This window comes from Perognathus longimembris, chromosome 20, assembly GCF_023159225.1.
Source record: "Perognathus longimembris pacificus isolate PPM17 chromosome 20, ASM2315922v1, whole genome shotgun sequence".
NCBI lineage: Eukaryota > Metazoa > Chordata > Mammalia > Rodentia > Heteromyidae > Perognathus > Perognathus longimembris.
This window is the reverse complement of record NC_063180.1, coordinates 28,090,062-28,225,941: the sequence shown is the minus strand read 5'-3', so window position 1 is coordinate 28,225,941 and position 135,880 is coordinate 28,090,062. Positions and strand designations below refer to the sequence as shown.

General features: G+C 48.7%; 11 protein-coding genes and 2 long non-coding RNA genes across 24 annotated transcripts; 6 read left to right on the top strand and 7 right to left on the bottom strand.

Moving 5' to 3' along the window:
- The first annotated feature begins 4,645 nt into the window (after positions 1-4,645).
- On the top strand, positions 4,646-9,434 carry Zbtb45 (zinc finger and BTB domain containing 45). 6 transcript variants are annotated; one of them, XM_048368847.1, is made up of 3 exons: positions 4,646-4,765; positions 6,906-8,184; positions 8,717-9,434. In XM_048368847.1, exons 2-3 carry the CDS (start codon positions 6,906-6,908, stop codon positions 8,971-8,973), a joined length of 1,536 nt encoding a protein of 511 aa, XP_048224804.1. In that variant the 5' UTR covers positions 4,646-4,765; the 3' UTR covers positions 8,974-9,434. The 6 variants fall into 6 exon arrangements, with proteins under 6 accessions (XP_048224804.1, XP_048224800.1, XP_048224803.1 ...); XM_048368843.1 differs by having other exon boundaries at positions 4,750-4,816; XM_048368846.1 differs by lacking the exon at positions 4,646-4,765 and adding an exon at positions 4,911-5,018.
- Positions 9,435-14,627: 5,193 nt separating this feature from the next.
- On the top strand, positions 14,628-24,133 carry Slc27a5 (solute carrier family 27 member 5). Its single transcript, XM_048329748.1, has 10 exons — positions 14,628-15,346; positions 15,702-15,911; positions 16,285-16,443; positions 20,435-20,559; positions 21,982-22,176; positions 22,264-22,354; positions 22,944-23,142; positions 23,363-23,460; positions 23,647-23,777; positions 23,863-24,133. Exons 1-10 carry the CDS (start codon positions 14,659-14,661, stop codon positions 24,037-24,039), a joined length of 2,073 nt encoding a protein of 690 aa, XP_048185705.1. The 5' UTR covers positions 14,628-14,658; the 3' UTR covers positions 24,040-24,133.
- A 1,453-nt stretch (positions 24,134-25,586) lies between these two features.
- Positions 25,587-31,819, bottom strand: Znf446 (zinc finger protein 446). Of its 2 annotated transcripts, none has more exons than XM_048368753.1 (6): positions 31,622-31,819; positions 29,531-29,909; positions 29,254-29,452; positions 28,923-29,017; positions 26,894-26,978; positions 25,587-26,663 (listed from the first exon to the last, which is right to left on the bottom strand). In XM_048368753.1, the coding sequence occupies exons 2-6, from the start codon at positions 29,867-29,869 to the stop codon at positions 26,116-26,118; spliced, it is 1,266 nt and encodes a 421-aa protein (XP_048224710.1). In that variant the 5' UTR covers positions 29,870-29,909; positions 31,622-31,819; the 3' UTR covers positions 25,587-26,115. The 2 variants fall into 2 exon arrangements, with proteins under 2 accessions (XP_048224710.1, XP_048224711.1); XM_048368754.1 differs by lacking the exon at positions 31,622-31,819 and adding an exon at positions 31,500-31,573.
- A 3,621-nt stretch (positions 31,820-35,440) lies between these two features.
- Positions 35,441-40,669, bottom strand: Znf324 (zinc finger protein 324). The gene is made up of 4 exons (XM_048368743.1): positions 40,325-40,669; positions 38,648-38,774; positions 38,103-38,219; positions 35,441-37,471 (listed from the first exon to the last, which is right to left on the bottom strand). Exons 1-4 carry the CDS (start codon positions 40,358-40,360, stop codon positions 36,018-36,020), a joined length of 1,734 nt encoding a protein of 577 aa, XP_048224700.1. The 5' UTR covers positions 40,361-40,669; the 3' UTR covers positions 35,441-36,017.
- Positions 40,670-47,720: 7,051 nt separating this feature from the next.
- Rnf225 (ring finger protein 225) lies at positions 47,721-48,709 on the bottom strand. The gene has a single exon (XM_048368755.1). The coding sequence runs from the start codon at positions 48,707-48,709 to the stop codon at positions 47,726-47,728; it is 984 nt and encodes a 327-aa protein (XP_048224712.1). The 3' UTR covers positions 47,721-47,725.
- A 1,240-nt stretch (positions 48,710-49,949) lies between these two features.
- Positions 49,950-54,885, bottom strand: Rps5 (ribosomal protein S5). The gene is made up of 6 exons (XM_048368756.1): positions 54,777-54,885; positions 53,982-54,090; positions 51,111-51,320; positions 50,859-50,987; positions 50,149-50,247; positions 49,950-50,062 (listed from the first exon to the last, which is right to left on the bottom strand). Exons 2-6 carry the CDS (start codon positions 54,087-54,089, stop codon positions 49,994-49,996), a joined length of 615 nt encoding a protein of 204 aa, XP_048224713.1. The 5' UTR covers position 54,090; positions 54,777-54,885; the 3' UTR covers positions 49,950-49,993.
- Positions 54,886-55,091: 206 nt separating this feature from the next.
- Positions 55,092-64,950, top strand: A1bg (alpha-1-B glycoprotein). The gene is made up of 9 exons (XM_048369034.1): positions 55,092-55,110; positions 55,619-55,666; positions 60,947-60,982; positions 61,077-61,358; positions 61,921-62,193; positions 62,372-62,680; positions 63,577-63,876; positions 64,290-64,577; positions 64,919-64,950. Exons 1-9 carry the CDS (start codon positions 55,092-55,094, stop codon positions 64,948-64,950), a joined length of 1,587 nt encoding a protein of 528 aa, XP_048224991.1.
- Positions 64,951-66,805: 1,855 nt separating this feature from the next.
- On the bottom strand, positions 66,806-70,731 carry Zscan22 (zinc finger and SCAN domain containing 22). Of its 3 annotated transcripts, XM_048368752.1 has the most exons (4): positions 70,443-70,731; positions 68,498-68,993; positions 67,284-68,194; positions 66,806-67,199 (listed from the first exon to the last, which is right to left on the bottom strand). In XM_048368752.1, exons 2-4 carry the CDS (start codon positions 68,919-68,921, stop codon positions 67,041-67,043), a joined length of 1,494 nt encoding a protein of 497 aa, XP_048224709.1. In that variant the 5' UTR covers positions 68,922-68,993; positions 70,443-70,731; the 3' UTR covers positions 66,806-67,040. The 3 variants fall into 3 exon arrangements, with proteins under 3 accessions (XP_048224709.1, XP_048224707.1, XP_048224708.1); XM_048368750.1 differs by having other exon boundaries at positions 66,806-68,194; XM_048368751.1 differs by having other exon boundaries at positions 66,806-68,194; positions 70,467-70,731.
- Positions 70,732-78,438: 7,707 nt separating this feature from the next.
- Positions 78,439-84,773, bottom strand: Znf8 (zinc finger protein 8). Its single transcript, XM_048368746.1, has 4 exons — positions 84,604-84,773; positions 81,691-81,817; positions 81,370-81,462; positions 78,439-80,121 (listed from the first exon to the last, which is right to left on the bottom strand). The coding sequence occupies exons 1-4, from the start codon at positions 84,667-84,669 to the stop codon at positions 78,683-78,685; spliced, it is 1,725 nt and encodes a 574-aa protein (XP_048224703.1). The 5' UTR covers positions 84,670-84,773; the 3' UTR covers positions 78,439-78,682.
- A 12,907-nt stretch (positions 84,774-97,680) lies between these two features.
- On the bottom strand, positions 97,681-115,101 carry Znf274 (zinc finger protein 274). Of its 3 annotated transcripts, none has more exons than XM_048368737.1 (8): positions 114,703-115,101; positions 114,259-114,328; positions 113,359-113,485; positions 112,403-112,498; positions 102,992-103,426; positions 100,706-100,794; positions 99,357-99,483; positions 97,683-98,892 (listed from the first exon to the last, which is right to left on the bottom strand). In XM_048368737.1, exons 2-8 carry the CDS (start codon positions 114,289-114,291, stop codon positions 97,916-97,918), a joined length of 1,884 nt encoding a protein of 627 aa, XP_048224694.1. In that variant the 5' UTR covers positions 114,292-114,328; positions 114,703-115,101; the 3' UTR covers positions 97,683-97,915. The 3 variants fall into 3 exon arrangements, with proteins under 3 accessions (XP_048224696.1, XP_048224694.1, XP_048224695.1); XM_048368738.1 differs by having other exon boundaries at positions 114,827-115,101; XM_048368739.1 differs by lacking the exons at positions 112,403-112,498; positions 113,359-113,485; positions 114,259-114,328; positions 114,703-115,101 and adding an exon at positions 109,036-109,173 and having other exon boundaries at positions 97,681-98,892.
- On the top strand, positions 107,538-108,028 carry LOC125367986. The gene is made up of 2 exons (XR_007214203.1): positions 107,538-107,590; positions 107,826-108,028. It is a non-coding gene; the product is annotated as an uncharacterized LOC125367986 (long non-coding RNA).
- Positions 115,022-116,293, top strand: LOC125367985. Its single transcript, XR_007214202.1, has 2 exons — positions 115,022-115,146; positions 115,775-116,293. It is a non-coding gene; the product is annotated as an uncharacterized LOC125367985 (long non-coding RNA).
- A 3,383-nt stretch (positions 116,294-119,676) lies between these two features.
- Znf329 (zinc finger protein 329) lies at positions 119,677-130,603 on the top strand. Of its 2 annotated transcripts, none has more exons than XM_048368748.1 (2): positions 119,677-120,028; positions 128,125-130,603. In XM_048368748.1, exons 1-2 carry the CDS (start codon positions 119,941-119,943, stop codon positions 129,645-129,647), a joined length of 1,611 nt encoding a protein of 536 aa, XP_048224705.1. In that variant the 5' UTR covers positions 119,677-119,940; the 3' UTR covers positions 129,648-130,603. The 2 variants fall into 2 exon arrangements, with proteins under 2 accessions (XP_048224705.1, XP_048224704.1); XM_048368747.1 differs by having other exon boundaries at positions 128,014-130,603.
- The last annotated feature ends 5,277 nt before the right edge of the window (positions 130,604-135,880 follow it).

Below are 135,880 nucleotides of genomic sequence, written 5' to 3'. Positions count from 1 at the left end.
AGCCCTCCTCTCCTTTCCCAGTATCTAGACCAGAGCTAGTAACTGGAACCCCGCCGTGTGGTGTTGACGTCCTTGATTTTTGCTGAGTACTTCCCACCTCCTGCGGTTCTCTCTGATCGCTGGGGTGGGGGACCTCTGACCCACACCTCCTCTAGCTCGTTGGAGGCGACGGACCAGGGACCCGGGGAGGGCTGGTGTAGCTCCCAGCACCCTGGTTGGGTGTGTTTCCCTTGCCCGGTAGAGGTCATGAATTGCATCCCCAGCATGGGGTGGGGGTGGGGGATGGTGGAATATAGAAATGGCTCCGCAGGAGCTGTCCTCAAACACCTGCAGATATAGTTAAGCCGAAAAAATACCCTGAGGCATAATAGCCTTGTAAGGTGAGGACAAGGAAGTGAGAGGTGGGTGGAAAATGCAGGAGAGGTGACTGTTAACCAGGTGAGCCTAAACATAGGCTAGCAAGCAGCTACCGTTGCCTGCCTCTGTTACAGGCTTTCCCTTTGACGAAAGATCTCTGAAATGTTAGTGGCTCATAGAAGCCCATGCATGCTCTTTTCTCTGCAAAAATGGTGCTTTTTGTGTGGGTTTTTTTGTTTGTTTGCCAATCCTGGGGCTAGCACTGTCTGTCCTTGAGCTTTTGCTCAAGGATAGCACTCTAATACTTGAGCCACACCACTACTTCCGGCTTTTTCTGTTTATGTGGTACTGAGGAATCAAACCCAGGGCCTCATGCATTCTAGGCAAGCACTTTATCACTAAGCCACATTCCTAATCCCCAAAATGATTTTTTTTTTTTTTTTTGCCAGTCCTGGGCCTTTGACACAGGGCCTGAGCACTGTCCCTTGGCTTCTTTTTGCTCAAGGCTAGCACTCTGCCACTTGAGCCACAGCGCCACTTCTGGCCTTCTTCTATATATGTGGTGCTGGGGAATCGAACCCAGGGCTTCGCGTATATAAAGCAAGCACTCTTGCCACTAGGCCATATTCTCAGCCCTCCCCCAAAAATGATTTTAAGAGCTTCCATTCCGCTTCCTGAGTGGAATCTTCATCCCAGGTGTCACTGTCAATAGAGGGCCTTGTAGCACCTTCTCACCACCAGGCACCACACTGCTGCTGGTCCCAAACTAGATGTCAGGAGATGCAAAGATAACAGTGGAAGAAAGGAATCAGCTGGGACTCTGGCGGATGCAAGAAACATCAAGGGATGGTCTTGTATGGCAAGACATCAAGTTTTGACATTATTGTGCCACTATTTATTTTTTGTTGTGCCATTATTGCTTCTTCCTTGAATCAAATTATCTCCACTACCTTACCTCTCCGCAGGCATTCTCTCTGACCTTCTGAATATCCTCTAGTATGATTGAAGGATGGAAATGCCCCATAAGCCATGGGTTAGGATCACTTGCCACCTGTCATGGACTTCCTGATGGACCCGTTTTTCTTTCTTTTCTTTGGTGGAGGTGGGGGTGCAGGTGCTAAGTGTACACCAGTTATGGGGCTTGAACCCCGCATGGGCACTGGCCCTGAGCTCTTGCTCAAGCTCAGTGCTTGACCACTTTGAGTCCTAGGGCTTGAACTCAGGGCCTGGGCACTGTCCCTGAGCTTCTTTCAACGCCACTCCCGGCTTTTTCTGTTTATGAGGTACTGAAGAATCAAGCCCAGGGCTTCAAGCATGCTAGGCAAGCACTCTACCACTAGGCCACACTCCCAGCCTCTCCTTTTGCTTCTATGTGTTTCTGTTATGTGAACAGATGTTTTTGCTTTCATATGTTTGTATTATGTGAATTGCAACTCTTTTTTTTTTTTTTGGTGGTGGTAGTTACCCAGGAGCTTGAACATATTAAGACAAGTGCTCTACCACTTAACTAAGCACTGGAGAGGAGAAATTGATGTCTGCAGGACGGAAAGGCTGCTACTAGTGGCTGTGGACGAGGGTGTAGGTGCCAGGCCTATTTCTAAAATAGGAAGGAAATTCCTTGCCCCAGGGCATCCAGCATAGGGTGGGGGAAGGTCCTTTTAGGCACTTCATTCCAGAGGGTGGGGCCAGGCTGGCAGGATGTTCTTTTACATATGAAAGCTCATTAAACTTTTCTTATAGAGACCAAAATACTATGTCCCCACTCCCCTTGGTTGACTCTTAATCTATTTTGGTTGCCTTTACTTCCTGAGCACTGTCCTTGGCTTCTGTTAGTTTTGTTTTGTTGCCAGTCCTGGGGCTTAAACTCAGGGCCTGAGCTAGCACTCTATCACTTGAGCCACAGCGCTACTTCAGGCTTTTTCTGTTTATGTGGTGCTAAGGAATTGAACCCAGGGCTTCATGCACGCGAGACAAGCACTCTACTGCTAAACCACATTCCCAGCACCCCCCTTTTTTTTAAACTGGTCCTGTGGATTGAACGCAGCATGAGTGTTGTCTCTTGAGCTTTTGTGTGCAAGGCTAGTAGTGCTCTACTACTTGAGCCATACCTCCACTTCTAGCTTTCTGTGGTTAATTGGAAATTCAAGACTCTTTTCTGCCCTGGCTGTGATCCTCAGATCCTCAGTCTCTCTACCCAGTGCTTCAAGTGTCTCACCAGCCTGCCCCAGGCACCTCTGTGATCTCATTTCCCATATAGCAGCTCTTGCAACTCCAACCTACAAATAAACTGGAGCTTGCTTGAGGGTTGTAGGACTTGAACTCATCCTGGGTACTGTTCCAGAGCTCTTTTTGCTCAAGGCTAGCACTCTACTACTTTGAGCCATAGCTCCACTTTGGGTTTTCTGGTAGTTTATTGGAGGTCAGAGTTGCATGGACTTTCCTGTGTGGGCTGAGTTTGAACCATGATCTTCAGAGCTCAGCCTGGCTGAGGACTCCTCAGCTCATTCTGGTTGTGGGCAGAATTCATTTGCATGCTACTGTAGTCCTGGCGTCCTTATTTTCTTCCTAGTTGTTGTCCAGGGCTCATCTTAAATTGTCACATGGTTTGTTCCTCTTTCAAACATTCGTAGACTTTTTTTTTGGGGGGGGGGGAATACTAGTGTTGGATTTGGGACTTGTGTTTGTGAGGCACTAGATCATTTGAGCTAAGTTCCCAAACCTAGTCTTCCTGCCTTTAAGTGCCTGGTGATGATTACCTTGGAACTGCCCAAATAATCCCAGGTTATCTCTTATTTAAAAATCAGTTGATTAGCAATCTTTTCTTAGTTAGAGAATATTAGTTTCTTTTTTTTTTTCTTTTTTCTATCAGTCATGAGGCTTGAACTCTGGGCCTGGGCACTGTCCCTGAGCTCTTTAGCTCAAAGCTAGTGCTCTGCCACTTGAACCACAGCACCACTTCCCTTTTTCTGGCGGTTAATTGGAGATAAGAGTCTTACAGACTTTTCTGCCCTGGCTGGCTTCAAACCATAATCCTCAGATCTGACCCTCCTGAGTAGCCAGAATTATAGGCATGATCCACCAGTGCTGGGCTTACTTTATTAGTTTCTGTAATCAAACCCCGGTGGATAAGAACTTTCATGTTGAATACAGTGCTTATACCCCTGTACAAATGGAAAAACATGTGTAATGTTTCTAGACCAAAATGGCTATTAATTTATGTACAATGCCAACTCAACACAGTAGTTAACCTTTTTCAAAAACCAACTTTTTGTGTTTTGGTACTAGGGCCTTGAACTCAGGGAATTGGCTCTTGCTTGGCTTTTTCTCTGGAGGCTGGGGCTTGAGCCACAGCTCTACTTTTTTTTTGCTTCTTTTGTGGTTAATTGGAGCTAAGTCTCTGTATTTGTCTGCCCAGGCAGAATTGGAACCACAATCCTCAAATGTCAGCCTCCTGAGAAGCTAGGATTATAGGCATGAGCCACCAGATTCTGGCTTTAGATATGGATTTTTTTTGGTCTGGCCAGTCCTGGAGCTTGAATTCAGAGCCTGGATACCGTCCCTGAGCCTCTTTGTGTTTAAGGCTAGTGCTCTACAACTTGAGCCACAGCACCATTTCCAGCTTTTTCTGAGTGATTTACTAGAAATAAGAGTCTCTAGGCCTTTCTTGCCCAGACTGGCTTTAAACGGGAATCCTCAGATCTCACCCTCCAGAGTAGCGAGGATTACAGGCAGGAGCCACCAGCGACCTGCTTGGATCTGGGTTCTAATCATGTTTCCACCTAGTACATTTTTTCCTCCCCAACCCTTAAACATCACAGCTACCTAGCAACTGCCCAGGGTGAGGGGCAGGCATCCCTCCTGACCCAGATTTCCTCCAGAAAGCTAGCCCATCAGCCCCATGAGGTAACTAGGTATACAGTGAAAGGCATGGGTGCGCTGTGTGCCTTGGCCCAAGCCCCTCTGCCTTGCTCCAGCCGCACTGGAACCTGGCCAGGGCGAGGCTGAGAGGCTGCTCTCCGCCCCGACCGCTCAGCGGGGAGATCCCATCCCCCGCGGTGGAGTCTCGGCTGTTCCTTTGGGGTGCTGAGGCCGGAGGGACAAGTTGGCAGCTTCGGCCGGGAAGGCCATTTCGGCGGGCGACACCGACAGTTCCAGCAGCAGAGCCCCACGCGCCGGGGCGGGGCCTGGTTGCCAGGCGACTCCGGAAGCGTGCTCTAGGCCGGAAACCCCGTGGCCCCCGCCATGCCAGCCTCGGAGTGTTCGGTTTCCGGCCTGGACCAGAGGCGGAAGTGTGGCCTGGCGGCGGCCGATCTCCATAGAAACCCCGGAAGCACGCTGCGATTCGCGTTCCGCGGACGCCGCGGCTCCAGGTTCCGCCGGCGCTGCGGCCCGGAAGTTCGGCCTGCAGGTTGATGAACAGTGGTGGCCATTGCCGGGCCTGCGGCCGGAGAAGTTGGAGGTGGGGTCGGGCGGGGAAACCCGGGCGGGCCTGGGCAGGGGCCCGGCGCCCTCCGCGGACGCGAGGGGGCGCTGCAGGACCGGGGCCGCCGGGCGCGTGGGGCGCGCGGGCAGGAAACGCGGGCCGCTGCGGGTCCGAGGGGCTCGCGCGGGGACGGGGGCGGATAAGGGTGCGCCGAGCGGGACTGAGCGCTGGGAGCGAGGTGCGTGACGTGGACAGAGGCGTGGCGGGGAGACCCCCCCGGGTCTTTGTTCTGAGGATGCTTGGAGGCCCTGCTGCCTCTGGGTGAGGTGGCTCCGAGCTGGCCGGGGGTGACGGAGAGAAGGGTTTCGAGCCCTGCGGGTTGGTCTGGTCGTCCGGGAAGGGCGCTGCGGGCGGAGGCCCTGGCGGAGGTAAGGCTCGCCTGAGGAATTAGCTGGTGCCATGGAGGGCTCCGAGCTCCCTGTCGGCTCGGTCTCCCCATGCTTCCCCGGCCGCTGACGGGGAAGGACCAGGAGGTGGGGACTTGGAGGGGACCCGGCGAGGTGACCTCCAGCAGCCCAGGCCAGTAGCTACTGTTGCAGGCTGGGAGATGTACTGAGGCCAGACGATGGTCCGGGGAGAAAGGAAGAAAGGCTGGCTGGAGTAAAGGGAAGAGTTGGGTTTTTTGGTTTGGAGTTATTTTTTGCTTATGAAGCCAGGCGCTTGGTAGCCCACGCCTGTAATCCTAGCTAGGCTGGCATCCGAGGATCGAGGTTTGTTATCAGCCCTGGTAATAGAGTCTGTAAGACTTTCTATCTTCAATTAGCCATCAGAAAACCGGTGGTGATGTGTGGCTCAAAGTGGTAGAGCACTAGCCTTAAGCAACAGAGCTCAGGGATAGAGCTAAGGGTCCCTGAGTTCAAGCCCCACAACCGACCAAAAGGAAAAAAAAAAAAAAGATTGAGCTTGAGAACCCCAATAGACCCTAAAGGTATAGGGGTTGACCTTGAAGAGACAGGCTGGTAGAGGGTGGACAAGTTGTCTATGTATCCTATTTGTTGACTCCCTTGGAACTGAAGTGGGTGCAGAATGAGCCAAGAATAATATTTGGCAGTGAGGAAATGAACACAACTAGTAGAGGTCATCTGTTTGGTGAGTGAAGTAGAGGATTTGGCTTAAGAATATTGGAGAGGGGGGCTGGGGATATAGCCTAGCGGCAAGAGTGCCTGCCTCGGATACACGAGGCCCTAGGTTCGATTCCCCAGCACCACATATACAGAAAACGGCCAGAAGCGGCGCTGTGGCTCAAGTGGCAGAGTGCTAGCCTTGAGCAAAAGGAAGCCAGGGACAGTGTTCAGGCCCTGAGTCCAAGGCCCAGGACTGGCAAAAAAAAAAAAAAAAAAGAATATTGGAGAGGGGCTGGGAATGTGGCTTAGCAGTAGAGTGCTTGCCTAGCATGCATGAACCCCTGGGTTTGATTCCTTAGCACCACATAAACAGAAAAGGCTGGAAGTGGTGCTGTGGGTCAAGTGGTAGAGTGCTAGCCTTGAGCAAAAGGAAGCCAAGGACCTAAACTCAAACCCCAGGACTAGCAAAAAAGAAAAAGAAAAGAAAGAAAGAAAGAAAAGAATATTGGAGGGCTGGGAATGTGGCTTAGTGGTAGAGTGCTTGCCTACCATACATGAAGTCCTGGGTTAGATTCCTCAGTACCACATACACGGAAAAGGTCAGAGTGTTGCTGTGGTTCAAGTGGTAGAGTTCTAGCCTTGAGCAAAAGAAGCTCAGGGACAGTACCCAGGCCCTCAGTTCAAGTCCAAGGACTGGCAAAAAGATGATAGATAGATAGATATTGAAGTTGGGAGTTGGGTGAGCTCTCCTTGGGGCAGAGAAGGGCTAGGAGGTGTGCTGGAAGCTGGAAGGTGTAAAGCATTGCAAAGGACCTGGAGCAAGGGCATGGGAAGAGGTCAGCATGTCCTTTGTGTTAGTAACAGGGACTGTTCTGGGAAGCCATGGAGTCAGCCAGGCCTAGGAGCCACCTATCCTGTGGTGGTGGCTGAGGGGACCAGGAGGCTAGAGCAGAAGAGCCCCTTGAATGACCTGCCTTATCCCATCTCCTTGTCCCAAGCAGATGGCAGTGGCGGAGGCAGTACACCACATCCACCTTCAGAACTTCTCCCGCTCTCTACTCGAGACCCTCAATGGACAGAGGCTGGGTGGGCACTTCTGTGATGTAACTGTGCGCATACGTGAGGCCTCCCTGCGCGCACATCGATGTGTGCTGGCTGCAGGCTCACCATTCTTCCAGGACAAGCTGCTGCTGGGCCACTCCGAGATCCGCGTGCCCCCGGTGGTGCCTGCACAGACCGTGCGCCAGCTCGTCGAGTTCCTCTACAGCGGTTCACTCGTGGTGGCCCAGGGCGAGGCGCTGCAGGTGCTCACCGCAGCATCTGTGCTTCGCATCCAGACAGTCATCGATGAGTGCACACAGATTATCGCACGAGCACGTGCCCCAGGCACCCCAGCAGCAGTGCCCCTACCCGCACCTGTGCCCCCGCCACTTGCGCCTGCACAGCTGCGCCACCGCCTGCGCCACTTGCTAGCTGCCCGCCCACCAGGGCACCTGGGTACTGCACACAGCCGCAAGCAGCGCCAGCCCGCACGCCTACAGCTGCCCGCGCCCCAAGGGCCTAGCAAGGCTGAGGGGCCGGATACAGAGCCAGCACTGCCCACAGCCCCCGATGACAGAGGTGAGGACGATGAGGAGGAGACTGATGAGGAGACTGAATGTGAAGAGGGCGAAACTGGTGGCCTAGGGGAGGGCCAGGCACCTCATTCCTTTCCTGATTGTGCTACAGGCTTCCTCACTACCGGCCCTGACAGCCTTCGCGAGGACCGCTCTGGACCCCCTAGTCTAGCTGACTATGGTGGTGCTGGGAGAGATTTCCTTCCAGGGGCTACAGTGGCTGAGGACACATTCCCAGACACCTACATGTCTGCTTGGCATGAGGAGGATGGCACTGCAGCAGAAGGCTGTTCCTCAGAGACCCCTGTTCCACCTGACTGCGCCCTGGTAGGGCCTCGGGCACCAGGAGTGAAGACCTCAGAGCCCACTGTTGCACTCTTTCCTTTTCACCTGGGTGCCCCTGGGCCACCTGGGCCAACCCCTTCCACACAGTCAGGTCCAGCCCCGGTGCCCTCACCAGCCTTCTACCCTGGGCTCCAGCCGGATGCAGTTCCCAGCGCTCAGCTTGGGGAAGCCCCGGTCCCCCCTGTGGCTCCTAGCACAGCCTCCTCAGCCGCTCCTGTCCGTGCACCTGGTGCTGAGCAGTCGGCCTATGAATGTAGCCATTGCCGAAAGACATTCAGCTCTCGGAAGAACTACACCAAGCACATGTTCATCCATTCTGGTAAGCTGGGTGGGAGGGAAAAGGAAAACCTTTACTCCCACACAGGTTTCTGAGTCCCTTGCTCATCAGAGATCTAAGCCCTAGATGGAATTGGGCACTTCTGTGACTTCATTGCTTTCTGGCTACCCCACAGGGCCAGGAAACTGAGCTCCTTATTTAGTAGGATGGGAGAGGAGAGGTCCCCTACCCATGTGGAGCACAGCAGGATCTCTTACCTAGTTTTCCTCCTCATTTAATGGATAAGGTATGAGTTTGGGGAGAAGGCCCCCAGAGATTGGGGACAATCTGAGTGGGTAGTGGATTTGAGGACCCTTGCCAGGGTCCTGTATCCCTGTGAGGGGCTCCCTGATGACCAGGAGAATTCCAGTGAGGTTCGCACCACCCCCCTACATACCACCCCCCCCCCCCCCCCCCGCCAAGGGAATCCTGGTGTAATAGCTGGTTTGGAAGGGAGGAGAGGTTGCTACCAGGGAAAGGCTTTGGAGAGCAGATTTGTCTGACAAACCATTGCGGCCTGCCCTGTCATCCACAGGGGAGAAGCCACACCAGTGTGCAGTTTGCTGGCGATCCTTCTCACTGCGCGACTACCTGCTCAAGCACATGGTCACACATACCGGCGTGCGTGCCTTTCAGTGCGCAGTCTGTGCCAAGCGATTCACTCAAAAGAGCTCGCTCAATGTACACATGCGCACCCACCGGCCTGAGCGCGCACCCTGTCCCGCCTGCGGCAAGGTCTTCTCACACCGCGCGCTGCTGGAGCGCCACCTGGCTGCACACCCTGCGCCCTGACGGGGATGCCTGCAGTGGAGTCGACCAAGAGCGGTTGGCCCCACTTGCCACAGCACCATGACCACATTTCGGCCTCTCGAACCTGGGGTCCAGCCCTGTGTATTCCTTGTCAGCCCTTACTTTTCTCCTGCCTTTTTCTCTTTCTGCATCCCCATGGACTCTCTGGGTAGGGCAGCAGGTAGGGGATGCTGAGGAATCCTGACCCCTTGGAAGTGGACTATTCCCAGACTAAGCTGGGCACCCAAGACCTCTATCCTAGCAGTCCTGTGTCTGACAACAGTTTGCAACCCATCCCTTATCAAGATGAGGCCAGGCCAAGTCTTTTATTCTAACCCAAGTCTTTTATTCCTCACCCATAGTTCCCCTTCCCTCAGCAGATACCTAAGGAGAGACAGGTGAATCCAGCAATGGAATGAGCCCAATATTAGGACCCCACTCTAATAAAGGACATTTGGCCAGTGTGTGTGAGTCACTGAGCTGTCCTGGGCTTTCCTGGGTAGTCAAGGGATGGTTTACTTCCCCATTCCAAACTTCTGGGAGTCTGGGTGGACTGAATATATTGCTAATGGAGCCTTAGAGCCATCAGTCCTGTGGGTGGCGGCGGGGGTAGGGGGGTCACAGCCCCAACAGTGAATGCTGCTACAGTCTAAATGCAGGTGTGTTTGTGTGCATGTGCGCTCATGCGCACGCACACACAAGTCTTGGGCTCAAACCCGGTATCTAGGCACTTTCCCTGAGCTTTTTTTTTTTTTGGCCAGTCCTGGGGCTTGGACTCAGGGCCTGAGCACTGTCCCTGGCTTCTTTTTTGCTCAAGGCTAGCACTCTGCCACTTGAGCCACAGCGCCACTTCTGGCCATTTTCTGTATATGTGGTGCTGGGGAATCGAACCCAGGGCCTCATGTACATGAGGCAGGCACTCTTGCCACTAGGCCATATCCCCAGCCCTTTCCCTGAGCTTTTGTGCACAAGGTGCTTTATCACTTAAGCCACACCTCCACTTGTTTGGTGTTTTTTTTTTTTTAGGGGGGTGGGTTTGGTCAGTTGTGGGGCTTGAACTTAGGGCCTGGGTTTTTTGCTCAAGGGTGGTGCTCTATCACTTTGAGCCACAGCTCCACTTCTGGTTTTTGAGTGGTTAATTGAAGATAAGAATCTCACAGAGTGGGGTCTAGAAATGTGGCTTAGTGGTAAAGTGCTTACCTAGCATGCATAAAGCGCTGGGTTCAATTCCTCAGTACCACATAAACAGAAAAGGCCAGAAGTATCACTGTGGCTCAAGTGGTATGTTAGCCTTGAGCAAAAGAAGCTCGGGGACAGTGCCCAGGCCCTGAGGTCAAGCTGGCAACAAAAAATAATCTCACAGATTTTCTTGACCAGGCTGGCTTCAAACCGTGGTCCTCCGATCTCAATCTCTGGAGTAGCTACAATTATAGCTGTGGGGCACTGGCACCCGGCCAGGGTTGGTTGTTTGTTTGTTTGGGGGGGAGGTGTTTAATTAAAGAGTCTCAGATTTTCCTGCCTGACCTGGCTTTGAACCTTGATCCTTAGATCTCAGCCTTCTGAGTAGTTAAGGATTACAGATGTGCACCGCTTAGCATGCAGATTTTGAGCGCTGATTGCTGCCAGATTTTTGTCTCCACCGGGTCCTACAGGCTCATACCTATAATCTTAGCTGCTAAGGAGGCTGAGATCTGAAGATAACAGTTCAAACCAGCCCAGGCAGGAAAGTGTGAGACTTATCCCTACAATCACAGAAAAAGCTGGATGCAGTGCTGTGGCTCAAGTGGTAGAATACTAGCGCCTGAGCATAAAGGAGCTCAGAGACAGTGCCCAGGCCCAGAGTTCAAGCCCAAGACCAGCAAAACAACAAAAAGTCCCCTCTGCATTCTGATCACCATGGTAATTTTAGTTCCTTACTTTTGGTACTGTGGCAAGGGTTTCACTTAAAAGAGCTTGCTCAACACACATGTATACAGCCTGAGTGTGACCTTGTCCCAACTGTGGCAAGGATTTGGGGGAGAGGGTCTGTCTATGGAACCCAGTTGCCATGCAGGAATATGGGTCCCAGGATATCTGTTCTGGCTGCTGGGTGTAAAGAAAATGGAGAACAGAAAAGGAATAGGCTGTTTATTGAGGAACAGCAAGGGGCACAGCCTTCCCACGGGTTTGGAGGTTGTGCAAGGGGGTGAGTTTGGGACCAGGCTTATATAGGGTCTGAGCATGGAGGCAGAGGTTTTATTGAAAAAGCCTTTAGGTCTGGGAAGTTTGGGGCTTTTCTTCAGTTGGGCCCACAATGGATTGTTTACACCTGGGCTTAGGTAAATTGCCTTGCCTCCACATCAAAGCAGGTTCACACTTACCTGAGGTTTTGCCTGGTCTCTGTATGCCCCTGGGACAATGCGGGGGAAGGGGTGGGTGTCAGTCCTTCACATAGAGAAGGAAAGCTGCCATGGTGCAGGACCAAGGGCTGCCCATGAGTGTGTGAAGGTGACACCAGAGGCGAGTTTTGGGGTAGACCTGCTTGTAGCATACCTTTCCACCCTCCAGAGTTAAATGCTTCGAACCATGAAACTCCTCTATCGATTGAATAAAGCCTAAAACCCAATCTAATTCACAAGGATGCCCGCAGTGAGGTAGAGTCCCAGTACTGGTCCACAGTGGAGACAGAGCTGGTCATGAGTCCCATGATAAAGATTTCTTCAAATGATTACTGGGAAAACAACTGTAATTGGCAGGAGGCTAGATTACCTTGGCCACTGGGGACAAAAGTGGGAGTGCTGGGCTGGGGATATGGCCTAGTGGCAAGAGTGCTCGCCTCGTATACATGAAGCCCTGGGTTCGATTCCCCAGCACCACATATACAGAAAATGGCCAGAAGTGGCACTGTGACTCAAGTGGCAGAGTGCTAGCCTTGAGCAAAAGGAAGCCAGGGACAGTGCTCAGCCCCTGAGTCCAAGCCCCAGGACTGGCCAAAAAATAAAAAAATTAAAAATAAATAAATAAATAAATAATAAAAAAGTGGGAGTGCTGCAGAAGAATATCTTACCCTGACAGGCAGAACACTTCCATGGAGTGTGGCCAAGGGCAGATGTTTCTGTCTGTACCTCTAAATGCTTGGTAGGCATGTGAAGAAGGAGAAAGGTAGTAGAAGGCAGCCCTGGAAGAAGGAATGGGCAAAGCAAAACAGCAGGAAGGAGGCTGATAGGGTCGCATCCAGCACTGCAATGAGCAAATTCCTAGAAGGGACAGTACAGTATGAAAAAGACACAATCTCGGGGCTGGGAGTATGGCCTAGTAATAAAGTGCTTACCTTGCATACATGAAGCTCTGGGTTTGATTCCTCAGCACCACATATATAGAAAAAGCTAGAAGTGGCACTGTGGCTCAAGTGGCTAGCCTTGAGCAAAAGGAAACCATGGACAGGGCTCAGGGCCTGAGTTCAAGACCCAGGACTAGCAAAAACAAAAAACACCCCACAATCTTAGATATCAAAGTGGGCAAAATAGGGGCCCCCATCTCAGAGGACAAAGGCCCCTGGTTCATCTCCCAGATACTTTTTATTATCCACAATGACATAATAGGAAAAGCAGTAAACTGTGTACGTAACTAGTCATGAGTAAATTTCTTTTTTTGTATTAGGACTTGAACTCAGAGCCTTGACACCATCTCAGCTTCATAGCTCAAGGCTAGTGCCCCACTGTTGGGGACCACTGAAGGCACCCCCTCACTATGTGCAAAGGCTCCTATGCCAGAGATATCTAACTGGCAAGGGTCACTTAGGCACAGTGCAGAGGCATGCACAGGAGAAGAGTGGCAGGAAAGTCCTTGAGACTCTTGTCTCCAATAAACTACCCAGAAAAAAAAAAAAATGGAAGCGGCACTGTGGCTCAAGTGGTAGAGTGCTGACCTTGAGCTCAAAGAGGCTCTGGGACAGTGTCCAGGCTATGAGTTCAAGCCCCAAGACTAGCAATTACTTTTTTTTTTTTTCTTGGCCAGTCCTGGGCCTTGGACTCAGGGCCTGAGCACTGTCCCTGGCTTCTTCCCACTCAAGGCTAGCACTCTGCCACTTGAGCCACAGCGCCGCTTCTGGCCGTTTTCTGTATATGTGGTGCTGGGGAATCGAACCTAGGGCCTCGTGTATCCGAGGCAGGCACTCTTGCCACTAGGCTATATCCCCAGCCCGCAATTACTTTTTTTTTTTAAGTCTTACAGACTTTCCTGCCCAGGCTGACTTTGAACCATGATTCTCAGATCTCAGCTTCCGAAGTAGCTAGGATTACAGGCTAAATTTTTTTCTTTTCTTTTTTCCTTTTTTTTTTTTTTTTTGGTTGGTTTAGGGGCTTGAATACAGGGCCTGGGTGCTGTCCCTGAGCACTTTTGCTCAAGGCCATCACTCTACTACTTTGAGCCATGGCACCATTTCCAGTTTTCTGGTGGTTAATTGGCAATAAGAATCTCACTGACTTTTCTGCCTGGGTTGGATTTGAAGCACAATCCTCAGATCTCAGCATCCTGCATAGCTAGGATTACAGGCGTAAGCCACCAGCACCCAGCCTGACTAAATTTCGCAAAGCAGCCATTATGTTAGTAGAAAAGTAACCCAGGGGTGAACATAAACTCTTAAGCTAACAATCTTGCATAAACTAGCTACTTTCTTATCTTGGTTTGGGAGAAAGTTCAGGGAGAGGGCCCAGGGTCACTGTGTGTGCCTCTGCCCTCTGCCTACGTGACCCTTGTTTCTTAGGCATCCCTAGCATGGGGCCTTTGCATGTAGCCAAGGGTGCCTTCAGCCTTGCTTAGGGAGATCAGTGGACCCTGACAGTAGGGCCCAAGAGAAGAGAGTTCAGGGCGAGAAGTCAGCAATAAAGAGGCAGGTATGTCACCAGAAGCAGGTGAGGGTTAGTGAAGTTTCCCTTTAAAAGTAGGGACTCTTCACTTAGGGTCCTTGACTTTAATCACAGCACAATAATTTCTGGACAAGTCATGATGGTAAGAAGACTTGGTAGCACTTTATTAATAAATAAGCAAGCAGGCAAGCAAACAAACAGACACACAAAAAAAGCAGACTAGCAGAAAGGCAGGGGCACACTCTAACAGACTGCTCTCAAAGGAAGGAAAAGAAACACACACACCTCCTTGCCTCAGGAGTATTTCTATGTTAAGGCCAGGGTATGACTTCAAAGGTAAGCAAAGATAGGTGTTTTATCTTTATTCTAATTACTCCTGGTGTTATACTTTTTCTGAGTTTCTGAATGTTTGGGGTATTTTTTTTCAGGTAAAAATGCATCTTGCCATAAAACAGATCCTTATTTTTGAGATAAGGAAGGGGTCTTTTCTGTATTTTAGGTAGGGGGTTGCTTAAGTTTTGGGGGACCAGTTCTCTCAGGAAAGCATCCATCCTGCCAGACAAATGTTAATTCTTAGGGCAAGAAATGCATCTCTCAGGAAGGAATGCATCCTGTTGTCTGTCTTTGAAGCAATGATAGGGCTTCTGTGTTTATAACCGTGTATCTGAGTTACCTTTACCAGGCCTCATTTTCCTCAGTGTATCCTGCCTCAGATAGATACTGTCCTGGCAGCAAAGCAATGGGGAGTGGTCTGAGAGGGAAGAGGAGATTGGACAGGAATTTAGCACCAGAAACTGAGCCAGAGGTGAGAGTACGAATTCCCAGTCATTTCTCTGGTGCCATGGGGGTTAAACAGTGGCTAGCCTTTCTGCTATTGTTGCTGCTACTTATAGGGGGTCTTGGGCAGCCCGTGTGGCCAGCCGTGGTGGCCCTGGCCCTACACTGGCTCCTGGGAGACCTCACATGCTTTGGGCTGCTTGGTCTGGCAGTGCTGTCTTGGGCCTGGATCAACCCCTGGACGTCCCACTGGCTGAGCCTGGCAGTTGCAGCACTTACACTGATTCTGTTACCTCCAAGGCTGCCCTTGGAATTTCGCTGGCTGCCTGCAGATGTGGGATATGTGGTCAAGATGCTCCGACTGGGCCTGATCATCAGGACACGCTTGAGACGAAGGCCTCCTGACACCTTTGTGGATGCCTTTGAGCGGCGAGCACTAGCACAGCCTGACAGGGTATCCTTGATATGGACAGGGCCCGGGACCTGCTCAGTCACCATGGGCGAGCTGAATGCTCGGGCCTGCCAGGCAGCCTGGGCCCTGAAGGCTGAGTTGGGTGGTCCTGAGGGCCTGGATGCCACAGAGCCCGTGGCTCTCTTGGTTCAGGGCTCGCAGGCCCTTCCTGCTCTGAGTGTGTGGCTGGGGCTGGCCAAGCTAGGCTGCACAGTCGCCTGGATCAATCCACATGTGCGGGGAGCACCCTTGGTGCACTCGGTGATGACTTCGGGGGCCCAAGTGCTGGTGGTTGACCCAGGTGAGAAGGCACAGGGCCGGTGTGGAGAAGAGAAGGGGATGGGGCAAGGGATGGACACAAGGCCAAAGGCCCTGGTGACGGCTGGGTAGAGAATTCTTTTTTCCCTTCCGTCCATTCATGCCACAGACAATTTGTGTTAAAATTTAACTAGAAAATAATTCTCTGAGGTCACTGGGTTCAGTTTGCTTCATTTCACAAAAATGACTATTTCACTCCTATTTAACAAAAACGTTTCAGTTCTTACATGATTCTTTACCTTTCTCTGCCGGCTGCTCCTTTGTCTCTGGGTCTCCAGTCCCTCCTTTTGGCCTCACAGGAACCTTCACCTCAGTTTCTCCTCTCATGGTCCCTCTAGACCTCCAGGAGAGCCTTGAGGAGATCCTTCCTGAGCTTCAGGCCCAAAACATCCGCTGTGTCTACATCAGCCACAGGTCTCCGACCCCTGGTGTTGGGGCTCTAGGGGCTGCCTTGGATGCTGCGCCCTCTGATCCAGTGCCTGCTCACCTGCGTAAGGAGATCACTTGGCGAAGCCCTGCCCTGTTCATCTATACCTCAGGGACCACGGGTAAGGGTGCCAGCAGCCTCGCCCCAGCCTCCAGAGCTACCCTGACCTGATCATCCAGCCCCATGCCTGGTATTTGTCCTCTACCACCTACCCTGACACTGGCTATGAACTTCGGCCTTGACTCCAATCACAACTATGACTGGTGTGGTCAGGGCTAGAATGTTGCCTCTGCCCAGTAATTGGCACCGAAGCCCTCGCTGATGTTTGGCCTTGTCCAGTTATTCTCAGCTGCAATTTGGCCTCAGGACCCAACTGCAAGTTCCCACTCTCTACCCTTTCTGAGAAACTTAAGTCCAAGAAGATCCAGCTGTGGAGGGCCCCACTGAGTTGGTCACTCTCCCTTCCCCACCCTTTCTACCCCTTTTTCTTCCAGGGCTTCCAAAGCCAGCCATCATCACTCATGAGCGGGCACTGCAGATGAGCACATTGCTGTCCTTCTGTGGGGCGACAGGGAATGATGTGGTCTACAATGTTTTGCCTCTGTACCACACAATGGGGCTTGTCGTTGGGTTTCTCGGCTGCTTAGAACTTGGTAAGTCTTTCTCAGGATCCTTTCAATTGGTAGAACCACTACAGTTGGGTGTCCGAGTGAGGCAGTCAAGATGATGACCACTTTGGTGGGCCAGTAATGGTGATTCAGCCCTGTAATACTCAGAAGACAAAGATCAGGAGGATTGTGGTTCAGGCCATTTCCAGGGGGGAAAAAGTTTGTGAGACCTCTCTCTCTCTCTCTCTCTCTTTCTCTCTGCCTGTTCTGGGGCTTGAACTCAGGGCCTGAGCACTGTCCCTGGCTTCTTTTTGCTCAAAGTTAGCATTCTACCACTTGAGCCACAGCGCCACTTCTGGCTTTTTCTATATATGTGGTGCTGAGGAATCGAACCCTGGGCTTTATGTATAGGAGGCAAGCACTCTATCACTAGGTCATATTCCCAGCCCTGTGAGACCTATACCTCAACCATTAAAGCTGGGCATGGTGGTATGTGCCTGTAATCCCAACTTTGTGTGAAGCATAAATAGGAAGATCATCATCATCCAGGCTGACATGAACAGGAAATCATATTTCATAAATGGTTAAAAGAAAAGGGGCTGGAGGCATGGCTCAAATGATAGAGAGCCTGCACAAGGCCCTGCAGTCAAACTCCTGATTGTAGGATAAAATAATAAATAAAAAAATACCCCAGTACTCTGGCTTCTTTTGGTAAATGACACATAGCAGGGAGTTCCCACAGCTGCCCAGACACTCAAGTGGTCCCTCATGGCTGTGCTTAGGGAGGTAAGGAGAGCTGGTATGAGAGATGGGCACCCATGGGAGAAGGAGGTGATAGAGATCCAGCCCAGAGGAGAAGTCAGTGAGGGAATTCTTTTTTTTTTTTTTTTTGCCAGTCCTGGGGCTTGAACTCAGGGCCTGAGCACTGTTCCTGGCTTCTTTTTGCTCAAGGCTAGCACTCTGCCACTTGAGCCACAGTGCCACTTCTGGCCATTTTCTGTATATGTGGTGCTGGGGAATCGAACCCAGGGCTTCATGTGTAAGAGGCAAGCACTCTTGCCACTAGGCCACACTCCCAGCCCCGAGTGAGGGAATTCTTACCAAGCACTCTATCACGCTTTCTTTCCTTTTGTCAATTGTGGGGCTTGAACTCTGAGCCTGGGAGCTGTCAGCTCAAGGCTAGTGCTCTACCACTTTAAGCCACAATGCCACTTCCGGTTTTAGGTGGTTAATTGGAGATAAGAATCTTTCCTGCCCAGGCTGGCTTTGAATTGTGATCCTTAGATCTCAGCCTCTTAAGTAGCTAGGATTACAGGTGTGAACCACTGGTGGCTGGCTCTATCACACTTTCTGCTGTGTGTGTGTGGGGGGGGTGTATTGGTACTTGAAATCAGAGCCTCATGATCTTGTTCTGGTTTGTTGCTCATGGCAATCACTGTACCGCTTGAGCCATGCCTTCAGTTCCAGATTTTTGCTTGTTAATTGGAGATGAATCCCTCAGATTTGTCTGTCTGAGCTGCCTCTGAACCAAGATTCTCAGATCTCAGTCTCCTGACTAGCTAGGATTACAGTTATGAGCCACCAGCACCTGGCACATAATTGTCTTTTTAAAGTTTTCACTTTACTTTTGGGTCTCTGCTCCTCTTTCCCCCTGCATATCCTGTTAGACTGGAACATGTTAGGTTCTATTTCTACTACTGTTGTTAATTACTGATGCAGTGCCGGGATCAGACCCAGTTCCTTGTGCATAGCAGGCAGGCATTGTATCACTGAATACACTCTCTAAGTTCCTTCCTTCCTTTCCTATTTTCTTTCTTCTTTCCTTTTATCTTTTGTGCCAGTGTTAGGGCTTAAACTCGGGACTTGAGCCCTGTCCTGAACTTTTTCACTTAAGGCAGGCACTCTACCACTTAAGCACAGCTCCACTTCTGGCTTATTGGTGGTCGGTCAATTGGAGATATGACTCTCATAGACCTTCCTGCGAGGGCTAAGGTTCTCGAACTGCAATCCTCAGATTTCAGCCTCCTGAGTAGCTAGGATGATAGATATGGGCCGTAGGTTTATATGATTCTAGGCAAGAATCTGGTAGGGGTGCTTTGTGCTTCCCAATTTGTTACATTCAAAGTATGAGCCCCAACCCAGAAACCACACACAGAAGAAAGCATTTTAATATCAGTGGAAGCTGACAAGCTAGCTCTCCTGGGAGAGAGAGTAGCAGCCTGCTGTCAGGCAGGGAGGTAGTTATATAGTATCAAGGAGGCTGAAGGCAGAAGAGGCTGGGAGCAGGAAATCTTTTGTGGTCACAGCTGGAGACTAGAGATATCAGAGAGTCAGTGCAGAACATTCTATAGCTTATTTATAGCCAAGGTAAACAGCCTATATCTGGCACATATCTGGGACAATACATGCTATAACATGCTTTAACTGGACACTAGGAATGGGCATCCTGACCATGCAGCAACATGTTGATGCTCTTGGGGCTAGGGGTACGTGCATTTTGGATGGGAATGGGCAACTGTGAAAACATTCTATATCTGGCACATAGCTGGGCTAATACCTTTTGAATCTGGGCACTAGAAATAGCTGTGGGACCAGGATAGGGCATCCAGACTGTTCAGCAACATGCATTTCTGGCTTTGGGGGGGAGGGGAGAGCAGTAGTTTTAGTGGGGATAAGAAGAATCTCACAGACTTCCTGGCCAGGCTGGCTTTGAACCATGATCCTCAGATCTCAGCCACCGGAATAACTAGGATTACAAGCATGAGCCACCTGCTTCTTGGAGATCGGTTTAAGGTTAGAAACAAAACTATCACTTTTTTTTCTTTTTTGTCTGTCATGGGGGTTCAAATCTGGGCCTGGGCACTGTCCCTGAGCTCTGCAGCTCAAGACTAGCATTCTACCACTTGGAGCCACAGTGCCACTTCCAGTTTTCTGGTGGTTAATTGGAGATAAGAGTCTCATGGACTTTCCTGCCCAAGCTAGCTGCGATCCTCAGATCCCAGTCTCCTCAATAACTAGCATCACTGGTGCCTGGCCCAAACTGTCACTTTTAAGGAAGTGGAATTCATTTTCAGAGAGAGTGTTAGATGTTACCTTCAGGATAAAAATATTTTCTGGGGGCTGGGAATATGGCCTAGTGGCAAGAGTGCTTGCCTCCCATACGTGAAGCCCTGGATTCGATTCCCCATCACCACATATATAAAAAATGGCCAGAAGTGGTGCTGTGGCTCAAGTGGCAGAGTGCTAGCCTTGAGCAAAAAGAAGCCAGGGATAGTGCTCAGGCCCAGGCCTGAGTCCAAGGCCCAGGACTGGCAAAATAAATAAATAAATAAATATTTTCTGAAAGAAAACAAATGTTTGTCCAAGCACATGAGCAGTTTCCCCTTAGGGTGCAGGAATGATAAACCAGATGCAGAGGCAGGGCATCAGGAGACAGGATTGCCTTTCTGAATGAATATAATTACTCCTAGATCTTATTAATCCATGTGTCTATCTTCCGTACTATACACCTATACATCCTCCCATCAACCTTCCCATCTAACTACTTAGCAGCTTCTTCCTCCATCCATCCCCACCCACACATCTATCCATTCCTCTACCCTTACACTTATCTATTCGTCTCTCCACACATTCATCTGTACATATGCTCATCCATCTATTCATGCTACCATCTATCCAGCCAGTCAGCCATACATCATCCATCCCTCCTTCCTTTTCAATCTGTCTTTCCAGCAATTTACCTTGCCATTTATCCACTATATCCACCTCCTATCTATCTATACATCTGCCTCAACAGTGGGCTATTCATTTATCAAATTCAAAAATAAATAATTTTCAGCTTTTATTTAGGAGTTTTCACTTTGTACCAGGAACTCAGCTTTCCACACACTCTGCAAATAGGACCCTATCCTCCTTTCACTCTTCTCAGCCATGAACACAAAGATTACCTTAGGATTGTCTTGTGTTTCCAAGAATCACTATCCGGTAAGTAGATTCTCACAGAAGCCTGAAGTGTAACTACTGTTCTCCCTCCCAGGAGCAACCTGTGTCCTGGCCCCCAAGTTCTCGGCCTCCCGGTTCTGGGATGACTGTCGACAGCAAGGCGTGACAGTGGTTCTGTATGTGGGTGAGATCCTGCGGTACCTGTGCAATGTTCCCCAGGTGAGGGTCTAAGATTAGAGTTCTATGGTCAACATCTGTGGCCTAAAATCCCAGGTGACATTAAAGTTCTCAGATAAATATTGGAGGAAGGATGGTAGTGTCACCCAGTGGTAGAATTGTGGTGTGTGTGAGGCCCCCGAGTTCAATCCCCAGAACAACAACAAAAAAAAAACAAATCATTCAGGTGTGAGACTCAAGCAACTTTCCTCAGATAAGGCACCCAAGACAAGAGTCCCAACACAGAATTTCCTTTAGGGCTCCTTTGGTGATTTTTGCTGGTGAGCTCATCTTTCTCAGCTTCAGTGTTCCTCATCTAGAAAGCAGGGTTAAACAGAGCCTCTACCTGAAGGAATACTGTGCAAATTAAAGACTGGTAAAGTGCCTAGGACACAGTGTGGCTCAGTAGATGAGCCCATCCTTCCGGAGCAAGAAGGTGTGGCTCCAGCCTGTCATCCTAGCTACTCAGGAAGCTGAGATAGGAGGATTGAGATTTCCATCTCCAATTAACCACCAGAAAATCAGAAGTGGAGTTGTGGGTCAAAATGTTAGAGTGCTAGCCTTGAGTGAAAAGTACCCAGACCCTAAGTTCAAGCCCCCACGACCAAAAAGAGAAAAAAAAGTCTCATGGACTTTACTGCCATGGCTGGCTTCAAACTGTGATCCTCTAATCTCAGCCTCCTGAGAAACTAGGCTCATAGGTGTGAACCACTGGCACATGACTTGTTTTTGAGACAGCATCTCCCTATTTAGTTCAGGCTCCCCAGGAACTCAATATTCTCCTGCTTCATTCTCCCAAATACTGGTATTTTATATATGCACTTTACCCAAGTAATAATTATTCCTTTTTCTTTTTTTTTGTTGGTTGTGGGGCTTGAACTTTGGGCCTGGGTGCTGCTCCTGAGTTTCTTTTGCTCAAGGCTAGCGCTCTACCACTTGAGCCACAGAGCCACTTCTGCCTTTTTCTGTTTATGTAGTACTGAAGAATGGAACCCATGGCTTCATGCATGCTAGAAAAGCATTCTACCAGTAAGCTACATTCCCAGTCCTCTATAACTACTCTTTTTTTTTGGGGGGGGGGTCCATCATGGGGCTTGAACTCTGGACCTGGGTGCTGTTCCTGAGCTCTTCAGCTCAAGGCTAGCACTCTACCACTTGAGCCACAGCGCCACTTCTGGTTTTCTGGTGGTTAATTGGAGATAAGAGTCTCACAGACTTTTCTGCCCGGGCTGACTTTGAACCATTATCCTCAGATCTCAGCCTCCCAAGTAGCTAGGATTACAGGCATAGGTCCTCAGATGTAAGTCTCCTATCCCCTCTTATACAACTCCAAAGGTAAAGACCATCTATAGCTACCCTCTCCTCCAGGTAAGGGGGCATGACCCAAAGGCACCTCCTCCTCACCCTTTTTGGATGTTCCTGCAGCGGCCAGAAGACAAGACACATACAGTCCGATTGGCAACGGGGAATGGGCTCCAGAAAGACGTGTGGGAAACCTTCCAGCAGCGCTTTGGTCCCATTCAGATCAGGGAAATCTATGGCTCCACGGAGGGCAACATGGGCTTAGTCAACTACCCAGGGCGCTGTGGGGCTGTGGGCAAGACGAGCTGCCTTCTTCAAGTAAGTGGGGTGCCCAGTGTGACAGTAGCCTTGACTTAGGCTGAGGCCATAGTACCTCTGCCAATACCCCCCTACTGTTCGCTACAGATGCTGTGTCCCATAGTGCTTGTACAATTTGACACAGAGAAAGCTGAACCCCTAAGGGATACACGGGGTTTCTGCATCCCTGTGGGTCCAGGTATGTATGTATGCGTGTGTGTGTTTTTCTCTGGATGTATGGAAGGGTACACACACACACACACAGTCTCCTTGGCTGGAACAAGCTGCCCAAAGTCTTGAGAATGGTGCCACGATGGAGGTGTCTGCAGCTTCCTCCAGACAGACTTGTTGGTGGTACAGCCCACCACCATCTCTATCTCTCAAGCTTCTTGGCTCCGTCCAGGTCAGGCGGCTCAACATCTCTCTCCCATCCACTGGGTCTCTAGACATCCATTTGAGCTGTTCTCACCAGCTTTTAGTGGAGGGCACCTCCTCCAAGACCTGGGCTCATCTTCACGAGCCTTCTCCTGTCATCTTTCTTGTAGCCTCAACAGGCTGCTCCTTAGTTCCCACCACTGAAAAGTTCTAGGCCTGACAACCACCATTTCTTCTGTCGACTGTTAGTCTTTTCCTGTTTCGTGTGTTCCTGCTTCCCTGTGCCACCTTCTCTCACTTTCTGCATCTCAGTCCCTGACTTTTTCTCCCATCAGTGGGTCCCCGTTCCGCTTTCTGCTGGGGGGAACCTCTGGTGGAAGGCTGGCAGGGTGCTGAGGTCTCCCCACTTCCAGGGGAGGCCGGCCTCCTGCTGACCCAGGTCCTAGGCCACAGTCCCTTCGTGGGCTACCGTGGTCCCCGGGAGCTGTCGGACCGGAAACTGGTGTGGAACGTACGGCGCTCCGGCGACCTTTACTACAACACCGGGGATGTCCTGGCCATGGACCGCGAGGGCTTCCTGTATTGGCGCGACCGCCTTGGGGACACCTTCAGGTCCTGGGGCTTGGGCAGGAGGCGGGGCTTCTGGAGTAGGAGGGACTCGCGCCTCCTGGAAGGGGCTTACACCTCCCTGCTTGGGGCCTTGAGAAGTGGGCGGGGCTCACACCTCCCTGTGTGGACGGGGTGTGGGCGGGGCTTACACCTCTTGGGCGGGGCTTGCCGCGCAAGTGTGGGAGCTTTCCAGACTGTTCGGATCTCTGGCTTCTGCCTGTAGATGGAAGGGTGAGAACGTGTCCACCAGGGAAGTGGAGGCCGTGCTGTCACGCGTGGACTTCTTGCAGGAAGTGAATGTCTATGGCGTTTCCGTGCCAGGTGTGGAGGGTTGGCCTGATCTGGAACCTCAAACAGCTCTGTGGGTAGAGGGAGCGCTGTTATTCCGATTTTGCAGATGGGTAAAACTGGGGAGCTTAGAGGTTTAGAGACGTGCCCAGCTGCATAGCTAGAAGAGCTGGGCCAGGCTGAAGGGATGTCATCTGAGAGTACCACTGTGCTTCCCAGGGTGTGAGGGTAAAGTGGGCATGGCTGCCGTGCAGCTGGTCCCTGGACAGGCTTTCGATGGGCAGAGACTATACCAGCATGTCCGCACCTGGCTCCCGGCCTATGCTACTCCCCACTTCATCCGGATCCAGGTGAGCCAGGGTGGCAGCAGTAGCCGGGTGAGGGGTCATATCACTGGGACAGCAGTGTCACAGGGTGACAATCACTGCCCTTCAGGATGCCCTGGAAATCACAAGCACATTCAAATTGGTGAAGTCCCGCCTGGTGCGTGAGGGCTTTGATGTAGGCGGCATCGTTGATCCTCTGTTCATACTGGACAACAAAGCCCAGACCTTCCGGCACTTGACGGCAGATGTGTACCAGGCAGTGTGTGAGGGCACATGGAAGCTTTGACCTGGCTAGTCCACAAGACATCCAAAGGAGCTGAGGCTAATCCTGACGCCCCCCTCAATACCAGAGGATCACTTCCACCAGCGCATTGTTATCAGCCCAGTGACAGAGAAAATAAAGTGTATACACAGAACTGTGTGGATGTGAAACAATGGAAAAACAAAGGATCTAGTGTCATCCAGGGCATGAGTCATGGCTCCCTGGCAGGGACCACAGCCCTGGGGCTCTTCCTGCCAGGTAGTCAAAGGTGTAAGAGAACAGCTAGCAGCCAGCTTTGCAGATACTCTAGGGTAGAGAGAGGGGCACCCTGACTCCAACTGTGGTCTTTTGGGACTCTGAGGCTAATGGGACAGAGTCAAGATGGAATTGTGCATGTGATTTGTGATCTTCAGGGTGTAAAGAGGATGTACAATCTGACAAAGCCTGTAAGGGCACTAGAATGAGGCAGAGGGGAATAGAAAAAAGTACTTTTGTTTGTTTTGAAACAAGGTCTCACCATATAGCCCAGGATTACCTCCAACTCATTATGTAGCTGAGGATGGCCTCAACTTGTGTGATTTTTCCTGCCCCAGTCTTCTGAGCGCTGAGATACAGACAGGATGCCACCACACTGTCCTGGGAAGTGGCTCTACAGATCCCTAAGCCTCTCAGTCTGTCATAGTCAACATGAAGCCTGACCTGGCCTTTGAAGGGTTATAGTATTCTCCCCTTATTGGTGGTGGTAGCCCCAAGTCAGAGAGGTACTTTGTGTTAACCAGTCCCTTGTTGTAGAAGTGGAGTAAGGGCAAAAATGTCATAAAAGAGCTCACTGGGCCCTGAGTTACAAGTTCACCAGCAGGTTATACAATTCATGTCTCCCTGAACTCCAGCTGCCTTGCGTTATTCACTTTATTTTTTTCCAGCTTTTTCTGTTTATGTGGTGCTGATTTGAACCCAGAGTTTCATGAGTGCAAGATAAGCACTCTACCACCAAGCCACATTCCCAGCCCCCACATTTTTTGCTACTATAGTTACAAAGATTAAAGATAACTGTTAAGCAGGTGCCACTGGCTCATGTCTGTAATCCTAGCTACTTAGGAGGTGGAGATTTGGAGGATCATGGTTTGAGGCCCATAATGAAGAAAAAGTTCACTATACTCTATCTCCAAAATAACCAGCAACACACGGGGTCTGTGGCATGACAACTGGTCATGGGCGTAATGGCCTGCAGGTATACAGGGCATGAAACACACATTTGCACCTGTCCTCTCAGAGGTCTCAAAAGGAAATGCCCACCCCCTGAGCCAGTCAAATGCCAATCCCAGCCCCCCCCTTTTAGTTGTTGGTGTTTTTTGTTTGTTTGTTTGTGGGGCTTGAACTCTGGGCCTGGGCACTGTCTCTGAGCTCTTCAGCTCAAGGCTAGTGCTCTACCACTTTGAGCCACAGCACCACTTCCGGTTTTCTGGTGGTTAAATGGAGATAAAGAGTCTCATGGGCTTTCCTCCCTGGGCTGGCTTTTAATTGTGATCCTCAGATCTCTGCCTCCTGAGTAGCTAGGATAACAGGTGTGAGCCACCAGCACCCGGCCCAGCCCCTTTGGATTCAGTGCCGTTTTCCTGTGGTTCCCATGGCCAGGCAGAGAGAGCACATGGCTAATCTTGCCCCAAATCATGATTTTTATTCAGAAACCCCCATTATAGAAGTATAATTTATGTTAAACATCTAGCACATGGAAATCCTGGGGTTACACACAGCAGGATGGAGCCAGCTGTGCTTTCCTGGGCTTCTAGCACTTTCCAAAGACCAGGCCCCGTCCCTGCACTTAGGACAGGACAAGGCAGTGTTAGGGCCTCCTCTCAGCACAGGTCCTAGAATTAGGAACGGCTATGGACTGTGCATCACAAGTGGAGAGCATGGGCCTCAGCAACCAGCTTAGGGTGACCACAGGGTCCCACCTAGGCATGACAGCAGGCAGGAGCAGCCTTGGGACCATGGGTCCACGTAGGGTCCTAGCTGTCTCCAGGCTTCCTGTGCACTGGGCCTGTGCTGGAGTGCTGCACGCAGGCCGGCAGCCCCAAGGTAGATTCCTTCTCCAGAGGATCAGGGGGCCTGGGGCAGGTGGCTCTTTCTATGGGTGACCAGTTGGGACTTCCAGTCAAAACCACAGCCACAGTCAACACAGAAGTGGCGCCTCTGGCCCGCGTGGCCCTTGCGGTGGATGACCACCTGTGACTTCCAGCTGAAGCTGCGCCCACAGTCCTCACAGGAATAGCTCTGAGGGCCAGGTGGTCGGTGTGCAGCTGGCTCCCGGAGCACCTGCAGTGGCCTCTCTGGGCCTGCTCCACCCATGTGTGTTCGGTGGTGGATGACAAACAGTGACTTCCAGTTGAAGCTCTGGCCACAATGCTTACAGGTGTAGAGCCTGTGTGGTGGTGTAGGCCGGGAGCAGGGCATGGGCAGTCGTCCTGGGGCTGGGACCCTCCGGGTAGCAGATGGGTCCTTGCTCAGGCTCTGGCTGTGACCTGGAGGGGATATACAGTCCTGGCCAAGCCCGAGCCCTGGGCCCCCTGCTCCTGAGTGGTGAGGCCCCATGCCGAGTGTCCCAGCCTCAGACTCAGCTGGCATCTTCTGCCCAGGGGGCTGCAGCCCTGTTGGGGTGGGGAGATGGTCATACATAGCCTGTGCACACCAAGAACTGGGGATGCAGTTGGCAGATGGGGCCCGTGCACACAGAACTAGGGAGGGTACCCTTTGGATAGAGGAAGATATGCCATGTGCCAGGCAGCTTCCCAGGAGCCCTAACGCCACCCAATGTATGGCTGGGATCTGTACAGGGAAAGGAAGGGTGGACAGCTCAGGGAGCCGCCAGAGCCCTCACCCAGAGACATCACTGTGCTGTAGCTTTCCAGCATCACATCCCAGTACAGCTCCTTCTGTGATGGACCCAGCAGTCCCGACTCTTCCTGCAGGGGTGCAGTCAGTTACTACCAAACTAGCCAGTGTCACATCCTACCCATCACCTAGAGAAAAGCAAGCCAAAAACCAGGGCAGGAAGGGTCTTGTGGGTGTGGGTTTGGCTTTCAGGTCATCCAGTAAGCCTGACAGCACTCATCCCCGAGTTACCCCCTCAGTGCTGCTGATGGAAAGAACGGAGGGAAGGCTTTTTTTTTTTTTTTTTCTCAGTCATGGAGCTTGAACTCTGGGCCTGGGCGCTATCCCTGGGCTCTTCAGCTCAAGGCTAGTGCTCTACCACTTGAGCCACAATACCACTTCCAAGAGGGAAGGCTTTATGGAGGCCTGGCAAGAATATGATGGTTGGCCCGGATGTTCCCCTGTCAGAGCCCTAAACTCAGTATGCTAGAGGGAAGCCGCAGTGCAGAAGGACCAGGTAACAAGGTGCATGCAGCCAGGCCTCTCCCTGTGAGAAAGCCAGGGAGCAGAGGTGGTCCAGGGTGGTCAGGGTGTTGCTACTGCCTGTTCCTCTGTGACAAAGTCCTTGGAAGGGAGAAACTCATGGCACAAAATAGTCCCAGCAATGGCTTTTCTGAGCAATGTACTCCTTGTCCAAAGGATCTCTGCCTTGAGTCTCAACATTTGGGATTTTTCTGGGTTGGGATTTTTTTTTTTTTTTTTTGTCAGTTGTGGGGCTTGAATTCAGGGCCTCAGCACTGTCTCTGAGCTCTTTTGCTCAAGGATTGCACTCTACCACTTCAAGCCATCATGCCACTTCTGGTTTTTGAGCAGTTAATTGGAGATAAGCCTCTCATGGGGACTTTTCTGCCCAGGCTGGCTTTGAACTGGGAGCCACAGATCTCAGGCCCCTGAGAAGCTGGGATTACAGGTGTGAGCCACTGGCACCCAGTGAGAAAAAATATTTTGGGGGGGCTGGTCGTAGGGCTTGAACTCAGGGCCTGGACACTGTCCCCGGGTTCTGCTCAAGGCTAGTGCTCTACCACTTTGAGCCACAGCACCACTTCCAGTTTTCTGGTAGTTAACTGAAGACAAGAGTCTCAGACTTTCCTGCCCAGGGTGGCTTTGAACCACAATTCTCAGACCTCAGCCTCCTGAGTGGCCAGGATTACAGATGTGAGTCATTGGTTCCTGGCTTTCCTCTCAGTCTTTTTTTCTTTTTCCCCCATTCCTGGGGCTTGCACTCAGTGCCGGAGCACTGTCCCTGGCTTCCTTTTGCTCAATGCTAGCACTCTAGCCTTGCGCCACAGCGCCACTTCCAGTTTTTTCTGTTTATGTTGTGCTAAGGAATCAAACCCAGGGCGTCATGCATGCTAGACAAGCACTCTACTGCTAAGCCACATTCCCAGCCCCCTCTGAGTCTTAAAGCATGTCTGCTGTGGAATGTGGAAGGGAACTCCCAGAACGGAATGGGAAAGCCTAGAAGCAGATGAGCTGGAAAACAAGACTTCTACCATGCATTCAGGAACGATGTGTTCCTGGGATCAGGGGCATAGTGCTGAGCCTCTGGAAGGTCTCTAAAAGGAGACTAGGAAAGAAACTTGAGGCATGTGTCAGGACTGTCTTCCTTTGACCTCAGGTATAGGGTCATCTGTTCCTCTTTACCTACACATACAAGTTTAAGTCACCAGGTGCTGGCCAGGACCTCCAGAGGCCTTGACTTCCCTGTTTTCTCTTGAGGGAAGAAAGCCAAACCCAATCAAGCCATTCCAAAATAGGTTTCCATGACCTGAAGCAGTTTCCTTTTCAGTGAGGCACTGTCTGTCCTTCTTCCCCCAGTACCCTCAGGAGGAGTACCCCACTACTTATGCCACTCCTGGGAAATAAAGAGTACAAGTCACTGGCCAAAGATCCTAGAAAGCCACAGCAGATGGTGGCCAGCAGGGACAGTCCCCTCCCACATCCACAACCTGTACTTCCTGTGAGGGGCTGCTCACCTGGATCCTGGTTGGGTGGAAGGATGTGGAGGCTGGTTCCTGATGTTCGAGATGCCCCTCAGGTGACTGGGCTGAGAGCCGGGGGCTGGGACAAGCTGAGAAGTGAGGCAGACAGGAAGGGCTGTCAAGAGCTGGTGTTCCTGTTGGTGCCTTGACCTGCCTCAGCCATGTCACATGAGAGGCAGTCTTGTGCTCCTCCTAAGAATCCCCATCCTAAATGGAGCATCTACACTCACTTCAGGAGCCCCAGTCCTGGCACAATCCCTTAGGAAATCCCCCTCCAGAAATGTGCAGTCCTCCACCAACCCTCAGCCTGGCATGGCACCCTCACCCATCTGCCCACAGGTGCTGGGTTCCTCCTTCACACTGAAGCAGAGCTGGGTAGACGCCTCCATCCTGGCTTCCTCTCCACCCTCCCCCGAGGCCGCCCTGGAGGGCTCCCCGGTTTCAGGGAGATGAAGGAACCCTGGGGATTCCCCTGTCTTCTGGGCCGCAGGAAGCACCTCTGGCTTCAGGATATGAGCTGTGATCTGAGGGAAAGAGGGCAGTCACAGGGGCTCACAGGACTTCAGTTTGTCCCTCTAAGAAACGAATGCTGCCACACTCACCCAGCCCAGCAGCTGCCCGGGGTCATGCTGCAGCCCCTCCACGAGGGCTACAGCCTCATCAGGGCTTCCCGGTCGCTGTCCTCGCACCCAGGCCTGTATCTCAGGAGGCAATGTGCCCAGGAACTGCTCCAGCACAAGTAGCTCCAGCATCTGCTCCTTGGAGCACAGCTCAGGCTGCAGCCACTGATGACACAGCTCTCGCAGCCGGGCCAGTGCCTCTCTGGGCCCAGCCACCTCCTTGTAGCAGAACCCCCGAAATTTCAGCCGTGCTGCCTCAAGTTCAACAGTGGTCTCGGGGTCTCTGAGGGGCAGCTGTGGGAGACCCAGAGGAGACGGCATTCTTGTATTGAAGGGTCTTACTGGAATCACCAGGAGGGACCTACATACAGAGGAGGGATCGGTGTCATCCAAAGGGGTCTGGCAAGCCAGGCAGCTCACACCTGTAATCCTAACTGTTCAAGAGGCTGAAATCTGGAGGAGCTTGGTGGCCCCAATAGAAAGTTTACTAGACACCATCTCCAAAATAACCAGAAAAAAAACAGGGCTGGAACTAGATGCTGTTGCCTCCACCTGTAATTCTACTTTCTCAGCAAACTGATATCTGAAGGCTGTGGTTCAAAGCCAGCTGGGTCAAGAAAGGCCATGAAGGGCTGGGAATATGGCCTAGTGGCAAGAGTGCTTGCCTCCTACACATGAAGCTCTCAGTTCGATTCCCCAGCACCACATATATGGAAAACGACCAGAAGGGGCGCTGTGGCTCAGGTGGCAGAGTGCTAGCCTTGAGCAGAAAGAAGCCAGGGATGGTGCTCAGGCCCTGATCCAAGGCCCAGGACTGGCCAAAAAAAAAAAAAAAAAAAAAAAAAGGCCATGAAGACTCTTATCTCCAATTAAGCACACACACACACACACACACACACCCCAAACCAAAACCAGCTGTAAGTGGGCAGAGTGCTAGCCTTAAGCAAAAAAGCTCAGGACAGTGCCCAGGCCTTAAGATTTAGCCCCTGGACTAACACCAAAAATAAAAAATAAAAAGGTGTGTGTGTGTAGAGCAGTAGACTAGCAAGTACAAGGGCCTGAGTTCAAACCCCAGTAACACACATACACACAGAGGGCTTCAGCAAGAGAAGGCAAGATGCCAGGCTCAACCCAGGGGGTCAAGACCATGGTAGAGAGGCAGAGAATCTTGAGGACTGGGATAGATGAGGTCAGGAAAACTTAGAAGAGGGGTTGGGAATATGGCCTAGTGGTAAAGTACTCGCCTCCTACACATGAAGCCCTGGGTTTGATTCCTCAGCACCACATATATAGAAAAAGCCGAAAGTGGTGCTGTGGCTCCAGTGGTAGACTGCTAGCCTTGAGCAAAAAAGAAGCTCAGGAACAGTGCTCAGGCCCTGAGTTCAAGCCCCAAGACTGGCAAAAAAGGAAAACTTAGAAGAGGAAGGCCACAAAATTTTCTGACAGCTTACAGAAAACAGTGAACATTTGAGTCAAACACTTGGCAACGCAGGACTGAAGGGGGATGATAGGAAAGTGGCTCGTAGGGCACACAGCTGGGGCCACGTGGTCCCGGGTGCCTGGAGCCCGAAGGCAGGGCAGGCAGGACTGTGTTGGGAATTTATCTGTCCCTCATCTCTAAGGCTTGCTGCCTGAAGATCTGGCTTCGGGTTGAGACAAACCTAAACGCTAAGGTGAGAGGCAGGGCTGAAGGCCTAGGTGCACTCGGGACTGGAGCGACCCCGGCCAAGTGTGGATGTCTTGTACTAATGGGGCTCACGCATATAAAACAGTCCTGGGCTGGGAACGCTCTGCAAGGAGGCTCGCCCTCCAGTGGTGCTGGGGACCCGGTCCGAAGGACACGGACTTCGGCTTGCGTGCCCTCCGGCGGGGAGGTTAAGAGGCCTGAAGGCCTGGAAGGAGTGCGAGTGTGAGGAAGGTGCTTGCGAGCCCCGGCCAGATTCATGCTCACCTCAGCCCCGGCTCCGCGCGGTCCCAAGCCACGCCCCGGAAGTGGCGCCGCGCCGCTGGCCACTCAAAGAACGGCCCGCCCGCTAGTTGCCCGGGCGACGTCGCTCTGACCCAGGGCGGAACCTTGCAAGCAGTGATTCCCCCCTCCCCGTGGACTACATTTCCCATAAGCCTGAGGAAGGGCAGGGTTTCATTTCCAGGGCCCTTTCGCGACCGAGGGGAGCTCCATTCCTCTCGAGCCTCCAATGCTAAAACATCCCTGAGACCCACTCCCTGTCTCTGTTGGCACCAAATTCCCTGGACTTAGCCGCGGCTGACCCACCGGGCACATCAGGCTGCAGCGCATGTGCACAGCGGACCCAGCTCCTATTGGCTGAGGGAGAAATTCCCTGACCAATCATAACCGGCATCCTGCGCAGGCGCCTCACGCCGGCACCCCTGGGGAGGCTGTTGCCTCTCCTAGGTCCCAGGGTTAATTAAAGCCCAGGCGCGGGGAGCCCAGCCCCAAGAACGAGCGGCTGGAACTAGTGGTCCAGTGGTGTCCAGCACCGAATACTTTGCTCTGTTCCAGTCTCTTCCAGTAAAAGCAAGGCCCCGCAGGTGGGGAATCTCCCAGCATTGTATGGGGGAAGCTGGTCAACTTTAGCAGTGGCTTCATTAAATTGTGTTATTTGCAGGGAGAAGGCAGAGAGGTGTGGGGTGGGGGGAGACTAGGTCTTTTTTCTAGGACTGAACAGACTCATGGGAAACAAAATTTTCACCACATACTGGGTAGGGAGAGTTTGGGGACTCTAGTGCTACTCAGACAACTCTCCCCTAGGAACGGCTTCTATCTGGATTTCTGGTTCTTAGGCCTCCTGACTGTAAGCAAGTCTGGTAGGACCATTGCCCACTTGCCTCAGCAACTTAATATTTGGTTTTCCCGAGATTACTTATAGCTGCTCCATGCACCTTTAGCTTCAGAGTACCATTGCTATTGACTCTTGCCTGTTTTCCTACTAGTGGGTTTGTTTCAGTATTGTCTGTAGTGTCCATGGATTTGAGCTAAGTGTGATGCATGTTTGGTCCAACTCTTTGGCCAAGAAAGCTCAGGGAAAGTTTTAGCAACACGTTCTTCAGTATTAAAGTGGGCTAGCCATGCCAATCGCTACTGGCTGGTGTCTGTCATCCTAGCTACTCAAGAGACTGAGATCTGAGCATTAAGGTTCAAAGACAGCCTGAGCAGCAAAGTTCGTGAGATTCATCTCCAATTAACCACCAGAAAAGTGGAAGTGGTGCTATGGCTCAAGTGGTAGAGCCCTAGCCTTAAAGAGCCCAGGGACAGCACCCAGGCTCAGACTTCAAGCCCACAATGGACAAAAAAAAGGGGGGGGGGCAGCCGCTAGGTGCAGGTGGCTCATATCTGCAATCCTAACTACTTAGGAGGCTGAGATCTGAGAATTGTGGTTTAAATTCAGCCCCAGTGGGAAAGTTGAAAGTCTTTTTTTTTTTTTTTTTTTTTTGCCAGTCCTGGGCCTTGGCCTCAGGGCCCGAGCACTGTCCCTGGGTTCTTTTTGCTCAAGTCTAGCACTCTACCTCTTGAGCCACAGCACCAACAAAAAAGAGGGAGGCACCCAGTTGGTCGTTGGAGGCTTACATCTATAATCCTAGCTACTCAAGAGGCTGAGATCTAAAATCACGGTTTGAAGACAGCTCAAGTGGTAAAGTGTGAAATTCACCTTTAATTAACCACCAAAAAGCCAGAAGTGGTGCTGTGGCTCAAGTGATAAGAGTGCTAGGCTTGAGCAAAAGAAGCTCAGGGACAGTGCCCAGGCCTTGAGTTTAAGCCCCAGGACTGGTAAAAAAGGAAACGAATCTGGTTGGGGTACAACTTCAATAGATGCCTCTGATCCTGAATTCCATGGACTCTGCATAAAAAATCTTCCTTAGTAGAGTAAGAAGTTTGTCTGCACTTCATAACTCTGCTATGGACAATGGTTCAGGGGTCACAGGGTATCAGGAAGCCCAGCTTGGACCTGCCCTTAAAGGGTTTTGTAGCTTATTCCTACACGCCACCCCTTACACAAGCTTGAGGTTTTGAGGACAAAACATGGGTCTTGCCCCAGATGAGTGAGTGAGAATAACAGCAATGCCTATGTGCTCTTGAGTACAGAATCTTCTAGGTAATGGAACTAGAACAGTCACTGGACTGGAGTCAACTTTTCCAGACCACCATACATGGCTACCCTCACTCTGCCTCAGCAGCAGAAAGCACACAGTCCAGCCTTGGATTCCAGACCCACTTCCCTCTGGTAACCTGAATCCACAATGACTCCCATCAATAAGAGCTGCTGCTCAAAGCAGACCCAGCCTGCTCACTGGCCCACAAACACACTGCATATCTTCTTGGTGGCCTCTCCCAGCAGCCCAGGTAGAAGTCAAATCCCTGAACCTGATTCCACTCAAATGGTGTATCTGTGTATGCTCATTTAATAGTGTCTATACTGTAATTAGGGTAAATCTACCATCAGCTGTTACTGTTTATTTTTTTTCCCCCCAGAGCTGAGAACCAAACTTGGGGCCTTCCGCTCGCCAGGCAGGCGCTCTTCCGCTGAGCTAAATCCCCAGCACAGCTGTTACTGTTTATACAGGTACTTAAAACCTTATCCAATTGGCTCAATTGATTAGAGAGCCGATTGAGCATGAGGACTAGTTCAAGTACCAGTAGCCATACCAAAAAAAAGGAAGAAAAAGAAATCTTTGTCAGGAAGCCTCTCCTCTGAGTTTATTAAAACCTGACCCATGCCCTAGAGTTGAGAAAAGGCTGGGCCTGTAGACATCCACACTTCCACACAGGAAACTATACCCTATATCCAGTCTGAGTTGTAAATGCTAATTTTTTTCTTCTTCCTGGCAAAAAGACCATTGCCATCTCTGTTGGTGTGATTCCTGGTTCAGATTGGACTTGACTTAAGGCTGGGGTAAGACCTAGTCTGCTGAAGGCTATGGAGAGCAAACTGGGCCCCAGCCATCTGTCCTTGCTTCCAAGGGTTTTCTACTGGGGACAATAGTACATGAAATCTGCTGTGCACTCTTGAGTAATGCTATTCAATTTTCTATCTACCTTTCAACCACGGTGGGCATACAGCCACAAACTCAGCAAACATGAACAGCCCCATGTGGGTTCTTGTTTTGTTTTTTTTTTGTTGTTGTTTTTTGCCAGTTCTGGGCCTTGGACTCAGGGCCTGAGCACTGTCCCTGGCTTCTTTTTGCTCAAGGCTAGCACTCTGCCACTTGAGTCACAGCGCCACTGGCCATTTTCTGTATATGTGGTGCTGGGGAATCGAACCCAGGGCTTTAAGTATACAAGGCAAGCGCTCTTGCCACTAGGCCATATCCCCAGCCCCCCATGTGGGTTCTTAAGTGATCATAACTACCTTGGATGTGAAGGTTCCTCATGACATTGACTTTGGTCATGAGAGGTAGTGACAAGACTTGGATGATGGTGTGAATAAAAGCCAGTATCATTGATCAGGCAGTGCTGAAAGCCACATATGCCTGTAGCCTGATGGACTTCCACCTCCTGGGAGTCTGTTGTGCCATGGCACAAGGCTAATTCTTCACACTAGAGGGCTCAGAGAGCTGACAGGAGGACATTACTAGCACCTAGATCAGGCTAGCAGTGAATACACGCTAGGCTGTATTTTTAGCACCTAGATTGGGCTAGCAGTGAATACACGCTGGGCTCCATTAGGGTCCTGCCTGTAAACACCACCCTCTGTGACACAAACCCTTTCCTTTTTTTATTTTAGAAACGGGAAAGGGCTGATCCTAAGACTTGAATTCAGGACCTAGGGCTGTTCCTGAGCGTTCGTGCTTAAGACTACTCCTCTACCAATTGAGCCACAGCTCCATTTCCAGCTTGCTGATGGTCAGAAAGTCTCATGGACTTTCCTGCCTGGGTTTGCTTTGAGAACTGCAATCCTTGGATCTCAGCCTAAGTAGCCAGGATTACAGGCATGAGCCAACCGGTGCCTGGACCAAAAAAAATTTTTTTAACTTTTTCCCAGAGGAGGGAGCTGAGACTCAGGAGAGCACAACTTCTTGCCTAAAGCCCACCTTGAAAAGCCCTGGATGGACAGAGGCCAGGAGGAGACTATCTATAACTGTATCGTGTGCAAATTCCTCTTGGTGAGCTCCACCCTATGCCTGTACTTCCCCCCCACACCTCACCTCCACTCCCAAGTCAAGAAATACTGAAGTGTTATCTACATGCAGGGCTCTCCGTTGTGTTCCACTGGCTCTGACTGCGGTATCAGCTCCACCCAAATTCCCTTGATGCCGCTGAGGTATGGTCTCTTCCAGGATGGAGGTATGAGCTGTGCCTGAAGTGGCAAAGCTTGTCACCCTGTGCGAGTAGGGCTGCGGGCCGAAGGGTATCGCTCGTTCCGGCTTGTACAAGCTAGCTTCTCCCCTTACAGGGTTTGCAGCGTAAGAGGAAATCAGCAGAAGGCCGGAGAAGGGCAGTGTTGTGATGATCTCAGGCTTCGGCTGATTTGGGGGCTGCCTTCGCGACGGCGGCGGGGCCCATGTTCGAAGGGACCTTGGCATCCTTCCTGGAGGAACCTTCGGATGGGGGTCCTGGCGGCCTGGCCTGGGGACGCGTGGAAGCCCGGGGCCGCCGCGCGGCCTTCTCGCCGGTGTGGATCCTCTGGTGGTGAAAGAGCGCGGGGCGCTCGCGGAAGGCCCGGCCGCACTGTGTGCACACGAAGGGCTTCTCCCCGGTGTGGATGCGCTGGTGGCTGAGCAGCACCGCGCCCTTGGCGAAGGCCTTCCCGCAGTCCCCGCAGCGAAAGGGCCTCTCACCCGTGTGCAGCAGCTGGTGCTGCGTGAGGTTGGAGCTGTGGCTGAAGGCGCGGCCGCACTGCGCGCAGGCGAAGGGCTTCTCGCCCGTGTGCACGCGCTGGTGCTTGAAGAGCGAGGAGCCCTGGCTGAAGGCGGCGCCACAGAGCGCGCAGGCGTAGGGCTTCTCGCCGGTGTGCGTGCGCTCGTGCTGGATCAGGTGCGAGTTGCGGCAGAAGCGGCGGCCGCACCGCGCGCAGGCGTAGGGCCGGCCGCCCGCGTGGATCTTGCGGTGCTGGCTGAGGTTGGAGCCGTGGCTGAAGGCCTTGCCGCACTCGCCGCAGTGGAAGGCCTTCTCCGCCGTGTGGATGCGCTGGTGCCGCACCAGGGAGGAGCTGTGCCGGAAGGCCTTGCCGCAGGCCGAGCAGGCGTAGGGCGTCTCCCCGCTGTGGATGCGCAGGTGCTGGGTCAGGTGCGAGGTCTGGCTGAAGGCCTTGCCGCACTGGGCACACTCATAGGGCCGCTCCCCGGTATGCGTGCGCAGGTGCTTGAGGAGGTCCGAGCTCTTCACGAACACCTTGCTGCACGCCCGGCATTCAAAGGGCTTCTCCCCTGGGAGGAGCCCAGGGCCGGCCCGGAGGGCTTCGCCCAGCTCCTCCCAGGTCGGGGGCTCCTGAGCGCCCGGGAGACTCGGCGGCTCGGCCCAAGCCTCACTCATTCTTTGTCCTGCCGGAGAACAGACAACCCCGAGGTCCGGGATGCCCCCGAAGGCTCTCCCTGGGGCCTGCTGGTCGTTCAGCTTCTGACGCCTAGCCCTCTGTGGCTGCTTCCCTGATGCCCGGCCGCCTGGGAAGGTCTTCTCTCTGGACGGGTCCCGCTCAGGAGTCCTCTGTGGAGAGGTCAGCCGCAAACTGATGCTCGCCGCCTCACTGCCGGAGCCTGGCAGGAGCTGCTCCCAGTAGATGACTGACACTCCTGTGGGCTTTTTCTCTTGGTATGGAGAGACACTCGGTGGTCCCTCCAGACTTTTTGCATTAGGGCAGGCACCCGCAGTGAGGACACTAATAGGGGTCCCACCGGAGCTATTTGGGTAGATCTGTGGCAGGTCTGCTAATCCAGGAACATCTTTGTCCTCTGCGGGAGAACAGGCACCTAAGGTCGAAAGGGAAGAAAGAGTGATCGCTGGAGGTCACCTGAACAGGGGTGATGTGAGCAGGCTCTCCCGGAGGCTTGGTGGGGAAGCAGGGGAGGAAAGAGGCCCAGGCAGGCGGGCAGTGAACTGGTTGGGAAGCAACTCTGCATCGGCTTCCACAGTCAATGTGTGAGTACCCCCACCCGTGCCACCTGGGGGACAGCAACCATCAGGCCTCTGCACTGGTCGTCTCCCACCAACCCTTCACTCCAGCTTTTCTCCTTGCTCTGATCTCCAACCAGGTCTGTGGGCTACTTGTGATCCTGTTTACTACCTCTCCCCCAGGGTCAGCTCCACAAGAGTTTCCTGGCCAATGCTATCTCCAAGTGCTCAATCAACACTTGAACACAATGGAGGAAGAGAGGAAAGCATGACCCCACGAACATGTCGGGGGAGGCCATGGAATCCAGCCGCAGGGTCTTCTCACCATGTTCCAAAGGCAACTTCCTTTGTGAACCCAGCTCCTGTGCCCTGGAACTTCCCTTCATGGGCACCCAGGCTACTACATCTAAGGCGGACTGATGAAGAAAAAGTAGGAAGTGAGAGTAGGAGGGTATGTCTTTGGGGCCAGGAAGGACAGCCCTGACTCACCGAGGCTGTGCCTCTCAAGGGTGCTGCTGCCCAGGGCTGTATCCATTCCACTCGGAACCCATGGTTCCTCACCACGCTGGATTAGGACAACCACATGAGGTCGGGAGGCAGACAGACCTGGGAGGGAGGAGAACAAGTGAGCAGCTAGCTCAAGTCCACCCATTCCCCCAAAGATGGCAGGAACCAGGGAATATCAGTGAGCGGCTAGCTCAAGTCCACCCATTCCCCCAAAGATGGCAGGAACCAGGGAATATCAGTGTTGTGCTTGTTCAGCCAGGAAAACCCAAAAGGCACACCATAGAGAAGACTGCAGAGGGCGCTCATGAGTAACCCCTGGGTTGGCAGCACCAAAAGAAGGGGACTGGGCCAAGGCACAGAAAAATGCAGCCAGACAGCACCAAGGAAATATGGAAAATGGTTAAGCAAGTCAGACTGCATGTCTGCAAGCCCTACTCCACAACCCAACCTCACAGCCTAAGGCCACAGATTCTGCTCAAGGTGGGGCTGGGAAGGAGGGTGGCAGTTTTGATGCCCCAGAGATTTACCCAAAGACATCACTAGGGCAAAGTTCTCCAGCATCACATGGCGGTACAGGGCCCTCTGGGTGGCATCCAGGAGCAGCCATTCTTCCCAGGAGAAATACACCGCCACATCCTCGAAGGTCATCAGGCTCTATAGCAGGCAGAGGAGATAGTCAAAGCAGGCTGTATGATCCAGGACTGTTTTCTAGTCTTAATGGCCACTTCCTCCTGATGCCTCTTGGATAATCATTCTCCTTCTCTAATCTACCCTGACCTACCTTCAAATGGCACTTCTGCTACTGGTCTGTGTCTCCTCACCTCTACCTCCCTGTACAGACAAACAGATGCTAGCTTAGCTTCCTGCACACTTTACTAGAGTAAGAGCAGGCCTGAAACACTTGGCTGGTGACAAATGCATAAATCCCAGCTTTGGGTCCCCCAGGTCATGTCCATCCCTAGGGTTCTCCACTGCTGTGCCTGCCTAACATTTCAAGGCTGAATCCTTCAGGGACTGGATGAACTGCACCAGCTTCCACAGGGAACTAACCCCAAGGACCTGGTGGACATGTATAAAGTCAAGCCTTTCTTCTCTCCACAGCTCTCTATTTCCACTCTATTGACCAGGCCCATAAGATCATCCCTTCCTCTGTCCAATTTCTAGACCCAGCTCTAGACTAGGATACCAAGACCTTGTCCAACACACATCTATAACTTTAGATCCACCAACCCCTTCACATTAGTACATCGCGGACTCTTGATCTTTTCTCTAAAAGAAACCTCTCTTCCTTTTCCATTACTGTCCCTGTTGACACCGGTTCTCAGGCTGAAAAACCTGGGAAGGTTCTTTACTCACAACACTGGCTCACAGCTCACGCCTGACACATCAGCAAATCTACTCTTAGTCCCATCATTTCTAACCACCCCTGCCCATAGGGTTCAGAGGCAACTACTACTGACATGTACAGTTGCAGTACCTTCCTCGTTTATAGGACACCCTCCCCACCCCACCCCCACCCCCGCATATGTGTTCTCCACTAAGCAAAAAATGGCAGGCCTTTAAAATCCTGAGGGCCAGGCATGGTGACTTGTGCCTACAATTATACTACCAGACAGAAGGTGGAGATCAGGAGGACTGAGGTTCAAAGCCAGCCCAGCAAGGGGGGGAGGGGGGAGTAAAGTCCCACCTCAATTGATAAGCTTATGTGTAGAGATAATCCAGTGTAATCCAAGATAACAAGTGTTAACCAAGAAAAACACAGGTAAAAGAATCATCTGTGGCTAGCCCAGGGGAGAAAAAGTCCAGAGACTCTACCAGAAAAATAACTAAAAGTAGAAAGGCCCAGGGCATGATTGTTATCTAACAAGAACAAAGACCTGAGTTGAAACCCCAGTAGTACCAAAAGAAAAAAAAGTTCTAATTGGGTGATATCTAGTCTCCAGTCGAAACCTCCCAGGGCACCCAACTCAGCCTGCCATTTCAGGCACACAAGCCACTTCTCCCAGAGCTCCACATCTTGAATGCTGTCTTCAAAGAACCAGTCTCCCCTCCCATCCTTCGCACGTGAGACGCTTTCCTTCCAGACCCAGCCTCCCTGCCTGGACTGCGGGGGCTCAGCACGTGCCGCCTCCCCACTCTAGGGCAGCCGGAGGGCTCGGCAGGTCTTCTGGCTCGCATTCACGGGAGGGGGTCCCCGTACTCACCCTCGGTGGATCAGCCACCGCCCTCGCCGCAGCCATTGGTGCCACCACAGGACCCGCACAGGTCCACGAGGCTGGGTGACCCGCCGGGGCCTCAGTGTCCCCGTCTGCAAAGAGCGCAGAACCCAAGGAGAGAGTTGTGGGACTGCGGCGGGGGCTGAGGAGCACGTGGCTCCAAGCCCTGCCAGACTGCCCCGCCAGGGAAACTGAGACTCGGGATAGCGGCCCGCAGGCAGCTCGAAGCGGGCCCCGTGCCGACTCCTCCCTCGTGGTCCTCCGGTCGGCTCCCCAGAACCTCCTGGAAAGCCGGCCCGGCCCCTAGAGCCCCAGGCGGACCAACGGTACAGTCTGATTCCCTGCAGCAAAGTGACAGTCCTAGACGCCGGAAGTCCCGCCCTCCCGCCCTCATTGGCCCAATACACGCGGCGGACGCAAGCGCAAGGCCTTGTGGGCAGCGTAGTTCCGCTCTGCCTTTCCGCGAGCTCGGAGGTAGCATCCCGGTACCTATGGCAACGGCCAAGCGTCATCTCCCGCGTGTCTTAGCGCCTTCTCGCTTCAGCTTTCCGCTATGGGCAAGCGGACGCGTAGGGTCCCAGGTTCCTGCGCCCATCTGAGCGATCACAGGCTAAATCCTGGATGCACTGTGGTGACACTGGGCAAAGAGGACAAAGGAGACAAAGGAAGGGAAAGGTTCACGTTCAGAGGCAGTGACATGCCCGCACCTATCTTGCTCAGGATGCAGAAATCTGAGAATTGCGGTTCAAAGTCAGCCGGGTCAGGGAATTCTCTGAGACTCCTATCTCCAATTAACCAGTAAAGAAGCCAGAAGTGGAGCTGTGGCTCAAGTGGTAGACCGCCAGCCTTGAGTGAAAGAAGCCAAGGGACAGGGCCTAAGCCCAGAGTTTAAGCCTCAGTACCAGCACACACACACACACACACACACACACACACACACACGAGAGAAAGAAACACCAAGAACAACATTCTCCTTATCATGTGGACACAGAGCAAAGTAGCAATTGTCTACAAACCAACAAGGAAGTCTTCAGGAACACAGCTGAGCAGAACCTCCATCTTACATTTCCCAGACTCCAGAAGTATAAAAGTAAACATGGTGCTGGTGGGCTCACATTTGTAATCTTACCTACTTAGGATGAAATCTGAGGATCGCACTTCAAATCCAGCCCAGGCAGTAAAGTCTGAGACACTTAGAAACTAGCTTAGCTGTGGCTCTGGTGGTAGAACCTAGTCTTGAGCACAAAAGCTCAGGCACAGGACTGGGCCTCAGGCCCCTGAGTTCAATGCCAGGACAACACATGCATAAAGAAAATGGGAAATTTCTTTTGTTTAAACCACCCGGCCTACAGTTGTTTTATAATGAAGGCCCAAATAGACTAAGATAAATTGGGTAGAGTGAAGTTTGAACTGCTGCTATAGAGGAGCACTTGAAATCTCAGTGCCCTTGACAGTGCAATTGACAGATATCCACATTTGTAAGGTCTGTGGGTTTGACCAAAAGAAAGGCATGTCCACACTGCCAATGAGGACTTAGGAGTGATAGGAGTCCATTCAATGGCTAGATGTTGACATTCTTATAGCTCATGCTCTTACATTAATTTCCCTATTGTATATAGTTGGAAATGAAAAAAGAAAGGTGAGGCTGGCAATATGGCCTAGTGGTAAAGTGCTTGCCTCATATACATGAAGACCTGGGTTCCATTCCTCAGCACCACATATATAGAAAAAAGACGGAAGTGGCGTTGTGGCTCAAGAGGTAGAGTGCCAGCCTTGAGCAAAAAGAAGCCAGGGAAGCCAGGGACAGTGCTCAGGCTCTGAGTCCATGCCCCAGGACTGGCAACAAAAACAAAACAAAAAAAAGAAAGGTGGGGCTGGGAATATGGCCTAGTGGCAAGAGTGCTTGCCTCGTATATATGAAGCCCTGGGTTCGATTCCTCAGCACCACATATATAGAAAATGGCCAGAAGTGGCGCTGTGGCTCAAGTGGCAGAGTGCTAGCCTTGAGCAAAAAGAAGCCAGGGACAGTGCTCAGGCCCTGAGTCCAAGGCCCAAGACAGGCAAAAATAAATAAATAAATAAATAAAATTTAAAAAAGAAAGGTGATTTTGGTATAAGAAATGAGAGGCAAGCAACCGATACTGGCTCAAGGCATTATTGGGGGACAGACTTGCTGGGCTGCTCCAAGTGGGAATAGAGACAGCACCAAAGGACAGTTACAGGTGAAATTTAAGCAAAATTTTAGGGGGCAGTCACAAGTCACATTACATTGGCTCTTGAGAGTAAGGTTCTGAGAAGGAGTGTAAGGAGACTGTTGCAACTGTGGCAGGAATTTCTAAGTCACAGAACGTAAACAGTACAGTATTGGGGAAATGGAAACTTGACAGATTTTTTTGTAAACTGGTAGGGACTCAGGGTGGGGATTTAATCAGCAAGCTGACTCTGAAACCTTAGATTTAGTACCCTGTGTCACACTGAAACCATAGGTGTAAACCTAGATAAGACTCATCCAAACTCTGACTCCAGAAAGCTACAAGACTATATTTTAAATAACTCAAGAAGATTCTGCTTCCAAAACTGGGTTGTCTATTTACCTTTCTTGTTTTTGTTTTGTCAGTTTGGGGATAGTAGTTTACCTTATCACCTTAATTTCCTGATCTAAGAGTTGGTTTTCAGTTCAGCCTTTTCCTTACTGTGAGGATAGAGTGATGACTAAGCTTGGCTGCACTGGTCGTTCATATCTGTAACTGTAACTATTCAGGAAGCTGAGATCTGAGGATCACAGTTCAAAGCCAGATGGGGCCAAGAAAGTCCCATCGACAATCATCTACCTGAATGCCAGAAGTGGAACTGTGGATCAAGTGGTTGAGTCTAGGGTGAGTAGAGCCAAGAAAAAGTGTAAAGCCCAGAGTTCAAGACCCAGTACTGGCATAAAAAAAAAAAAAAAAAATTGAGCCAGAGCTGATCAGGCCTGTAATCCTAGCTACTCAGGAGACTGAGGATCCTGATTTGAAGCAACCCTGATGAGAAAGTCTATAAGACTCTTATCTTCAATTAACCACCAGAAAACAGGAAATGGAAACTGTGTCTCAAAGTAGTAGTAGAAAGCTAGCCTTGAGCAAATGCTCAGGGGCAGCGCCCAGGCCTTGAGTTCAAGCTCTGTGACCAACCAAAAACTACATTACCCAGAAGTCCATTTGCCCAAAAGCAAGCACTTGGACCAATGACGGCCCAGGAGAGGATGTGGCCCAGGAGAGGATGTTTCCCGGGAGCCACAAAGGCAGGACTTCCTTGGACAAGTTGGCTCCTACCTTTTGTTCTTTCTCTGCTTGGGGGCTGGATGGCAGTCCTCTCGCGCCTTTGGACGGTCATTACCATGGTGTACACAGGTTACCCGTGCCAGATCACTTCTCTAGAGGATGGCCAGCCTGGCCAGTGCTCATGATAACAGAGATTGACCCCTGCTTTCGCCTTGTATCCTCTGCACACAACAGGAAACCAAGTCTCAGAAAAGAGGCTGGGGGTTTGGGGAAGTTGCAACCCTTATCTCGAATTCAAACATAAAAAAAAAAAAAAAAAGCCAGAAGTGGAGCTATGGTTCAAGTGGTAGAGTGCTAGACTTGAGCACAAAGTCCAGGGACAGCACCCAAGCCCTGAGTTCAAGCCCCAGGACATGCTAAAAAAAAAAAAAAATAGAGTTGGAGGTGTAGACATATTGTAATCATGTTGTATATTCAATTGAAACCCTTAAAAACATTACATAATACCTAGTTAAAAATGAACGATCAGGGGCTGGGAATATGGCCTAGAGGCAAGAGTGCTTGCATCCTATACACAAAGCCCTGGGTTCGATTCCTCAGCACCACATATACAGAAAATGGCCAGAAGTGGCGCTGTGGCTCAAGTGGCAGAGTGCTAGCCTTGAGCAAAAAGAAGCCAGGGACAGTGCTCAGGCCCTGAGTCCAAGGCCCATGACTGGCCAAAACAAAAACAAACAAACAAAACAAAAAATGAAAGATCATTTTGGGAATGTGGCTAGTGGTAGAGTACTTGCTTAGCATGCATGAAGTCCTGGGTTTGATTCCTCAGTACCATATTTTTTCCATTTGGAAAAAGCCAGAAGTGGCAACTGTGTCTCAAGTGGCAGAGTTCTGGACTTGAGCACAAGAAGCTCAGGAACAGTGCCCAGGCCCTGAGTTCAAGCCCCGGGACCGGGAAAAAAACAAACGTCTAAGCTGGAGGATTGTGGTTTGAAGGCAGTCCACACAGAAAAGTCCCTGTGAGATTCTCATCTCCAGTTAACCTCTTTCTTTTTCTCTCTTACTCTGTTTTGCTCTTTTCTCTCCTTCCTCCCCCTCTGTCTCGCTGTGCTTCTATCTTATGTGGGCTGGCAGTTTGCTCTTTCCCCAATAAACTCCTTTCTGTCTGAAAACAACAACATCTGGAAGTAGAGCAGTGACTCAAGTGGTGGAGCACTAGACTTGAACAAAAGAGCTCAGGGACAGGCTCTGAGTTCAAGGCCCACAACCAACAACAAAAAAAAGCAGCCAAAAAAAAATCTATAGATGATAGGTAGATTGATGGATAGATTGATTGATTTGGGTCAGATGCTGGTGGTTCACATACATAATCCTAGCTACCTGGGAAGGCTAGATCTAAGGATCTTGATTGGAAGTCAGAGAAGTCTGTAAGATTCCATTTCCAATTAAACAGCAAAGTGGGATATGAGAGGTATAAGAGGAGGATATAGGCTGAGGCCTGTTGGCAGGGATGGGAAGAGTACCCTGTGATCCTATCTTGTGTGGTTTATTGCAGCCTCTTTGTGAGGAGTTCTCTGCAACCCTTGTGCTCTGTCCCCAGCCTCCTTTCAGTGGAGGAGAAAATGAGACCCAGATTCCCAGCTGAGCAAGTGTGAAAGCCACAGTCACACCTTGAAGGCAGGTAGGATAGAGGGAGCCCTTCAGCTACTATCCTTAACCATATCCTGATCTTTCTGGTTTACTTGGCTTAGTGTAAGCCCCACTTATCAACCACAATTCAAGTGTACTCGCAGATACAGTTTGGGGTTCTCTCCCTCAGGCAGTCCCCCTAGACCACCCAAGGCAGAAAATCTCCTCTCTTCTATGTATCACCAGCCTAGGACCCCTTTCTGGCCTATCTGGACCAAACCTACTACTGCCCGCCCTCACTTCCCCAGGTGGGGGAGAGAGGAGGGAAGGAGTGAGGCAAGGGATAGGAATTGAAACCCTTTGGTGGGCGGAATAAGGGTCCCCAAAGATATCCTGGTCCTAATTTCTGGAAACCTGTGAACCTGCTGCCCTCATGGCAAAATGGACTTTAGAGATGGGATTAAAGACCTTGAGATAGGAGATTATCTTGGATTATTTGTGTATTCCAATTTAATCCTAGTGTCTTTATAAATGAAGTAATTGAGGAAAAAGGCTATACAAGTTGGAAAAGCCTAGGAAATAAGATTCTCACAGAGCTCCCAGAACTAGGACTGTTGGCTTGTCTACTTCAACTCAATGAAATGATTTTGAGCTTCTGAACAACAGAACTGTAGGATGGACATTGTTCTATGAAAGCACATGTGAGTTGGGGATCCTTTTTTTTTTTTTTTTTGTAGTAGCCAGAGAAAACTATACCAACACACTGCTGCTGGTAAACAGGATTATCTCCCTCCTTGTGAGACAGGGCGATGGCTTCCCAGTGACCCAGTGCACTGGCCCCAGCCCTGTGGGTGATGTTGGCATCAGGGTGGTGGCCAAGAACTCGTCTGGGAAGATACTCCCTAACTCTCCTCCGCTGGTTTCCCACCTGGAAGCAGCAACTCAGACCTGAAGCAGCCCTGTAGACATGCCTGGACTCAGGGTATCTGGAAGCCAGCAGATCTTGCATGGCACAGACATCCCCAGGGTGTACCTCGGTTACCTCTGGTGCTGTCACTCATCAGTAACCATCCAGCATCACCACATGCCCCATGCTGAGAACACGCATATAAATAAATCACAAGAGAGCCTCCAGCTGCATAAGTTATGTTTGTTTCTGAAAAATAAAATGCTAGATGTCCACCCACAACACCACAATTGAGAAGAGGCAGCATGGGTGTTCCAGAGACTTTGTCAATCTATAGGGTAGCCACCCTCTGGGAGGGGGTAAAAAAGGCTATAAACCACCTTTTTTTTTTTTTTTGCCAGTCCTGGGGCTCGAACTCAGGGTCTGAGCACTGTCCTTGGCTTCTTTTTGCTCAAGGTTGGCATCTACCACTTGAGCCACAGCCCCACTTCTGGCTTTTTCTGTGTATGTGGTGCTGAGAAATCAAACCCAGTGTTTCATGTATACGAGGCAAGCACTCTACCACTAGGCCATTCCCACCCTCTAAACCACCATTCCTAGAGACAAATTTGCAGGAAGAGGTCCTGGCTTCAGTTGGAGTAAGGTGGAGGAAGGCTAGGCAGGACTGACAGAAGCCTAAGGAGGAAATAGAGTCACTGTCTCCAAGAAATTCATGGGGCTCAAGCAGGCAAGGATAGGGGTCAGAACACTCCAGCTGGCCGGGCAGGTCCAGGATCTCTCTCCCAATCGCATGCCTCTGCTTAATCCATTGTGCAACCTTGGTCTCTGAGCTGTGATTCCCACAGCTGCTTACATCGTCTTGAATGGGTCCTAGAAGCCAGAAGGGAAGTCCAGGCTCACAGAGCAGTTTGGGATTTAGGACCCTGGTGAAAGTCAGTCTTCATGAATACACCTTAGTCCTTAGTCCTGGACAGTACCTAGCCCATTCTGAATCTGAGTTCCAGCCAGGTATGCAGGGTCCTCTAGTTAAGAGTCTGGCTGTGGGGAAGCTGTTCCCGGAAAGTATGACAGGTAAGAGGAGGAGCATCAGTAGCTTTCCTCTCTGAATATGGGGCCCTCTGTAATAAGCCCAAAGGCAGGATGGATCAGTACCTACACCTCATGCCGGCAATGATGACTGGGGCTGTTCCTGGCAGTTTCCAGTCCGTGCTGTGGGTTTTTCTGGCAGAGAGCCTGCTGTACCTCATAGAGATGGGGCTCAGAAGGAACCCTGGTGGGACCAGGGTCAGGATTAGAGCATCCTCAGCTAGTGGATCAAAGGAAACCAGAGTGAGACAGGGATCAGAGTCCAGGTGGCCCCCACGGGGATCAGGAGTCTCAGTGTTCCGAGGGAATGGAATGGCTGTAGAGTGTGCTCAAGAGGGCCGTGCCACGCGGTGACCTGCCAGACCCGGGAGCCCTTGCTATGTATGCATCCCTTGCTATGTATGCATCGTCAAGCTCCTCCCAGGATGACAGGCAGGTCCTCGGGCTGGAGACCCAGTACCGCGGTCTGCTGCGGGGCCGCTCCAGCCAGCAGCAGGCCCGGGGACCTCAGGGGCCATCCTCCTCCCCGCGGGCGCCGTCCTGTGGCGGGTCCCCCGTCCCCTCGTCCTCCACGGGGTCCTCAGCGCCCCGCTCGGGCTCCAGCTCGGGCTCCGTCGTGTCCTCCACCGGCACCTGCGGGAAGTCGGCTGTGCCCGCGGGGCGCGGCGTCCAGGCGGGGATCCCGGGCGGCCCCGACGGCGGCGCGGGCCTGGGCGGGAACCAGGGGAGGCCGGGTGGGGGCGCCACCGCCACGATCTGGGGCCGCGGGGGGCCGGAGGAGGTAGCGTGCGGGATGAGGAAGAAAATGTAGACCCCCGAGACCACCAGGCCTGCAGTCACCAGCACCGCCAGCACCACGGCGGCGTTGAACACCCAGGTCGAGCTGCTGAGCGTCAGGCGGCGCGAGAGCGGACGGCCGAGGCGTAGCGGCGGCGGCGGCGCGAGCACCTGCGCCTGCGCGAGCGCCTGCGCCTGCGCGCTGCGGCTCTTGCGCGGCCCGGGCGGCGGCGGCGGCGGCCGCAGGTAGAGCAGCCCGCGGCGGCGGTCGAAGCGCACGGAGCCCTGGCGCAGCGGCGCGCGCGCGTCGTGGGGCAGCAGCCCCGGCTGGGTGGGCAGCGCGGGCAGCCCGCGGCGCGGGGCCAGCCGCGTGGGTGCGCGGCACACCGGGCAGGCCACCGCGTCGCCGCCGCCCGCCGTGGCCAACGACAGGCGAGCCAGACACTCGAGGCAGAAGACGTGTCCGCAGTCCAGGCGCTTAGGCAGCTTGAACACGCCGTCGAAGGGCGACACGCAGATGAGGCACTCCATGGGCGAGGCGGGGGGCAGGATGGGGCCTGAGCCCGGGCTGCCGTCCGCCTCCTCCTCTGCGTCCTCGTCCTCGTCCTCCCCCCTGCCAGGCGAGGGGGCCGTGCAGAACCCGCCGGGGGAGCCGGGGCTCGAGCACGGCGGGGCCCGGGGACGGCGGAGCCAGGGCGGCCGCGGGCACGGCATCCGGACGGAGCCTGCCTGGAGCCGGCGGGCGGTGGAGCGGGTCCGGCTAGCAGTGAAGTGGGTCCCGGGAACCGCCGCTCCGAGGAGCCTGGCTGATCTTGGGATAACCCAGAACAAGAGTCCGTGCCCTCAGGTCCTGAGCTGGAGATAAATTGGCAGACAAGGCTAAACCAGAGAAAAGTGTCCTGTGCCTCCAGGCAACACTTCAAACGGGGAATTCACCACGAAGAGTTTCCAGAGCCGGGCAGGGATGCTGGTAGAGCCCATCAAATGTGGTACGGAGACCCATACATTCCGCAGGTGAAGGAAGGTTCCTCTGTCGTCCACGAACACTTACAAAGCCCGGGGCTCTCGGGTGACTGCTGCTGGATTCTCAGTACCTGTTGACACCTGCTATTCTGACCAATCTCTGGCCTACCGCCGGACCAGCACCCCGCCTGAGGAGGGTGCCCGGCCTGGGGCCGCCCCGCCAGCCCCACACAACTAGCTAAACCTGTCTCGCTGCCTGCCCCACCCCAAGCCCATCCTGGAGTGTTGAACCCAAATCCAGACCTGAAATACATATTGGAGGTGGGTGGAGTCCTGGCACAAGAGGGCACCAATTATCACAGCTGAGCACTGGCGGTTTAAGCCCTTAATCCTAGCTTGCTACTGGGGGCTGAGATCTGAGGATCATGCTTCAAAGCCAGCCTGGCCAGAGAAGTCCTTAAGACTGGTCTCCAATAAACCACCAGAAAACAGGCAGCACTGTGACTCTTAAGTGGTAGAGCGCTAGCCTTGAGCTCAGGGACAGTGCACAGGCCCCATGTTTGGAATAAAAAAAACAAACCCAAAAACCATCATGCCACCAGCTGGGGCCAGGGGAACACCAGCCTACCCTGCACTGAAAGGTTTCATCCACAGGGCAATGGCAATCAACTGGAGAGGGCTACACAACAGGGACAAAGTTGGGCTATAGCACAAGCGTCTGCCTAATGTGACCCAAGGACAATCTCCAGGCAACCAGGTCCTTTCCCAAAGAAGCCCTGGGGCAGGGGCCCAATTCTCACTCCCAGCAATGCTGGGATACTCCAGGCTACTGAGCTTGTACACTAAATACCTGCTAGCCCCAATGTGGTATATTTTTGAGTCAGTGGTATTTTTCAGATGAACCCAACAGCCACACCAGGAAAAGGAGTATTATTGCCAATGGCCACAGAGGTATTCCATCCCCCTAAGAACAGCCAGCCACACAGGAAGGTGAAATTTCCCCAGAGGACAGTTTATTGGGCAGCAACTGAGAAATCAGCGATTAGACTTGGCCACACGCTCCAGCTCATCCTTCTTCTTGATGGCATAGGAGTTGGAAGAGCCCTAAAAGGAGAGATTCGTTAGCTCTATGCTGGAAGATTTCCCACTCCCACCTTGATACCCAATCTAAAATCTGTGTCTAAATTCACCTTGGCAGCATTGATGAGCTCATCAGCAAGGCACTCAGCGATGGTCTTGATGTTCCGGAAGGCAGCCTCCCGGGCACCAGTGCACAGCAGCCAGATGGCCTACACAGAGCATGGAGCAGGGGGCCAGGTTAATCTAACAGGACTGTGGTAGTCCTCCAATGATCCAGGCCTAATCTCAAAAGCCTCATTGACTACCTACCAGTTAACAATCAAGAGACAAAATAACCAAAAATAAAAACAAAGAAGGGTCATTGGCACACGAGGTATTGATCAGAAAGAAGGCTATCCAGACAAACTAGGTAAGGGCTCCCTATGGCAGGAGATTCAAGATGTATCATAGTGATGATGCCCTTGACCTGGGGGATAGTCACACCAACCAATTTGATCCGTGGGTCTTAAACTCAGGGGGGCTCAAAGATCCTCCTGCCCCTGCCTCCTAAGTAGCTGGGAGTAAAGGTATGTATGTATGTATCATCAATCCAACCAACTCCAAGAAAAGTAGTGTTAACACTGCACACCACAAACTACCTAAAACTGGTTGGCCAAGAGCCAGGATCTACCCTGTACAAGGTAGGAATTCAGGAAGTTTCCTGAAGGAAGTGAGACTCTAGGTAAAGCATGCAGACTGGGATAAGCCTTCCCACCCTAGGCAGGGCTCCACCCACTCATGTCAGTTCCTGCCCTGCCACCTACATGAGCTCCAGACTCACCTGATTCACCCGGCGCAGTGGGGATACATCCACAGCCTGCCTTCTCACTGTTCCAGCTCGCCCAATCCGCGTTGAGTCCTCACGGGGCCCACTGTTGATGATGGCATTCACCAGAACCTGAAGAGGGTTCTGGAAGTAGAGGGCTATTAGTCTGACATCTGACACAGGTCCCTCCCCTTCTCAACTTAGGTCAGGAGCCTGGCTTTGGATGTTTCTAAGGCACAGCCTATCTACCTTGCCACACAGCCCTACCTCACCAGTGAGCAGGTGGATGATCTCAAAGGCATGCTTGACAATGCGCACAGTCATGAGCTTCTTGCCGTTGTTGCGACCATGCATCATCATGGAGTTAGTGAGACGCTCCACAATGGGGCACTGTGCTTTACGGAAGCGCTTGGCAGCATACCGTCCTGCACTGTGGGGCAGGTACTTGGCATACTTCTCTTTCACTGCAATGTAGTCCTGGAAGAGATTTGGGAAAGGTCTATGAAAGGGCAGTTAGAAGCAGGATGGACCCCAGCCAGAGATTAGAGATAAGCCTGGAAACCCACCCAGGATATCGGTGGAATTACCAGCAATCTCAGTTGCTTTCCCAGAGGATCTATACCAGTCTCTTCCCTCAAACCCTGAGTAAGTCACTTACCTAGTCACTAGAAGATCACACTATCATGGAAGAATATGATCATAGATTTTTTACAACTGACCCCATATATACCATGGGCACTTCAGATTACTGAGCAGTATCCAGCATGCCAGCAGCAAACCTGAATTCTGACAACTATCCAGATATATTGCTCAGCATCCTTTAGAGGGAAAACAACCAACCCAGGCTAGAGAATCATAGTCATAAAAGAAAATGTCTAGGGTTGGAAATATGGCCTAGTGGCAAGAGTGCTTGCCTCCTATACATGAAGCCCTGGGTTGGCTTCCCTAGCACCACATATATAGAAAACGGCCAGAAGTGGCGCTGTGGCTCAAGTGGCAGAGTGCTAGCCTTGAGCAAAAAGAAGCCAGGGACAGTGCTCAGGCCCCGAGTCCAAGGCCTAGGACTGGCAAAAAAGAAAAAAAAAAAAAAGTCTAGCTGGGTGCCAGTGTCTCATGCCTACTCAGGAGGCTGAGACCCAAGGACAATTTATAACGAGATTGAACTACAAATAAAAATAAATAAAGGGGGGGGGGGCTAAAAGTGGAGTTGTGGATCAAAGAGGTAGAGTAAAACAAGCTCAGGGACAGTTCCCAGGCCCTGAGCAACTCCCAGGACCAGCACGCTCGCACGTGTGTGCGTGCACACACGCGCACACACACGTCTAGATGGGGAGGTTGACTTGGTATAAGTACTTCATACATACACAAACAGAATAAAACCCGTTGAAGGCCACAACAGCAGCAAATTAATCTGTGTATAATAAGATAAATATGAATGCACACATGGGAAAGAAAGTTTGGCCTTTTCTGCCTGTCCTGGGGCTTGAGTTCAGGCCCTGGAGGATCAAGATTCAAAGCCAACTAAGACAGAAAAGTCTAGGAGAGTCTAGCCAGCAAAAAGCTAGGCAGAAGGGATAGTTCAAAGCACCAACTTTGAGCTCATGCCTCAGTCCTAGAAGATGAAAAATATAGGAAAAAGTTTATATTAGGAGGATAAATTCAGTAGCAGTGTTTGTGCATTACAAAAATCAAGTTTGCAGACTTCCTCAAACACTTGAAAATAGTTTTGAATTATCCTTTAGGCACATTACTTAGAGGAAATGAATGCTGGTTGCTAAAGGCTCAGAGACTGAGCTTTCAGGATTGAATTTCAAGCCAGCCTGGGCAAGGAAAGTTCCTCCTACCTTTAATTAACCACCAAAATGCCAGAAGTAGAGGTGTGGTTTAAGTGATAAAATGCTAGTCAATGAGCAAAAATGTCAGGCTAGAGTCTTAGTCTCTGACAAAAAAAAAAAAAAAAAAAAGGAAAGACAAGTTCAGGGACAGGAAGGGACTAAACAAAACGACAGGAGAGACACACACCACACAACACCCCCTCAACATATATTTTGTTAGTACACACCACTATATTAACAAAATGTAGCTTTTCATTTGGGCACTAGTAGCTCATGCCTGTAATTCTAGCTACTCAGGAGAATGAGATCAAGGATTGCAGTTCAAAGCCAGCCTGGGCACTATGCCACTTAAGAGCCACAGCACTACTTCCAGTTTTTCTGTTGGCTAACTGGAGTCATCCCTGTTTAGGCTGGCTTTGAACTGCAACCCTCAGATCTCAGCCTCCTGAGTACCTATGATTACAAGCAAGCCACTGGAAGTGCGGCTGTGGCTCAAAGTGGTAGGGTGCTAGCCTTGAGAAAAAAAGCTCATGGACAAACCCCAGGCTCTGAATACAAGCCCCATGACCTACCAAAAACAACACACAGGGGCTGGGAATATGGCCTAGTGGTAAAGTGCTCGCCTCCTATACATGAAGCCCTGAGTTCGATTCCCCAGCACCACATATATAGAAAACAGCCAGAAGTGGCGCTGTGGCTCAAGTGACAGAGTGCTAGGACTGGCACAAAAAACTGCAGTACAGAAAAACTCATTCATTGTCAACTGTTTAAACAAGTCACTTCGGGCTGAGGATATGGCCTAGTGGCAAGAGTGCTTGCCTCATATACATGAGGCCCTGGGTTCAATTCCCCAGCACCACATATACAGAAAATGGCCAGAAGTGGCGCTGTGGCTCAAGTGGCAGAGGGCTAGCCTTGAGCAAAAAGAAGCCAGGGACAGTGCTCAGACCCTGAGTCCAGCCCCAGGACTGGCCAAAAAAAATAAGTAAATAAATAAAAAATAAACAAGTCACTTCAACAGATGGTTCAGGATAATATAATATCCACAAGCAAATTACACGTGCTTTTTCATTAAAAACCCATGACATTCTTACCAGGGGAAAAACCCTCCAGAGAAATACTGTAGCATCCTTTGGACAAAAGGTTAAGAGTAGATGTGGTTTTCCAGAACCTCTTGCCTTTAGTACTCACAAATCCAACGGTTGAGTGGGAAAACTGCAGGTTTTATGTGCATATCCCCTTCTGGACAAAGCCCCATTTGTTGCCAACTCCTAGCCAGGACCAACCACTTTGTCCACCTCACCTGCAGGGAAATGTCATTGATCTGTACATCATCCGTGCTCCACTTCCCAAAAAGCTTAATGTCAGGGGTTTCCGCTACAGCTGGCGTGGCTGCCTCCCACTCGGTCATCCTAAGGACAGGAATAAATTGTTAAGAGCACAATTAGCCCAGAGCAGGCACATGATAGGTCAAACTGGGACTGATCTTCTGAACTGGGGAGTTAGAAAACCGAACCAAACTGCTCTAGTAAAATAGACGGTACTTCGCAGCATATTCTGCTGTGGAAGGGAAAACGCGTTCAAAACAGAGAAGTATAACTGGATCTATAAAACTTAATATTCATTGTCTCAGTCTATAAGTGAAAACTTCGAGCCCGGTGGTTCATGTCGTACAATCCTAGCTACTCTTGGAGACTGGGAGGATTGGGGTTCGAAGCAAGCTCCAGCGGACAAGTCTGCAAGATTCAACATCTGTGAAGCAGCAAAAGGCCTGCCTGGAGGCGTGGCTGGAGGCGCTCGAGTAGTGAAGCGCCCGGCGAGAAATAGACGGCTCGGAGTGCACGGTACTGAGGTCAACCAGGAGCAAGCTCACGCATGCCCATCCGCACGCCCGCAGTCCCGCAGGGTCGCGTGGCGATGGCGAGGTTTTACCAGCCAAAGGCAACTTTGCTCACGCAAAGGGGACACTTTCCGGAAGGGGAGATCAGGTCGGACCAGGGACTTAAGTGTCGGAACCCGCCCACAGCGCTCCAAAAGAAAATCAGCCACGGAAGACCCAGGACGGCTCCACGGCGTCCGGACCCCTCCGCGGCCTCACCTGAAGGTTCGGCCGGAGCTTTCCGTCCGCTCCGCGTGGTCCGCGCGCCGCCTAGGCACAGACAGGAAGAGGCCGCGCGTACCGGGTCGACGCTTTTAAGGGCAGCGAAAACTTCCGGGTCAGGGGCGGCGACGCGCGCGCAGAAAGATGCTAGGTGTTCTTGGACCAATCGAGAGCGGGAACGCGCAGATCCTCGCCGCATGCGCATTTCTAGGAACGGCTAGGAGTGCTTCCGGCGGATGGACGACGTCAGGCACGAACCAGCTGTTGTCAGCTCTGAGCAAGCGCAGAGAGCGCCGCGAAGCCAATACCGCCATGTTTAAGAAGGGCAGAAGTAGGGCGCGCCGTCTGCAGTGGCCTGCAGACCTTCCGCGCCGCTCCTTGGGTTTCCGTCCGCGGCCGCCACATGGGCACGGCGTTGTTTCTCCCCTTCGTGGCGCTGCTTTGGCGCGCTGGAGTGCTGCGGGCCCCCAATGGCAGCGTGGAGTGATCTCCACTGACTTGCTGGGACCCAGGCCTCATCCAGGACTTTCGCCGTCCCGTTCCCTGGCCGCGGCGCCCCTCGTGCCCGGGCATCGCGTCCGGCCGAGGGCAGGGCGGGGCAGGGTATGGCAGGAGTGGACCCCCGGACAAGGGGACCCAGGGTCGCAGCGACGTGACGCCTCACGGGGCGGGAGACCCAGAAGGCAGTTGGGATGGGCAGGGCTTTGTGGAATCGCCCTAGTAGCTGGGGACCCCCGACACGGTTCCCATCCTGCAGACTGGACCGCCTCCTGTGAACCAGGCTGACGAAAGGAGGGACTGTGGACTTCATTGCGTATGTGGTGCCCCGCCATGAATAGTGGGATTAAGCCCGTCCCTGAAGAGCAAACCGGAGCTGTGCCCAGCAGGTGGCTTGAGAGCCCCTCACCCTGCTTTTTTTTTTTGCAGCCAGGCCGAGGCAGTGGGTTTGAACTCAGGGCCCTTGAACTTCTTTTGCTCAAGGCTAGCACTCTGCCTCTTGACCCACAGCACCACTTCTGTTTTTTTTTCCTGTGTTTGTGGTACTGAGGAATCGAACCCCAGGCTTCATGCATGGTAGGCAAGCACTCTACCACTAAGCCACATTCCCGGCACCGTTTTTGGTTTTTGTTGCTGGTGGTGGGTTTTTTTTGGTTTCTTTTTTTTTTTTTTTTTAATCCAGTCCTGGGCCTCGGACTCAGGGCCTGAGCACTGTCCCTGGCTTCTCTGCTCAAGGCTAGCACTCTGCCACTTGAGCCACAGCGCCACATCTGGCCTTTTTCTATGTATGTGGTGCTGGGGAATCGAACCCAGGGCTTCATGTATAGGAGGCAAACACTTGCCTACTAGGCCATATTCCCAGCCTGTTGTTATTGTTTCTGTTGTTCAAGGAGATATACCACTTGATCCTCACCTCCACTTTTTTTTTTTTGCCAGTCATGGAGCTTGAACTTGGCCCTGGGCACTGTCCCTGGGCTTCTTTTGCTCAAGCCTAGCACTCTACCACTTGAGCCACAGCACCACTTTTGGCCTTTTGTTTATGTGGTGCTGAGTAATCAAACCCAGGGCTTCTTGCATGCTAGGCAAGCACTCTACCACTAAGCCATGATCACAGCCCACTTTTATTTTATTTTTTTTAAACTAGTTTGTTGGAGGCAATAGTAGCAGGGACCTTCATATCCAGTCTGGCTTTGAACTTTGAACTTAAGATCTCAGGCTCCTGAGTAGGATTACAGGTATGGTACCTGGCTCATACATACCATGCTGCTTACTGCTAATGCTGGCACCTGTCAACTCCATTTTTTTTTTTTTCAAAATGTTTGACACATGGTGGGTTGGGATGAGCCCAGCTCTGCCAGCGGCATACCCAGCCCTTCTGGGTCTCAAACTTGGTCTTATGCCCATGGCTGATTCATCACATCCACTCTGACCTGGCCATCATCTCTCATCAGATGTTCACCTGTAGTGGGTAGAGTAGTATTCTCCTCCCCTCCAACCCCCGGTCCCCCCCCCCAACTTGAGGCTGGTGGTAGTGTTGAGGCTATAAGGGTTTGGTGGATCACACCTGTAATTCCAGCTATGAAACAAGTATAAGATGGCCCAGGGCAAAAAAACTTTGTGTAAAAAATAACTAAAGCAAGAAGAGTGAGAGGCTTTACTCAGGTGCTAGAGTGTCAAAAGCCCTGAGTTCAAACTATACTACTACTAAAATTTAAAAAGAGGAGCAAAGGGGCTGGGGATATGGCCTAGTGGCAAGAGTGCTTGCCTCGTATACATGAGGCCCTGGGTTCAATTCCCCAGCACCACATATACAGAAAATAGCCAGAAGTGGCGCTGTGGCTCAAGTGGCAGAGTACTAGCCTTGAGCAAAAAGAGGCCAGGGACAGTGCTCAGGCCCTGAGTCCAAGCCCCAGGACTGGCCAAAAAAAAAAAAAAAAAAGAGGAGCAAAGAGAGGTTAGGGGAACTAGGCCCATAATCCTAGCTACTCAGGAGACAGATCTGAGGATTGTGGTTAGTTTGAAGCAGCCAGGACACAAAAGTCCATGTGAAAGCCGGGTACAGGTGGCTCATACCTGTAATCCTAGCTACTCAGGAGGCTGAGATCTGAGGATCAGGGTTCAAAGCCAGCCCAAGTGGGAAAATCCATGAGACTCATCTCCAATTAACCACCAGAAAACCAGACAGTGTCCAGGCCAGAGTTCAAGCCCCAAAACCAACAACAACAAAAAAATTTCCATGCAGGTTGTGAATATGGCCTAGTGGCAAGAGTGCTTGCCCTGGGTTCAATTCCTCAGCACCACATAGATATATAGAAAATGGTCAGAAGTGGCACTGTGGCTCAAGTGGCAAAAAGAAGCCGCGGGGGGTGGGGGGGAATCCCTGTGATTTTTTTTTTTTTTTTTTTTTTTTTGCCAGTCCTGGGCCGTGAACTCAGGGCCTGAGCACTGTCCCTGGCTTCTTTTTTGCTCAAGGCTAGCACTCTGCCACTTGAGCCACAGCGCCACTTCTGGCCATTTCCTGTATATGTGGTGTTGAGGAATCGAACCCAGGGCCTCATGTATAGGAGGCAAGCACTCTTGCCACTAGGCCATATTCCCAGTCCCCCCTGGCTTCTTTTTGCTCAAGACTAGCACTCTGCCACTTGAGCCACAGCTCCACTTCTGGCCATTTTCTATATATGTGGTGCTTGGAAATCGAACCCAGGGTTTCATGTATACGAGGCAAGCGCTCTTGCCACTAGGCCATATTCCCAGCCCTCCCTGTGATTCTTATCTCCTATTAACCACCCAGAAAGCTAGAAGTAGAGGTATGCTAAGGAACAGCATCTGGGCCTGAGTTCAAATTTTAATACTAGCATCAAAAAAGTAAAAGGCCATAGGAGACAGCCATGTGATCACAGAGGCAAAGATTGGAGTGATGTAGCCACAAGCTAAGGAACAGTGGGAGGCATCAGAGGCTTGAAGCAACAAGGAAAAGATTGTCCCCCTCCACAGGACTTTGAATTTACTTTCATTTTGAGCTTTTATCCTTCAGAACTCTGAGAAAATTATGATTGTTTTAAGCCATAAAATGTGTAGTAATTGATATAGCAGCTACAGAAAATCAAAATGCCTCAGATATCCAATCTCTCTCTGCCACCTTTGGCCCTTGCTTCCATTTCACCTCTTTGAAGACTTGGGACAACTTTATGGTGCCAGCCTGGGAGGTGCAGGCCAGCCCCCGCCCCCTTTCTGGCAAAGCCTTTCCTGATCCCACATGGCCATCAAAGGTGTTTAAGTATCTGACCATTTGTTCTTCAGTACAGGCTTTTAAGGTGGACATCCCTATTTTACTTCATCATGGAAGTTCGAAAAGCAACGAGTAACCTGTCTCTCAGAAACATAGTGAAGCTGGGAGTATAAAGAGGCTGACCCCAGAGCATGGCCTCTCCCATCTCACTTGGCCTGTTTGTATCATGTCCTCTATAGCTCTAAGGGGGGGGGGGGGGGAGAGGAAGGGGTCTCCACATATACATAGTGCCCTAAATGGATTTTTGCTCAGTGAACAAGTGAATTTGGTACCTTTCCCCAGAATCTGGCATAACCGGAGAGAATAACATAGTCTAAGCCTCTCATCCCTGATGCTGCTAATCTAATTATGAAATTGCTGGCAGGCTGTAATTACTGGAAGGCTCGCTGGCTTAGACTCCAGACTTGCTGCAACACAGAAACAAAAGAACAAAGGAATGGTAGTCATTTTTACTGTTCACCAACTTCTGAAGGAAGGTCACTCTGCTCCTCCCCCGAGGCAACCCGGCGCCCCCATCACAGTTGCACTGGAGGAAAGCTGACTTCTCCCACTGTAACTGATCAGAACTAGAGTCTCAGGGGCGGACGAGTATTCTCAGCACTTGTTAACTTGTTATTCGGAGGAAAACTGGCCCCGAGTCAAGGTCCCCTGCAAGTGAGCTCCCTCCCCCCAGGTGCCTAGTTTGCTGAGCTGTAAACCAGCCCGGACTTTGTGTTGTCGGGGTAAACTGCAAATTCTCTGACTGGTTCGCACCAGGGCTAAAGGAGCCGGAGGGGAAGAGGTTCGCCCGGGAGACCCCACTCTGCTCCCGCACCCCGGCGATTCCCGCCGGCCCTTTAGCGCCCGGCGGGGAAATCCAGCGGACTACATTTCCCAGCAGCTCCCGCGCGGACACCGGCCCGCTCTTCCGGCGGTCCCAAGCCCTCAGGGCCGAGGCGTCCCGCAGGGAGAAATATCCGCGCTGCTTGCGCCGGGCCACGGGACTCATGCGGGCCATCCGGATGCTTAGCGCTGTTGCCGGTTTCCTCGCTACTCGCGAGCGCCAGGCCCAGCCGGAGGCATAGAACAGCACACTTCCTGTCCTCATGCTCTGGTCCCGGACACGCGCCGCGACTCGGAGTCTTGGGTTCCGGGAGTCCCTGGTTCCGGCCCGGCAGCTCGCTGGCGTCCTGGCTCAGGGTCTTCTCTGGAGAGCTGAGAGCATGCGAACGTGGAAGGGAAATCAGATGTCAGTGTCATTATCCTACTCTGTAGAAGTCAGAGCTCCTGTCGTGCCCAGCGTGGTTCTTCTCCGAGTCACCAGCTGGACTTTCTTCGTTGAGACCATTCTGGCCTGATTGCCCTCCTTTATCCTGGCTGTTTACACTGCCTGGAATGCTCATCGCTCAGTTATTCCAGGGTTCAAAGTCCTGGCCATGCTTAGGTTTCTGCTCCCCAAGAGACCTTTCCTGGCCCTCTGGTGCCATGTGTCCCACTTGCTCTTCGTTTGCTTTACATCATCATTACTTAGGTTTTTCCTAGCAGCTATCTCTACTTTCAAACCAGACCAAGCTCCTTGTGGGAAAGTCTGGGTAGTTTTTCCACTGTCTTCTCTGAGTCTGGCACATGGATGATAAAGCAAGAGCTGGGAGCTTTCCACCCTAGCAGCAGTGCTCAGCCTAGAGTTGGGACAGAAGGCAAAGGGTCAGGACTTTTGAATGTCTACTTTTTAGGATGATAGGAATCATCTTAACTAGCAGAGTCTTGGGGAGAGATCATTGGAGGGGAGGCTGCAGCCACACAAGTGACCACTCACCACAACCTGAACACCTATCATCAATAGAGGCAGGAAGAGCTGAATGTCCTGGGGGTAAAGGTGACTAGATGGATGAAGAACCACAGCTTTCAGGAAGAGGGAGGACACACCTCCAGACTACAGAAACAAACCCCCACTTCTGGTGTCACTAATGGAAAGAATAAATGGAGTAGGGAAGGATTCTTATCTATGTTTCCTCCCAGAGAAGGATCTTAGTCTGTTCTGAGGATAAGAATTCATAAGGCTAAGATGTAGTTCAGTGTTTTGTAAAGCACATGCCTAGCAGGTGCAATGTCCTGGATTTGGTAAAGCTCCTGAGCTGGCCTTGGATCTTAACCTTTGTTACCAGGCCACATAGGGTCCACCCCCCACCTTCCAGGAAGGACAAATAAGAGAAGAGGTCACTGTTCCAGGTTAGCCTGCCACTGCAGACATGCCCAACACTCGCCAACAGCTGAAGGGAGAATCCCCCATGTCTGCATTGGTGGCTTTCCTAGTGCTCTGGGGTAAGGTGTCCTGGAGCCGTGGACCCCCATGGGGGGCAGGAGGGGTGTGAACAGGGCTTTACAGGTTCTGTCTCTGCAGGTCTCACCCTGGTCCCAGAAGCTGAGGCAGCCACATGTAAGTTCAGGGTTTGGGCCTAGGGATGGTGAACCACAGGCTGAAGGGAACCCTTGTGCCCACCATTAAGCTGACCCTAGTTCCCCTGCCCCAGCATTTACAACCCAACCCAGTCTGTGGGCAGACTCCAAGTCACTGCTGGAACCCTGGGCCAATGTGACGCTGACGTGCTGGGCCCGTGTGGAGACGCCAGACTTCCAGCTACTGAAGGATGGGGTGGTTAAGAACCATGTGCACCTTGGCCTACCTGCCTTGGAGTACCAGTTCCCACTGGGAGCCGTGACAAGTGACAACCGAGGTCTCTACCGCTGTCGCTCAGGCTTGTTCCCTGGTACATGGACTGAATTGAGCAACCTCCTGGAGGTGACAGGGGCAGGTAAGCAGGGGCATAGTGTGGCCAGGAGACATTGTAAAGGGTGATAGGGGAGCCTTCCTTTACAACACCTGACCTCTCTGGGACTGTGACTCCTTAGCTGTGAGACAAGGTCAACATTTGTGCTGATTTGAAAAACAAATCCCTAGGATACTTAGTGTGGGCCTGGTCCACATTACATCTCTAGAAACTTCCTCTTGTTCTAGGCCTGTTTCTACTATTGCTGTTTCCCTGACTGTCAACCCTGCCCCCCCTCCCCCCAATCTCCCTGTCTTTCTCACACTTTCTTAAGAGTCTGGAGTCCAGGTGCTGGGAACATGTGAAGCCCTGGGTTCTATTCCTTATTGCCATATAATGAGAAAAAGCCAGAAGTGGCACTATGGCTGAAGTGGTAGAGCACTAGCCTTGAGCACAGAGAGGCTCAGGGACAGTGCCCAGGTCCTGAGTTCAAGCCCCAGGACTGGCAAAAAATAAAAAAGCCCGGAGGAGTCTAGGTTCAGTGGATCACCTATATCTCCCGAGTTATGCAGAAACACTAAAGCCTCATCAACTCTGCTTCATTTAGAGCCCCTGCCCCCACCTCAGCTCTTGGTAGAGCCAGTGTCTTGGATCACACCTGGCCTGAATGCGACATTGACATGCAGCACAGGGCTGCGGGGTGTCACCTTCCTGCTGACACGGCACGGTGATGATGAATTTCCGGCAGTGGCTGTGGTTGGGAAGAATGGGGTAGCCATCTTCTCTGTCCATTTGGCTGGTAACTACAGCTGCAGCTACCAGACCCACACAGCAGGTAGGCCCTCGGAGCCTAGTGCCACCGTGACCATTGAGGAACTGGGTGAGTGTCAACCCTTCAATATGGAGAACCCCTGCCCAGGGTGGGTCCACATTGCCCCAAGGAAAGGGGTGCTCCTGAGGCTGCCACCAAGGAGGCAAAAATCTGGGGGTGACAAACACTTGTTTTCTGGGGGGGTCCTGCCACAGCTGGATTCCTGGTCTCATTTTCTGCCTTACAGCTGTGCCACCTCCACCTGTGCTGACTTTTAGAGGATGGTACCCTGAGATCCTGAAGCCCAATGAGAGAGTGACCCTTGTCTGCATGGCACCCCTGAGTGGCGTAGAGTTTCGGCTGTGGCAGCGAGTTGGGAACCTGAATAAGGAGGTGCTGGTTCCCATGAGCAGCACCAGCCCCGATCGTGTCTTTTTTGAACTGAACCAGGGGAACCTGTGGGATGGAGGTCCCTTCACTTGCCGCTACCGGCTGCATGGCAAGGAGACCACCTGGTCCACAGAGAGTGAGCCAGTGGAGGTGGTGCAGAGCAACGGTGAGCCTGGCGCCATGGGGGGATAAGGATGAAGGCTGGGAGGGCAGATGAGGGGCTGGGTGGCTGGAAGACAGGCCCAGGTGGAACTCTGGGACTTGTAGATCTCATCCTCGGGAAAGAGAGTTTCCCCAGCTGCAAATGGAACAGTGAGCTCAGCATCCTTGGGACTTGGTGAACAATTAATTAGGTCAAGGAGACCACAGGCCTCACAGGCACTGTGCCAAGAGCGCCAAGGGCAGATGTCTGACTGCTCAGGGTGGTGGGCTACAGGACCTGTGGAGACCTTAGGCTCCATGACACCTGGGAGGCAGTGAGCCCTGGACTCTGTGCCCTGTGCAAGTGAATACAGGCACGTGGCCATGGTGGCATGGATCCAGTGGGGGCAAATCCACCATGGCACGGCCTTTGTGCAGGAGGTGCCAAGCCATGGATAATCCATGTTTGATTTCCTCCTGTCTGTAGCGTGGTATGGGGCTGGGAATATGGCCTAGTGGCAAGAGTGCTTGCCTCCTATACATGAGGCCCTGGGTTTGATTCTTCAGCACCACATATACAGAAAATGGCCAGAAGTGGCGCTGTGGCTCAAGTGGCAGAGTGCTAGCCTTGAGCAAAAGGAAGCCAGGGACAGTGCTCAGGCCCTGAGTTCACGGCCCAGGACTGGACAAAAAAAAAAAAAAAAATTACTGTCTGTAGCGTGGTAAGGAACAGAGGAGGGCATATTTGTCTCCAGAGATGGCCCTGGGAGGCGGGGAGCCTGGCCTGCTGGGGCAAGGGAGCCCCTGGCCGGGACCTGCAGGGACGGGAGCCTCAGGACATTTCAGGCCAGGGCTCAATTTGGGCTGGACCTCCAGGAGGCCCTCGCCACCCTCCCGGCCAAGTCCCCCTCTCCTCCGCAGAGAAACTGCCTGCCCCGGTGCTCACGGCGGAGCCCGCGGACCTGCGCCCCGCGCCGGGCTCGCTGGTTCGTCTGCGGTGCGCCGCCCCGCCGGGCGTGGTCCCCCGGCTCTTCGCGCTGCAGCGCCAGGGGCCGGGCGGGCGCCGCCTGCTCCGCGTGTTGCGGCCCGGGCAGCCGGAGGCGGACTTCGAGCTGCGGGACATCACGGCCGCGGACTCGGCCAACTACAGTTGCGTCTACCTGGACGAGCTGCCCTTCTCGGGCTCGGTGCCCAGCGCGCCCGTGGAGCTGCACGTGGCCGGTGAGCGCCCGCGGGCGTCCCCCCATCTCTCGCCTCTCCCCGTGCGCTCCACCCTTCGAGCTCCAGCTCTGCTTCCCGCTTTTTGGTGGTTCACTGGAGAGCAGGGTCTCACGGGCTTTCCTGCCCCGGGGCTGGCTTCGAACCGCGATTCTCAGCCTCCCAAGGAGCCAGGATGACAGGCGTGAGCCTCGGGCACCCGGCTTGTTCTTTTGATTTCTTCATCAAGGGCCACAGCCACGGGCAGAGCCTGGTCCAGAGCCTACCTCCAGGCCTCTGCCCTGGGACTCCCACCTGGTTCTTGGCCCCCTCACCATGCTGGGGACCCCCGGGGAGCTTCTGGGCAGGCTGGGGCTTCCCCCGCTCCTGGGGCTGAGTGTGGCCGGGCCTGAACTCCATCCTCTCCCTCCGGGCAGGGCCCCTGCCCCCGCCGCAGCTCCGCGCCCTGTGGACCGGGCCGCTGCGCCCGGGCAGTGACGCCAGCCTGCGCTGCCAGGGTCAGGTGCCGGACGTCACCTTCGAGCTGCTGCAGGAGGGCAGGGAGGAGCCCCTGGACGTGCAGCGCTCGCAGGACGCCTGGGCCCACCTGGCGCTGACCTCCGTGGGCCCGCAGCACGCTGGCAACTACAGCTGTCGCTACCGCCTGCAGTGGTCAGACGCCGCCTTGTCCACTCGCAGCCACCCCGTGGAGCTCCTGGTGGCAGGTGAGGGCTCCCAGCGCCGGGCCTTGCACGGCCTAGGTTCTGACTTGCCCACTGCTAGGTGTGCAAAGGCTCTGGGACAGTGCTGGGCTACCGCATCTGGAGGGGGCTGTCCTGGGAGGGGGGGTCACAGCAGGCAGCTGACCAGACTTTATACCAATGGGCCTGCAGGCAGAAGACGCAAGGGGCCTCCCACCCACCATACTTATGTGTCCAGAATAGCTCAAGTCTTGGGAGGGGCTATAAGGGCTAAGAGCTTGTCCTCAAAACAGGAGGCTCTGAGTTGAATCCTGAGGGTGGAGGGACCCCCACTTTTCAAGACCTCTGCCTTCCCCCCACCACAGGTGTGGGGACCAAGGCAGCCAGAAGCAAGTAACCAGAGGCTCCAGACAGCCCAACCCTGCCTTGGCCACCGGGATCTCTACACTAGGAGGATTTGCTACCCTGCCTGTTTTTTTTTTTTTTTTTGTCAGTCCTGGGGCTTGAACTCAGGGCCTGAGCACTGTCCCTGGCTTCTTTTTGCTCAAGGCTAGTTCTCTACGACTTGAGCCACAGCTCATTTCTGGCTTTTTCTATGTATGTGGTGCTGAGGAATTGAACCCAGGGCTTCATGTACATGAGGCAAGCACTCTACTGCTAGGCCATATTCCCAGCCTCACTACCGTGCCTTTTGTGGCCCTGCCTTTCCATACCAAGTGTCCAGTGGGTGGTGGTGGTGGTGAACTGCCAGGCTCCTGTATCCAGAGCTCAGGGCTGAGATACTGGCTGGATTTCTCCTTCCTACTGCCTTCTGCTCTGAATCTCTGCTCCACCGATCCCTGCCTGGAGCCTGGCCTTCAGGTCTGGACACATCAGGAGTACTAGTGTTATAGCATAATCTTTGATAAACTGACTTTCAAAAATTTTGTCTACTTCATTTAAAGGGGTCTGACTGCCACAGTAATATAGTGACTAATATTTCTCTGTGTGTTTGTGTGTGTCAGTCCTGGGGCTTGAACTCAGGGCCTGAGGACTGTCCCTGGGCTATTTTGCTCAAGAATAGCCATGTGGAGCTGTTCTGGCTTTTTGGTGACTAACTGGAGATAAGAGTCTCATGGAATTTCCTGCGCAGGCTAGCTTCAAACCTTAATTATCAGATCTCAGCCTCCTGAGTAGCTAGAATTACAAATGTGAGCCACGTGTACCTAGCTTCTTTAAAAAAAAAAAGTCTGTGAAGTGTGTTATGATGTTAGTTCTTCCATGCATAATTCTCTCTCAATTTTCACTTGAGTGGTACTGGTTTTTTTTTTTTTTTTTTTTTTTTGCCAGTTCTGGTGTTTGGACTCAGGGCCTGAGCACTGTCCCTGGCTTCTTTTTGCTCAAGGCTAGCACTCTGCCACTTGAGCCACAGCACCTCTTCTGGCCTTTCTATATATGTGGTGCTGAGGAATCCAACCCAGAGCTACATGTATACGAGGCAAGCGCTCTTGCCTCTAGGCCATATTCCCAGCCCCAGGTACTGGGGTTTTGAACTTAGGGCCTCATGCTTGCTACAGAGATAAGATACTCTAACACTTGAGCCATGTTCCCAGTCCTTTGTCTCAATCTTTCTTTCTCCTTCTTCTTTCTTTCTCTTTCCCTTCCTCCTTCCTTCCTTTCTTTTCTTTCTTTCGTGCTAGTACTGGGGCTTGAACTCCCGGGCGTACGTGCTGTCCCTTAGCTTTCTTTGCTCAAGGCTAGTGCTCTCCCACTTGAGCCACAGCCCTTCTAGCTTTTTGCTGGTAAATTTGAGGTAAGATTTGTCTGCCTGGGTTGGCTTCCAACTGTGATCTCAGGCTTCTAAGTTGCTAGGATTACAGGTATAAGTCATTGATGCCTGGCTGTCTCTTTCTTTAGTTTGTTAAGCATGGCTTTATTTACTGAAATACTGACATACGTAGTTGTTTCCAGTTCCTGGTCATGTGACCCCGGCCAGTTAGGTACATTCTCATCTCCTCCATGAGACATAGATCACTGTCTGGTCTCTGTTGAGAAATATGAGATGATATATATAAAGTACTTGGAAGACTATCCAGTACATACACACCAGTCCTTAAAAATTATTTTCCTTGGGGCTGGGAATGTGACTTAGTGGTAGAGTGCTTGCCTAGCATACATGAAGCCCTGGGTTCAATTCCTTAGCACCACATACACAGAAAAAGGTGGAACTGATGCTGTGACTCAAGTGGTAGAGCTCTAGCCTTGAGCAAAAAGAAGCCAGGGACAGTGCTCAGGCCCTGAGTTCACGTGCCAGGAGTGGCAAAAAAAAAAAAAAAAAAGTTATTTTCCTTCTGACCTCTTCCCTTTTAGATAAACATGGATAGAAACACATCTTGGGATGATGTGGGTGGTTTTTCCCAAAGGCTGCTGGGGACTTGCCAGTCCCCACCCTGTCCCTGACTCTTTTAGAAGTCAGGGTTGCTGAGGCTCGCTGGGAGGGACTTCCAGTCACTGCAGCACGGTGATGTGGATCCGCAGGTGCACCATGAGTGCAGAGCTCCGGCTGAAGGCCTTCCCACAGTCGCTGCACTTATAGGGCTTCTCTCCCGTGTGGACCCGCTGATGCTCACTGAGGGATGAGCTCTGTGCGAAGGCCTTTGCGCAAACCTTACACTGATAGGGCTTCTCTCCCGTGTGGATCCGCTGATGCTCACTGAGGGATGAGCTCTGTGCAAAGGCCTTTGCGCAAACCTTACACTGATAGGGCTTCTCTCCAGAGTGGGTTCGCAGGTGCCGGATCAGAGCCGAGCCATCACTGAAGGCCCTACCGCATGCATCGCACCTGTAGGGCTTCTCCCCGGTGTGGACGCGCTGGTGCTGTGTGAGGTGGGTGCTCTGGCTAAAGGCCTTGCCGCACTCTTCACACTCATAGGGCCGCTCCCCGGTGTGCACCCGCTGGTGTTGCGTGAGGTGGGTGCTGCGGCTGAAGCACTTACCACAGTCCACGCACCTGTAGGGCTTCTCCCCAGTGTGAGTCCTTTGGTGCTGTGCCAGGTGGGTGGCCCGGCTGAAGGCCTTCCCACACTCCTTGCACACATGGGGCTTCGCTCCTGTGTGCACTACCTGGTGCTGGACAAGGTGGGTGCTGCGGCTGAAGGCCTTCCCACACTCTCTGCAGGCATAGGGTGTCTTCCGGAAGTGGCTCTTCCGATGGGCCTCGAGGGCCAGGGTGCTCTGGAATGTTTTCCTGCATTCCCTACACCTGGAGAGCTTCTTCTCTGAGTATGAAGGCACTGTCCCATAACAATCCAACAGACATGGCTTCTCCTCGGATGGAGTCTTCTCTTGGGAAGGTAGAGCTGGCCACATGTTGGTACTGGGTCTTGGGGCTCCATATTCAGGGCCAGGCTGGTCTGGAGGGGTGTCCTTATTAAGTTCAGTTTTCCTGAAACTCACCTCTTGGGGGGCAGACTTTGTACACATGGCCCTTAAGAGTTCTGTCCCACTCTCTGAGCTGTCCTCAAGTTCACAGGCATTGACGAAGGCAGGTCCAGGAGAAACACCTCTTATGAGGGTTTCAGTGTTGCTGTCTGGTGATCCCAACTCTTCTGAATTGCTCCATTGGCAGCTTGCCTCTGTAGGTTCAGCTCCCAGCTCCCATCCTGAAACAAATCTCAGTGTCACTACTTCTGACCACAGGTCACCAAACCTTCAAACAGCAAAATAACCAACCCTGTGAAGAGTGTGAGGGAGAGGGAGAAATGTTGTTAAGTGATTTATCTTATTGAAACAGTCACATCTAAGTCCTGTCCTGTCCTTGATATTTTGGTCAGTTGAAACCATGGCTAAGGTACAAACATGAGAGTGTGAGTGACCCCAAGCCAAAGCTTGTATGCCCATGTTATATTGTTGAGTTCCGTTACCAGGATGTAGTGAGCACCTGCCAGCCACTCACTCTCCCTTACCTCTCTTGTGCAGCATCAGAGTCAGATTCTCCACCAGCAAGGCAGCTTCTTCTCCACTCTTAGGGCACTGAGACACCACCCAGGCCTGGATCTTAGCAGGTAGTGAGCCCAGGAACTGCTCCAGCACTAGCAACTCCAACATCTGCTCCTTGGTGCACAAGTCAGGCTGCAGCCACTGGTGGCACAGCTCTCTCAGTTGGGCCAGTGCAGAGTGAGGACCAGATGCCTCCTCATAGTGGAAGTGCCGGAAGCGCAAGCGTGCAGCCTCAGGGTAGGCAGTAGGTCTGGGGCTGGATTCCTGGCCCTGGGAGAGATCAGCTTCAACCTCTTCCTCTTGTTCTTCCTCCTCCTCCTCTATCTTCACCTGAAGGAAGCTGTTGTGTTCCCAGGGCACTGGGCTCAGGGGGCAGTTTGGGATGGCCATTGAGCAGTGACACTATGAGATGGCTGGAGCCTTGGAACTGGGTCAGTAGGAATGTCAGAACTTCATTACCACCTGGAAGAGGACAAAGGGAAGCAGGTATAGGCTTGGAGTCTGTGAGATGAGGCTTGTGCTTGCAGAGACATATGAATATAATCAGGATAGCCCATTTGGTGCTAGGCCTGATTCTAAACACATTCAGCAGGTACCAACTTTCTTCCCATTGCATGGATGTGCAAACAGACACAGAAGAAGAGGTAATGATTTGCTCAAAGACTCAGATAGCCGGGTGCTGGTTGCTCACACCTGTAATCCTAGCTACTCAGGAGGTTGAGATCTGAGAGTTATGGTTCAAAGCAAGCCTGGGCTGCCAAAGGATTGGTAGAATGCTGAGTTAAACTGCAGGCAAACCTACAGCCAACCAATGCTCCTCTTCAGAGCCCCTTTCTCAACCCAGGAAGGTAATGATCATTCCCTCACTTTTTTTGTTGTTGTTGGTGGTGCTGGCACTGGGACTTGAACTCGGGGCCTGGGCGCTGTCCCTGAGCTTTTTCACTCAAGGCTAGTGCTCTACCTTCTGAGTCACAGCTTCACTTCCTGCTTTTTGCTGGCTAATTGGAGAGAAGGGTCTCACAGACTTTTCACTCCCTTTTGAGGCCTTTCACTCATGGTGCAGGGCTTTAGAACCCCCAATATCCTACAAAAAGCTGTAAGCACTCTCCCTAGTCATCTCAACTCTCAAATGCTCCACATATTTCTAGATGCCCTGAGATGGGGATAATACTGTTCCTAGGTCCAAACCACTAGCTGGGGGAAATCTCAATAATAATAACAATAATAATAATGTTGAAAAAAATGTTATTTATAGTGATGTGTGTGTGTGTGTGTGTGTGTGTGTGTGTGTGTGTGTATTGGTCTTGGGCTTGAACTCAGGGCCTAGGCACTGTCTCTGAGCTTTTGTGCTCAAAGACAGCAGTTCCACTAATTTTTTGTTTGTTTGTTTCTTGTCGGTCATGGGCTTGAACTCTGGGCCTGGTCACTGTCCCTGAGCTCTTCAGCTCAACATCCACGCTAGCACTGTACCACTTGAGCCACAGTGTCCTGTCGGGTTTTCCGGTGGTTAGTTGGAGGTGAGAGTCTCCTGGACTTTCCTGCGGAGGCTAGTTTTGAAATGCGATCCTCAGATCTCAGCCTCCTGGATAGCTAGGATGACAGGTGTGAGCCATCAGTGCCCGGGTATTTATAATGCATTTTTTTAATTTTATTTTTTATTTTTGGCCAGTCCTGGGCCTTGGACTCAGGGCCTGAGCACTGTCCCTGGCTTCTTTTTGCTCAAGGTTAGCACTCTGCCACGAGCCACAGCGCCACTTCTGGCCGTTTTCTGTATATGTGGTGCTGGGAAATTGAACCCAGGGCCTCATTTATAGGAGACAAGCACTCTTGCCAGTAGGCCATACCCCCAGCCCCTATAATGCATTAAAAAAAAAAAAAACCTAAATGTCTGAGGAGGGGAACTGCACCTACCTCGGAAAGTGTCTAGGAGGTTACCTGAGGTGACCTGTGACCCATGTCCAGCACGGGCACATCTCGGCACGGTTCCTCAGCCCGGCGCCGGCCGCCCCGCACGCTCCCTCCGCCGGTCAGGCTCTTAAGGCTGGGCCCAGCCCGGTTCCGCACTCCGGTTCCGGCCGCCCCGCACGTTCCCTCCACGGGTCCTGCTCACACTACCGCTCGCTCTAGCCCGATCTTCGGCTCCCGAAAACTCCTCCAGATCAGTGGCTGACACTTCCAGTGGCGCTTCTGTGATGACGCACTCGCCTGAGCCCCAGGACACGTTCCCAGCATACCCCGCGCAAGGCCACCCCCCCCAATTGCTGACATCCAGGACTACAAGTCCCAGGGGGCGCAGCGCCTAGGCCTCAAGAGCATAGTCCTGGTGGCCTTCCTCTCACCAAATTCCATTTATTCTCCATTCTCTTGGTGGGGGAATGAATGGGGGCTGAGCTATCTCGTCTTCCTCTGTCCTGCATGTATGCTCCTGTGTTTTTCGGCACCTTATAGGCTGTCATGGCTTCTTTTGACTTTGCTGTTGTCCTCCTTGAATTTTCTTCCTCCCTTTTTTTTTTTTGGCCAGTCCTGGGGCTTGGACTCAGGGCCTGAGCACTGTCCCTGGCTTCTTTTTGCTCAAGGCTAGCACTCTGCCACTTGAGCCACAGTGCCACTTCTGGTGCCTGGCCCATCTGCTTATTTTACCTTGAATGTACGTGCACCTTCCATCCCCAAAGATAAATTCCCAGTTCACCACCCTGGATCTCTTGGGACATCTCTCCCCGTAGTGCAAGGGTCTCCCCACTGCTCTGGCTTGACTATTATATTTTATATTTGAGCCCATGTGCTAAGCCCTGCCCTGGATATCAGCTGATAAAATAATGCAGTTGCAAAGAATCCCTGTGCCCCAAGTCTGCCTGGATGTGGATCTGTGTTCATTTTCTTATCCTTGACCCCAAATATAAGCACCAAGTTGGGGTGAGTGGTATAAGATCCACAGGAGTGGGAATGGAAATAAACGTGCATGCTGAATTCACAGGAACATTTGGTGAACTTAAAAGGTGGTGGTATTGCTAAGAATGTGGGTCTCTGCCTTGTCCTTTTCAATGCTTCTTGAGATGGAAGAGCCTGGTTGGTAAGTGGAAAGTCTGTGAAGGAGTCCAGATCTTCCCTCAGGTCTAACTTGCTTCTCACTCTGTTGAGGTGAGGTAATAGTATCAGACCCATTTTGTAGAAAGGACACCAAAGTCTTGGAAAACACTTGAGTGGAGCTTCTACAGGGAAGCCAGTTCGTGGCAGCCCCATCCCTCTCAGGGCCAAACGTTCACCTGAGATGTTTAGGTCTGTGGAGAAAATGGCACCCATGCAGTCAGCGACTGGATGACCCATTTGTCTCCACTAGAGTCCATCTGGAGAAGTGATGGCCCCAGAAGCACTGGGTCACAGGTTCAGGTAACAGCTATGGATCTGAGGTAATCCAGGGAGAATGAAGTTTCTTTCTTTTTTTTTTTTTTTGCCAGTCCTGGGGCTTGAACTCAGGGCCCGAGCACTGTCCCTGGCTTCTTTTTTTTTTTTGGCCAGTCCTGGGCCTTGGACTCCGGGCCTGAGCACTGTCCCTGGCTTCTTCCCGCTCAAGGCTAGCACTCCGCCACTTGAGCCACAGCGCCGCTTCTGGCCGTTTTCTGTATATGTGGTGCTGGGGAATCAAACCTAGGGCCTCGTGTATCCGAGGCAGGCACTCTTGCCACTAGGCTATATCCCCAGCCCCCTGGCTTCTTTTTGCTCAAGGCTAGCACTCAACCTCTTGAGCCCCAGTACCACTTCCAGCTTTTTCTATATATGTGGTGCTGAGGAATCGAACCCAGGGCTTTATGTATGTGAGGTGAGCACTTTACCACTAGGCCATATTCCCAGCCTGAGAATGCAGTTTCTTATAGCAGGAAGCCCTAGGCCTGTGGTTTTAGTCTCTGGGTCTATTCGTGTGATACTTAGGGACAAGCTTCCAGGACAGAATGGTCTCACTGTATGTAAATACTTCATGAAACACAGCATACAAACAACTTAGTGTCCCTGATGCCTAATGTCATGCCACCTCCACACCGTCCTTCCCTTGGGAATGGTATCAATGGGTTTAGGGCTCCACCAAAAAAAAAAAAAAAAAAGCCTCCAGATTGAATGCCTAGAAGCCAGACCTCTGGCCTTGCCAGTGGAACAGGTAGGAACCCCCAGTTCTTTGCTGCCACCCCATACTGCCCTCTGGCTGTGAGCTCCCTAAGTTGTGGCTGAGGCTGACTTTCCTAAAGTCCAGACCAGTGGACTGGACTATGGCAAATTTATCCAGGTATGGAAGTCATTTCCCCTGGGTCAAGTATCAACTTGGCTTTGCTGAACACCTCAGCATGAGGATTCTCAGTAATCACTTCTGGTGGTATCTTCAACTACCCCAAGGTGGGTACCATCATCACTCTACTATGCAGTTTGGGAAATAGAGACACAAAGAAAGTAAGTCAAGCTGGATGCTGGTGGCTCACACCTGTAATCCTAGCTATGAGAAGTCTGAGACCTAAGGATCGTGGTTTGAAGCCATCCTGGGCAAGAAAGTCTATGAAATTATTAGCTCCAATTAACCACTAGACAACCAAAAGTGGAGCTGTGGCTCAAATTGGTACAGCACTAGTGCTGACCCAGTAACTTCTTTTCTTGGAGCTTAGCATGCCCTTTTCCTAGGCAACACTTGGCCCATTTAGTAAATAATTGGCCTCCACCCCGCCCCCCTTGAGATGGCACTCCTTTGGGGCAGCTGCAATTAGGCAGCAAGCTCCCCTTAGAGTGACCTTCAAGTCTGGGCAGCTGCAGAATTCCTTATCTGCCAATTGGGCAGCAGCCATAATTCCTAGCCTGCTATGATGAAGCCCCTGGTCCATAGGTCCACACTTAGGTCTCCACCTCCTAGTCCCTTGTAGCCCCAGTAGGTTTATAGGTCACTTCATACCTCAGCCAGCACTTCTCTCTTGTAAAAAGGGGTCTTTCCCATCCCTTCGCTGGCAATAAACTTTTCTTTGTTCTTCGTGACTAGATATCTGTGTGGTTTTCTGGCAAAGTCTAACAGCCTTGAGGGAAAAAGTTTAGAGACAGTGGTCAGGCCCTGAGTTCAAGCCCCATGACTGACAAAAAAAATTAAGTCAAAGATTGTGCTGATAGTAAGTTATAGATGAATTTGGACTTTGTGCCTACAAAAAGGTGTATTTTAAAGAGGCCTGAATCTTAAGCTCAGTGAATTCAGCAAATGCACATTCCTACACAACTATCATTGAGATGGAGCTCTAGAATGTTCTGAGAGGATGGAAATATTCTGGAGTGGTGATGTCCAATAATGTACCATCAGCCCCAATGTAGCTCTTGGACTGGAAACAAAGCTGGTGTATGTTCAAGACCAGTTCTAACAAGAAGAAAATAGGATGAGAGAGAGAGAGAGAGAGAGAGAGAGAGAGAGAGAGAGAGAGAGAGAGAAGAGAGCACATGATAAAGAGGACAAAGAGAGAAAGAAAGCTAGTTGGTATGGGCCTGCAGGAATCCCACAAATATTCAGGGAACTGCATCTTAATTCAATTAATCAATTTACTGGCACCAGAAGTTTGTGCATGCTAAGCTTGATGTTTCTCACTGAGGCGTGCCCTTGTCTCCCAGTAAATTTATTTCAATTTACAATTACAATTTTAGCAAACAAATCCTAACCATATGTGAAAGTGCACAGATATGATGTTTCAGCACCTTGGACAGCGACACAGCCGTGGTCTGGAAGGGTTACTACACTACTTAAGCCATACCTCCAGTCCAGCATTTTTGCTGGTTAGATTGGAGGTAGAGACTCGAGGACTTTTCTGCTTGGGCTGGCTTTGAATTTCAATTCTCCGGTCTCAGCCTATTGAGTACTTATAATAGGTATGGGTCACTGGTGCTTGGCTTAATTTTTCTTTTGGCCAGTCCTGGGCCTTGGACTCAGGGCCTAAGCACTGTCCCTGGCTTCTTTTTGCTCAAGGCTACCACTCTGCCACTTGAGCCACAGCGCCACTCCTAGCCATTTTCTGTATATGTGGTGCTAGGGAATTGAACCCAGGGCCTCATGTATATGAGGCAAGCAGCCTTGCCACTAGGCCATATCCCCAGCCCCCTTAATTTTTCATTTAGAAGAGGGGGCTGGGAATATGGCTTAGTGTCAGAGCGCTTGCCTAGCATGTATGAAGCCCTAGGTTCAATTCCTCAGCACCACATACACAGAAAAAGCCAGAAGTGGTGCTGTGCCTCAAGTGGTAAGGTGCTAACCTTGAGCAAAAGAAGCTCAGGGACAGTGCTCAGGCCCTGAGTTGAGGCCCCAGGACTGGCAAAAGAAAAAAGCGTAGAGAAAAAAATTCAAAACAATAATGTGTAAAACTCAATTTCAGAATCCATCAATACAGTTTTGCCTTTTTTTTTTTTTTTTTGGCCAATCCTGGGGCTTGAACTCAGGGTCTGGGAACTGACCCTGGCTTTTTTCTCAAGGCTAGCACTCTGCCACTTGAGCCACAGCACCACTTCTGGCTTTTTCCATATATGTGGTGCTGAGGAATCAAACCCAGGGCTTCATGTATAGGAGGCAAGCACTCTACCACTAGGCCATATTCCCAGCCCTGCCTTTCATCTTTAAAAATGTGTGCTTAGCCGGAAGTGGGGCTGTGGTTCAAGTGGTAGAGTGCTATCCCTGAGCAAAAAGAAGCCAGGGACAGTGCTCGGGCCCCGAGTTCAAGCCCCAGGACTGGCAAAAAAAAAACAACAACAAAAAAACAACAACAATAAAAATGCATGCTAGGGCTGGGAGTATGGCCTAGTGGCAAGAGTGCTTGCCTCGTATACATGAGGCCCTGGGTTCGATTCCTCAGCACCACATATACAGAAAATGGCCAGAGGTGGTGCTGTGGCTCAAGTGGCAGAGTGCTAGCCTTGAGCAAAAAAGAAGCCAGGGACAGTGCTCAGGCCCTGAGTTCACCGCCTAGGACTGGCCAAAAAAAAAAAAAAAAAAAATGCGTGCTAAACCAGTCAGGGCAGAAAAGTTTGATACTCTCATCTGTGCTTTCTCTCTTGTATTTTATTTATACCCCCCCTTTTATTTTCCTACTCCTGGGACTTGAACTCAGGCCTGGACACTGTCCCTGAGCGTCTTTTGCTCAAGGATGGCATTCTACCACTAGAACCACAGCGCCCCTTCCAGCTTTTTTTTTGTTTATGTGGTGTTGAGGAATGAAACCCAGGTCTTCATATATGCTAGGCAAGCACTCTACCACTAGGCCACATTCCCAGTCCCATTTTATTTTTTTGAGATTGGCTTTTGCTATATGTGTTGCCCAAGCTGGCTTTGAACTCCTCCTGCCTCAATTTTGGAGTAATTTGGACTGCAGGCACCCAGCTGTGTGGTTTTATAGAGACGACCATGCTCTGGTAGCCTGGGCAGCAATGGAAGACTTACAAGTGGCCTCACAATTCAGGGTTTACAGACACTTTATCACTCAGTACTATGTGAAAAATTCAATGGAAGGCAGGGCACATAGAAGGCAAGAGGAAATAGGGGAGATGGTAGCCTAATTAGGATAAGGAGAGAAAGAAGGTAGAACACAGGTGGCAGGAGCAGGCAGGGTGAGTTTTGCATTTGGTTTCTGAAAACACACAGCTTTATATCTGCTTCCAATACCACTATGACAGGAACCCTGCCACCCACCTCGCCTGGAGCCTTGGGATATATCATCTGTGGCTCCCACCAGTCTCCAGGCTGCTGGGCTACAGCAGCTACAAGGCACAGGGTATTAGAGAGCTGTGGTCTCAGTCCTAGGCAGAAGTCCCAGGTTACTGATAACTTGCATGGTACACACACACACACACACACACACACACACACACACACACACACACACACACAGAGCAGGCTCTGGGCTCCAAGCTTGGGGAGGCCAAGGCTGGGATTCTGAAAAATGTAATACAGCTGGTGAGCACAAGCAGCCATGTGCTTATTTAGTCACAGTGATATTCAGAGGTTCCTCTGAGACACTCCACAGTCTCTGTCCTGCTGACCATACCACTCTCCTTGGATTTAAAAACATATATCTCCACACAAAACCTGTAGTTAATGTCCATAGCAGAATTGTCTTTAATATCAGAGGAGCTGGAAAGTAAGTATCCATCAATGAATAGGGTCAAGGAACTCTAGTATACCCATACAATGGAGCATTATTCAGCCATAAAAAGAAATGCTACTACAGGGATGGACCTGGAAAAGGAGGGAAGGAAAGAAGAAAGGAAGGAAGGAAGGAAGGAAGGAAGGAAAAAAGGAAAGGAGGGAGGGAAGGAGGGAGAGGGAAGGGAGAGAGGAAAGGAGGGAGGAAGGAAAGGAAGATTAGTGGTTGATTGCTAAGGGCTGGAGGGAAATGGGAAGTTGTGTGGGATGCAGGGTACCCTCACACACCTTCCTCCCATGTAGGTGGTGTCAACACATGCCATCTCCCCAACTCTGGCATGTTCATAGGGGTAATATACACAGACATAGGCACAAACTTAAGCCTCCCTTATGCACACAGGTGATATCCCTCTCTACGCATTCGTCCCTGGAGTTTCCACAGCACACACAGGCAGTGTCAGGTGTCATCCATATGCATGGGCCTGGTACAACAGTGACTCAGTGACAAAGCAAACTCCAAATATCAGACTGACCTGAGGTACCTATTCATATCACAAGTAGGTAATCACAGGAACAAAATTCCTCTCAGCCACTTCAGACCCATGATAGAACTTTCTATCACAATATAGATGCAACTAGCATAATATGGCTAGTGACAGAGGAACACATAAACACATAAACAGTTATACATGGCCAGTGGCTACCATAATGGAGAGTGTATTCTGGAAGATGTTTATGTTGTATCTCCTTAGAAGAACTGATAGGAGTTTGCTTTCAGAATGGCTGCAGGTTTCTTCTCAGACACTCTGCAGAAGCCTCAGTACCTCGGATGATATGTACCTACCATTGCAAGTGAGGGGCTCTCCGGTTGGCCACATTTATATAAAAGGATCTCATATACAACATATGTTGGGCTGACTGATACAGAGAATAAAGTAATTTGGAAAATGATGTGTGCATTGAAATACTCAGGACCTGGATGCTGTCCCTGTGCTTTTTTTCTCAAGGCTAGCACTCTGCCACTTGAGCTACAGCTCTACTTCTGATTTTTCAGTGATTAATTGGGGATGAGCATCTCCCAGATTTGTTTCGAACTGCCTGGATTCAAACTGTGATCTTCAGATCTTAACATCCTGTGTAGCTAGAAGTACAGGGGTGAACTACCGGTGCCTGGCTCATTCTTCATTTTTGGTGTCACCAAAGAGTGGAAGCTGTTTAGCACGTAGTTGGTTTTGTTAAATGAACATACACTTGTATACACAGACTGGATGTGATAAAGCCACGCAGCAGTCTGTTTCTTTGGACATTCCAGCAGGGGGAGGCAGACAGTAAATATTAAAATAAATCATAAAACAATCTGGAAATTTTTTGTTACATTTATTTTATGAACTGGTAATATTATACATTTTTCAAATTTCCAAAAATATAAAAAGATATAGAGTGAGAATCATCTCTCCCCACTCTCTTCTCCTTTCCATGTATGGACCTGTCTATATACACCTGTGTGAATGACTGTTCTGTCATGGTGAGCTCACTTCAGGGTAACAGAGGAAACATTGTAAGGTACCTGTTGGAGCTAGGCACCAGTGGCTCACACCTGTAATCCTAGCTACTTGGATAGCTAAGATCTGAGGATTGAAGTTTGAAGCTAGGCCGGGCAGGAAAGTCTGTGAGATTCTTATCTCCAGCATCCAAAATCAGGAAGTAGAGTTGTGGCTCAAGTGATAGAGTGCTGGTCTTGAGCAAGAATTCTCAGGGACCATACAGGCTCTGAGTTTAAGCCCCAGGACTGGCACCCATGTGCATGTGGATGCACACACACAGACATCTGCTACAAAGTGGGCAGTGGGTCTGACAGATTTGGGAACCGCCAACCTCAGGTGTCTAGGATGCACCACTTACATATGATGCCAAGAGTCACTAAGCCATTTCTGCTCCAGCCTTTCTTGCCACTAATACGCCCTGTGGACTTACCACATGTGCACCTGTGGTTCAAATGTTTTCTGAAGAACTCCTACGTTGAGTCTTTGATGTCAAGTAGCCTGGAAGCACCTACGGGATGCTCTACCCCAATAACATGAACAGGATTTTTCTGCTGCATGATTTCATGGATGTCAAACAAGGCCAGAGCCTTGCTTGCTGGCTGTCCTGCTTTTGCCTGACCCCCTGGGTCCTCTCCTGAATTGGGCTGCTGCTGCTGAACAAGCTGGGTGTTCTGAGCACAGGACCGTTCACGTCTTCTTGTACGCCCGTGGGGTTCCTCTCTGCTGTGCGTTACCTGATGTCGAATGAGGTGAGAGCTCTGAATGAAGCACTTCCCACACTGATGACATTTAAAGGGTCTGTCACTCTGGTGAGTTTTCTCATCCTGACTCAGAGGTGAGGCACAGCCAATGGTTTCTGTCCACTCATGCTTTGTGAAAGCTGGCGTCTGCTCAAAAATCATCCGCTGTTGGCACTCATAGGGCTTCTCCCCAGCATGTTTTCGCTGATGCTGCGCCAGGGAGGAGCTGTGCCGGAAGCCCTTCCCACAGTGGTTACACTCATAGGGCCTCTCCTCCGTGTGAGTCCGTAGGTGCAAGAAGAGACAGGTGGTCCGAGAGAAGGACTTTCCACAAACACTGCAGGTGTACGGCTTCTCTCCAGTGTGTGTCCTTCTGTGCCGGCCAAGTGACGAGTTCTGATTGAAGGCCCTCCCACAGTCCTGACACTCATAAGGCTTTTCTCCGGTGTGAATTCTCCGGTGGACTGTGAGATGTGTACTATGGCAGAAAGACTTCCCACATTCAGCACACTTATAGGGCTTGTCTCCAGTGTGGATTCGCTGGTGTTGAACAAGGGAGGAGTTCTGGCTGAAGGCTTTCCCACACTCTTTGCACATGTAAGGTCTCTCTCCTGTATGAATCCTCTTGTGTACCGTGAGGTGCGCATTGTGGTTAAATGACTTTCCACAGTCAGTGCACTTGTAGGGTTTATCCTGCATGGGGCTCCTTGTGAGTTCTGTCCCAGGGACAGTCTGCTCGGTGGCTTTGTGACACTGTCTGTAGTCACAAGCCTGTGCTCCTGGGAGGCCTATCTGCTGCTGACTGACTAAGCTTGAGTTACATTCAGAGTCTTTAACTTGTGAGTCATAAGTACAGAAATGTTCTCTCCTAGAAATCTCTAGGAATTGATCTAGGTTGGAACGCAGGACACAGTTTCCCCCAAGTCTGTGACCGTCATAGTTTTGATTTTGAACGGCTTCATCTTTGAGGCCAAATTCCAACTGCTGCAAGTTACTTGGGTCTTGACACAGAGACTGGGGCCGACCCTCACTCTCCGAGGCTCCCACTGTCATGGAAGGCCATGGAGGCTCTTTTGGGAACTCTTTCCTTTCTGTGCCAGGGGATGGCTCCTCCTCAGGAAGGTCCTGAGACTTGAGGAACATGAAGCCTTCTGGTCCAAGTGCCCAACCTAAAAACAAAACAAAACAAGAATTATGAGAAATTGGGGGAAAAATGAATTATGGGGAAAAAAAATCTCAGGTCTCTGCTGCTGATCTTGCTAGACAAGTCCTGATTTGTATTATGACACCAAGTACACTGCCCTAAAACAGCTTCATTCCTAGGCTAGGTGATGGTAATGAAATAAAAAATGTACTTGTTGGGGCTGGGAATATGGCCTCGTGGTAGAGTGCTTGCCTCGTATACATGAAGCCCTGGGTTCGATTCCTCAGTACCACATATATAAAAAAAGCCAGAAGAGGCGCTGTGGCTCAAGTGTAGAGTGCTAGCCTTGAGCAAAAAGAAGCCAGGGACAGTGCTCAGGCCCTGAGTTCAAGCCCCAGGACTGGCAAAAAAAAAAAAAAAGTACTTGTTTCCTACCTAATGCTGGCACAACCTGCCACAAACATAGTGCTGTTAAGTAACACCTATGTTGCCTTTTATAGTTTTGGAATACCAAAGTCCTTAAACCCAGATGTGGGTGGGGCTGACTCTTCCTGGAGGCTCAAGGGAAGAATAGAGAGGAGATAGCAATGTAGCATCTTTAACTCTCTTATATATATTTTTTTCATGCAGCAAAGATACTTTACAAGAGCATTTATTATGCAAGTAACTAAATCAATTGCATAATTTACATCTTGCTAAGTATTGAAAAATCAAGTAGCTTTAATTTCTTTTATATTTTGTCATATGATCTTTTCTTTTTCTTTCTTTCTTTCTTTCTTTTTTTTTTGTAATCACATGAGAGTCTTTATTGCAAGCTCGAGCCTGTGCTCACAATCGTCACCCACGCAGTGGGTCTGAATCGAGAGCCTTATATGATCTTTTCTGCCTCTGCCTCTATTGCCTTCTTATAATGACCCAAGAACCCACAGGGTGTGGATATTGTTGGGGACCTTGTGTCACTTCACTCTGGACCTCATGAGCCCCTCACTTGCATCTTGCCCTGACACATGTCATGTGTCCAGTCATTTAAGGATCCACGTTATCATGTGAGTGTCTAGTCAGTGCTCAAAGTTGACAGGGAGTAGGGACTCAATGAATGCTGGAGGGATTCAGTGGAAAAAATGAGGGCCTGGCTGTGAATATGACCATGCCACATCCTGTCAGGCCCCTAAGGAAAAGGGGAGGTCTTGAATATTCCAACACTGTCCTTATGAGTGGTATCTCCAATGGCCTATGATACCTTGTTTGGGGCACCCATTTGGTGACTTCTTACCTGGATGACAGCTCTGGGTGACTCCTCGCTCCACCCATAGCTCAGCTCCTTTCTCCAGCTGAGAGATGACTTCGGGTTTGGGAAGCTCAGGACCTATAAATAGGAAGAGACGCAGGAATTTGGAAGCTACTCTAGAGAGTGAGAACCAGTTCAGGTTATAGACCAGACTCCTGACTAGTAAGACTCATGGACACCAGATCCCTTCTTCTTCTGCACTTGTACCCAACAGGGAATGACACTTAGGTAATGTCTCCCTGCCAGGGGCTTACAACCTATAGCTTAGGAAGAGTCAGCCATTGCAACTTGGGAAGCGGGCCTTACCCACAGACAGAAGGTGCCGGAAGGTCTCCAACATCACCTCACGATACAGTGTTCTCTGGGTAGAGTCTAGCTGTCCCCATTCCTCCTGGGTGAAGTCCACAGCTACATCCCGGAAGGTCACTGGCTCCTGAAATATCACATTCTCAATCAGTTGGACCAATCCCATCAGTGCTATCTGGTACAAGAATGGGGAAGGGAAAAATAAGGCAGGCATGCATCCCAGGAGAGGGTCATTCTGAGTGATATGATACCCAAGTAGCACTGGGCTATTACAAGTGAAAGTATTAAGCTGCTGGCAGCTCATTCCTGTAATCTTAGCTACTCAGGAGGCTGAGATCTAAGGACCATGGTTCAAAGTCAGCCTGGGCAGGAAAGTCCATGACACTCTTATCTCCAATTAACCAAAACCAAAAATGACACAAACCACCACCACCACCAACAACAAAAACCCAGTAGTAGAGCTGTAGCTCAAAGTGGTAGAGCACTAGCCTTGAGCAGTGCCTAGGCCCTGAGTTCAAGCTCCATGACCACCACCAACAACAAAAGCCAGTAACGGCTAACAGATAACTGACCATACAGCCTAAGGGTGGCAACAGAAAGCAGGCCAAATTAAGAGACTTCTGAGCTAAAGAAATGGGTGTTTTTTGTTTGCTTGTTGGTTGGTTGGTGGGGGGAAGGGCAGTCCAGAAGCTTGAACTTAGGGCCTGGGTGCTGTCCTTGAGATTTTGTGCTCAAAGCTAGTACTCTATCACTTTCACCACAGCTCGCTCCCATTCCAGCTTTGTGGTGGCTTATTGGAGAGAAAAGCACCTGGGAGGGGCTGGGAATGTGTGTTTAGTGGTACAGTGGTACTTGTCTAGCATACATGAAGCCCTGGATTCAATTCCTCAGTACCACATACACAGAAAAAGCTGGAAGTGGTGCTGTGGCTCAAGTGGTAGAGTGCTAGACTTGAGCAAAAAAGAAGCTTAGGGACAGTGCTCAGGCCCTGAGTTCAAGCTCCAGGACTGGATGGAAAAAAAAAAAGTACCTGGGAATTTCCTGTCCAGGCTGGCTTTGAACTAACATATGCAGATTTCAAGTCTCCTGAGTAGCTAGGATTACAGGTATAAGCCACCAACTCCTGATAGGGGCCTTGTTTATGCTAGGCAAGTGATTGATGACTGAGCTACAACCCCAGTCTATTAATTCCCTTATAAGAGATAGGCAAAAGAGGAGACTTAATTATAGAAGTCAGAGGCAATATGACCACTGAATCAAGATGTAACACTGCTGGCTCTGAAGACTGATAAAAGCAAGGCAAGGAATGCCAGGCCTACAGCGGTTTTGGCTGGGAAAGATGAAAAACACTTTCTCCCTTAGAACTTCAGTAGGGAGGGTGTCTCCTCACATCTTTTTTTTTTTTTTTTCCCCCGGTTGTGATGCTTGAACTCAGAGCCTGGTGGCTGCCCCTGAGCCTCTTTGTGCTCAACCACTTTGAGCCACAGCATCACTTCTGGTTTTTGAGCAGCTAATTGGAGATAAGTTTCATGAGGACTTTTATGCCTGAGCTGGCTTTGAACTTCGATCCTCAGATTTTAGCCTTCTGAGTAGCTAAGATTGTAGGTGTGAGTCACTGATGCCTGGCTAGAATGTGTATTATCTTAAGCTACAAAGTGTGTAATGACTTGTTATAGCACTACAGAAACTAATATATTTAACCTTAAGGCCCTCCAATTTTGGCTCTTGCTCCTGTGGTGGCTACCTCCAAGATGACCACCTATGATCTCCAGAGGGTGTGTGGTCTCTTGCATTAAGCAAGGTTGACTGATAGGATACTATGGAGATAACTGTGAATTCTAAGCTGAGGTACAGTGCCCTCCCATGGATGACTCACTCAGTGGAAAGCCACACAGCATTTTGTGAGGAAACCCCGGACCACACCATAGAAAGGTGTACATGGAGAAGAACTGAGGGCTTTGCCCATAGTCTCCTTGAGTACCATGTTGAAGGTGGACCCACTAGCCCCAGTTGAGTCTCAGGAGACAACCGCTAGGCTGACATCTTGATTCTAACTTCATAAGCCCTCTTAAGAACCACTAGCTAAGTCGTTCTGGGACTTGTGAATTGCTATACATCTGAAACAGAGGTATCGGCTCAAGTCACTGGGTTTTTGGAATTATTTATTATACAGGATCAGATAATACACTTTTCAGCCTTTCTTACTGCTTATTGCCTACCAAGAATAGAGTGTGGCCAAGTAGCATGTAAATTTGGGGTAACAGCATCTAAAAACCGGTGTAACTGGAGACTATCGACAATGTAACCTAGGGCACTAAATCTGAACCGCAACCCCACCCCCCATTCCCCACCCGGCCAGTATACAAACCAAGCCCGCACACACGCCAGGAAGTGCCTAGTTTCAAAGTTGAGGCATGAATTGTTTTGGTAACTGCTGGAGACGGCACTTTATGGAGAACACTTTGCCCCGCAGTGCTGAAGCTTTGATGGCCAGGGGGCCTTGCGAACCGACCGCCTACAATGCGGTCCTCCCCATCCCCTCTGGGGTGACCGTCGGCCTCATTCGCTTGGCGGGTGCTGACCAGAAGTCGCCCACCTGAGGCTGTGCCCGCTCCTCACGAGGGTCTGGGGGAGGGGGTCTAGCACCCCCGGCGTCCCCACGCCTGTCGTGGGCGCGTGGCCCCGGATGGCCTCGGGAGGAGAGGGTTCGCTGCTGCTTCCATGACAGACCGGGGCCGCGGGAGGGCAGGGAGGCCGGGGCACCCGGGCTAGCGCACCAGGAGCCGGACTCGTTCCCAGGGTGGACTGGGCATCCGCGGCGGGCCCTCCGCCACGCCGCCCCACGCGCCGCGAGGATGCACAGTCTCCGCGGGTGGCGCTAGGCCCGGAGCCCACGGCCCTGATTATGGTTACCTGAAGCCGTGCAGCCGGCGGAGGCACGGCCATTGTCACCACGGCCGCTCTGTCCTCGGGGTCCATCCCGGGCCGGTGGGTCGAGCACAGACACCCAGAGCGACCCTCAAGCTAACACGCCGCCGCCCCCACCGCGGGGGACCACCGGACCAGCGGCTGTCCAGACAATGGCGGCCGTGCCAGGCATGCAAAGACTACAACTCCCAGGATGCCGTGCGCCGCGCCTCCCAGACTGAGTCGTGCCGCCTCCCGCTACTTTGCCAGACTGGGTGTGGGAAGCCTAAGGGAAGGGTTCCCGGGGACCATCCTTTTCACCCCCGACATCCTGCGCGGAGGGCCGGGACGTAAGCAGTAGTGGGAATGGCCGCAGCATCCCTCCTCTTGCGCCACGGCACCCGCTTTTGGATGTCAACCCATGCTAACTAATTGGAGTGAATTTCCAGGCTTGAAACCCTGGGCTGCTTCTTCCTGCCGAAATGCACAGAAGACCTGGGGCTCCCCCGCTTACGCTGTGAACTTCCGTGGCGTTTAAACTTTCTTGCGTCAAGCGAGCATTTACGAGCTCCGTGAATGTAATCAACGTTCAGGGTCTACCGTCTGGAAAGGGGAAAAGGGAGGCTTCTGAGAGCAAGTCACACTGTCTGGATGAGAAGAAACTTGGTGATGTCTCTCATGATGTAGGAAATTCGGTCCCTTGAACTCAATTCACAAGTAATAACAACAGGCAAAATGAGGACCGTTACACTATTACTCATGGTAAAGAGCACAGTCATAGTGTGTGGAGTATGGGGGTGGGGTGGGGGAGAGGAGGGCAGATTTTAATGGAAAAGCCCAGCAGCATGGGCTTCCTTGTTATGTGCTGAGGCAGGACTCGGGAGTGCTTATTTCCTGATGTAAAGGCGGTCTCCAGAGTTGTATTTCTTTTTTCTTTTCTTTTCTTTTCTTTCTTTCTTTTTTTTTTTTTTTGCCAGTCCTGGGCCTTGGACTCCCGGCCCTCATGAGCACTGTCCCTGGCTTCTTTTTGCTCAAGGCTAGCACTCTGCCACCTGAGCCACAGCGCCACTTCTGGCCATTTTTTATATATGTGGTGCTGGGGAATTGAACCCAGGGCTTCATGTATAGGAGTCAAGCACTCTTGCCACTAGGCCATATTTCCAGCCCCCAGAGTTGTATTTTTTCCTGTCCAGAATGTTCCTTCATTCCTGTGGGCAGCAAGATAAAGCAAGGTGTTTAGTGACCTTCTTGAATTCCCAAGAGAAAGGAAAGAAAAAAAAGGTGGGGGGACTTGCACATCTGAAAGCTTGTTAGTGAAGTGATGAGGTATTGGACGGGAAGTACAGTTGTGAACATACTTAGGTTTCTGTTCCTGTGAAACTCTCAGTATTTTTGCTCTCTGCTGGGAATCTTATTCTGAGTCCCCACCTTGCACAGGGCCCAGTGGGGCCACTGCAGTAGTACCAGGAGGAAGAACAGGTTTTTAGGCATGGGTGGAAATTAAGGGAGGTTGTTGTTTTGGGTAGAAGGGATATATCCTTAATATGATGACTCTGTAGAATAGAAATTTTTTTTCAGGAAAAATTGGTCCACTCTCATTTTCTCAAGATGCAGTAGTTTTCTAGAGGCTACTGGAGGAATAATATTATAACCAGATTAAAGTACAAAATTACCACCACTAAATCTGTTTAAACAACAACAACAACAACAACTATTTTTGGTGCCAGTTCTGGGGCTTGAACTCAGGGGCTGGGTGCTGTCCCTGAGCTTTTGTGCTTATGGCTAGCACTCTATCACTTTGAAGCACCTCTTCCTGTTTTCTGGTGGTTAATTGTTGATAAGAGTCTCACAATTGGAACTAGGGAAGGAAAGGGAAACACCAATGTAATAGCAACACCTACAAGACAATATCCTGTAAACCAACTGTACAACTTTGGGGGGATTGAAGAGGGAAGGGGGGAGAAAAATGAGGGAGGAGGTAACAAGTTTGATAAGAAATGTACTCACTGCCTTACTATGAAACTGTAATCCCTCTATACATCACTTTGACAATAAATAAACACATTAATAATAATAACAAAAAGGGTCTCACAGACTTTCCTGCCTGGGCTGGCTTTGAACTACAATAGCTAGGATTATAGGCATGAGCCACCCGAACCCTGTCTTTTAATGCATTAGTAAGGAAGCTTTTGTATTGCTATAAAACGTCGTTTCCTTTTTTTCTTTTTTTTTTTGGGGGGGGGGGCAGTCCTGAGGGCTTGGAACTCAGGGCCTGAACGCTGACCCTGGCTTCTTTTTGCTCAAGGCTAGCACTCTACCTCTTGAGCAACAGCACTACTTTTGGCTTTTTCTGTTTATATGGTGCTGAGGAATTGGACCCAGGCCTTCATGCATGCTAGGCAAGCACTCTACTGCTAAGCCACATTCCCAGCCCTTTCTTTGAAACCAAGGCCTTGCACTTGCAAGTTTTACCACTTAGATTTTTTTAGTATCAATATTTATATTTTAAAGTCACTATATATACATACACCCCTCTCTCTGTCTCTCTCTGTCTCTCTCTGTCTCTGTCTCTGTCTCTGTCTCTGTCTCTCTCTCTCTCTCTCTCTCTCTCTCTCTCTCTCTCTATATATATATATATATATATATAGCCAGTCTTGAGCACTGTCTGTGTCTTCTTTTTGCTCAAGGCTAACACTCTACCACTTGAGCCATAGTGCCACTTCCAGCCTTTTCTGCTTATGTGGTGATAAGGAATCAAACCCAGGGCTTCATGCGTGCTAAGCCATATTCCCAGCTCCAATATGTATATTTTAATATCAATATTTATTTATGTCAATACTTGTATTTTTTTTTTTTTTGGCCAGTCCTGGGGCTTGGACTCAGGGCCTGAGCACTGTCCCTGGCTTCTTCTTGCTCAAGGCTAGCACTCTGCCACCTGAGCCACAGCGCCACTTCTGGCCATTTTCTGTATATGTGGTGCTGGGGAATCGAACCCAGGGCCGCATGTATACGAGGCAAGCACTCTTGCCACTAGGCCATATCCCCAGCCCCAATACTTGTATTTTTATATCAGTAAATGCAAGTGATAAGAGAATGTGTTTGTTTTTCTGTGCTAGTGGCTCACACCTGTCATCCTAGCTACTCCAGAGGCTGAGATCTGAGGACTGCAGTTCAAAGCCAGTGCAGGCAGAGAAGTCCATGAGACTCTTATCTCCAATTAACCAACAGGAAACTGGAGGTGGCCCTGTGGCTGAAAGTGGTAAAGCACTAGCTTTGAGCAAAAGGAGCTCAGGCATAGCACCTAGGTCCTGAGTTCAACCTCCACAACTGACAAAACAACAAAAAAAGCAACTCCAGGTCACCTGTCACCAAATATGTTATTTATTCAAGGTCTGTTGCCCTTTGAGATGGGGTCTAATTCTATATCCCAGGCTAGCCTCAAGCTGTCTATCCTCCAGTCTGTGCCTTTGAGTGTTGGGACTATACACTATAGGCATGCATCACTGTACCCAGCTTGTTTAGGGTCTTTAACAAGTGACACACATAAGTTTTGAATGAAATCAACAAAAAGAAAATTCTAAAATTATTCTTGAAAAAAAGGGACTAGACAAGGGCTGGGAATGTGGCTTAGTGGTAGAGTGCTTGCCTACCATGCACAAAGCCCTGGGTTCCCTGCCTCAGTACCACATAAACCAAAAAGCCGTAAGTGGGCACTGTGGCTCAAGTGGTAGAGTGCCAGCCTTGAGCAAAAGAAGCTCAGGGACAGTGCCCAGGCCCTGAGTTCAAGGTCCAGGACTGGAAAAAAAAAAGAGATTAGACAAACATGGGAAGTGAAGTGCCTCTAATTGTACAAATGTTTTTGTTCCATCTCACCATGATCAACACATTCCTTATGACGTCTGAATAGTGTTTTAGTGTCTATGTTTTTCCCTACTTTACTTTTTGCTTAGTCAGAGCCAGATAGTGCTACACAAGAAAAAAAATAAAGTGTGAGCGTGTTGATTCAAGCTTCATGGATGGATCTCTTAACTCTTTTTTCCTGACCCATCTGCTTGTCTGTAACTCTGCTGGAAGGCCATAGCCTCCTTGTCTGCATCCCTCTCCACACCTTGTCCCTCATTTTGCACACACACAGGTTGCATGCCCCAGCTGCTTTCACCTCATTAAATTGTGCTGACTTAGTCTCTCCTACTGTTGTAGTGGATTGACCCTAACAAACTATGTACCCTAACAAACATACATGTACATAGTTTTAAAAGTTTTTAACTTGAGGTGTGTGTGTGTGTGTGTGTGTGTGTGTGTTGTTGTTGTTGTTGATTGAACTCAAGCAAACCTACATTACAGGACAGGCACACCTGTAATCCTAGCTATTCGGGAGGCTGAGATCTGAGAATCACGATTTGAAGCCAGCCTGAGCAGGAAAGTCCATGAGACTCTTATCTCCAATTAACCACCAAAAAGCCAAAAATGGCGCAAGTGGTAGAATACTAACCTTGAGCAAAACAGCTCAGGCCCTAAGATCAAGCTGTAAGAAAAACAGAACAAAAAACAAGTGAAAACAAACACACAAAACTCCACAGGTAGAGTACAAGAAAATAAACTCCCTGAAATATTCAACCTGTTTATTGTGGTTGTAGAAATCAAGCCTAGGTCCCTGCACATGGTTGGTAAGTAGGCATTCTTCCACTGACTTCCATCATGATACTGAGGACATGGCTTAAGTGCTCAGGAAATTGCTTACCTGTTAAACACAAGGCCCTGAGTTTAATCCTGAGTCACACACACACACACACACACACACACACACACACACACACAGATTTGTGGCTGGAGATGTGGTTCAAGTAGTAAATGCTTGCTTGGCTTGCACAAGACTCTGGGTTCAATCTCCAGCAATCATCCTAGTCGTCATTGTCGTTGTAACAATGTGGGAATAATCAGGGAGAACAATGTAAGGAATGATGAGGTCAACGATGAGTTGAACTCATAAACTTATAAGTTGAAACCCTTTTGTACAACTACTTAAAGATAGTACAAAACAAGCAAGTAATAATAATTTTGGAAGATTTCATACCTAAGGTATCCCCTAATTGGTGTGGTGTGGTGTGGGGTGTGTGTGTGTGTGTGTGTGTGTGTGTGTGTGTGTGTGTGTTGGGCCTTGTCCCTGAGCTCCTTTTGCTCAAGGCTAGCACTCTACCACTTGAGCCACAGCACCACTTCCAGCTTTTTCTGTGATTTAATTGGAGATAAGAGTCTCATAGACTTTCCATCCTAGGCTGGCTTCAAACTGTGATCCTCAGATCCCAGCCTCCTGAGTAGCTAGGATTACAGGTGTGAGCCATTGGCACCCAGCTCAATTTGCTTTATTTATTCTTTTTTAGGCCAGTCCTGGGGCTTGGACTCAGGGCCTTAGCACTGTCCCTGGCTTCTTTTTTTGCTCAATGCTAACACTCTGCCACTTGAGCCACAGCGCCACTTCTGGCCATTTTCTGTATACACGGTGCTGGGGAATTGAACCCAGGGCTTCATGTATAGGAGTCAAGCACTCTTGCCTCTAGGTCATATCCCCAGCCCTCAATTTGTGTTTTAAATTGCTGATTTACATAGAAAACTTCTGCCTTTGTATTTTATCACTCAGCACCAACTATTTGTGTGCAAGTTTTTCTTAGTTTAAGCACTTAAAACTCTATCAAAATATCTTCTAGCTTTGGCCTAGTTGTATACATGTGTATTCTCAGCAACTCAGGAGGTGGAGATTGGGAGGACAGAGTCTAAAGGACAAAAAGTCAGCAAGACCCCATCTCAGGCAGCAAATGAAGCATGATGGTACAATCTATGATCCCAACTCATGTGGGAGTTCATGTAGGAGGATCACTGTTTGAGGCTATCCATGGACACCAACAAAAGACCCTTAAAAAATAAGTATAGAATAATATATATATATATTTTTTTACCATTCCTGGGGCTTGAACTCAGGGCATGAGCACTGTCCTTAGCTTCTTTTTGCTCAAAGCTAGCACTCTGCCAACTTGAGCCACAGCACCACTTCTGGCCTTTCCTATACATGTGGTGCTGAGGAACTGAACCCAAGGCTTCATGTAAGCAAGACAATCACTCTACCACTAGACCATATTCCCAGCCCAGCACAAAAGATCTTGAGATATGGCTCAAGTGGAAGAGTACCTACCTGCCTAGCACACAGTACTGCCAAAAGTATCTTCTTGCTCATTTTCAGAATGTGTTATCTGGACATCTGATGCACTTTGTATATCCTCTGATGCACGAGGGGAAATCTTCTGGCTGAAAGCCTTGCCACAATGATTTCACCCATATGGTTTCTCTCTGGCTCATATCTGCTGCTGCATTCTGAGCTGAGATCACTGCTGTAAGTATTCCCACCATCATTACATTTATATGGAGAAGGAATTCGCTGTTGGGAGGGGAAATGGGATCTAGCAATGAAGGCTGCCTAGTATGAGTTCTCTGATGTTCCACAAGGTGGGACTTGTCTGTGAAGGCCTGACTACTGCAAATGCATTTGTATGGCTTCTCCCCAGTGGAATCGCAGATGCCCACTGATTTGAGTGCATTGAATGAAGGACTTCCCGCACAGGTTACACTCACAGCATTTTTCTTGAGCATGTGTCCTTTTATGTGTGATAAAAGTCAGAACTTAGACAGAGGACTTTCCACAGTGAATACACATTCATAGGATTTCTTTCCAGTATGAATTCTGATATACAATAAGGTTAGTTTTCCACCTGAAAGACTTCCCACAGCTGTGACACTTATTTGGTTTTTCTCCAGCGTGAGTTTGCTGATGCCTAATAAGTTTGGAATTCTGGGTGAATGATTTCCCATGCAGGTTGCATTCATAGAGCCTCTTTCTAGTATCAATCATCTGATATATAACAAGGACATTACTCTAACTGAAAGAATTCCTACACGGACACAGGGTTTTTCTCCACTATGTGTTCTCTAGTGTACAAGAGCTTAGAATAACAGTTTGAAAGGTTTTCTGCATTGATTATATGCACTTAGTTTTCTTTTCACTGGGGGGCCAGGTAGCTCAATCCTCACAACTGAGACCTCACCAATGTCACCTCCCTCTATTTGTACAAGACACACAGTTTCAGAGCAGGTTTCTCTATGTTCACTACAACCATATGGATTCCAAAATGCCTCATCTCATGATCATTTAGATTCAGCCTGTAATTAATGAGGTTACCATAGTCCTTATCATCAATATTCTCCTCTTATAGATGGGATTAAATTAAGAATGTTGAGATACTCATCTTGGATCATGTTGGTGGGAAAAATGCAGAGGCTTAAAGGGAAGAAGGAAATTTATTTATTTATTTATTTATTTATTTATTTATTTATTTGCTAGTCCTGCAGCTTAGACTCAGGGCCTAAGCACTGTCCCTGGCTTTTTGCTCAAGGCTAGCACTCTGCCACTTGAGCCACAGCACCACTTCTGGCCATTTTCTCCATATGTGGTGCTGGGGAATTGAACCCAGGGGCTTCATGTATATGAGGCAAGCACTCTTGCCACTATGCCATATTCCCAGCCCAGAAGAGGGAAATTTAACACACAGAGGAACAGGTGCTGACAGGAGGAAAGATTTGAGAAGCCAAGAATGCCTTGGGCAGAAAACTAGAAAGTAACCGATCATCCACTTGGGAGATATCAAAATGTGTGACGATCAGTTGAAATCTTAATTTCATCCTGGATAATGTTTCTGGATGCCTGGCATCTACAACATTGAAAGAATAAATTTCTGTTGTTTTGTTTTTGTTTTGGCCAGTCCTGGGCCTTGGACCCAGGGCCTGAGCACTGTCCCTGGCTTCTTTTTGCTCAAGGCTAGCACTCTGCCACTTGAGCCACAGCGCCACTTCTGGCCATTTTCTGTATGTGTGGTACTGAGGAATCGAACTCAGGGCTTCATGTATAGGACACAAGCACCCTTGCCACTAGGCCATATTCCCAGCCCCTTTCTGTTGTTTTCTGTCTGGATAGTGGTGTTCATTATCCTCGTCACAGGAAACCAATATGGAATCCTAACTTGAGTTTTGGATAGATTATCGATCAACATCTAAGTTTATGTCCTAGTTTTTGAGCTCACAAGAACATCTCAAAGTTAATAGCTACTTATTAGCTCTTATTTTTATCATTTCCCTCTTTGGCTTTGAATATACTAGGCAGGTGGTATACCACACAACTACCCCCCAAGTACCGAATGTGTATGCGTGTGTGTGAACACCTAAGCTTGAACTCAGGGTCTTCTGCACTGACAGCTTTTTTTGCTCAAGGCTGGTACTTCTGGCTGTTGTTGGTTAATTGGGAAGAGACTCTGGGAACTGCCTGCCCAGGTTGGCTTTGAATTTCAATCCTCAAAGCTTACAAGTGTGACCCATACACACCCAACAAGTTAATGTTATTAATGCATTCATATTCACCATTTTTGCATAGTGGCCAAAGAAATATGAAGCTAGTCCAGAACTGACTGTACAGAATCCCCAGCAGTGTGTTGTGTTCCCTTAGGTAGTGTGGTTGGCCTGGCTAACCTCTGAGCTTAACTGCATGGTAAGTTCACAGAAGTCTTTTGCTTTTTCTTAGCAATAAACCAGGAAGAAAATGCTTAGCTTGAGTTTGCCTGGAGTCATAAATGAAGCAACACATATGCTTTTGTGGTATCTGGCCACATCTGTTGATCTTCTCATTACTGTGCTGCAGAACATGCTGGATCTTTAATGGTAAGCTGGACCTGAATCGTGAGTGTTAGAGGCTTCCACTCAAAAATCCCCTCCAGGGCCAGATATGACTCCTGCCTATACTACCTACTTGGAAAGCAAATAGCAGGGTTCAGTCATGGCAATAAGCCCGGTGAAACCATCTTATAGAACCAGGAATGGAAGTACAATAATCCCAACTAGACTGGGCAAGAGCCAAATACGGCTGAAACCTGGCTTTGTACATTACCTTAGATCTTCAGAAAACTGATTATCGTACGGGAGGTCCAGGCTCAATGTATCCAGGTCAAATCAGCATGGAATGGAACCTCTGTCCCCAGATGTTCCAGCTTCCAGCCCTGCCTGCTCTTCCAGAAAATTTGGTGCAAATACAAACTATCTCAATAATCTTCTCTAAACTTACCTATAGAATCCAGGAGCAGAGTAAAATGGCTATAATTTTCTGCCTTGGTTTTGGTGTGCTTGTTACATAGCAAGCACCTAGCCAAACCACATTTGTCACAGTCCCTCAAGATGGCTCTTGTATCTTCCTGTTTCTCCCATGTTCTTCCATCTCCTCCAGCCTTCCCCCTTGCTCCTTTGGCATTGGACTTTTTGTCTTGTAACTTGGGATCTAGTACTAAGTTATTGAGTTAGGATATTAAGATTTATCTTTTTTGGGGTGCTGGTTTTGGGGCCTTGAACTCAGAGCCTGGACACTTTCCCTGAGCTTTTTGTATTATTTTTTTTTTAGCTCAAGGCCAGCTCTACCACTTCAGCCACAGCTCTACTTCCAGCTTTTTTGAGGGGGTTATAGTTTGAGACAGTGTCTGAGACTCATCTGCCTGGGCTGGATTTGAACTGTGATTCTGAGTAGCTATGATTACAGGTGTAAGCTAGCAGTATCTAGCATTTCTTTCATTTTTTTTTAAAATGAAAAGTTAACTTTAATATTAAAGCAGAGGCAAAATATCATTTTAACATGCATTGTTTTAATCAAGTAATGTAGCTGTTTGAAACAGAAATTTTAAGACAATAGAGCAAAGTGAAGGATTACTCTATTAGGAGAACCTCTAAATAAAATCCTGATTGTGTGAATTTGAATTTCCACTGAAATTTGGCACCAGACAACACTAGTTGAAGCCCAAACCCCTTCCTTAGAGAAGCTCTGAAAATTTCAATCAACAGACTCTCAATAATAGCAAACAGGCCCTGCTGCAATTTCTTTCATTCTTGAGAGGAGATAAGGTGGAGTTACTTATTGGCTAACATATCCCAGAGCAAGTTCCTCAAGTACCATCAAAAAGAAGCGTATATACACTATCAGGTTGTTGAAATGTCTTGGGGCTACCATAGCCCCATGATGGATATGTGAAAAGTACCAGGATATTGCTGCTCCTGTCATTTTCCAGGCACTTGGCCTTATGACATCTACTCCGACCTTGAGGCCATGCAGAGCCCCTCTAAGCCACCATTTGCTGAGCCTATTTGGGCTGTGGAGTTGAAGGTGCTTCTTATGGGCCTGGGGATTGAACCTACAGCCTCTTCCACTTACCCACATCCCCAGAATGTTTACTAGAAAGAACAAAGGTGGAGTCCTGAAGTGAGAGCTCCAGAATAGGTCACACTGTAGAGAACTCTGAAGCTGAGCCATGAGACCTGAAAAGGGTTCAGAGGTTGGAAGGCGGCCTCATCAGTACTCAAGAACACTGAGAACTGGCCCTGGAAAGGTTAAGACAGACAGTTCTGGGGCTGGGAATGTGGCTCAGTGGTAGAGTGCTGGCCTAGCATGCATGAAGCCATGGGCTCGATTCCTTAGTACCACATAAACAGAAAAAGCTGGAAGAGGCACTGTCGCTCAACTGGTAGAGTGCTAGCCTTAAGCAAAAGAAGCTCAGGGACAGTGGCAAAAAAAAACCAAAGAGGGGGCTGGGAATATGGCCTAGTGGCAAGAGCGCTTGCCTCCTACACATGAAGCTCTTGGTTCGATTCCCCAGCACCACATATATGAAAAACGTCCAGAAGGGGCGCTGTGGCTCAGGTGGCAGAGTGCTAGCCTTGAGCGGGAAGAAGCCAGGGATGGTGCTCAGGCCCTGAGTCCAAGGCCCAGGACTGGCCAAAAACGAAACAAAACAAAAAAAAACACAAAAGAGGTGTCAAGGGCTGGGATGTAGCTATGTGGCAAAGTGCTTGTCTAACAAGTGCAACATCCTGAGTTCAATCCCCAGTACCAAAAAAGAAAAGACAAAAAATACAGTTAAAGCAAACAAACAAAAAGGAGAGCTGGGTACTGGTGGCTCACATCTGTAATCCTAGCTACTCTAGAGGCCGAGATCTGAGGATCCAGGGCTGGAAGGGCTACAGACTCTTATCTCCAATTAACCACCAGAAAATGGGAAGTGGTGCTGTGGCTCAAAGTGTTAGAGCGCTAGCTTTGACTTGAAGAGCTCAGGGATGGCGCCCAGGCCCAGTGCTCAAGCCCTATGACCACCAACACCAGCAATAACAAAAAAGGAGGTATCAACTACAGGCCTTAGTGCTGGCAGTGACTTGCTCAGCTCCTTGGTGGGTAAAAGTCCTCCAGTGAGTCCTTTGGGAAAAGTAAAAACAAAGCAAGTAAGCATCTCTAGGTTTCCTGTGCTTCTCAGGCATTTCCAGCCCTGAGCCTCAGTAGGCTTTCCAGGTTTTCTGTCTCCATACCTATCCTACTGTGATGATACATGAGAACAACCTGCTGGTTAACTCACCTGGAATCCAAGGTGCTATGGCCTTGTGCAGATCTAACAGTTTCCTTTTGTTTTATGTTGCTCATTTAAAATATCAATTCATTGCAAATACTTAATAAGCAGGAATCAGAAATTTTACACAGAAATATAGCTTTATTTACATTTTCTTCTGATCTTGTCCAAATGCATAAACATTTTACCCTGGAAGTAATTATAAGTGCATAGATTACTTGGTGCTGGGTGGCTTATGCCTGTAATCCTAGCTACTCAGAGGCTGAGATCTGAGGACTCAGTTCAAAGCCAGCCTGGGCAGGAAAGGCTGTGAGACTCTTATTTCCAATTAACCACCAGGAAACCGGAAGTGGCACTGTGGCTCAAGTGATAGAGCACTTGAGCTGAAGAGCAGAGGGATAGTGCCCAGGCCTAGAGTTCAAGTCTTACAACCTCCAAAAAAAAAGAAAAAGAAAAAAGAAACAAACTTATAAACAGCTGGGGGCTGGAGGCCCATGTCTATAATCCTAGATACTCAGGGAGCTGAGATCTGAGGATTGTAGTTCAAAGCCAGCCTGGGGGCTGGGAATATGGCTTAATGGTAGAATATTTGCCTAGCATGCACAAAGCCCTGGGCTCAATTCCTCAGTACCACACAAACAGAAAAAGCTGCAAGTGTCCCTGTGGCTCAAGTGGTATAATGCTAGCTTTGAGCAAAAGAAGTTCAGGGACAGTGCCCAGGCCCTGATTTCAAGCCCCAGGACTGGCAACCAAAATGGAACAAAACCAGCCAGAGCAGAAAAATCCTTGTGAGGTTCCTTTCTTTTTCTTTTTTTGGCAGTCTTAGGGCTTGAACTCAGGGCCTGAGCACTGTCCCTGGCTTCTATTTGCTCAAGGCCAGCACTCTACCACTTGAGCCACAGTACCACTTCCGGCTTTTTCTGTATATGTGGTGCTGAGGAATTGAACCCAGGGCTTCATGTATATGAGGCAAGCACTCTACTACTAGGCCACATTCCCAGCTTCCTGTGGGATTCTTTTTTTTTTTGGCCAGTCCTGGGGCTTGGACTCTGGGCCTGAGGACTGTCCCTGGCTTCTTTTTGCTCAAGGCTAGCACTCTGCCACTTGAGCCACAGTGCCACTTCTGGCCATTTTCTGTATATGTGGTGCTGGGGAATCGAACCCAGGGCCTCATGTATATGAGGCAGGCACTCTTGCCACTAGGCCATATTCCCAGCCCCTTCCTGTGGGATTCTTAATCTCCATTGAATTACTCAAAAACTGCAAGTGGTATTATGGCTCAAATGGTAAGAGTGCTAGTGCTAGCCTTGAGCACAAAGAGGCTCAGGAACAGCAGCACCCAGGCGCGGAGTTCAAGCCCCACAAACAAGGTACAATCAAAAACCTTATAAACATTTTCAGATTTCATTGTTACTTTTAGCGACCAAATGAAGAATTTAAGCTAGTAAAGGAGGGGCTAGTGGCTCTTGCCCATAATCCTAACTACTCAGGAGGCTGAGATCTGAAGATCATGGTTCAAAGCCAGACTGGGCAGGAAAGTCCCTGTAAGACTCTAATTAACCACTCAAAAACCAGAAGTGTCACTGTGGCTCCAAGTGGTAGAGTGCTATCCTTGAGCAAAAACAGCTCAAGGATAGCTACCAGGACCTGAGTTCAAGTCTATAACCACCACCACCACCAACAACAAAAAAAGCTAAAATATTCATTAGCAACTCCCTACTCACTCACTCGGCTTATCTAAGCTTCTCACCATGAATAATGGTGCATACCCATAATATCCTAGTAATCAGGAGACTGAGGCAGGAGGATCAGCAATGCTTCCACAGGCTTAATAGCTAAGAACTGGGCTACTTCTTCCTATACCTTTTCCCTATGTGTGTTTTCTGATGCCCAATAAGATGTGAGCTCTGTGTGAAGGCCTTTCCACATTTACTGCACACATAGGGGCGCTCTCCAGTGTGAGTCCTCTGGTGCCTGACGAGATGGGAGCTCTGACGGAATGCTTTCCCACAGTCCTGACATGGGTAGGGCTTGGCTCCCGTGTGAGTCCTCAGGTGCTGGGAGATGGCTGAGCGGTCATTGAATGTCCTCCCACACTCGTGACACTCAAATGGTCTCTCCCCACTATGGACTCTCTGATGCTGTGTGAGGGAAGAGCTCTGCACAAACCCTTTCCCACAGTCCTGACACACATAGGGCCTTTCTCCTGTGTGGATCTTTTTATGTACAGAAAAGTATCTTGGGTTCCGGAACATCTTACCACATTCGCTGCATCGGCAAGCTTGGCTCCCTGCTTTGTGAATTCTTATAAAAGTAATCTGCTGAGCTCGATGGCATACTGTTTTTCTAAAACCACTGCTTTCCTTGGCCTTTCTTCCCTTAGAGTCCTTTTGTTGAATTTTCCCATGGGAGCCATGTGCCACACAACTGCTGCTCTTCTTGGCTTTACCCACTCTACAGTCCTTCTGGTGGGCTTTTACCTGTGGACCACCTACTGTGCTTTTAACCCGAAGGCTACGTTTGCGCAAGCACTTTCTGGAAGGAATGTCTTGGAGTGAACCCTGACTCTTGTGGAGACAAGTGCTTGCCTGGGATTCTGGGCTTTTAGCAAGCTGCTTTTGAGAGAGGCTTTGTTCTTGGGTGAACTCCACTTGTTTCAACACTGTATCTGGGACTTCTTGTACCTTGCCTCGTACAACATCCAAGGAAGAAGAGTTGGTATTATCCCTTGAAAATGTTTTTGTTTTTAGGTCATGAACTGCTTCTTCCACAGGAATGGCAGAATTGGTAGTTAACTCTTTGCTTCCCAATGTAGTCTCCCACCCTGAAAGAAACCAAAAAGGTGTAGATTCTACAGAAAGTGCCACGACAGGCTCAACAACTTAATGCATAGTTCTCAACAGGTAGGGGACTTCTTTATTCCAATATAGGCATCGAACCTGGTGTGTGTGTGTGTGTGTGCATGAAAAGGCACAAAGCTGCAAAGAAGGGAACAGCCAATTTAGTGATCAAGAAATGATCCACAAAACAACTGATTTAGTGACCAGAGAATATTCTCAGAACTAGCTCCTCAAGCTCCTGTTCTCATTCCCTATTTCCCTAAGGTGAATTGGACCAAGCCTGTCTCTGTTCATCCAAAGCTCTCAGAGATTTCAGTTCAGGTTCAGTTTCAGTTAATGGTGCTGAAGAGAGTAAAGGAAGGTATGGCCAGTCCAAGCACTGGGTTGAAAGAAGGTAAATGCCCTGACTTGGAACCCCGTGACATTCCCTTGGCAGGCAAGACCTTACCTACAGAGACCAGGTTCCCCAAGGTCTCCAGCATCACGTCTCGGTACTCAGTCCTCTGCATCGGGCCCAGCAGTACCCATTCCTCCTGGCTGAAGTCCACAGCCACGTCCTGGAAGGTCACTGGCTCCTGTAATGTTATATGTATGTCTGGGATTTGCCAATGGGGAAAGAGAAAGGTTTCTAGCATGTTCCAGCAGTTTGTTTTGCCAGGGACTTCTCTGCTTTGGGGATTTGCTCAGAGATACTAACTTCAGGCCCACATAAGACCCACTGGGTCTTTATCATACACCAGAGTCCAGAGGCTGAGCTGGGAGGCAGAGCTCTTGGCTCACAAAGATTCAAGCACAATAGGCAAGCTGCGGTACAATACCCACACTTGTATCTAACACCCGGGGAGAGCCTCCTGGGAACAGCTAGTTCCTGGGATTTGTGGTAGAATCAATAGTGAAGACTAAGCCTTTGCTTTGCTTGACAGGTGTGAGTAGGGTGAAGCATTAACCCAGGTTTACAGTTTTTTGGGGAGCTGACAAGATCCTGAGATACACATAACCCCCTCTCCTCAAGACTGCATAAAACAGAGTAGAGCCTGCCTCAGAAGGAATGGGAGTAGCGTTATGAGCCCAGAGAACCTATTACCTGGGAACATAGGGACACAGCCTTACCTGAAGACTAGACTACACTATTCATTACCTGAAAGCCATAATTTCTTGAGGCAGTACAAACCCTTTACAGGACAAACACCACTGACCAATGTTACATATACTCCATCAATTTAATGGTTGGCAAGATAGAGCCAATTCTGTTTCATTCACATTAAAACTTGTTCTGAAACAAATTCCATATTTTACTGTTTCAGTCATAATGCCCCAAGTAAGTGTTTTCTGAAGGATGAGGGCTGTTCTTCCAGCTGGGATACAGTGAGGGACAGGGGCTCTGTTCCTCTAGCTGGGATACAGTGAGGGACGGGGGCTCTGTTCTTCCAGCTAGGATACAATGCAATCTTTACAGTCTGCCTGTGGTTGTTCTGCCTCTTATTTCTCTACCAGCTCTTGGTCCCTGTGCTCTTGCTCTGTGGCTTCAATTCTAGTTCATGGTGCCCTGTCTAGGCCTTCAATAATACCACAGTGGAGGTAGGACAGCCTTTTACACTCCAGAGCCCAGTTCAGTCTGAAGAGCTCAAAAGTCAGAATGGTGTAGCATGTAGGATGTTCCTGCAAGGCTTGGTACAGGAAAACATCTTGGGCACAACACCTGCAGGGTATGATGTATATACCTGCATATACCATATGCTGAATACACCTGCACGGTACGCAGTACCAAGAGGAATAAAGGGTGAGATCACTTCTTACCTCAGGCTGCACCTCCACTGGCAAGATGGCCACATCCTCCCTTTCCTTCTTCTGTGGAACAGTGGCCTCAGAAGAGCAGGCAAGTACTGCTGGAAGAGACAGGTGAGAGGACATGCTCAGGCAGGTGATGGATTGTGCATATCTGTCCTGGTTCTGCTGTGTCCCCACTGTCAACTCTCCTCTTTTCTCCCGAGCCCTGTATCCAGATGGGCCTGGTTGTGTCATCATGCATGGGCCATATACACTTGCTCAGCTTACTTGGCTGATGCTCTGCTCTACTACTTGAGCTACATCTCTAATCCTGCTTTTGGCTGGTTAACTGGGGAGTTTCATGGACTTTTCTGCTTGCGCTGGTTTTCAACTGCAATCCTCTGGATCTGAAGCTCCTGAATAGCTAGGACCACAGGCTTGAGCCACTAGTGTCCTATTTGGAGGCCACTATTTTAGGAGGTGTAGAAACTAGGAGGTGGGACCCACATAGAGAAAGCAGGTCTATGTGGGGGCAAGTCTTTGAGAGTATCCTGTCCTTGCCTCCTTCCTGGTTGTTGTTCTTTCCTTCCTATGCACACCAAGGTAATCAACTGGTTTGAACTCAGGGCCTAGGCTCTGTCCTTGAGCCTCTCTGTGCTCAAGGCTATCACTTTACCACTTGAGCCACAGCATCACATCCAGCCTTTTCTGAGTAGTTTATTGGAGATAAGAGTCTCACCTGCTAGGCTGGCTTTGAACCACGATCCTCAGATCTCAGCCTCCTGACTGACTAGCTAGGATTACAGGTGTGAAGCATCGGCACCCAGCTCAATTTCCTTGTCATATATCACTGCTACGATGTTCTCCCAAGTGCATGGGGCAAGAGACTATGAACAGAACTCTGAAACTGTGAGCAAAAATAAATCCTTCTTTCAAGTTTTTCTACAAGGTATTTTGTCACAGCATGAGAAAAATAAGTACACCTATTCTGTGAAACTTAATAATTTACCTCTGGATTCCTTCTCCTTCCTCAAGCACAAATGTTACTTAATCACTTATTTGTTCTAGAAATATCCTCTGGATACCATGAGTGCGGTATGGTGGTGAGCAATGAAAAAGCATTCAAGTTCAGCCTGATAAAGAATGAAAGACAAGTATCCAAAACAAATGCACTGTCACTCCTGACCACACTGTACTTCTCTGTGAGCACGCAGCAGCCCTGGAGTGGCCAGAGTGCCTGCTCCTGTCCTCCATCCACCACCAGCCCAGGGAGTCTCCAAAGTTCATGTCCCACTGATTCCTAGAACTCAGGAGACTGAATCTCACTGTTCCAGTACAATGCTTCCCAATCCTTGAGGTAAACATTCAAATTTCTACAAGAAGTCCAGGTATGGTGGTATACACCTGTAGTTCTATCACTTTGTAGTTCCAGCTATGCAGGAGACTGAGACATGAGGGACCCTTGCACTCAGGAATTTGGGAGCAGCCTGGACAATGGAATAAACTTATTCATTAAAAAAAAAAAAAAAATCCAGGTTCAGGCTGCTCATGTCTGTGATTCTAGTGACTCCTAGTGGCTGATACCTGAGATTGCAGTTCAAAGGCAGCCCAGGCAGAAAACTCCATGAGATTTTTGTCTTCAATTAACTGCCAAAAAAAACCCAAGAAGTGGAGCTCGAGCTCAAGTTCTTGGGCCCAAAAGCTCTGGGGCAGTACCTAAGACCTGGGTTCAAGCCCCAGGAATAGCTAAATAAATAAGGAACCTCATGGAAAGGCTTCACACTCTGTTCACACCTACCCAGATTCACGACCCAATTTCTTCTCAATTTCTGCACACTTTACTATGGTCATTTCCACCTTGGGCCCTCAGAGGGGGTCCTGCCTTTTCTTCAAGTTCCAGTTCACACCAGCTGTCAGCTACATAAACAGTCATCTACCAGTATTGACCTCTGGTCTCCATTTGCAGTATAACATATATGTGTATGCATCTGTCACATCCCACCTTCCCTGTAGGACCACAGGCTCAGCAAACTTTACTGTAAGTCCCACCTTAGCTACCACACTCTGCACAGGTCCTACAGAAGGCAAATGGGTGACAGGGATCTCAACAGGATGAAAAGACTGCATCTGCAAGTTTCCATAGAAGCCTTTAGAAAGTTCCTTCAAGAATTCAGTGCTGGGCCTCACTTTGAGTTTTTGGAAGAGGGCTCCTCCCTGAAAAAAGACCTCAGACTTGCAACAAGCACTTCCAGAGCTGTCCCTCACCTCACCCTCTACCACACTCATCGTCTTCCTCCTTGGACACTGAGGCCATACCTTCCACCAGTGCCACTGCTGCTTGGCAGTCCTTTGGGTGCTGTGATTTCACCCACAAGTACAGCTGTGTAGGGAGAGTACCCAGGAACTGCTCCAGCACCAGCAACTCCATGATTTGCTCCTTGGAATGCAGCTCAGGCTGTAGCCATTGGTGACATAGCTCACGAAGCTGAGCAATCGCCTCCTGAGGCTGAGTTGACTTCTCATACTGGTAGTGTCGAAATTTCTGGCGAATGGCTTCAGTGTCAGATGGATGTCTGCACAGCTGTTGGACTGGGTTATGGCCTCCATTTTCACTATAGAGGGCACGAATCTGAGCATTCCGGGGACCAGCCACCTCTTGGTTCAGGGTAAGAACTTCAACAACTTTGATCTTTTTCAGGGGATTCTCAGAAGGATGACCCAACTGAGGTACTCGTGTAGCCCCAGAACATTCTAGTCAAAAATAGAGAGAAAAAAGTGCTATAAATACAGGAAAGACGCTCACAATCATTCCTCTCCAGGGAAATGCAAATTAAAATCAGTGGAAACTTTATTTATTTTTAATTTTCATTTTGCCAGTCCTGGGGTCTGAACTCAGGGCCTGGGCACTGTCCCTGAGTTTTTGCTCAAGGCTAGCACTCTACTAGTTGAACGACAGTGCCACTTCTAGCCTTTTCTGTTTATGTAGTACTGAGGAATACAACCCAGGGCTTCCTGCATGCTAGGCAAGCACTCTACCATTAAGCCACATTCTCAGCCCCAGATGAAACTCTATGAAACAAGTAATTTCCTGTCATGAGATATATTCTATTGTTCTTCAGAAACTTGGTTGCCATCCCACTAAAACACCCTTAAGTCTGAGACTTAGTATTATGTCTTTTCCCCCAGGGAGACTTGTATGGCCTTCACTTACACTCAAATTCCTCCCCAATTGTTCTTGTAGCTATGTCCCATTCATATATCTTCCTATCCACCTGGTGGTCCTCTGCTTTGTACCATGGGCACTATTATTGCAGTGGGCTTCAGCTATCACACCTGCGTCTCAGTCCCTTGGGTTGCCTGGCAGATGCCAAGCAACAGTGGCACCTTAATTTCTCCTGTTCATTTTGTTGCATGCCTATAATCACACCAAACATGATCTCTGCTCCATAAAAAAATTGAAAAACAAAGTGATAAATACTTATTGCCCTGGACAGTATTGAGATAAAGTTGGCAAACTTACATTAAAAATGTTGATTTTTACTCTTTATTAAATTTGTCAAGGTTACAGAGTTCTTACAGCCTCATTTACTCACCATATGGTGTATTAAACTGAATTCATATGCATTTTAATAATTTCACCATCTTAAAAAAAACATACATTTCTCAACAACCTAACTCCCAGAAAATTTTGTAGGAAAAATGTACATTTTTCAAATAAATTATGTGGCAGAAGGTCCAAGAAATTACTTGTTGAAGTTTTTAGTTCCCAATAGAAGGTTAATTCTCATCATCTGTGCAGAGCCAATGTGGGCAGCTTTGTATCTTCCCTGAGATCATTCCACTATTTGCTCATTCATGTACTTAGCATCATTATTGAGCCTCTATATCGTGGCATGAGCTGGATCAGGAAGCAAAGATACAGCACGGGAGTGACAGTGTTTCTCATAAGCATTGTCATGGACAGCCCCTCTAAAAGCTAATATAAAAACAAAATTTCAAGGGCCTGGGGATATGGCCTAGTGGCAAGAGTGCTTGCCTCCTATAGATGAAGCCCTGGGTTCGATTCCCCAGCACCACATATACAGAAAATGGCCAGAAGTGGCACTGTGGCTCAAGTGGCAGAGCAAAAAGAAGTCAGGGACAGTGCTCAGGCCCTGAGTCCAAGCTCCAGGACTGGCAAAAAAAAAAAAAAAAAAAAAACAAAGGTACAAAGGACACATAAAAGACAGAAAATCACTTTCTATGTTCTTCCACTGACACAATCATAGTTGAGTATGCTTATATTTGAATGCATTTTTACAAGTTTATAGATGATTACACACATTAAATCACTTTTCCTTTTTTTATTGGAGGGAATCTCCTAACCTAAGAAAGCTTAGTTCATTTAATTTTCCTTCCTAACTGGTAAGGTAGTCTAGGTAAGGCTTTATTATGCATAGTCTGAATGCCAGAAAGGGCTCTCAGGATCAAATCAAAACATGCATAGGCCCTAGTGAACAAGTAAAGAGGAGGTGACAAAGAATGTAATGACCTTAAATAAAAGATGAACAAGGGCTGGGAATGTGGCTTAGTGGTAGAGTGATTGTCTAAAATGCATGAAGCTTTGCGTTGGATTCCTCATTACCACATAAACAGAAAAAGCCAGAGGGGGTGCTGTGGCTTAAGTGATAGAGTGCTATCCAGGGCTGGCCAACTAAAAAAAAAAAAAAAAAAAAAAGATGAACAAATCCTGAAAGCATTCACTAGTTTGAATAGCCAAAATGAGAGCCCCTCAAAGTTTCTATGGTATCATCCACTGGGAATATGGCCTAGTGGCAAGAGTGCTTGCCTCGTATACATGAAGCCCTGGGTTCGATTCCTCAGCACCACATATATAGAAAATAGCCAGAAGTGGCGCTGTGGCTCAAGTGGCAGAATGCTAGCCTTGAGGAAAAAGAAGCCAGGGACAGTGCTCAGGCCCTGAGTACAAGCCCCAGGACTGGCCACAGGAAAAAAAAAAAATCTCATTAACCTCCCTTACCCATTTGCATAGCCTGGCTTTATCTTCAGTTTCCTCTTTGAAGATACATCCTTGACACTTCAATTTCTTTATTCACTCAGTAGTTTACCAAACTCTTAGGGATTTGGTCATTGTGTTAAACAGCAAAGTCACCGGATGTCAGTAGCTCAGGTCTGTAGTCCTATCTACTCAGGAGGTTGAGCTCTGAGGATCACAGTTTGAAGCTAGCCTGGGAAGGAAAGTCTGTGAGACTCTTATTTCCAATAAACTCAGAAAAAGCTGGAAGTGGTACTGTGGCTCAAGTGGTAGAGCACTAGCCTTAAGCACAAAAGAGCTCAGGGACAGTGCCCAGGCTGAGTTTACGCTCCAGGACTGGCATAACAAAGCAACCTGGCAATGTACAAAACTGAAAAAAGATGCCTTTAATACTTGTTCTAAGTATTCAAGCTGGACAATGTAAAAAACTATAGAGAAGCTGAAGATTTACTACATTCATATATTTAGAGCTTACATTCTAAATATCTGGTAGATAAAGGGCAATTTCATTTTTTTAATCGGTGGAATTTTTTTCCAATAAATTTTCTTCGAAGTCAAATAAGGTGGGAGCTCAAGTTGATCTGTTCAGATTTCATGAAAAGGGTCATTGCCCATATGAGTCCTCTGATATACACAATGAGGACTCCTACTGAAAGTTTTCCCCTTCCTGGTCACAAGGGTCCTCCTCAGTGAGTTCCAGGGCACTTCAAGTTGTCCAATAAGTATAATCAATTATCATTACTTCTGTGATGTTAGGTAAGAGCTATGTACCCAGTCATTTCCAGAAATTACATTCTCATGATTTCAGAGCTCTCAAATATAACTATTTGGTGTAGGAATGTTTCTAAATTAAATAGCACTACATTTTTTTTGTATCTAATATGAAATTTCTTTCAAATAACACTGAATTAGGCCAAAAGTATTTCCTGCTATAGTAATATTCCTGAGACTATCTAACTGATATGAGTTCTCAGATATTGAAAAAACTGGAAAAGATTTCTTCTATCTAGGTCGTTACAGATTAATATCCTTCATGAGACTTTTCTTAGTTAAGGAGTCTCAGCTGAGCTAAAATTCAACTTTCACACTAACCACATTTATTCTACCTTGTTGTTTGATTAATTATATCTTTTTTTCTTCCTCTTTCAGGATTAGCATTCTACCAACTGAGCCACAGCTCCACTTTCAGCTTTTATGGGTGATTAATTGGAGATAGGAGTCTCACAATCTTTCCTACCCAGGCAGGCTTTGAATTGTGATCCTCAGATCTCAGTCTCTTGGGTAGCTAGAATTGCAGCATGAGCTACCAGCACTCTGCTATATTATGTCTTATGCAAAATAATAGCACTCCATTCATACCCTACATTCTCCATGCACTCTAAGACTAAAAAAACCTTCTAAAACTACCTAAAAGAGCTAGAGTATCATTTGCTGCTTTCTATAAACAAAAAAAACCTCATCCTTCAAAAAAACCCTCCTGATATATGTACAAGCATAGTTGTCAAAATGGCCTAGCTTTGTGTTCAATCCCAGTTTTATTAGTATGGTGCACAGAAAGAGTACTTTAGGAAATAGTCCATTTAGGGCTGGGAATATGGCCTAGTGGCAAGAGCGCTTGCCTCGTATACATGAAGCCCTGGGTTCGATTCCCCAGCACCACATATATAGAAAATGGCCAGAAGTGGCGCTGTGGCTCAAGTGGCAGAATGCTAGCCTTGAGCAAAAAGAAGCCAGGGACAGTGCTCAGGCCCTGAGTCCAAGGCCCAGGACTGGCAAAAAAAAAAAAAAAAAAAAAAAAAAAAAAGGCCATTTAGCACTCATTTAGCGTATGGCACTCTAAACTCTCACATTTCTTTGTCATATCTGGACCTGCTTCTGAGGTTCTATTTTTATTTTTATTTATTTATTTATTTTTTTTGGCCAGTCCTGGGCCTTGGACTCAGGGCCTGAGCACTGTCCCTGGCTTCTTCCCGCTCAAGGCTAGTACTCTGCCACTTGAGCCACAGCGCCGCTTCTGGCCGTTTTCTGTATATGTGGTGCTGGGGAATCGAACCTAGGGCCTCGTGTATACGAGGCAGGCACTCTTGCCACTAGGCTATATCCCAGCCCTCTGAGGTTCTATTGAATGCATTCAAGTAGCTTTATAAACCTTTTAGGATGTCTCTTTGGACCACAGATATTTATATTCCATCAGACTAAGTAATGACAGGGAACAGTTAAGGTAAATCAAGGAAAGTGAGTCAAACTAAAGGGTATTAAGGAATCTTTGTATGATGGTTGAAGTTTCTGTTTAAATTATTTCCACATTAAAAAAAACACCAGGGCTGGGAATATGGCCTAGCAGTAGAGTACCTGCCTTGCATACATGAGCCTTAGGTTCAACTCCACAGCACCACATATATAGAAAAAGCCAGAAGTGGCACTGTGGCTCCAGTGGTAGAGTGCCAGCCTTGAGCAAAAAGAAGCCAGGGACAGTGCTCAGGCCCTGAGTCCAAGCCCCAGGATTGGCAAAAAAAAAAACAAAAAACAAAACTCCACCAAATTTCCACTCTTTAATCTGTCTTACTATGTCACACTTTTATACGACTGGCCAATGACAGAAACTTGTGAATAATTTTTTGCCTTTACCTTATTTATTTAGTCGTTCATGGGGTGTGACCTCTGGGCTTGAGTTTTTTAGTTCAAGGATAGTGTGCTACCACTTGAGCGACAGCATCACTTCTGGTTTTCTGGTAGTTAATTGGAGACAACAGTCTCACTGTCTTTCCTGCAACAGGCTGGCTTTGAACTGTGATCCTCTGATCTCAGCTTCCTGAGTAGCTAGGACTACAGGTGTGAGCCACCAGTGTCTGGCTACCTTACTTACAAAACAGGTTATTGACACATAGAAAAGAGATTCATGGCCAGGTACTGGTGGCTCATACCTGTAATCCTAGCTACTCAGGAGGCTGAGATCTGAGGATCATGGTTGAAAGCCAGCCTAGGCAGGAAAGTCCATGAGACTCTTATTTTTAACCACCCCAAACTGGAAGTGGTGCTGTGGCTCAAAGTGGTCAAGTACTAGCCTCTAGTGATAGAGCTCAGGGATAATGCCAGGGCCAAGGCATTGTCCCTGAGCTCAGTCCCCACGACAGACCAAAAAAGCTAGAAGGAGAGCTTTGACTCAAGTGGTAGAGCACAAGCCTCGAGCAAACAAAAATCAAGGACAATGTCCAGGCCCAGAGTTCAAGGGCTCAAAGGATGGGCACAAAAGCAAACCAAACCAAAACCCCCATGACATGAAAGGAGAAATTCAACACATGATCCTCAAAACCAAGAAACTTACCCATCTAAATCAGATCAGACATCCATTCTTTTTTTTTTTTTTTTGGCCAGTCCTGGGGCTTGGACTCAGGGCCTGAGCACGGTCCCTGGCTTCTTCTTGCTCAAGGCTAGCACTCTGCCACTTGAGCCACAGCGCCACTTCTGGCCATTTTCTGTATATGTGATGCTGGGGAATCGAACCCAGGGCCTCATGTATACGAGGCAAGCACTCTTGCCACTAGGCCATATCCCCAGCCACCAGACATCCATTCTTTTTTTGTTTTTTTTTTCTTTTTTTTTTTGCCCGTCGAGGGGCTTGAACTCAGGGCCTGGGAGCTGTCCCTGAGCGTCTTTTGCTCAAGGGCAGCACTCTACCTCTTGAGCCACAGAGCCACTTCCAGCTTTTTCTGTTTATGTGGTTACTGAGGAATTGAATCCAGGGCTTCATGCATGCTAGGCAAGCACTCTACTACTTAGTCACATTCCCAGCCTTACATCCACTCTTTGAAAGCACTGCATTATGTTTTAGAATTTGTGATACAACTAACATGGATGTCCATGTCTGTCCAAAGGAAGTAAGCCATTAACATAACTGCCTCCTATTTTATACTTGTGGGTAACTTTGTATCAGAAAGAATAAATAAGAAATTTATGCAGATACTAGGTTCTGCTGCAGCAATTGTGCAAGAATAAGACATAATCAGATTAGATAACAGTGACAATGTCAGCCCAATCAAGTGTAATATACACTCACAGGATTTTCTCAGCTAATGGATAGTAAGTCAGCTGGAGAATGGGATGGGTAAGGACATCTGAGAATTTTATAATTACAAAGGAAACTAATATTTATCTAAAGCCATAAGTAGAAGAGTATGGTGTTTCTCAGAGGGAGATACAAGATCAAATAAAGTACAAGGGAGAATCCAGAAAGAGACCTGTACAATATAGGCTATGACCATAGTTTAGTCCACACAAAGATGGTGCGTCCAATAAGCAGGGGAAAAATGTAGTCAAAATATGTTATGGAAAGAAATTGTGCTATGCCATATACAAGAAGAAATTCTAGACAAATAGAGCTTAGTTAAAAAAAACCCCAAATGCTCAAATATATGAAAGCATTAGGACAATGTGTCTATACAATTACTAACTTGTAACAAAATTACAAACAGGGGATGGGGACAAGCAAGTCAGTGATTTCATTAACAAAATTAAAAAGAGGAGATGGGGTCATAAAAGCATCAATAACAAATAAATGAATAAAAACAAATTTAAAAATTAAAAAAATTCTTTAAACTATGAAACTGTATTGTGAAAAAAGAAGGTAGGTTGGGAGCCTGTGGTTCACACCTGTAATCCTAGAGACTGTAATCAGGAGACTGAGATCTGAAGATAAAGGTTTGAAGTCTGTCCGGGCAGGAAAGTCTGCGAGACTGCCATCTCCAAATAATCAGCAAAAAGTTGCACTTGGAACTGTGACTCAAGTGGTAGAGTGCTACGCTTGAGCAAAAGAAGCCAAGGGACAGCTCCCAGGCCCTGAGTTCAAGCCCCACAACTGACAAAACAAGCAACAATAAAAAACCAGGAATAGGCTGGGAATGTGGCTCAAGTGGTAGAGTGCTAGCTTGGAGCACAGAGAGGCTCAGGGACAGTGCCCAGGTCCTGAGTTCAAGCCCAAGGACTGGCAAAAACAAAAACAAAACAGAAACATTACTAATATCTAGAAGTATAGTCAGGTGGCAGAATACTTTCCCATAAAAAAAATGAGGATGTGGGTTTAATCCTCTGTGTCACAAAATGACATGGTCTGATTTGTTAGTCAAGAGAAAAAATCTGAACTAAAGTAACATGCCTTTATGATAAGAAAAATCCCATCATATCTCCAAACCTTAAAAAGGCCATTATAGAGCTTGAGAGATAGCTCAGTGGCAAAGTGCTTGCCTAGCAAGTGCAATGTCCTGGGTTCAATTTCTAGCACCAAAAAAGAAAAGACAAAAAAAGTTTTTTTTTAAAAGGCCATTATAAGCTGGGAGCTGGTGGCTCATGTCTATAATCCTAGCTACTCAAAAGGCTGAGATCTGAGGATCTCAGTTCAAAGCCAGCTCAGGCAGGAAAGTCTATGAGACTCTTATCTCCAATTAATCACCAAAAAAGTGGAGTCGTGGCTCAAGTGGTAGAGCCTAACTCTTGAGTATAAAGAGCTCAGAGACCCTTCTCAGGTCCAGAGTTCAAGCCCCAAGACCGGCACAAGCACAGATACACAAAGGCCATTGCAAATTATTAATAAAGGGAAAAGGAGTTGTTATGCACCTGAGCTGGGACATATATTTAAAAGGATTGAGAGAAGTCTTTGCTACCAGATATTTAGCTTACATCTTGTTTGATCTTACGTTTCTATTTTTACAAATTCAATCTACAGAAAAACCAACCTGTATGTACAAAAAAGTGTATGCAAGGAATGAATTTGTATTCCTTGCTTTGTAATAACTTGAAAATTCATCAAGATAGGAAAAGTCAAATGTGGACAACACTGAAACTATGAAAAGGAAATGATGCAAACTTGTTTCTATTGAGTATAACATCATTAAAATGTGAACATCCAGGTGGCTCATGACAATAATCTTATTCAGGGGGCTGAGACCTGGAGAATCATGGTTTGAAAACAGGGCAGGAAAGTGTGCCAGACTCCATTTTCAATTAACCAACAAAACATGGGACCAGAGACATGACTCAAGTGGTAAAACACCAGAAAACAAGTCAGAGTATAAGGTCCTGACTTTAAACCACAGAACCAACATAAACACACACACACACACATACAGATTGAACAAACACACACATATGTAAAACCATATATGTGTATGTGTGTGTGTAAACCCATATTAAAATGTCTAGCTGGAGAAACACAGCAGTTAAAACTGATTACATAAGGAGAATGCAGTAGACAATGAGTAGAAATGGTAAGGGAATCCTTACTGTAAACACATTTCTAGATACAATGGTCTCACTTGCATTCATTCATTCATTTTTTATTTTATTTTTTTGCCAGTCCTGAGGCTTGAACTCGGGGCCTGGACACTGTCCCTTTTACTCAAGGCTAGCACTCTACCACTTAAGCCACAGTGCCACTACTGGCCTGGTACTAAGGAATCAAACTGAGGGCTTCACGCATGCTAGGTAAGTATTCTACCACTGAGCCACATTCCCAGCCCTAGGCTCACTTTCAACCACACCTGACTTCACTGGTTGAGGCCAGAAGAAAACGTGAAGCTTATTCATACCAAAGCACTCAACTTGGGTTCTCTTACATTTGACCTCTTTTCTAAAACACCAGTCTCTGATTAACCAGTTGGTTCATTCTCTGTGGGAACTCCCGTATGCCTGGTTCTCACCTGGAAAGGGGTCTTGAAGAATCTCTCTCTCCACTGGCCAGCAGTCTTCTGCTTTCTCTAACTGTGATACCACATCTGGCTTGGAATGATGAAGTTCTGCTCAATGGGAAAGAGATAGGGCTTGGGGAGTCTGCTTGAACAAAATGCTGCCCTGCCGCAATACACATGATCCCCGCAGTCTCCTTTGCTGGAACTTAACATAACTTGGGGCCCAGGGTGGTGATATACACCACACCCATCCCTTTTGTCAGATCTGTTGAACTTCTTTGCCTGAGGAGGAATCTAAGGAAGGTGGGGCCAGTTCGGTCCAGCAAGATGTAAGGGAAGATCTCAATTAGGAGACCTATTGGGAAAACTTTGGCTTTCTTGATAAATATGCCTGTTGTGAATGGCTATGGATGTTATCTCATTTGCTTTTGCCTTGAACACAGACATGAAGTTTGGAGCCACAGCCATGCAATGACAGCCAAAGGATGAAAGGTTCAAAAGAACCATAGAGATGGGCAGAATGTGGATCTTTGATGAAACTGGTAAACTGATGGACACTGCTACCACATCTTCTGCACTGTTATAATAGTATTCATTACTGGAGGTACAATCAACCCTGATGGACAGCTCCCCCCCACAATATTTAGAGACTCTGAGGTAAGGATTGGGTGAAATTTCAGAGTCATACTGAGAAACTACATTTTTCCCTGTGCATACAAAGAAAAGCACTCCCAAGCTCTTAACACTTCAATCTAATCCCAGCAGCCTGTAGCAAAGCAGACACACTTCAGAGGCACCATATATGGTGATACAAAACATAGATTTTTTTTTTTTGAGACAGGATCTCATAATGTAGCCCAAGTTGGCTTGAAATTTCTGCCTCCATCTCCTCAGTGCTGAGATTATAGGCAGGCACCACCACGCCCAGCCAAAGCAAACATCTTTACTGACATTTAGAGTGGCCTTACCCACTGAGACCAGGTTTCTGTAGTTTTCCAGCATCACTTCCCTGTATAAGGACTTCTGTGGGACGTCCAGCAGTCCCTTCTCTTCCAGGGTAAAAGTCAGTGCTATATCTTCAAAGGTCACTGGTTCCTAAAACCCACAGGATCCTGTTCAGCAAGGGCAGATCCTCCTCCATGGTAACAGGAAGAGAAAGGAGACTGGCCAAGATGACCTGCAAGGATTCTACCTGCCTCACCTTGAATTGAGATCTTTGTTTCAAATTTTGAATAAACCCAAGCCTGGACCTATTCAGGTCACAGTGAGGACAAGTGAGACCTCTCCTCCATCAAACATTGTTTATTTGTAGCCAGGTACCTCTGAGAGCACCTGTGGTTCATACCTATAACGCTAGCTACTCAGGAAGCTGAGATTTGAGGATCAAGGTTTGAAGCCAGCCCAGGCTTATCTCCAATTAACTAGACCTGGTGATTATGACTCTGAGATTGGTATGAATGCTTTTTTTGGGTGCCAGTTTCTGTTTGTCCCTGAGTTTTTTTGCTCAAGGCTAGCACTCTACCATTTGACTCACAGCTCTATTTCTGGCCTTTTGGTAGTTAATTGGAGATCAAAGTCTCACATTTTCCTTCCTGGGCTGGCTTTGATCACTGATCCTCAGATCTCAGCCTCCTGGGCAGTTAGGAATACAGGTAGGAGCCAAGCTTCCCCTAGTGTAAAGGGCTAGTTAAGAGCTCTCAGAATCCCCCACAATTTGGCTTCTTTTCTAAACACTCCCTAGGAAATTGAGACCCAGCCAGACCCCCTTCTCGCAGAGGTGCTCCAGGAAATGGGTGCATTTCAGAGACTGCGCTTGTTCCACTACCAGCTGCGTCCTCGGGGGCTGAAAGGAGCTAGTCACTACTCACATTAGACCAGGATGGCGAAGGCCTGAGGGCCATATTTCTCTCTACGTTTCCCTCCTGAGTGGGTAGAGTTCTGAGAAAACAAAAGTAGGAAGGGGCCTAAGGGAAACGCCGAGGTTCCCCAGCCACTTGCCCAGAGTCAATCCTTCTGCCCCTGCATTGGTGTCCCAGTGAATTCTCTCCCCACACCCCACGCCTAGAGGACCGGGTCCCCTCACCCAGCAGAGACCTGCCCAGATTCCTGAGGCGGTCTGCTCTCCCCACCCCGCACCACCCAGGCTGCGCGGCGGGGCCGTCGGGCTCCAGGTCCAGGACCACAGACAGCACTCTTTCCGGCTCCACAACAGTAGCACAAGTAAGGGCGACTCCCATGACCGAGCTCGCGGGAAAGAAACCGAGAATATGCTCGGCCCGAGGCGGGAGCCACTTTTCAAAAGCTGCACTCACCAGGCGCGCGCCCCGCAATGGCGCCAAAGGGCCCGCGGTGTAGTGCGTCAGCGCGCCCGTCCGGACTACAACTCCCAGAGGCACCCGCGGCGACCGCACCTAGGCGGCGGCCAGCGTGACCCACCAGTCCAGTTGGCGGGCGAAGGCGAGGTTTTGCGGGAAGGGGGCTCGCCGGGGACCCACTGAGCAGGGGAGGTCTTCGGCAGAGGACACTGGGCCACCGGGATCCCTCGTCTCCGTGGACAGCGACACAGGCCGGGAAAACGCATATCACCCCACAAGGGTGACCAAGAGTGGGCGCACCGGAAGTTGGGGCTGAGGGAGGCTAGCGGAGTTGTTTCTAGGGTCTGTGACCTCCGTCCTCGCGAGAGGCTCGGAAGTGCCGAGCTGTCTCTAGGATCTGTGGCTGGCGGGACTGATCTCGTCCTCGCGGGAGGCCCGGAAGTACGTGATCGTTCGATGGGGAGGGGCGGAGCCGTGGGAGACTGCGGGAGGCGGGGCCCACTCTTGGGGAGGAGGACAGGGTGTGTGAGTGCTCAAGGGTCCTTCCTCCCCTGTCCCTAGCTGTGAGACCTGGCAGGGCTGATGGGGCAGGAAGTACACAAAGCTAGGACCTGGAAATCGGCTCATGTTTCTGGGACTAGAAGTGTGGGCAAGCCTGGTTGCATGGTGAGCAGAGCTAGATGTTCACCTTTGGGGGGGGGGGGGCGGGTCGGAAATACGCAGAGGCGAGACCCCATTTGTGAGAAGCAGAGGGAAGGGCAAGGAGAGCCAGTTAGGTCCAGAGAGCTCCAGCCCATATGTCCACTCCAGGTCTGGAGATCGAAATAGGGTGGGGAGAGTCAGAGTGGCCTGGACAGGGTCCTTTCCCTAGTGCTTTGGACAATTTGCTCGAGAAGTGGCATGTCCATATCCAAGAACACTGGAAGCATAAGCACTGACCAGAACCTGTTGTGTGCTCATCTTCTTTGACAGTCCCAGGACGACAAATTACTGTTTTCAGGGAATATTTTGTTTCCCTTGGGAATATTTTATCTTCCTTGGTGTGCTCTCGTTCCCCCTTGGGTTCCAGGTGCTTTTGAGGGTCTTCAGGTTCAGAGCCCACTTACTAGACCCACAGAGCCTGGTATACTCGGCTCTCCTTTGGAGTTTCCAGGTAAAGTCTCAGCATCCCTTTACCTCCCTGTGGCCTCTGAGAGTGGTCATGTTTATGGAATGGTAGAAAGGATCCGTTCAGATTATCCATGTTTATCTCCTTTTTTGTTCCAGTTAGATATAAAGTCTATTATTTTCGCATATTAGTATTCATAATTTATGCAGATATCTTATTCTGAGTTTTTCCTTGAAACGTTTTACTTAAGTATATATAGAATACTATCTTCACTGAATAAGTAATTTATTCTCTTCCTTTTTCATATAAATTGTATATAATCCCAGTTTCTGCGACAGGCTCTTTTGTGGCAGTACCATGTTAAATAGTCATGTTTACTGACAGACATTCTTGTTTTATTTTGTATTTGAGTAGAGACTTTACTACATCAACTCAAGCTTGAAGAGCTTTCACATCTCAAGCAAGCCATCCTGGAACCAATAAGAAAAGTTGGTGTTGTGGCATATATCTGTATTACCAGTATATGGGAAGTGTAGATGGGATTGTGGTCCAGGTTATCCCTAAGATAAATGTGAGAACATATATATATATATATATATATATATATATATATACATATATACATATATTTAAATAGCTGGGTTCCTGTTGCTCATGTCTGAAATCCTAGCTACTCAGGAGGCTGAGATCTGAGGATTGCCTTTGAAGTCAGACTGGGCAAGAAAGTCCATTACATCCAATTAATCACCCAAAAACTGGAAGTAGAGCTATGGTTCAAAGTGGTAAAGTGCTAGTCTAGAGCATAAAACTCAGGAACAGTACTCTGGTGCTGGTGGCTCATGGCTGTAATCATAGCTACTCAGGAGGCTGAGATCTGAGGATTGCAGTTCAAAGCCACTCTGGGCAGGAAAGTCCATGACACTCATATCAAATTAACTACCAGAAAACTTGAAGTGGAGTTGTGGCTCAAGTGCTAGCCTTGAGCAGAAAGCTCAGGGACTGTACTCAGGCCAATGACTGACCAAAAAAAGAGAAAGAAATAAAAATAGGTCTGGAGGTATGTCTCATGTGGTAGAGCACCTGTCTGATAAGTACAAATTTCAGGATACAAATGCCAACACTGCCTTCCTAAAGACCTAAAGAATTAGAATTACTGAAATTCACAAATGTTTGGATTTTAGCAGGATAGTAAGGTGCATATAACATTTAGCACATATCTCCCATAGTCTGGAGTAGTTTCTGTCCATCAAAAACAAGATTAAGCTAGACTAGTGGCTAACATGTATAGTCCTAGCTGCTCAGAAAGCTGAGATCTAAAGATTGTGGCTGGAAGCCAGCCAGGGCAGAAGAGTCCACCATATTGTCTTCAGAAAAAAGATGAATTGGTGGTATGGCTTAAATGGTATAGCCCCAATTCTGAGTCAAAAAAACAAACTTCGAGAGTTCAATACTGAATTGAGGCCTTGTTACTGGCACAAAACAACCCACAAAAGCATGATTTCTACTAGGTCAGTGGAAAGACAGTATAAATGGCTTTGTTAGTCCACATCAATTTTGAAGATTTATAACCAGAAGAAATGGCTCATTATAAAAGGTTTTAGTTTTACAAATAAAGCTAAAACAACTATTTTCAGTTTTCTTGTAATTAGTGTGATAACATTTAAAATTCTTTATTAAATAGTTGTACAAATGGGTTACAATTCCATAAGTCATAATATGAATAAAGTGCTTCCTGGTCAATGCACGTTATGGTCCAGAAAGGAGATCTGTGGAGAAGAGCAGTTGTAATTTGGGGCAATATACTGAGTATAGAGTACATAGGACCTTTGTCAAAAACATCTAGGACCCATTTTTGTCAAATGTGGGGTCCTGGGATGAGGATCTTCACTCTGAACAGCCAAGAATATTACCTTACACACATCTACTGTGCTAACACAATCATATGAACTCACTCAGGAATATTACCTTCCACACTGTGATGGCAAAATCACTGTATGTACTCACGCAAAGGGTTTTTGTTGTTAGTAGTGGCATGTATTAGTACATTTTTTGGTCATTGTGACAGAAAACAAACAGGCTGAGCACTGGTGGCTTATGCCTGTAATTCTAGCTACTCAGGAGACTGAAATCAGAGAAGTGGGTCAAAGCGAGCCTAAGCAGGAAAGTCCATGAGACTCTTACCTCCAGAAAACCAGAAGTGGCACTGTGGCTCAAAGTGATAGAGCCTTGAAAGCTCTCAGACAGAACTCAAGCCCTGAGTTTAAGCCCTACGACCAACCAAAAATTAAAAACAACACAAATGAGATTGGATTCATTATGGCCACAATAAGCCAGCTTTCAGTCAGTCCATCCTAGGGTGGAGGATGTGGTACCGCTGAGGGGCTCATATCACAGCAGATGGAAAACAGCAGGAAAGAATGTGCTGCAGGCTTTTCTTCTCCTACCTTTATTTTCATCAGAGCCTCAACCTACATGATTGTGCTGCCCTTTCCCTCCTTATTAATCTTGTCTGGAAAAACCCTCAGAAGTGTGCATTTAGTCTAGCTGCTTCTAGCACAACCAAGTTAGTAAGCCATTACATTATGCCTTTAAATCCTTCTCTGTAGAACACTTGGATACCAGTCTAGAGTGGTTGTATTTTCAGGTCAAGGAACACATCTGTCACTCATTCTTTAAAATGGAAATTCCTTTTCTTGTTAGGATGTCCTGTATGTTGGACAATGTGTGGCTTTTAAGGTTTTGTATGTGTGTTCCACTACAGACAGCTCTGTAGTGTTATATATGTGTAAATTATCTGAGAAGCCACATACTGAAGAATCGAATCTTGGAGTCTTTATTAGAACATTAGCAAACTGCAGGCAGCCAGTTGTTACAAAGGCCTGCAGCCCACACATACCCTTAACACTATCGGGAAACAGGCCAGAGAGGGAAGAAATAACAAAAACCATACCAACAAACCAATTCAGGATGAGAGAGATGAGCCAGAAGACAGGACACACGGGGCTGGGGATATGGCCTAGTGGCAAGAGTGCTTGCCTCATATACATGAGGCCCTGGGTTCAATTTCCCAGCACCACATATACAGAAAACGGCCAGAAGTGGCGTTGTGGCTCAAGTGGCAGAGTGCTAGCCTTGAGCAAAAAGAAGCCAGGGACAGTGCTCAGGCCCTGAGTCCAAGCCCCAGGACTGGCCAAAAAAAAAAAAAAAAAAAAAAAAAAGAAGACAGGACACAGGAAGAGAACATGGAGACAGGTGGCATGGTGTAATGGCACCTGAACCAGCCTGACCCGAGGCAGGGACACAGGAAGGTGCCAGTTCCAAGCTCTTGGCAGACAGGTTCAGTAATCTATAGGCCATGTGCCCACCCCTGTCTCTTGGGATTCAGGAACACCCATTACCTGGGGATGGGACTTCCCTTCTTGTAGGAATCCAGGCACACCTATCAAGACAAGATGCCAATGATGGGTCAGGCCAGAACTGACCTCCATATTACAGTAGTAAAGAGCCTTCCTTCTCTGTGTATCTTTTTTAGAGCATAAACTCAGAACTGGAGCCTGGCTCTGGTAGCTCAGACTGTGATCCTAGCTATTCAAGAAGGCTGTGATTCAAGGATCAGAGCTGGAGGCCAGCCTCCGTCGAGGCAACAAAAGTCCATAAGACACCGATCTTCAATTAACCACACACACACACACACACACACACACACACACGCGCGCGGCCTTAAGTGGAGCTGTTGTTCAAGTAGCAAAGCGCCAGCCTTGATTGAAAAAGCTAAGGGGCAGCGCCCAGGCGCTGAGCTCAAGCCCCAGCCCCGGTACAAGAAACAAACCGACCCACGACGATTCCACAACGAGATAACGACGGTCTCGAACAGGAGGCTTGGAAGGCTGAGGAGGCCGAAGAGAAGATCCGGCGGCCCGCCGGGTCGGCAGAGACGCCGCGGCTCGGAGCGCCCAGGGACGAAATCAGCGCCGGAACCAACCACCGTGAGTGCACAACGGCATTAAAGCAGTAGTAGAATAAGTGCATAAACGGCCTGTGAGGAGGCGGCTTTCCCCACAGGCTGACGGCGGCCCGGGCAGCAACCCTGCTTCCCCCCGGCACCAGCTCGCCGCGGAGCGCCCAGGATGCGCACGTCCGAGTACCGGTGTCCGCGCGTGCGCCGTCTCCGCAAACATGGCTGCCGCCGGCCGGCCGCCGGGCCGCCGGCCCACAGTGAGTCCCACCGCAACCCCCTCCCCCCCCCCCCCCGCCAGGGCTTCCCGGCTTCGGAGTCACTAGAGTGGCGGCGCGGGTTGTGGGGTGGGGGGCTGCCAGGTGCGGCTGTGGCGGGGTCCACAGCGGGTTTTCCTCTGGGCCGCCGGGGGTGGGGGCGGGGTCCGGCCCTGGGATCCGCGGTCCCGGTTGGGGACGCGCCCCCCCGCTCCCGTCGCCGGCTGCGGGTGAAGTCGCCGGGCCTGGTCCTCGGCGTCGCCGGCCCCCCTGGGCTGGTGGCCTAGGGCTCCCGTACTCTCTGGAGCCCGGCCCCGTCCCTCACCCCCTAGCAGGTGCTTTTCTCCCAGATACTTAAAAAAATCAGTGACAGCTTCGTTTTTTTCACCTGCGTTTAAAGGCAGTTCCGCAATCCTGTACCTTGTTTTGACTGGTTTATCTCCTTGTAAAGTGTGTGTGTGTGTGTGTGTGTGTGTGTGTGTGTGTGTTTCTAGTCCTGGGCCTTGAACTCAGGGCCTGAGCACTGCCTCTGGCTTCTTTTTGCTCTAGGCTAGCACACTACCTCTTGAGCCACAGAGCCACTTCTGGCCTTGTCTATATACGTGGTGCTGAGGAATCGAATTCAGGGCTTCATGCATACTAGGCAAACACTCTACCACTAAGCTACATTCCCAGCCCATAAAATGTGTTTTGAATACCATTTCTTTCTCTCTCTGTCTCTGTCTCTGTCTCTGTCTGTCTGTCTGTCTCTCTCTCTCTCTCCCTCCCTCTCTTTCCCTCCCCCCTCCCCTCCCCCCCTCCCCCCTTTCTTTTCTTTTGCCAGTCCTGGGGCTTGAATTTAGGGCCTGGGCACTGTTCCTGAGCTTCCTTTGCTCAAGGCTGGTACTCTGCCACTTGAGCCACAGCACTACTTGCAGCTTTTTCTGTTTGGTGCTGAGGAATTGAACCCAGGGCTTCATGCATGCCAGGCAAGCACTCTACCAACAAGCCACATTCCCAGCCCCCTTTTTTCTTTTGGTGCTAGCCCTGGGACTTGAACACCAGGCTTGGGAGCTCCTTGTCTCTGAGTTTTTGTGCCCAAGGATAGCCCTCTACTACTTAAGCTACAGCCTTCCTTTCTTCCTTCCTTCCTTCCTTCCTTCCTTCCTTCCTTTCTTTAGTTTTTTTTTTTTTTTTTTTTGGCCAGTCCTAGGCCGTGAACTCAGGGCCTGAGCACTGTCCCTGGCTTCTTTTTTGCTCAAGGCTAGCATTCTGCCACTTGAGCCACAGCGCCACTTCTGGCCATTTTCTGTATATGTGGTGCTGAGGAATCGAACCCAGGGCCTCATGTAAAGGAGGCAAGCACTCTTGCCACTAGGCCATATCCCCAGCCCCCTTTCTTTCTCTTTCTTTCTTTCTTTCTTTCTTTCTTTCTTTCTTTCTTTCTTTCTTTCCTTCTTTCTTTCTTTCTTTCCTTCTTTCTTTCTTTCTTTCCTCCTTTCTTTCTTTCTTTCTTTCTTTCTTCCTTCCTTTCTTCCTTCCTTTCTTCTTTTCTTCTTTTCTTCCTTTCTTTCTTTCTTCTGGTTAATTGGAGATAAAGAGTTGCATGGACTTTCCTGCCTGGGCTAGCTTTGAACCTCCATCCTCAGATCTCAGCCTCCTGAGTAGGTAGGTTTACAGGTGTGAGCCACTGACACTGGCTCTCTTTTTTTTAAACCTACAGCAAATAACTTTGCCCTCTCCCCTTTCATCACCTAATTTTTCATTTTAAAGTTTCACACTTGTTGAAAAAAAATGGTAGGAATAGTTGTTTTGCAAACACTTACAAAACCATCCAAATTTGCAGGTTAACACTGTATCACTTTAGCTTTATCTCTTTTTCCTTCCTTCCCTTCCTCTCTAACACATACACAGCATGTAGCACAGTTGTGTTTCTGGCATATGTTTATATACACTTTTTTTTTCTGAATTACTGAAAATCGTTAAGATCATGATACTTCACCCTGAAATACTTTCCCAGACATCTATTAAAAAATAAGAACATTCCTGAACAAACCATGATATTATACTAAGCAGTTACTGGTAACTCCTGTGTAATACTCAATCTGTATGGTGCTTTGTTGGGCTTTTATTTGTTTTTCATATCTGAAAAGACAATAAAAGAGAGTTTTATTGAAGTATGAAGCTACCTTACCACCTACCGAATTAGGTGTTATTGGGACTCTTCTGTTCTTTGCTTGCCTTCACTGTGTTAATTAGAAGCTGGTACATCACTAGGAAGAGGTTTGACTTTTCAAAATTTCTTCTTTCCCATTTACTTATTTTAAATTATTTTTTGTTTATGTGGTACTGAGGAATTGAACTCAGGGCCTTATGCATTCTAGGCAATTGCTCTACCACTAAGCCACAGTCTCAGTCCTTCCCATTTACTTGTTTATTGGTGCTGGTACTGAGCTGTGAACTCAGGGCCTAGGTACTGCCTTATAGGTTTTTTTTTTTTTTTTTTTTTTTTGCTGGCACTTTGCTACTTGAGTCACAGCTCCTTTTACAGTTTTTTTTTTTTTGTGGCCAGTCCTGGGCCTTGAACTCAGGGCCTGAGCACTGTCCCTGGCTTCCTTTTGCTCAAGGCTAGCACTCTGCCACTTGAGCCACAGCGCCACTTCTGGCCATTTTCTATATATGTGGTGCTGGGGAATCGAACCCAGGGCTTCATGTATACGAGGCAAGCGCTCTTGCCACTAGGCCATATTCCCAGCCCCTTTTACAGTTTTTTTGATGGTTAATTGGAGAAAAAGTCTCACAGACTTTCCTTTCCTGAGTTGGAGGCTGGCTTCAAACCCTGATCCTAAGACAGCCCAAATTTGTGAGTAGCTAGGATTGAAGGCATGAGCCATTAGCACCTCTCATTTTTTTTTTTTTTTAAAGAATTGTCAAGTCATGTGCTGGTGTTTCACACCTGAAATCCTGGTTTTTCAGGAGGCTGAGATCTGAGGATAGCAGTTTGAAGCCAACCTGGTCAGGAACATCCATGAGAGCCTTATCTGCATTTAACCACCAGAAAACCTGGTCCTGAAGTGGTGCTGTGCTCAAAGTGGTAGAGTGCTAGCCTTGAGCAAAAAGGCCCAGGGATAGTGCCCAGGCCCTGAATTCAAGCCTCATGACTGACACCCCCCGTCCCCCGCCAAAAAAAAAAAAAAAGTCTTGGGAGCCAGGCACCAGTGGCCCATGCCTGTAATCCTACCTACTCAGGAGGCTGAGGGCTGAGGTTCATTGTTCAAGGCCATCCCAGTCAGAAAAGTGTGTGAAACTCTTATCTCTGGTTAACCAAACTAGGGCTGTGGTTAAAAGTGGTAGAGTGGGGCTGGGGATATGGCCTAGTGGCAAGAGAGCTTGCCTCCCATACATGAAGCCCTAGGTTCGATTCCCCACCACCACATATACAGAAAACGGCCAGAAGTGGCGCTGTGGCTCAAGTGGCAGAGTGCTAGCCTTGAGCAAAAGGAAGCCAGGGACAGTGCTCAGGCCCTGAGTCCAAGGCCCAGGACTGGCAAAAAAAAAAAAAAAAAAAGTGGTAGAGTACTAGCCTTGAATGAAAAGGCTCAGGGAATATTGCCTAGGCTGAGTTTAAGCCCCATAACCCACCAAAAACAAAAAACAAAAAAAAGAGTGTCTTGCGCATAGTAGCAGCAGAGCTTTTGTGTATGAATCACAGGAACTTTTTGGTATGCTGCAGTAAAGTTCTTCCAAGAGTTGCATTAGGAAGGTTTTGCCTTTATAGGTAAGACTGGTGAGCATTATGATTTTCCTTGAACCAGCTTCCTATGCCCACTTACTCAAATGTCTTTTGAAGTGTTCAATGCATTTTTTCAAGTTCCTGTCACAAAGATATTGCATTTTAGTTATCTTTTGTTTTCTATTTTGTATGGCACTAAAATACTTTTTTTTTTAAAGGAAAGTGTTGATTTGGAACGTCACTTTATTCAGCTTTTTTTTGCCCCCCTTTGGGTGGTATTGGCCCCATACTTTCAGGGCAGGTGTTCTACCACTGAGCCATACTCCAAGGTCATGAAGAATTAAAGTACTATAAATTCAGTTAGATTCTAATCCCGTGGATCTGGCCCTAGCAGACAACATACATTAAAAAAAAAAAAAATCAAAACCCGGGGCTGGGGATATGGCCTAGTGGCAAGAGAGCTTGCCTCATATACATGAGGCCTGGGTTCAATTCCCCAGCACCACATATACAGAAAACGGCCAGAAGTGGTGCTGTGGCTCAAGTGGCAGAGTGCTAGCCTTGAGCAAAAGGAAGCCAGGGACAGTGCTCAGGCCCTGAGTTCAAGGCCCAGGACTGGCCAAAACAAAAAACAAAACAAAACAAAAAAACCCAAAACAAAACATCTTTTTTGAGATATAATTCATATGCTGTATGTCACCCTTTTAGAAGTAACTATTTATTGTTGTTTTATTTTGTGTTTACTAGCTACTACATATGTATATCAGCATAACCTATTTTAGAATATTTCATTCACTTCTCCAGAAGAAAGCCCATGCACACTAGCAGTCATGCCCCACTTCATTTCCTATTTCCTCTATCCCTCTCTGACCAGACAATCACTAATCTTTCTGTCTAGTTTATTCTGGACAATCTACATTAGTAGTCATAGAATTTTGGATATGGCTTCTCTGTAAAATGTTTTTGGTTAGCCCATGTTATAGAATGTGTTTGAATTTGGACCAGGTTTTTGTAGATCTACTATATTTTGTGTTTGGTTTACCCATTGTTTACTGGACATTTAGATTGTTTCTAGTGTGTGTGTGTGTGTGTGTGTGTGTGTGTGCGTGTGTGTGTGTGTATGTATGTGTGTGTGTGCTGCTCCTGTGGTTTGAACTCAAGGCCTAGGTGCTATCCTTAAACTTTTTCTCTCAAGGCTTTACTCTATTACGTGAGCCTTAGATCTTCTTTTGGCTTTTTGCTGGCTAATTGCAAGTGTCTTATGGGCTTCCCTGCCCTGGCTTTGAACCATCATCCTCAGATCTCAGCCTCCTGAGTAGCTAGAATTACAGTTGTGAGCCACCGGAGCTGGGCCTTTTCTACTTTTAATATTGTGGTTAATCTGTGACACTTACCTACTTTGTTGTTGTTGACTCAGGAGCTGGGTTTTTATGATCAAAAGCTTATATGATCAAGACTAGTACTGTACCACTGGACTATAGCTCTACTTCCAGCTTTTTGGTAGTTAATTAAAAAGTTACAGAGTTTTCTGCCTGGGCTGGCTTCAAACTACAATCCTCAGATCTCAGCCTCCTGAATAGATAGGATTACAGGCATGGACTACTGGAGCCTGGATACAAGTAACTTTTTTTTTTTTTTTTTATCATGGGGCTTGAACTCAGGGCCTGGCTGCTATCCCTGAGCTCTTTTGTTCAAGGCTAGCAGTTTACCACTTTGACCCACTTTGGCCACTTCCAGCTTTCTGGTGGTTAATTAGAGATAAGAGTCTCACACTTTTCTGCCTGAGCTGGCTTTGAACCGTGATCCTCAAATCTCAGCCTCCTGAGTAGCTAGGATTACAGGTGTGAGCCACCGGTGCTTGGCTTTTAAGTGTTTTTTTTTGGCTGTTGTTGTTGTTTTGTTTTTTGGTACCAATACTGGGTCATGAACTCTGGGTCTCACATTTTTTCCTTTGCTTTCTTGCCACTGGCCCCAGCAGCTTCTATGTTCTTAATGGCATTATTTGAAGCATAAGACCTTTCAATTTTGATGCAGTACAATTTGCCTTTCAGTTTGTAGGGTTTTTTTCTTTTCTGCTTTTAGTGGTGTATCAAGTTTCCAAAGACTTGTGTCTATGCTCTTATTTTAAGACATTTCTATCCTGGAGCTGGTAGCTCATGCCTGTAATCACAGTGCCATTTCCAGTTTTTTGGTGGTTAATTGGAGATAAGAGTCTCACAGACTTTCCTGCCCATGCTGGCTTTGAACTGAGACCCTCAGTTCTCAGCCTCCTTAGTAGCTAGCATTATTGGTGTGAGCCACTGGTAGTTGGCCCAGGATGTACTTTTTGTGTTTGTTGTCCTGGGGCTTGAACTCAGGGCCTGGGCGCTGTCCCTGAGCCTTTTTGTGCTCCAGGCTAGCACTTGAGCCACAGCACCACTTCTGGCTTTTTCTGAGTTGTTTGGGGATAAGAGTCTTATGGACTTTCCTGCCCTCGGCTAGCTTCAAACCACAATGTTAATATCTTAGCCTGAGTAGCTAGAATTACAGGTATGAGCCACTGGTGCCCTGCATGATTCACTTTTTGTTGTAACAGTCTTATACAGTGGTCTCCAACAGATCCATGACTGAGACCCACATCTTTCAGGTCATGAATCTTACCTATTGTTATGGGGTTCAGGGTGGAGAGGTTCCACATCCCCCCAAGAGTCCACCACTCAGAGACAGTCTCAAGCAAAAAGATGGGTTTATTGGGGAAGCAAAAAACAAACTGGCCAGCCAGGGATGTCGCATAGACTCGGAAGCTGTCACCGTGTCCCTGAGCAGTCCTCAAATTGGGGTTTTTAAAGGTAAAAGCATAGCACAGATGTAGGGGCTTGACGCAGGGGTACAGCAAACCACAAGTGAAGCAATGTGGCACAGATGTAGGAGGTTGACGCAGGGGGTAGAGCAAATAACGAGTTAAGCATGCCATTTACAGAAGCAGAATTTTGGTGTCAGGTTGACCTAATAATCAAGATGGAGTCAGCTCTGTACCTCCGCCCGACCCCTTCCCCCCGCAACATTTCCTACCATGTTTCCCTAATCAAGAGTGAGCTCTACAACACCTATGTTTCCATCAATGAAGGTAGAACTTGAGAATTGCTCATTCTGTGCTGCTTTTAAAAATTTTAAGTTTAATTTTTTAATTATACTTCATTTTTTTGTGTTAGTCTTGGGGCTTGAACTCAGGGCCTGAACCCAAGGCTAGCACTTTAATATTTGAGCCACAGTTAAAAAAGCCACAGCTTTTTGGTGGTTAATGGGTGTAAGGTGTCATGGACTGGCTTTGAACCATGATTCTCAGATCTTAGTCTCCTGAGTGGCTAGGACTACAGGTGTGATCCAGTGGTGCCCAGCTTCATTCTATGTTTTATTTTGTGAAGTTGTGGCTTTGGAAATGTGTACTGTTGGCTGGTAGGATCCCTGGTGATTGGGACAAGAATGCAGTGGCCAAGATGGTGTTTCAGTGTGGGCAGAGATGCCCATTATCTGGTCCTTCATGCCCAAAGTTAATACTTTTGGTATATTTATCCCCAATACCAGTCCTTCTGCATGGTCTGAGAAGCTAAAAATGTTCTGTGACTTTTTTTGTTGTTGTTGGTTGGTTGTGGGGCTTGAACTCAGGGCCTGGGCTCTTTCCTTGAGCTCTTTTGCTCAAGGCTAGTGCTCTACCATGTTGAGTCATAGCACTACTTATGGTTTTTGAGTGGTTTATTGGAGATAAGAGTTTCATGGGGACTTTTTTGCCTGGGCTGGCTTCAAACTTAGATCTTCAGATCTCAGCCTCCTGGGTAGCTAGGATTACAGGTGTGAGCCACCTGTGACTGGCTGATTTCCTTTTTATTTTTTCTTTTCTTTTTTATTTTTTTTTTACATGTTGTTGCTTAATTTTATGTCTCCCAGTTTATTATCTGCTTTCACAGATATGAATTTTAAACATAAATGTAAACTACCTAGCACAAATCTAGCCCATCATCATTTTTATTTCCTTGTACAGATGTAGTTTTGCACACTAAAATGCCTTTTTTTTTTTGGCCAGTCCTGGGGCTTGGAGTCAGGGCCTGAGCACTGTCCCTGGCTTCCTTTTGCTCAAGGCTATCACTCTCCCACTTTAGCCACAGTGCCACTTCTGGCTTTTTCTGTTTATGTGGTGCTGAAGAATTGAACCCAGGGCTTCATGCATGATAGGCAAGCACTCTTCCACTAAGCCACATTCCCAGCCCCTAAAATGCCTTTTGATTTCCTTTCTTTTCAGTGTGGGACACAATACTGAAAATGACAGCTCAGAATGAGCCTGAAGGAGAGCCATCCTGTGTAGTAGTTATGGAAGGATTGATGAGGGAGGATTCTTGTTCCTCCATTCTAGGTAACAGCTGGGATTGTGAAAACCAAGAGCAACATTTGAGGCAATCTCCTTTAACTTGGAATAATCGAGTAGCTCAGGAATCAGCCTGTGAATATCTTGGTTTTGGGGAGCATTTGAGTGTAAGCTCAGGTCTTCTTTCAACTCAGAGAGTTCCTACAACAAATGGCTTCTGTGGTTCTAAGTCAGATGTTAAAATTTTAGATTGTGACCAATCCTTACACAGTTGTTCCCAAACTTATATAGCTAAGAGAACTACTGAATATGACTGTGGAAAAGCCTTCCCCCTTTCTATGGAAGCTATACAACTTAGAAGAAATCAAATGAGAGACAAACACTATAAATATCCTGAAGGTATTAAATCTTTGAACCATTGTACTGTCCTTGGCCATCACAAAATAATGAAACAAGGCAAGAAACTTTACAAAAGTAAGGACTCTGAGGACAAATTTGCTATGAGCTCATCTCCTGATGAAAACAAAAGTCATCCCATTGAGAAGCCATATAAATGTGATGAATGTGGAAAATACTTCAAAAGGAACTCTTCTCTTGTTTTGCATCACCGGACTCACACTGGAGAGAAACCTTATACCTGTAATGAGTGTGGAAAATCCTTCTCTAAGAACTACAACCTAATTGTACATCAGAGGATCCACACAGGAGAGAAGCCCTATAAATGTAGTAAATGTGGGAAAGCTTTTAGTGATGGGTCTGCTCTGACACAGCATCAGAGGATCCACACGGGAGAGAAACCTTATGAATGTCTAGAATGTGGAAAAACTTTCAACCGAAATTCATCCCTGATTTTGCATCAAAGAACTCATACTGGAGAAAAACCATATAGATGTAATGAGTGTGGGAAACCCTTTACTGACATCTCCCACCTCACTGTGCATCTCAGAATCCACACTGGTGAGAAGCCCTATGAGTGTACCAAATGTGGAAAGGCTTTCCGAGATGGCTCATACCTCACACAGCATGAAAGGACTCACACTGGAGAGAAGCCCTTTGAATGTGTGCAGTGTGGGAAATCATTCAATCGCAACTCTCACCTCATTGTGCATCAAAAAATTCATTCTGGAGAAAAACCCTATGAATGTAAAGAATGTGGGAAAACGTTCATTGAGAGTGCATATCTTATCAGACACCAGAGAATTCACACTGGTGAGAAGCCCTATGGCTGTAACCAGTGTCATAAAGTGTTCAGGAACATTGCTGGCCTCATCCGGCACCAGAGGACTCACACTGGTGAGAAACCTTATGAGTGTAATCAGTGTGGCAGAGCCTTCAGGGACAGCTCCTGCTTGACCAAGCACCAGAGAATTCACACTAAGGAGACCCCTTACCAGTGTCTGCAGTGTGGGAAGTCCTTCAAGCAGAATTCTCACCTGGCAGTACATCAGAGAATTCACAGCCGAGAGAGTCCCAGACAGTGTCCTCAATGTGGAAAAACGTTTAGAAGGAACTCATCCCTTGTCCGGCATCAGAGAATGCACCCTGAAGGGCAGACCATGGAAACAAAATGAATGTGGACCACAGAAGCCTGCCTAGAGGCTGTATGTCTTCAGATGTGAGTGATTCTTCCTTGTCACTGGAAAAGAACCCTTCAAGCTATGGAGAGAATTGATGAATGAGACATTCTAGAGCATTATTAACTCTAACATTAGGGAACTCCTGGAGACAACATTAGCTGATAATAACTGTGTAAAAGGCTTCAGGGATGATTCAGACTCTACCAGACCCAATAGTGCAAACACTGGAATAAGGCTTGAGAATGTGAGGAAGATAGTTTTACCTACCAACCTTTACACGAGGATGCTTGAACTGGAAAGAACCTATGAAGGCATTGAGTAAGTACTTAGTCAAATCCTTTAATTGTGAGTATCCAGCTTGTTGTACATAAGAAAACACTGAATCACACCTGGTAAGTATAATCAGGAAGAGAATCTTAAGCAGGAGCTCTTACTATTTTTCTTGAATCAGCAAAGACATACTGGTGAGAGGTTCAGCACAGGGCTCCACTCCACAGAAACCACAAGATAACTGGAAAGTGTTTGAATGTGTTTCTATGTGTTACAGTCCTGTCAGAACACCAAGGACTCATTTTAAAAGGGGAAACTGAACAAAAAAGTTGTTTGAGAATGAACAGTAAAGTTGTTCCTCTTCAGACTAAATCAAAAGATGAAAAGGGCTGCTTCTAAGGGAGAAAGTAGATCATTGCTTTAGCTGTTGAAAGGAAAAAAATAGTTAATTTCTGTTATCAGTTTAGCCCTACCATTGTTATTTGTTTAGGGTATTTTTCTTAGAGATTCAGCCACTCTGAATCATGATTATAAAAGTTTTGCTGCTGGGTTTATTAGGCAGCAAAAATGAGGCATAAAATAAGAGTAATTGTCATTACAGGCATATATGTGCACACATGGATGTAGTTTATAAGTGGATGATAGAGAAATAAATAAGTGCTTTTGTTAGGGGACTACAATTGTGTATGGTTTTTCCTTTATTGTACATCATACATTGGGGGTATAATACCTGGATAATGAATAAAAAAGTGAAGATCCAGGCAGGTGAATTTGGATCTTCCTTATTGGTATGGGCTAGATCAGAACTACTGGATACAGTATGCATCCAGGAGTACATCACAACCTGGAATCAGATCCCACAACCTGAATCACTTCTTTCTTTGGAATGTGAAATGTTATTTTAGTGGGAGAGTGATGGGAACAGGAACCTATAGAGAAGTCTTGAGCAGGCCTAGCATATCTTTTCTGAAGCACTGTAGTGCTGTGTGAGGGAAATCCAGGCAAGCTGGTTGATGGCCTCAAAGTTCTGCAAGTGCCTCCCCTCAGCTTCTGACTTGACCTGGTCTTGTATTTCCTGACTGCTAAGGAGAGAGAGTCAGAATGAAGACCACTTTTAGCTAATTGAGGCTGTGAGCTGTCATGCATCTTGGGTTTCTCAGTGTGGGTCTTCCCTGATAAGGACAGGTTATCAGATAAGCTCCAGTGAGGGTGGCCTAGTTCCCAGCTGCCTTCACTGAAGCCTGTCCTGTAGTTCTTGAATGTGCTGACAAACTTTTTGGGAAAGTTGGTTGGTTCATATGTATAAGTATCCTTTTCTTTCGGTGTAGGTGGTGTTTTTACCAGGTTCTCAGAGTGGGCAAGAAATCCCAAGTTCCTAGATGCCATCTCAACATGCAGCACTTCTAGGAACTTAACATAAGCCTAGCTACCCATGCCCTTCTGTGCTTGGTACATTGACTCCCCAGGTAGTGGTAGTTGCAGGAAGACAGAAATGCCACATGTTTGCTTATCTCATCTAGTCTATTCCTTTCCAAGGGCCTTTCTTAGATGCCTGAGTGTTTGCTAGCTAAGAAGCCCGAGGAGAAGAGAGGAGGGAAAGCGAAGGAAGAAGGCAGTGGTATATATAAATGTATATGGCTTTAGACTGTGCATGAACAGTTGCATGTCCTTAGTACCCAGGGAAGAAGTAGAACAGCCCTTGTGCCCCGATAGTAACCACTAGCCCTACTGTAACCCAGAGTGCAAGTTTTGTGTGTACACACACACACAAACACACACACACACACACACACTATTTTTGTCAGTTTTGGGGATCGGACTCAGGGCCTGGCACTGTTCCTGAGCTCTTTTGCTTTCTAGCCAGTTACACTTTGGTTTTTGATTGGTTAATTGGAGATAAGAGTCTCATGGGGGGCTGAGAATATGGCCTAGTGGCAAGAGTGCTTGCCTCCTATACATGAAGCCCTGGGTTCAATTCCTCAGCACCACATATATAGAAAAGGCCAGAAGTGGTACTGTGGCTCAAGTGGCAGAGTGCTAACCTTGAGCAAATAGAAGCCAGGGACAGTGCTCAGGCCCTGAGTTCAAGCCCCAGGACTGGCAAAAAAAAAAAAAAGTCTCATGGGGACTTTTGTGCCTGGGCTGGCTTTCAACAGTGATCCTCAGATCTCAGCCTGTTGAGTACTTGAGTAGCTAGGATTACAGGCCTGAGCCACCAGCACCCAGCTATTTTTATATTTTTTTTGTTTTTTTGCTAATCCTGGAGCTTGAACTCAGGGCCTGAGCACTGTCCCTGGCTTCTTTTTGCTCAAGGCTAGCACTCTACTACAGTGCCACTTCTGGCTTTTTCTATATATGTGGTATTGAGGAATCAAACCCAGGGCTTCATGTATGTTAGGCAAGCACTCTACCACTAGGCCATATTCCCAGCCCTATTTTTATATTTTTTATGAGTGGAATCATGAGCATGTATACTGTCTATTAGTCTCATTCATGTTGCCGCATTTTATTACAGTTTATTTTCAGTGCTATGCAGTATTCCACTGTCAATTCACTTTGACATATAGCCATCTGTTTTACTGGAAACAGTGGTTCTCATGCTGGTGCCAGGGACACAGGGAGACATTTGCATCATTGTGACAGGGTCATGGGAAAGCCCGGTGGTGGGAAGTCAGGGATGCTACTAAACATCTTACAAAGTCACTCGATGGCTGCTTAAAGCCATCAGTCTCAGAATATGAACAGTGCCGAGTGTGAGGTAAGTACGTTTCTTGTCTTTAAAAGAATGAGTTTCCTCCTTAAAAAGAACTGTCTTATATTTCCAGGATATGTATGTTATTTATAGCTTCCAGATTTGTGTCTCTGGAGTGATATGTGAATTCTAAGATGCACACCCTTAGTGGACTCTCCAAGAATCCCAGGCCTGAGCCAGGCACTCTACTTTGGTGTGTGCTACTCTAAAGTAAAATATGTATAGTTTGTAGTAATGTCAGTTGTGTCCCCACTACTTGATTGCACATTTCAGAATTTGAGACAGAGAACCATCACCAGATCAGCTGTGGCCAGAGGGAAAGCACCCGGCAGAAAGCAACAAAAAGGAAGTGTTATATTGTTTCTTCTTGCTTTTGTTTTATTTAAAAAATGTTTTGGGTTGGGAATGTGGCGTAGTGGTAGAGTGCTTGCCTGGCATGCATGAAGCCCTGGATTCGATTCCTCAGTACCACATAAACAGAAAAAGCTGGAAGTGGTGCTGTGGTTCAAGTGGGAGAGTGATAACCTTGAGCAAAAAGAAGCCAGGGACAGTGCTCAGGCCCTGAGTCCAAGCCCCTGGACTGGCAAAAAAACCCAAAAAATGAATGGATGTCTGACCTGATTTAGATGGGTAAGTTTCTTGGTTTTGAGGATCACTGTGCTGAATTTCTCCTTTCATGTCATGGGGTTTTTGGTTTGGTTTGTTTGCTTTCTGTGCCCATCCTTTGTAACCTTGAACTCTGGGCCTGGACATTGTCCTTGATTTTTGTTTGCCCAGGCCCTGAGTTCAACCTCAAGACTGTCAGACAAACAAACAAAAATGTTTTTGTTTTGTTGCCAAACATTTTTAAATAAAACAAAAGCAAGAAGAAACAACATACAACTATGTAGAGTCACTCCCTTTTTGTTGCTTTCCACCGGGTTAACTTTCCCCACTCTGAAGTATTTTCTGTAATCCCTTTCCTAGCAAGTTAATAACCTTAACAACAACAAAATGGCCAGGTATGGGTGCTCACACCTGTAATCCTACCTACTTTAGAGATCAAGAGACTGCAGTTTGGGAAAAAAAGTGAACTGTCCATCTCAACAAATAAGCAGGTATGGTGATCAATGCAGATATCCTAAGAAGGGTAGTGAACAGAGGAGTGGTCCCAGGCTTAGCAGAGGGTAAAAATGGAAGACTGTGTGAAAAATTAGTAAAGCAAAAATAGGCTTGGAAGTATGGCTCATGTGGTATAGCCAATTTGGGGCAAGTATGAGTACTGCCAATTATGGGGAAGACTTCTCTAAGGCCTTTGTCTACTACTTTGAGAGTGAAATGCTTTAGAAAATTAAGTCTAATTAAATGGGAAACCATAATGATATCTTAGAAAAGGTCAAGAATAGACACTGAAGCCAGGTGCTGGTGGTGCATGCCTATGATCCTAGCTACTCAGGAGGCTGAGATCTGAGGAGTGTGGTTCAAAGCCAGCCTGGGCAGGAAAATCTGTGAGACTTCTCTCCAACTAACCACCAGAAAATTGGAAATGGTGCTGTAGCTCAAAGTGGTAGAGTGGTAGCCTTGAGCAAAAAGAGCTCCAGGTCCGAGGCCCTGAGTTCAAGCCCCACAAATGACAAAAAAAAAAACAACAACCCATAAAACCCAAAACCATAAAAAGACATCCTCCCATTGCTTTACCCTTTATTTTTTATTTATTTATTTATTTATTTGGCCAGTCCTGGGGCTTGGACTCAGGGCCTGAGCACTGTCCCTGGCTTCTTCTTGCTCAAGGCTAGCTAGCACTCTGCCACTTGAGCCACAGCACCACTTCTGGCCATTTTCTGTATATGTGGTGCTGGGGAATCGAACCTAGGGCCTCATGTATACGAGGCAAGCACTCTAGCCACTAGGCCAAATCCCCAGCCCCGCTTTACCCTTTATTGAACACAGATATCTTCAAGTCACCTTCCAGTGACAGAAAGCAAGTCCAAAGCCTAAGAATGTAGTAGTTCCAGAGAGGCAGTTCCACTCCATAAGGAGATTGTGGGTTCATTTGATGACAGTGCCTACTGTGTCCTAGGACCCAGTAATCCATGTTCTTTTGTGGGTTTATTATTGTGTTAATCTCAAAGGAGAGCAGTTGGCTGGGAACTTATGACAGCAGATAAGCATGAATTGTGTAAATCTTAGGGAAGACACAAGGATGGATAGGGTAATGAGGACATTTGCATGTTTAGCTGTTTCTCTGACTTCAAGGATAGAGATAACTTTGGGAACTCAATTGTGATAAAGTTTAGTATTGCATACTTTCTTTTTAGAATGTGATCTCTGGGCCATATGGTCAGTCTGGAGCATAGAGCTATATGGGGCAATAATTTTGTAAAAAATTACAAAGCTTTCCAAACCACACATAATTCCTTTGCTTTCCTACCAGCAACAAATGAGAGCTCAAATTTGTTTTTAATTTTAGTTCTGATAAGTGTATGGAGGTTGTAAAATTTTAACCTCTAAAAGAGCAGTAGTTTTTAAGGATTTGTTGTATTATTTAAAGCGAATTAAATTATACTGCAATAACAAATGACTGTAAAACGCACAGAGGCTTCCAGCATAAAGGCTGCTTGTGCGTTATGGCTCAGCTGCTAATCTTCTGCTTGTTGCCTTCACTCCAGGGCCTAGGGAGTGAGGTGGGGAGGCTTTGTAATTGAGAAAAAGGCCAAGTGGATGCAAGAATACAAGAGTTTCTCAGAAGTTACACACTGGACTTCCACCCATCTTTCATTGCAAAAGTAAGGGGCTGACCAAGCACGAAGTCATTGAAGTAGGAATACAGTCTGTAGTCTGCCTTTAAGGAGAGACACCAAATAGGTAATTATTGTACAGGTTACTGCACTTGTCTTCTTATTTTTTGTCATGCAGTATTGTTTTAATTAATGGATCCCTGTGACCTATCAGGCCCTATCTCCCATTTTCCTTCCTGGTTCTTTTAGTCAGGTGGCCTTCTGTTATTCCTGACTGGCAGTTAGGTTGTCACCTCCTAACCTTTACAATCATTGTTGCCTCTGGAGATCTCCTAAGACCTGTGGGCTCAATCCCTCACATCTCATACATCTCGCTCACACACTGTTTTCTTAGTGAGGCTTCCCTAACTCATATTTAAAGTTGCAACCATGGCCTGCCCAACACATCCTCCCTGTCTTGCTTTTTTCTCCCTGGCATTGACCACCAT

Coding starts and splice junctions, on each gene's coding strand:
- Zbtb45 (XM_048368842.1), top strand. CDS start 6,870: ATGACCTGCCTTATCCCATCTCCTTGTCCCAAGCAGATGGCAGTGGCG. Junction 8,185..8,716: donor GCACATGTTCATCCATTCTG/GTAAGCTGGGTG, acceptor TGTCATCCACAG/GGGAGAAGCCACACCAGTGT.
- Slc27a5 (XM_048329748.1), top strand. CDS start 14,659: ATGGGGGTTAAACAGTGGCTAGCCTTTCTGCTATTGTTGCTGCTACTT. Junction 15,347..15,701: donor AGTGCTGGTGGTTGACCCAG/GTGAGAAGGCAC, acceptor TGGTCCCTCTAG/ACCTCCAGGAGAGCCTTGAG. Junction 23,461..23,646: donor CTATGGCGTTTCCGTGCCAG/GTGTGGAGGGTT, acceptor TGTGCTTCCCAG/GGTGTGAGGGTAAAGTGGGC.
- Znf446 (XM_048368753.1), bottom strand. CDS start 29,869: ATGCCGTCTCCTCTGGGTCTCCCACAGCTGCCCCTCAGAGACCCCGAG. Junction 26,979..28,922: donor TCCACCCAACCAGGATCCAG/GTGAGCAGCCCC, acceptor GCACCCCTGCAG/GAAGAGTCGGGACTGCTGGG. Junction 26,664..26,893: donor CAGCACAGTGATGTCTCTGG/GTGAGGGCTCTG, acceptor CCACCCCAACAG/GGCTGCAGCCCCCTGGGCAG.
- Znf324 (XM_048368743.1), bottom strand. CDS start 40,360: ATGGCTGCGGCGAGGGCGGTGGCTGATCCACCGAGG. Junction 38,775..40,324: donor CGGTGGCTGATCCACCGAGG/GTGAGTACGGGG, acceptor TGCCTGCTATAG/AGCCTGATGACCTTCGAGGA. Junction 38,220..38,647: donor TGCCCTAGTGATGTCTTTGG/GTAAATCTCTGG, acceptor CCTCCCTCCCAG/GTCTGTCTGCCTCCCGACCT.
- Rnf225 (XM_048368755.1), bottom strand. CDS start 48,709: ATGCCGTGCCCGCGGCCGCCCTGGCTCCGCCGTCCCCGGGCCCCGCCG.
- Rps5 (XM_048368756.1), bottom strand. CDS start 54,089: ATGACCGAGTGGGAGGCAGCCACGCCAGCTGTAGCGGAAACCCCTGAC. Junction 51,321..53,981: donor TCAATGACATTTCCCTGCAG/GTGAGGTGGACA, acceptor AATCTCTTCCAG/GACTACATTGCAGTGAAAGA. Junction 50,988..51,110: donor TCCACCTGCTCACTGGTGAG/GTAGGGCTGTGT, acceptor CTCTACTTCCAG/AACCCTCTTCAGGTTCTGGT.
- A1bg (XM_048369034.1), top strand. Junction 55,667..60,946: donor ACCGGAGCTGTGCCCAGCAG/GTGGCTTGAGAG, acceptor CTGTCTCTGCAG/GTCTCACCCTGGTCCCAGAA. Junction 63,877..64,289: donor CGTGGAGCTGCACGTGGCCG/GTGAGCGCCCGC, acceptor CCCTCCGGGCAG/GGCCCCTGCCCCCGCCGCAG.
- Zscan22 (XM_048368750.1), bottom strand. CDS start 68,921: ATGGCCATCCCAAACTGCCCCCTGAGCCCAGTGCCCTGGGAACACAAC. Junction 68,195..68,497: donor TCTGATGCTGCACAAGAGAG/GTAAGGGAGAGT, acceptor GATTTGTTTCAG/GATGGGAGCTGGGAGCTGAA.
- Znf8 (XM_048368746.1), bottom strand. CDS start 84,669: ATGGACCCCGAGGACAGAGCGGCCGTGGTGACAATGGCCGTGCCTCCG. Junction 81,818..84,603: donor CGCCGGCTGCACGGCTTCAG/GTAACCATAATC, acceptor GTGATATTTCAG/GAGCCAGTGACCTTCCGGGA. Junction 81,463..81,690: donor CCGGCACCTTCTGTCTGTGG/GTAAGGCCCGCT, acceptor TCCTATTTATAG/GTCCTGAGCTTCCCAAACCC.
- Znf274 (XM_048368737.1), bottom strand. CDS start 114,291: ATGGCCCTCAGGCCTTCGCCATCCTGGTCTAAT. Junction 103,427..112,402: donor TCTTCAAGACCCCTTTCCAG/GTGAGAACCAGG, acceptor ATTTTTGACTAG/AATGTTCTGGGGCTACACGA. Junction 99,484..100,705: donor CAGTGGAGGTGCAGCCTGAG/GTAAGAAGTGAT, acceptor ATAACATTACAG/GAGCCAGTGACCTTCCAGGA.
- Znf329 (XM_048368747.1), top strand. CDS start 119,941: ATGCGCACGTCCGAGTACCGGTGTCCGCGCGTGCGCCGTCTCCGCAAA. Junction 120,029..128,013: donor CGCCGGGCCGCCGGCCCACA/GTGAGTCCCACC, acceptor CTTTCTTTTCAG/TGTGGGACACAATACTGAAA.